The sequence below is a fragment of the Vicugna pacos genome, chromosome 30 (genome assembly GCF_048564905.1).
Source record: "Vicugna pacos chromosome 30, VicPac4, whole genome shotgun sequence".
In the NCBI taxonomy this organism is placed as follows: domain Eukaryota; kingdom Metazoa; phylum Chordata; class Mammalia; order Artiodactyla; family Camelidae; genus Vicugna; species Vicugna pacos.
The window spans coordinates 24,709,380-24,853,558 of record NC_133016.1 but is presented as its reverse complement, the minus strand read 5'-3'; the positions used below and the strand labels follow the sequence as shown (position 1 = coordinate 24,853,558).

At 37.1% G+C, this 144,179-nt stretch overlaps 1 pseudogene; it reads right to left on the bottom strand.

Annotated features, from left to right (window-relative positions):
• Nucleotides 1-45,220: 45,220 nt before the first annotated feature.
• On the bottom strand, nucleotides 45,221-101,710 carry LOC116278396 (neuropilin and tolloid-like protein 1; annotated as a pseudogene).
• Nucleotides 101,711-144,179: the final 42,469 nt, after the last annotated feature.

The window sequence follows — 144,179 nt, the reverse complement described above, 5'->3', positions numbered from 1 at the left end:
GCTGTATGAGCTATTTATATATTCTGGAAATTAAGCCTTTTTAAATCTCATCTTTTGCAAATATTTTCTCCTATTCCATAGGTTATAGGTTGTTTTTTTGTTTTGCTTATGGTTTCCTTTGCTGTGCAAATCTTGTAAGTTTAATTAGGTTTTGTTTTTATTTCTGTTGCTTGGGTAGACTGCCCTAGGAGAATATTGCTGAGATTTATGTCAGATAACATTTTGCCTATGTTTTCTTCGAAGAGATTTATAGTATCTTGTCTTATGTTTAAGTCTTTAAGCCATTTTGAACTTATTTTTGTGTATGGCATGAGGGAGTATTCTAACTTCATTGATTTAAATGCAGCTGTCCAGATTTCCCAACACCATTTGGTGAAGAGACTCTCTTTACGCCATTGTATGTTCTTGCCTCCTTTGTCTAAGGTTAATTGACCAAAACTTTGTGGGTTTATTCCTGGGCTCTCTATTCTATTCCATTGATCCATATATCTGGTTTTTTTTTTAAATAATAATACCATGCTGTTTTGATGACTGTAGCTCTGTAGGTATTGTCTGATGTCTGGGTGGGTTATTCCTTCAGCTTCCTTCTTTTTCTTCAGTAATGCTTTGGCAATTCTGGGTCTTTTGTGATTCCATATAAATTTTAGGATTACTCATTCTAACTCTGTGAAAAATGTCCTGGGTAATTTCATAGGGATCGTATTAAATCTGTAGATTTCTTTGGGTAGGATGGCCATTTTAACATTAATTCTTCCAATCCAAGGGCATGGGATATCTTTCCATTTCTTTAAGTCATCTTTAATTGCCTTAGGGAATGTTTTGTAGTTCTCTACATATAAGTCTTTCACATCCTTGGTCAGATTTATTCCTAAGCATTTTATTGTTTTGGATGCAATTGTAAAAGGAATTGCTTCTTTATTTTCTTTTTCTGATATTTCATTGTCAGTGTAAAGAAATGCCACTGATTTCTATATGTTAATCTTGTATCCTGCTTCCTTGCTGAATTCTTTTAGTTTTTGTGTCTTTGGGGATTTTTTAAACTCAGTTTTTAAATTAAGTCATGGTGATATGTTTTCCCTAATCAAAAATTGAGGAGAGAATCTCTGAGCTATTCAAACATTTATCTATAGCCTCAGCCAGTGGTTAATCCAGGTCTGGAACCAGGTGTTATGATTTCCAGTCCATACTCTTCTGAGGGAGCTACCTACTTGGTGTGAAAGACACAACAGTACAGAGCAGAAATTTGCATGGCATATGCATCTGTGCTGATACTTGGTGTTTATTTGTCAAGCAAAGATGTTCATGGCAGAGATGCTTTTAACATCTCAATATCTTGTTGTCCTTGTGGGACAGGTTATTTAATATAAAGAGTTCCTCTAAGTAAAGAATTGCAATTCGCTTTTACTTACCAGGTGCAAGGAAACTGCAATGAACAGGAACACAGCTGAACTCAATTAAATACTCACATTCCCTGCCTGCCAGAATGTTCCTTTAAGAGGAAAGAAGCCAACTACAGTAAAGCGAGCTGATGTTAGTTAGCAATTTCCCTCACAACATCACTTCTTGGGTATGTCCTAGGGTCAGGACATACTGACTTAAATTTCTTACACACTGTTAATTGAATGTCCCTGAGGGAATCACAGACTTATTTATTCAAGGAAAATTCAGTGATACTCACCAGATAGGAATTAATAAGGCAAGAACATAGAACCACATATTTAAGAAAAATTTCCATAGCCAAATGGATTAAAAGTAATTGGGATCTGGGGGTGTAGATTTCTGTTTCCCAAATAAAGTAAAATAAAATAATCAGAGATTACCATGACAAATGACCTATATGTGAAGAGTTGATCTCTTAAATATCTTTAATAGTTTAATTTCTGTAGATTAAAAGATGTACCAAAACTTTTTCTTAGTTTTAAAAGTGTTTTTGAAATTTATTTGCTAGCTTGTTTATTTCTTTCAAGATTTCTGGAGAATTTGAGAACACTGGAACAAATAGGAAAGACCATTCCCATACCTTTACTGCAATATTTATGGTGATATAGAAAAAGATTCATTTAGTCCTCTTTTCAGACAAATGGTGGAGTTAAAAGAACTGGTGATTTCTTGATTATGCATTACACTGTGTATGTGAATACAAACATATTACTATGCATGTATGTATATAGATATGCATATTTCTTTGTCTTTAATTGTCTCTTATTAAGTGTGTAGCCATTTACTTTCTTCTGAAAGCTAAAAGGAAACTCTGAAACTTACGTGATTCTCCCCCAAAGTCAGTTAACCTACTCTCAGCACAGAAGTCTTTGAGTGCTGTTAGTATTCCTGCCATAGGTGTGGTAGCTTTCTATGTATTTCCAGTGATTGGTGTTCAACTCATGTTTATTCTATATTTCAAATATATTTATTCAACTACAAAAACAAGGTATCTATGTACTATTTTACCATAAAGTAATTAAGTCGATGGAAACAAGGAAATTATTTTTCCTGTGTGTGAGATCTGTGACACTTGACACAGATATTTTGATGTTTTTATCACCTGGGCTCCATTGTTTGAGTATTACCTGGCTACATTCATCAGGAGGAGTGCGTATAAGAGAGGAATGTAAAGCTGATCTGTGATTGTCAGTTGCCAAGAGCACACATTCAGTTCTAAATCATTGACGGTTAACTATCTGCTATTGTATTACCTTTATAGGCCCCTCAGTTTTAAAGCATTTACCCTATTTTCCCTTGACTAATTATACTAACAGAGTCAGGATGGTACTTAGAGTGAAATTTTCCCTAAGGGAGAAATTTGTAAAGCCCTAGGGTGACTGAGGCCTACATAAAATACATTCTCTGGTGGGTGAATGATGACTAAAATTATCTTTAATAAAACTAAAGTCTCTCTTTTCACCATTAGAAGTGAGTCCAAAATGAGCCCTCCTTCCATAATGGATAATGAAGTTTCACATTCATTTTGAGGCATCAGTGACACATAGCGGGGCTTTTCTTGACAGTATATTTTGATGTTTAAGAAGGCAGCAATAGTAAGATGAATACACATTTGGGAAACACCAACATTTGATAAATTATTCCTTGAAAGAGAAGAAATTAGAGCATATTTAAACTTTTTCACTAGTGTTTTACTGGTGTCCGGCTGATTGCCCAGACTCTGATGTGAGGTCATAATGATCAGGACAGAGGCACAGAGAATCTGGCTGGAGTTGGTGGTGGTCAAAGGGCTGTGAGGGAACCACGACCCTCACCAGTTAAGGAAAAAGATAAAAGAGTGACTTCTTCCAGGTGATATTAGACTGTCTATGGGATTCCCTAAGTGTATAACGTCACACTTTTAGGGACTTATTTATAAAATAAGTCATTCCTCCACCTCCTGTTCATGACATGGACAGATTGACTCAGATATCGTGCACTAAGCACGTTGTAAAATGTAGATCAACTGGGTTCTCTTTACCTTAGTTTGAAAGCAGCATATTCATTTTAGAAAATCATTTAGAAATAAAACAATAAAAATAAAACAGAATAAGCAGTTTCCTCCAGAGGCCAAGAACCTAACTATTTACTGTGTCTACCCACCTGCGTAGAGTTAGACATAGATGAGAGAGCTGTGTCAGAGTGGGGAGTATTGAGAAGGGGCCCAGCTGTCCTTTTTACAAGTCTCAACAAGTCTTGGATTTGGAGTTTAGTGGAAATAACAGAAGAAGTAGGAGACTGGGGATAAAAGAAAGCCATAATCCTCTTGCCTGCAGCAGCAAATCTTAAAAGCTTAGAAGCTGTTCACAGTGTGGAGCAGTAAGTGAGGGCTGGCTGTGGGGCTTTTATTTTAGACTGGATTATTGGCCCCAGTTTGTTTCTCTTCCATAATATTATTGTATGTCTGCATGCTCCCCGTGGTCTCATGGAGGTTGGAGGACATTGCATTTGGGCTTGGCTGTGAAAATTGCTTTTTTCCAGTGAGATGTTAACAACCACAACCTGAACAAATGCTTGAAAATGTAACTTCTGGTTGAACATATCCTCTTAGGCTGCTTCCTTTTGCCATGAGAAGAAAATTCCCTGGGTAACTGCATAGAGCTGCTCGGTAGTCTGAAGCCAAACCCAGCTTCACCTGAATTCATTGACTCTCAGTTGACCACCCCCACACACATGCAAGAGGTAAAAGCTCATCATTGTAAGCCACTGAGTGTGGAAATGGTTTGCTGTACAGCTGACCTATAGAGATGTGCAGTCTATTGGCCTGAAGCCATCTCCAAGTTCTCTAGCCACTAGTGAGTTGAAGGAAGACCCATATGTTTCCCTGTAGCCAAGAAGGATAAATGTCAGGAGCAAGGGGTGGTACCTCCCAGGGCGATACGGCTTAATGATAGAAAAATAATGTAAGTCACACGTTTTGTGAACTAAGAAGCCCAAAGTCTTCCTAGCAACCAAATAGTTACAGATTGGAATTAGTGCTCTAAAATAAACACAACGTTTGATAGAAAAATTAGGGCAGAGCAATTATATACAATTAGGGGTTACGGACCTTCATGGTTAGCTGAGCCTCCCGTGTTCACTCCTGGGAATATGGGAGTGAGGGAACCACTTTACAACCATATCAATGCAGTTTAATCAATGCAGCAAGCTGGAGTTGGGATTGTGGAGAGCTGAGAGTCCTTATGAAGGTCAAAGTTGTGATGGAACAAAAATACTGAGTTAGTAGAGAGAGTTGGTTAGAAGAGAGAAGGGACTTGAACTCAGAAAAAAATCAGAGATGCCATGAGAGAGAGACTCCATTATCAGCCAACCTGTACACTTACTTGGGTCTCTGCTAGTTTTATGTTGTATTTCTGAATCTTTTGATATTTATCCTGGCTATATAATCCCCATTACTTAAGTGAGATTGATTGACTCTTTGTTACCAGCAACAGCAACAAAAAAGGTCCACTGTTATTTAAGCACCTGAACATTTGAAATAAGGCTAAAAACAATAATTTTGTTTATGTCCTTATATAGCCAATAGCTTTGATTCTAAAGTAACACATTGCAGTACGTGAGAGTTCTGTTCAGAGTGCACGAGGGAGCTTTTTATCTCATTACAGTGGCTCTAATTTGTTCCAAGGGCCTCTCTCCATGAGCAGAGTTTCTGTGTAAGTTTTTCCAATTTCCAATCTAACTCTAAATTGCAGTAATTTCATTTGAGCCTCATCCTAGGACTGTATGCAATTTCTAGGAGAAATGGCAAATCCTCTTCTAGGGGATACTAATGTTTAGAAGATTCTCCTTAACTCAGTTCATGTTTTACCACTTAGCAGAGTGGAAATGTCCACCTTTGTGCGCTAGTACCATTCACTCCTTGATCACAGGAGACCTAATCGCCACTCTTTTGTGCTGTAACAGGCTTTTAATCTCCCTCAGAATATAAAAAAGCTAGGTCAATGGGAATTTGGCCCTGTAATTGAACTCCTCATTTAACTGGAGTGGAGTACGAAGGGGGAAAAAGACAGATCGCACCGACTGTGTATGGAATATGACAAGCCTTGCAGACTCACCCACATATGTAAATTTAGCCAGCTTTAAGCTCCTAGCCGCTTCTCTTCCTTCCTTTAACTCAGCACTTTAAAGGGATTTAACTCAGCACTTTAAAGAGGTTCCCTGAAGTAAAACTGAGCCTGAGAGTAAATAGTGAAAATGTGTTTTCTCACTTGAATATTCTGAAGACATATATCTAGCCTATATTTTTAATTTATAAAGTGCTCTTAACGATGATATTTCAGTACTTACATGAATTAATACAAGAAGCTAAAGTTTAATACTAATATTGGACTTGCTGAATTACAGGCATAGTAAAGATATCTATCACTGGCATATGGTATATGACTAGGGCAATGATAATTCAGATAAATTATGCTTTAAATCCTTCACCTGCTTAATTGTCTGAATGTTTCAGTCAAAAAATGGCCCGTATTATAACACCAAGGTCACAATCCAGGAAAGAAAGAATTGATAAACTGGACTTCATTAAAATTAAAAATGTCTTCTCTGCAAGAGACACTGTCAGGAGAATAAAAAGACAAGTCACAGACTAGGAGAAAATATTTGCCAATGATATATCTGATAAAGGGTGACTTTATCAAACATCTTTTGTATATTTTGATAACAAATATCCAAACACGCAAAGAAGTCTTAGAATTCAACAGTAACAGTACAGACAATCATATTTTAAAAAAGGAGCAATGGCAACAATAACAAAAAAGGAACCAAAGACCTTATTAGAGAACCCATCCTAGAGATGTACAGATGTCAAGTAAGCATATGAAAAGATGCTCCATATCCTATGTCACCAGGGAAATGCAAATTTAAAAAATGAGATACCACTATATGTCTATTAAGATGGCCAAAATCTAGAACACTGACAACACCCCATGTCTGGGAAGGATGTGGAGCAACAGGAGTTTTCGCTTGTTGCTAGTGGGAATGTAAATTTATAGCCGCTTTGGAAAACAGTTTGGTGATTTCTTACAAAATTAAGCACACTCTTCCCATATGATCCAGTGATTGTGCGACTTGGTATTTACACAAAGGGGTTGAAATTCCCTTCCGGTCGGACAGACTTATACCCGTAAGTTTTTACAAAACTTTACACAAAAGTCTCATGGATGTTTACAGAGCACATCTGTAAACACATGGATGTTTACAGCAGGTTTATTTATAATTGCCAAAACTCAGAAGCATCCAAGGTGGCCTTCAGTATGTGAATGGAAAAATAAGCTGTGGTGCATCCAGACAGTGGGATATTGTTCAGCTCTAAAAAGACACAAGTTATCCAGTCATGAAAAGAGGAAACTTAGATGCTTATTACTAAGTGAAAGGAGCCAATCTGTAAAGGCTACATACTGTATGATTCCAACTATGACATTTTGCAAAAAGCAAAATTGTGGAGACAGTTTCTAGGGAATAGGGAGTGGGAGAGAGGATGAATAGATGGAACACAGAGGAATATTAGTGCAGTGAAATTAGTCTGTCTGATCCTATAATGGTGGTGACATGTAATTATACATTTATCCAAACCCATAGAGTGTCCAACACCAAAAGTGAACTCTAATATATACTATGGATGTTGAGTTATGATGTATCAATATAGGTTCATCAATTGTAACAGATGTATCATGCTGATCCTGGATGCTGATAATTAAGAGAGGCTTTGATCCTTCTTCTCAGCTTTACTGTGAATCTAAAACTTCTTTAAAAATTAAAGTCTATTTTTGAAAAAAATGATCTGAATTGAGAAGGCACAAATTAATTTCCAATTATGTCTACATTTGAACAATATAAGTAGAATGCTTAAGTATATTTTGATTGTTGCTTATCTTTTCAGTTCACTGAATGTGTAGACAGATCAATCAAACAAAATGAGTAGTTTGATCTTTGGAGAGAAAAGGCCAAAGCAGAGAAGTCCTGTAAATGGGAAGTTATTATCTTAAATATTCTCTTATCATTATTATTGTTATTTTAATCAAGAACAGCTGGGGTGAATTTATTGCATGTGATAAGCTCACCCACCCCCAAACTTCATTTTTTGAGAGCAGTTAGAATTCCCTCTGCAAAGTCTGAGAGGTGAACTGCTGAGAGGAATTCTAGCATCCTTGAAAAGTGGTGTATTTATTCTCTGCAGGCTGTAGCTGAAAGTAAAAGATGTTGCCTTTGAGATGGGTTTCCTGATTGTAGGGGAGATAATGAAACTCCCGGGAGGTGGAAAGCGCAGCACTTAGCTGTCAGAGACAAGGGTGGTAATTAGAATGTTTTGACACAAAGAGATCTTTGATGGAATCTCATTAATTATGAGGTCCCTAGAAACAAATTCCTACTTAATCTGATCTGAGTCATACCTCCTCAACCAATTCTTCTCCACCAATAGCTGTATCTTAAACAGTAAGATCAGTTTTTCTTTGAAAAAAAAAAAGAAAGAAAAAGAAATGCTGGAGAGGCTTAAGGAAGACCATTGTGATAATGTCCTGAACACATACTCAACTTTTTTTTGTGGCTCTCTCCAGAGTAATTGGTACTTTCATGGTGCCTGTTACAGGCATTAGGAGATGGCTGTGCACCTGGGAAAGGGAAATATGCAGAAATTTTTGGAATAATTGAATCTGGAATCTGAGCTACTGCTAATTTTGGGAACCCAGAAATCCCTATTGGTCCACTGGTCAGAGTGAGAATTTATGGGGTTAGGTGGTAAATGGAATTTTGGCTCAAGTTCACTTCAAAGTAAAATTACCATATGGTTATTCCCCAATCCTAATGTATGCAGTTAGAACAGATGTACTCAGAAAGTTGTATAATTTCTATATTGATTCTCTAACCCGTTGGATTTAAGCTTTGGAAAAGGCCAAATAAAAAACCCAAGAGTTCCCTTGTAATTATGAAAAATAATAAAACAAATGCAATATGTCATTCATGGTACTTCTTGGAAATCAGTGGCATAATCATTTAAAAGATATGAGATGGTTATGCTTAACATATCTGCCTTTAAATGACTAATGTGGCCTGTGCAGGAAATAGATGGATCTTGAAGAATGAGAATGCGTATCATAAATTTAGTCAGTTGGTGACATCAGTTGCTGCTAAACCATGTGTAATCTCCCCAGCAGAGCAAATCAGTGCATCAGTGAAATCTGGTAAGTAGGTACTGATATTTTGAGTACATTTTCCTCTATACAAATAGGCATAATTTAACTTTCACCTGACTTAGGCAATGGTACAATCTCAGTCTCTCATATCAGGATTATATCAACTCTGGGCTATAATTAGTCTGTAGGAAATTTGATCCTCTCATATCTCACCAGACACAGTGGTCTACTACATTGATTTTCTCATGCTGACAGGACTCTGTAAGCAGAATGCAGCAAGAAATATCATGTCTTGGTAATTTTTTTTTTTTACATCCAGAGGTCAGAAGATAAACCCCTTAAAAATCCATGGGTCTGCCAACTTGGTAAAACTTTTATAAATCATTCATCTGTGGCCTGTTTAGACATTCCTGTTAAAAAGGAAAGAAAATTTGTAGCACCTTGTAACCACGATATCTAAGTATAATTGTTTTAGGGATTTTAGGATTTTAGAAGCTACTTATGATTTATTTGTTCATTCTGCTTCTCGCTATTTATTGAGAAGTCTGCAAACTGGCAAATTTAAGTATGATCCAGAAAAAGAAATAAGCTTTTTCACCTGCTCCAGGATGCAATTCAATCAGCTCTGCCATTTGACTCCTATGATGCTACGCAGGTTAGAATGTTGTAACCAGGCTCTGCTGAGTCCTGATAAGAGAATCACAGTGTGGGCTCCGAGAGGCTTGGAGCCAGGCTCTGCTGTCCTCAGTGGGTAGCTACTATTCTTTAGAGAAGCTGTTCTCAAACTTTTTAGTCTCAGGAGTTCTTTACACTCTTAAAATTTACTGCAAACCTCAAAGAGCTTTTGTTTATGTGGATTGTATCTTTTGATACTTACTGTATTAGAAACTAAAATAGACAAAAATTAAAATTTTAATTTAATAGTTAATTTAAAATAACAATAAACCCATAATATAATGACATAAATAATGTATTTCTATGAGATGTTCACTGGTTTCTTAATAATCTGGCAAACCAGCTAAGTCTTTCACCTTTTTCCTCAGTATATGAGAAAAACCAGCTCTCTTCCTTTTGTGTTTCTCCTGTCCTGTCACACTACTGCAACACTCACACTACTGTGACACTCACACTACTGCAACACTCACACTTCTGACACCAGATGTGTGGGTTTCTTTTTCCCTCACACTAAGCAATTATCTGTGATATAAAGTGTGTGTCCTACAGTTCAATTTAATTCTGACATAACAAAAGTCCATGCGGACCTACAGGTCAAGGACTTAGTCCCAGGAGACTGTCCCCCACTTCAGAAGCCAATTGCAAGTAGTAGGTCCCCAGTTTCCACAACTTCTATCAGACTTGGCTGCAAATCAGAGATGCCCATGTCCTCCCTCTTGAATTTGAATATTTTCTGGAACAGCTCACGGGACTCAGGGAAACACTTACTTGCATTCACCAGTTTATTATAAAATAAAGGATGTGATTAATGATACACATAATAATCAGATGAAGTGATATGTAGGGGACGATCTGGGGTCTGGGAGCACAGGAGCTTCTGTCCCAGGGGCGTTAGGCTGTGTCACTTACCCTATATGGATGCATTCACCTACCTGGAAGGTTCCTAAATCTCATACTACTGGGATTTTTATGGAGGCTTCATCAGGTACACATGATAGATTATTAACTCTATTTCCAACCCCTGCCTTTTCTGGAGAATGAGAGGGGACTGAAAACTCCAAGCTTTAATGATGGCTTGATCTTTGGTAACCAGCATCCATGCCAGAGCCATCCAGGAGCCCACTCAGAGTCTTCTCATTTCAACAAAAGGCACACCCATTACCCAGAAAATTCCAAGGGATTTAGGCGTTTTGTATCAGGAACCCAAGTTAAATAACAAATACCAGGATAAAAGATACTTCTTGTGCTCTTATCACAGGAAATGACAAGAGATTCAGGAGCTCTGTGTTGGGAACTGATCAAAGACTAAATGTTAGAATGAAAGATTCTCTTATTTACAAGGGTTTAGGAGCCCTGTTTCAGGAAAGAGGATTATCTATCTATCTATCTATCTATCTATCTATCTATCTATCTATCATCTGTCTATCATATTATTTCACCCTCAGTCACTTCTGTGCTGTTCATTTGGCTCCCGAAAAAGAGACCAAAATGAAAAGAGAAAAATTATTTATGGGTCCAAAAACAAGGATGAGCCCCAATAAGATCAATCTGGACACTACTAATGAATGTCCAGTCTATCAACATATCTTAGGAGACCAGCTAGACATCTACTGCCAGAACGGTTATATTGAAAATGACTTATATGGATTGGACAGTGATTCATCTTCATTTGGGCTGTATTTTTATTAGATATGGATTTGCATTGACTTTCCAAGGCACATCTGCCAACAATGATATCTGTGAACTACCAAAAAAGAATTTTTTTTCCCAATACCGTAATATCCCAGACTACATTGCTTCTGATCAAGAAACTTATTTGGTAACAAAAAAGTATAGCAATGAGCTTATGCTGAAGCCATTCACTGGCTTTACGTCACTCAGGAAAAGCTAGACTAACATACAGTGGACCAGCCTTTTGAAAAATCAATTAAAAAGCTAATTAGGAGTTGCTTTCCAATGTACAATGTACAATTTCCATTATACAATTTCCCATAACCAAAGGACAATGATAAAGAAACATGGGATGGAAATGTGATGTGCTCTTCTCAGAATTGCATATAATGAACTAGTCATAAAATGCATGCTAACTAATAACTTGGCTTCAGGCATTTCAGGTTTAGAGGTTTTGTACTGTTGGCAGCCTAAAAGTTGATAGCTGTGTTTTCTTTGGTGGGAGGATTCTAGCCGGGATGATAGCCTCTCAGATTGCTCTGAGGGACTGCTCCAAAGAGGTAGGGGAGGATCTAGGATATATAGGAGCTTTACAACAAAGACCAGGTCATTGGAACAATAAAAGATTACCTGCTAACTAAAGAAAACCAGGCATCTCAAGTTAAAGAATGTAGTGCTTTTCTATATATGGGAGGAAGCAAACATTTGGGCTCATTGAATTCATTCCTTTGACAAGCGCCTAGCTCTCTAGGGCCAGTATATTGTCCTTTATTATTCTGAGTCCCCTCAGGGTGCACCATTGTGAGTGGCTGCAGAGGCTGGGCTGCAGGCTTGTCTTCACTGGGGGGTGGCGGCAGTGGCTGATGACTTGATAGCTTCAGCATTCTTTGCATTCTTTGTTTACTGATATGGTTTGCGGTATTTTTTGTTCACAGTACCCAAGAAGGAACCCATCTTTAGAAGCCTGTACAACACTTTAAGTGAGAATTTGGATTGACACTCAGCTATTTTTCATTCCTCATAACATTGACCCATCTGACATAGAAGTACAGATTTTCTACACCCTCTATGTTTGTTGGGACAATTAAATTTGACTACTGTGGAGAAATTAATGTACTAGTACATAATGGAAGTAAGAAGGGGTACGTATGGAATATGTCAGACACTCTAATGTTTTTCCTAGTTCAGCCATGCCTGTCAGTTAAATTCAATGGAGTAACATAGAAACCCACATATACATAGGGCAGTCATGTGTCCTGATTTGCCTGAGACTGTCTTCATTTATACATCTTATACTAATATAATTATTAATAGAAATCTCATACTCAAAAATGTCTCAGTTTAAAATACAAAGTATATGGTGATTTAATCATGTCATGATCCATCAGAGTCTCAGGTTCTTCAGGGTTTATAATATAGACTGTCCCTCTAGTAAAAGAATCCTCATAAACTAAGTTCTAGTTAAGGGAGAGAGAAACATTAAAAGAACAGTGAAAAACATTAATTAAATGTAGAAACCTGCTGTGAAAATGAGAACTCTAAAACCTATCCATTTTTTTGTGTTGCTATCTATCTATCTATCTAATCTAGAATATATATACATATATATAATTTAAGCATACAGATCTAATTTATAAATATATTTATATATTATATATCTATTTATCTAATATACATCTGTGTGTATGTGTGTATAATTTTTTTCTACCATTATTATAGGTTGTAGTGATAGTGATAATTAACAAGCTTTACTGGTTTATAAAGATAAGATTGAAGTTAATTCTAGTTCCTAGGAGGAATAACAGATTATACTTCAACATTTCATTGTAGGAGAAGGTAAGTGCATTTTCACTTGTTTGAGGAAGATTTACACTCTGTCAAAAAGTAGGTTCTTGCTACTATTGTTTATTATAAAAAAAATAGCACATGGAAAAGAGCATGGGGGAAATTCTTAAGTATGTAGGTTTCTCAGCATACTTCCACACTGGATTCAGTAGATCTGGCAGCAGGGCCTGAGATTTTGTCTATTTAATCATCACTGCAAAAAATTGGGAAATATGTAGTTCCCAGGTTACAACTTGGGGAACCCTATTTTAGAAGAATAAAGCAAAGCTCAGCAGGATTGTAATTGAATTCCTGATTCAGTGGAAACCCAAGCTTCTAGAGAGATTTTAGAATTCTTCCAACAGTGCTGAGAATAAAAAAGTTATGCATCCTGATGTCTGCAAATCACCTCTCTTTCCTTCTGTGGCATCTGATTCCCTGGGCTGACTGAGGCATCATCTACATAGCGGCTTTGATGACCCATCACAGAGATGTGCTAAGTGCTTGGGGCTAAACAGAACACAGACTATAAAATTTTTCTCCCAGCAGAAGTCATCCTTTCTCATTAGGGACAGCCCAATCAATATTTTAAATTTTTGCCATGGAGTGAACCAGATCAAACCAGATATGCTTCTGCACTTGGAAATGCCCAAGCCTGAAGCATAATTGAGGCTCCAGGAAATAGCAGATCCTTTTAATTTGCTGGTACTCCTTTCTACCAAGACAACAAATTTTTTTTGAAATGTTAATATGTTTTTAGTAACAGATTGTAAAGTTTCTTTGCTTCTTGGATGATCTGTTCTATGTTTGCCTTAAAAATATTTTATTGTTATCTTAGCTTCATAAGTATTGTTTCACAGTGACCTGTGTATAATCTTATGTGACCCAATATTTTAAAACTTTTTGACAAGCTTCTCAAATATCAAATTTTAATTAAATTCCTTTTGACCTCCAACCAACTTTGGGATGCTTTGGAAGGCTCCTGAAGCATCCCAAAAAGAGATTTTAAACTAATAAGATTTATGTGATATGTTAATTATATGGGAAGTATTATCAAATAAATAATAAATCTCCTTAGGTCATATTGTACAGGAAAATGTTATTAGTATAGATATTATAAAAATTGTGTGGAGTTCCTAAAGATTTGGTACCTCTTGATAGTATGCTATCAGTCATAATTCTAGATATTGTCTTAAAATGTTATGTGTATCACCAGTAACCAAGTTTCTTGTCAATTACATTGTAATCAGGTTTTTAACTGTGACTTCTTAAGTCCTTTGTCATTCATAGACTGTTAGGGTTTTACTCTAATTCCTTTGCAAAATGCCTCTTCCTCAAGAAAATTCATAGCAAGGACTTTTTGACAAATGTAAGTTTTCTGGTAACTTTCAGACCATAACACTGAACTGGGTAAGAAATTTAAAAATTCTAATGGAAGTCTGAATGCTTCATAAAACTGTTAACAGAGAGGATTAATTACTTGGGATTCAATAAATTAATAAATGTGATTGTAATTTTTTTTATTTTGTCTAAAATATTACTGGCTTTTAATCTGTTTTTCCAGATATAAAGAAACTTTCCCCTTAAGCAAAATTTAACTTATAACAATTTAATAAACTATAATTTTTAAGCAAAATTGAAACATTTATCTTCTCTATTCGATCCCTCCAGAGATTAAAAACTCTTGGGTTCCCAGCAGCTTATCAGGTAAATTAGGAAGTCCACCTCTTAACAAATGGGAAAAGGTCAAGGTATTTCAGGGACCTCAACAAGGATAAAATTCTCAGAACACTTTTTACAAAACTAGAACAAATAATTCTAAAATTTATATGAAATTGTAAAAGACCCAGAATTAACAAAGCAATACTGAAGAAAAGAATGAAGCTGGTGAAATAACCCTCCCCAACCTCGGAAAATACTACGGAGCTACAGTAATCCAAACAGTATGGTTTTGGCATGAAAACAGACATACGGATCAATGGAACAGAACAGAGAGCCCAGAAACAAACCCACAGACCTAAGGTCAATTAACCTTTGATAAAAGAGGCAAGAATATACAATGGAGAAAAGACAGTCTCTTCAGCGAGTAGAGTTGGGAAAGCTGGACAGTTGCATGTAAATAAGTGAAGTTAGAGCACACCATGACATCACACACAAAAATAAACTCAAAATGGCTTGAAGACTTAAACATAAGACAAGACACTATATACCTCATAGAAGAAATCATAAGCAAAACATTCTCTGACATAAATCTTACCAATGTTCTCCTGGGGCAGTCTACCCAGGCAATAGAAATAAGAGCAAGAACAAAAAAATGGGACCTAGTTAAACTTACAAGCTTTTGCACATCAAAGAAAACTATGAACAAACAAAAAGACAACCTGCAGAATGGGAGAAAATATTTGCAAAGAATGCGACAGGCAAGGGCTTAGCCTCCAGAATAGGCAGCTCATACTACTTAATAACAGAAGAAAGCCCGAAAATGGGCAGAGACCTGAACAAGCAATTCTCCAATGACATACAAATGGCCAATAGCTCTCAAAAAGTTGCTCAATATCACTAATTATCAAAGAAATGCAAATCAAAACTATAATAGCATATCACCTCACACCAGTCAGAATGCCCATCTTTAAAAAGTCCACAAACAATAAATGCTGGAGAGGGTGTGGAGAAAAAGGAACCCTTCTACACTCTTGGTGAAAATGTAGTTTGGTGCAGCCATATGGAAAACAGTGTGGAGATTCCTTAAAAAAACAAAATAGACTTACCATCTGATCCAGCAATCCCACCCCTGGGCATATATCCAGACGAAGCTGTAAATCAAAAAGAACAAATTGGGAGTTTGAGATTTGCAGATCCTAACTACTATAAATAAAATAGATAAACAACAAGTTTATACCATATAGCAGAAGGAAATATTTTCAATATCTTGTAATAACCTATAATGAAAAATAAATGTTCTGGCACAACCAATTTAAAAGTGCCTATATGATTGACTAATCAGACTTAATTTGCATACAAACTAATCTTGACTGGACTTCATTTGCTACAAAAGAGAGTGATTATAGAGAGAAAAACATTATGTTTTAACGGATATTTTATTGTAGTGTTGTTGAGGTCTGTATCTACCAAAATTCACTGCCCAGATAGTTCCTTGCTGTCATGTGATGTTGTTGCAAAGTTTAATTGAATCATTAAAAGGACACTCTAAATTTGTTTCTGAAGCTCAGAAATGTAGCTTTTGGTGAAGATCAGATGGCTTGCAACCAGTAGATGATACATACTGAAAAAGACCTACTTTAAGGACTATCTCCAACCTCGACAGAAGGGCACTTATCAGAGAGGGTTGCTAACCTCAAAATCACCTTGAAACAATGCTCAGGCAGAGGAGGAATCCGGCAGACCTGGATAAGAAGGAGACAGCATCAGGAGTGAACAACTGACCCGAGATCCCAGACTAGGCCTGTTTACCAATTACTTCAATAATTGCTCACAGCCTTGCTTTTGAACTAAATGTATCTCACTATCTCATGTAGAGTTAAAGTTAATCTAATTGTTAGGTTTATGGTCAATTACCTACATCCTGTACTTCTGGGTTACCTTAGTGGATTTCTTCACTCCAAGGCTCTAGTTGGGTGGCCCGTAAAAATTTATTCCAAAAGAAAGAAATTAGAGTTCTGTTCAGGCCACTATTGACATCACTAGGTGGGATCTGCTTGCCTGGCCACTCTGACCCTGGCCATAAATATGAATTTTCTTCTGAAGTTGCTCAAGCTCAGTTAGAGCAACAAGCAAAATTTCACCTGAAGAATATAGCCTCCCACAATTATGGGACAAATTTATATGATTACCACCAGGCTATGGTCATTCAAATTTTGAGGCTCGCTAATGTTGGGAACAATTAAACCATATTAAGGATAACTAACCTGATAACATTAAAAACTTGGGCTGTGTGCCTTATGGACAATGACAACATGTATTTTCCCTTAAAGACGAAGATGGGTACAAAACAGACTAAGCCAGACAACCTGTGAATATACTGGGCTGTACCTAATGAAAGTTCCTAACTTAAATTCTTACCATGACCTTTCTGTACTGCTAGATACATTATTTGTGTATTACCTGTTTTATTATACTGTTGCCTCTTACATTACCAAGTATGTGACCAAGTTTCTGATAAAATGATAACTAGGCAACTTGAAGCAGTTAACCAGATATGTAGCTCTGTACAACCTAGGAATAAGCATTCTTAGCACCATGGGACAAAATGATCATGAAATGCCTCCCTAACCATGGTCAAATTTATGACCACGAGGGACCCTGTCAGTTAAAATTGGCACTTGCTATCTGCCTCTGCAAGGATGCAGTTGCCAGCCTTCAGCACACCCTAAAAGGAATTCAGGGTGAAGATTGGGAATAAAGCACTAGGTGTTCTGGGGAAAACTGGCAAGAACAGGTCTTCAGATGGTTAGTTATTTTCAGAAGAAGATTTTATCAGCCTAAATTCTTGAATCTCCCCATATCTAGAAAAACACTAGAACAACATTAAGGAGCAAAAAATACATTTAAAAATCTGAACGGAGTAACTATTTGTTCAGGCATCTAAGGTAAAACTAAATGGCCAGTATGGATGTGATTTCAAACAAGCTTCTGTCTTGTTGAGAACTTAAATTTTCTGAACTGTATCAGACTCGAGGTCACTCTAGCCACTCTCAAAACAACTGCGACCTTGTGGTGGCAATATTGCCTTAGATCTCCTCATCATGAGCCCGGAAGGAACCTACGTCTATGTAAGGTAAGAACACTTTCTACTACAACAGATCAGGTACAAAGAGATCAGAGGTCTATTAGAACAGGCAGAGAGCATCAGAAAATGGAGTGATGTCCTGAGCTGGCAAATGCCCAGTGTCTTGCTTTGGCTGTTGCCCTTCTCAGGCCCTGCCATAATTATCTTGTTAGCCTTGCTTTTTGGACTGTTCTTAATTCAAGAACTTTCCTGCTTTATTTCAAATTGTCCCCAGCAATTTCAAAATAAGATTCTTCTGCTGCATGGCTGGAAGCCTACCCCAAGGTCAGATTATTGAGAGTTAGACAAGAGAGAGGAAGACTTGTACTCCAGTACAGGCCTATGCCCCTGTGCAGCCAGGAGAAGCTATGGAAGGTAGAGACCTCCATCCACTCCCCCACCAAAATTCTTGAGCATGAAATCTCTCAGGGGCAAATTGGGAAAGGAGACCAGGCAGGCTTACTGACCCTGGCTGATTAACAAGGGAAAGACAGTGCCAGACTGATGAAAGGCAGGTCGTTTCTCTTACCCCACAGCTGGCTCCTTAATTCCAAGGACATAGTCCTACAACAGGACAATTTATGTTCCACAATTGATGCATTAACTCCAAGGACATACTCTAGTATCTCTTTATCTTTCTGTTTTAGGGCCAAGGTCCTTGGGAGAAAAGAGCCAATATTAGAAGATGATTGGCACCAATGGAATGAATGTAACAATGGAAGAGACATCCAATAAAAAACCCCAAGGCCCCATTAGGGGCTAGAAATGTCTTGATCAGCTACCTGGCTGATGGCTCCCCTCTCAAATATTTACTTTTCTTCTCTCTCTCAGCTATAAAAGCAAGTCTTTTTTCACTTTGTCCCTCTGCCTCTACTGAGAATTCTTTCTCAGTAGGCAGGCAAGGACCCACATGTCTTGGTGGGGGCTTGTCCACACTTTTGGTGGGTTTGCCAACTTGGAGGTCCTTTCATCCACTAAAAATACTGCATACTTGAAATACTTGAACAGAACCTTTGGTGAGAAAAGATTCAGGAATCATGGGGGGGAAGTATAACTCATATACACATGTGATTGATGAAGCTATCGTTCCGACTCTTCAGCAACCTGTTGAACATTTAAGGAGAGACCGTTTATTGTTTAACCACTATGACCAGGTCATGCCTTGGCTTTCCTGGTTGAAATGCACTAGGGTTGGGAAAGAAGGGACTCAAAGGAGGAGTCTTTTCTTGATTTGGATTGTTTTGTCTAATTTCTAGTAAGTCATTGAGTTTTTGCTTGCTTATTTAAAATTTTGCTTCCTGCTTAATTACATATAATTGACATACAACACTATATAAGGTATACAGCACAATGATTGTAATTAAATATATCATGAAATGATGGATAATACATTTAGTGAACTTATTATCCATCATTTCATACAGACATAAAATAAGAAAAAAATTTTCCTTGTGATGAGAACTCAGGATTTATTGTATTAAATAAATTCTCTTTAATTTTTCCAGTTTTATTGAGATATACTTGATTCATAATATTGTATTAATTTAAGGTATACACATGATGATTTGATTATGTATATATATATTACAAAATGATTACAATAAATTTAGTTACAATTCATCATCTCACATATTACAATTTTTGTGATAAGAAGGTTAAGTTCTGCTCTCTTAGAAACTTTTAAATATGCAATAAAGTATTGTTAACTATAGTTGCCTTGCTGTACACACATCTCCAGAACATTTTTTATCTTGTAACTGGATGTTTGTGCCTTTTGATCATTGCCACACACTTCTCCCACCCCCACCACATTATTGAATTTAATGATTGCACCAAGAGGTTCAAGATTTTTAAAAAGGAAAAAGCTCAGTTATCAAAACTGCGTGTAGTTTTATAACAACAGGTGGTAAATTTTTCATCCATCCCATCCCAGGGCCTTCTTTGATCACATAACAAGGAACTAATTGAGGGATTAAAAATTTTTTTTGCTTTTAAATAATTTCTCCCGAGTAAGATAGACAATGTAGAATTGCAGATTCATAGTATCCCAGATTACAAGAACTAAGAGAAATAATAGAAACCAGTTGCTGAGATTCTCACTTCATTGGTGGGAAAATGGGGCCTGGATTAAAAAAAAAAAGCCATTTGTCCCAAGTGAAATAGATAGTTGGAATAAAATAAAATCAGAAATAATACGATAATTACTGATAGCTGATTTAATATCCCAATCGTCTTAAAGAATATTTTCAGAAAGACATTATGTGTTAGCTTAAGTAAAAATTCTTTGCTGTGATACAAACAGTGATTCCATAGACATGTGATTGGCACTGAAGGTTTGAGAAGATATGAAATATGTGTATAAGGAAACAGAAACACATGATATTTTCTTCTCTCACATTACTAATAAACCAAATGAACCTAACAGAATTAATTTGTAAAATGATTATTATTAATTTCAGACAGCTTTTTACTCATATATATATTTACTGAAGTATAGTCAGTTGACAATGTTGTGTCAATTTCTGGTGCACAGCAGAATGCTACAGTCATATATGAACATACGTATATTTGTTTTCATATTCTTTTTCACTATGTTACTTAAAGAAATTGAATATAGTTCCCTGTGCTATAAAGTATGTACTTGTTGTTTATCTATTTTTTATATATTAGTATCTGCAAATATCAAACTCCCAGTTTATCCCTTCCCACCCCCTTTCCACCACCTCCCCCATCGGTAAACATAAGTTTGGATTCTATGTCTGTGAGTCTGTTTCTGTTTTGTAAATAAGTTCATTTATTTTTTTTTTAAATTCCACATAGAAGTGATATCATATGATATTCTTCTTTCTCTTTCTGTCTTACTTCACGTAGAATGACAATCTCCAGGTCCACCCATGTTGCTGTAAATGACATTATTTTATTCTTTGTTATGGCAGAGTAGTATTCCATTGTATTTTGCTCTGGATTTGCATTTCTCTGATAATTAGCAACATTGAGCATTTTTTCATATGTCTATTGGCCATTTGTATGTCTTCATTGGAGAATTGCTTATTTAGATCTTCTGCCCATTTATAGATTAGGTTGTTTATTTTTTATTATTAAGTTGTATGAGCTGTTTATATATTCTGGAAGCTAAGCCCTTGTCAGTCTCATCTTTTGCAAATATTTTCTCCCATTCTGTAGGTTGTCATTTTGTTTTGCTTATGGCTCCCATTGTTGTGCAAAAGCTTATAAGTTATTTGTTTATTTTTGCTCTTATTTCTATTGCCTGGGTAGACTGCCCCAGGAGAACACTGCTAATTTATGTCAAATAATGTTTTGACTATGTTTTCTTCTAAGAAGTTTAGAGTGTATTTTCTTATGTTTAAGAATTTGAGCCATTTTGAGTTTATTTTTGTGAATGGTGTAAGGGAGTGTTCTAGCTTCACTGATTTACATGCTGCTGTCCAGTTTTCCCAACACCATTTGCTGAAGAGACTGTCTTTATTCCATTGTATATTCTTGCCTCCTTTGTCGAAGATGAGTTGACCAAAAGTTTGTGGGTTCATTTCTGGGCTCTCTATTCTGTTCCATTGGTCTATATGTCTGTTTTGGTACCAATACCATGCTATCTTGATTACTGTAGCTCTATAGTGCTATCTGAAGTCTGGGAGGGTCATTCCACCAGCCTCTTTCTTTTTCTTCAGTAATGCTTTGGCAATTCTAGGTCTTTGATGGTTCCATATAAATTTTATTATGATTTGTTCTAGTTCTGTGAAATATGTCCTGGGTAATTGGATAGGGATTGCATTAAATCTGTAGATTGCCTTGGGCAGTGTGACCATTTTAACAATATTGATTCTTCCAATCCAAGAACATGGAATATCTTTCCATTTTTTAAAGTCTTCTTTAATTTCCTTCATCAATGATTTATAGTGTTCTGTGTATAATTCTTTCACCTCCTTGGTTAGATTTATTCCTAGGTATTTTATTACTTTGGTGCTATTTTAAAGGGGATTGTTTCTTTACTTTTTTTCCTGTTGATTCATCATTAGTGTAAAGAAATACAACTGATTTTTGAATGTTAATCTTGTAACCTGCAACCTTGCTGACTTCTTCAATTAGTTCTAGTAGTTTTTGGGTGGACCTTTTATAGTTTTCTATGTATAGTGTCATGTCATCTGCATATAGTGACACTTTTACCTCTTCTTTTCCAATTTGTATCCCTTTTATTTTTCTCCTGTGCCTGATTGCTGTGGCTAGGACTTCCAAGTCTGTGTTGAATAGGAGTGGTGATAGTGGGCATCCTTGTCTTGTTCCAGATTTTAGTGGGAAGCTTTTGAGTTTTTCACCATTGAGTACTATGCTGGCTGTAGGTTTCTCATATATAGCTTTTATTATGTTGAGATATGTTCCATCTATACCTACTTTGGTGAGACTTTTTATCATAAATGGATGTTGAATTTTATCAAATGCCTTTTCTGTATCTATTGAGATGATCATATGGTTTTTGTCCTTTCTCTTGTTGATGTGATGGATTACATTGATTAATTTGTGTATGTTGAATCAGACTTGTGCCCCTGAGATGAACCCCACATGACCATGATGTATAGGCTTTTTTATGTGCAGTTGAATTCTATTTGCTAGTATTTTGATAAGAATTTTTGCATCTATGTTCATCAGTGATATTGGTCTGTCATTATCTTTTTTGGTAGTGTCTTTGCCTGGTTTTGGTATCAGGGTTATACCATAGAATGGTATCATAGTGGCTTCATAGAATGAGTTTGGGAGTATTTCCTCCTTTTCAAACTTCTGGAAGAGTTTGAGCAGGATTGGTATGAGTTCTTCATTGTATATTTGGGAGAATTTCCTGGTGAAGCTGTCCAGTTCTGGATTTTTATTTGTAGGGAGGTTTTTTTTTTTTTTTTTGCTAATTTGGTTTCATTTCTAGCGACTGGTTTGTTCAAGTGGTCAGTTTATTCTTGATTCAGTCTTAGTAGACTGTATGTGTCCATCTCCTTTAGGTTATCCATTTTGCTTCCATAAAGTTTTTTCATAATATTCTCAAATGATATTCTGTATTTCTATGTTATTTGTTGTTTATCTTATTTTATTTTTAGTTTTTGTTTTTTGTAACTAATGTATACTTTTTATTTGCAGTTACCCTGTTTTTAAAATATGTTAGCTCATTACTATATGTTTGCCTTAGATTGGTAGCCATGTAGGCACACACATATCCAAAACAGAATGAAGAAAAAAATATATTTTAAAAAGTAGAGGAAAGAAACCTATGTTTTCTTGCCCTCCTCTCTCATTTTTTATGATTTGGATGTCCTTTTTTTTTTTAATATCTTCCTGTTTATTCTCTTGCAACTCATTGTAGTTATTGCATTTCTAATTATGTTTTTTTCATTTATATAGCATCCTGCTTCTTTTTCTATTTAGAGTAGACCCCTCAATATTTATTTTAACATAGGTTTAGTATTGCTAATTCTCTTATTTTTTTTTTCTTGTCTGTGAAATTCTTTATCTCTTCTACTCTAAAGATGGCCCTACTGGATAGAGTATCCGAGGTTGCAGCTTTTTCTCATTCAGGACTTTGACTATATCTTGCCATTCCCTTCTGGACAGCAGTATTTTTGTAGAGAAATCAGCTGAAAGCCTTATGGGTGTTCCCTTGTAACTAACTCTTTGTTTTTCTCTCACTGCCTTGAGACTCATTTGTCTTTATGTTTGGCCATCTTAATTACAGTATGTTTTGGTGTAGGCCTGTTTGAGCTCTTGTTTTTCAAATATCTCTTCAATCCCCTTTTCTCCTTCTTCCTTTTCTGGGACCCCTATTATGCCTCTTTTGGCATGCTTTATATAATCTCATAGGTCCCTTATATTGCTTTCATTGGTTTTTACTTGCTTTTCCGTCTGCTGTTCTGATTTGGTGACTTCTATTATCTTGTCTTCCAAGCCACTCATTTGTTCCCCTGCATTATCTAGCCTGCATTTGACTGCCTTTAGCTTGGCTTTTATCTCAGCCATGAATTTTCTATTTTTAATTGGGTTCTCTTTATAGTTTCTATTTCTTATTATAGTATTCTCTGTCTCTATTTATATTCTTTCTTTTTTCTTTCAGTGCTTTAATCATCTCCTTTTTTAAGTCATGATGTAGTAGACTGTCGTGGTCTATCTCATTCATTCTTTCAGAGGACTTCTCTTATTCTTTTACTTGGGAGTGGTTCCTTTGCTTCTTTATTTTACTTATATTTATCTAGTTCTATTGATTTATGAGTATTAGTTATCTGCTGTGGTATTGAAAGGAATTTTTTGTTTTTTGTTTATTTTATTTAAAATGGGAACATTCCTGTGTAGAATATGTACATCTAACAGTTTTCTTGCAATGGCTGTTTTAGCAGGGATGGTTGCCATGTCTTTCTTCCTTGTATGTTGGCTGTTATCCCTTTGATTGGGGGTGTGGTTGGTTTGTGGTGGTCAGAGCCTGTCCTGATTTTTTAATTGAGTGGGGCCTCCTTTTTTATTCTGTGGTTGCCGCAGCCTTGACAGGGGCCAGGTCTACTCTTCTGTTGCTGGAGTAGAGGCTTCTAGACATGTTTCTAAACTGCAGTGTGTGGTAGGTAGGGTTGGAACACTTCAGTTGGAAATAAAAGTTACTGAGTATACTTCCACAGGAGATATTTCCTGGATAGTGCCCTATGTGGTGTTGTCTGTCACTTATTATGCAGGCTTACAGAGTATTCTTTGTTAATGCTGCCTTTGTCCCAGCCTTTGTTGCTGGAGTGTTAACTAGCCTCCCTGGTGTCTTCTAGGTTCTGGGCCCCCAGAACCACCAGCATAGATCCACCAATATCAGGTGCTAGGACCCAACAAAACAAGTGTGCAGTCACACACTTGAACCACAGGGTGCACCACAGGGTTAGTATAGACCCCATCCCTGGCACTGCACATGGTCCAGTATCCTGGCCTGTTGTGAATACCTATGCTCACCTTCACCATATGCCAGAACTTGCTCATTGCTTGTTCATCCTAGAGGCACTGGTTCACAAAGGCATCAGTGGAGCAAGTCCAGCCTCTCTGCCTGGGGTTCTAAAACAAGTCTGAATTCCCACATGTGAAGTTCCACAGCCCCTGGGTATGAATTTTAGTTCTGCACAGCAGTGATGCTTATGACTGAGCTCCACCTCTCTTCTCAAGAGAACACACCAACAATGGAGCCAGAAGAGAAAGCAGCTATGGCATGGCCACACTGCACCCCACCCCCTGCACACATACACCAGAAGTGATGCATTTTTATGAGGGTTCCAGGCTGTTCTGTTCTGCACACACCCACAGCCAGAGCTCAAACTGCCCTCCAGTCCCCTGAGGCTGCCTCTGTGCAGTGGGCCCCAGACTTCTGCTGAGGCTCATCATATACTTCCTGAAGCCAGTCCTGGCTTGTCCCTGCCAGTTCACATCTATGGCTGGGGGTCACAGGGACCCTCTGTGCCATTTTCTCTTAGTTCAGTCTGTCAAGCAGCTGCCACATTCTCCTCTGAACCTCAGAAGCTCTGTTCATGTCCCAGCTGACCTCCCAGTTGGAGAGGGGGCATCCTAGCATGAGGGTCCTTTTCTTCCCTTGCCACTCCCTCCCCACAGGACAAGTCCCCCACCAATTTTCTTTTTCTTTTTTTTCCCTTACAGGATTTTTTGACAATTCTCCTGTATTTTGAAGTGAGATACACTCTACCAGAGTTCAATAGGTGTTCTGTGCTATTCAGTGCATTTGTAGATGTAATTCTTGATGTATTTGTGAGAGAGGGTGAACTGTGAGTCTCTCTATTCTGACATCTGGGCACCTCCCTCTTTTTTTACTCATCTTAACAAAGAAAATCCATTATTTATTCTGTGGTATGGCACATAAAAAGGTTCATAAAAGATGTCATAAAAACTATGGTTGATAAGGAAAGGAGGAAAAAAAGAGACATACAAGTAATTCTGCTTTAATAGCTAAAGTTTCCACAAAAGAATTCTTTGATGGATTTAAAGTAAAATAGATCTAGATATGGGCTTAAATGCACTTGGAACATCCTGTGTGATTCCAGTCACACTTAAGCCAAGTAAGCCCCAAATTGCTGCATTGCAATGTGCTATCTTTACTGTTTATTGCTCTTTGGAGTGAGGGATGAGACTAAAGAGTACTTGTATCACTACAAACATAACTGTACATAGCTAAGAAGAAAAAACTTGTTTTGAACATTTATATCAGAACTTAACTTAACTAAAACCAGATGCTGGATAGAGTAGTATTCTGGAGAGTGCTGAAAATGGATGAAGACAGAGCACAGAGTTTACATTCCTGAGACAAAACCAATTACTTTAAATTATACCTGAGATTAGATAATACTATAGTTTCTGTAAAATCTGAAGAATTCGTTTTATGTAGGATAGTTTTCTTGACAAAGAAGACTTAAATTTTAAATAAATAATAAAGAAATATCTAAATACCCAAACATTTGGAGGATAAACCTAAAATACTCTGAAATATCGACTCAATCAAAGAAGACATTAAAGGGAAGTTTTTCCAAAATATTTTCAAGTGAATTATAGTGAAAAAAATTCTTTTACTTTTGTTTTTAAAACAACTTTACTGTAGTATGACTGAACTATAACTTGTTAGGTGGGACAAGAGTAACATTTAGCCTTGGGGTAAATACTTCCAACTAATGATTCAAGACTCTTCTGGGTCTTCTATCCAATGCCCTGTGAAGCATGAAGATTTCCAGTATGACTTGTGAAAATAGGTGTTATTCCCCTACCTGTTTTAGCACTAGGCATTCTTAATGCCCTGGAGTTGGGTAGTTTTCTTACATAATTCACTGAGCAACTCTTTGCTGGATACTTAAAGAAGCCCCTTGGAAATCTCCAGCATTCTTGCTTTTTGAATTTCCCTTTCTCTGGTGTGCTGTGAACTTTATCCACCTTGCTCCCTGGACTCTCAGCTCTGTCTCTTCAAGCTGGGAAATCTAGTAGATTTGGCCTGAGTTCCAGCTCTTGGGTTGTGGCTCAGAAACTCTCTTGAGGCAGTCAGACAGAATAATCATCAGGTTTATCTCATTTTTTCACTTCACAGGAATCACTGATCTTTAATGCTGATGTGTAGTATCCTAAAAGCAATTTTTTCATGTTTTGTCCATAGTGATGTTGCCTCAGTTGATAAGGTAAATGCAATCCCTGTTGTATTACTGTAAATTAATCAGAAACAAAAGCCCACCCTCCACTAGTTTTAACTAAATAAAAAATAAATTGCTAACTAGATACACATTTTGTAATATGTGCTGCAGATTTTTAAAAATTTAAATAAATTTGAGGCACTTACTCTCCTGTAGGGAATATAAAACTTTTAGGTTGATTATTGCAATAAAAAGACAAACAGGGTAAGTAATCAACGGGATAAAGGGCTATGAATGTCTGGATTTGGGGGGGTAGTGATAGACTTGTCTCAGCTCATGATATTAAGACAAGTTTCCATTTCTTTAAATTTAATTTTCCTAATCAATGTTTTGTAGTTCACCATGTTTAAGTCTTTCACCCTTCTTGGTCAGATTTATTCTTAAGTATTTTATTGTTCTGGATGCAATTTTAAAATGGGTTGTTTCTTTACTTTATTTTCCTGTTGATTCATTGTTAATGTAAAGAAATGCAACTGGTTTTTGTATGTTAATCTTGTATCCTGCTTCCCTGCCAAATTTTTTTAGGTCTGGTAGTTTTTGTGTGGCACTGTTAGGGTTTTCTATATATAGTATCATGTCATCTGCATATGGGGAGAATTTTACCCCTTCTATTCCAATTTGGATCCCTTTTATTTCCCTCTCTTGCCTGATTACTGTGGTGAGGACTTCCAAGACTATGTTGAATAGAAGTGGTGAGAGTGGGCATCCATGTCTTGTCCCAGATTTTAGTGGGAAGGTTTTCAGTTTTTTACCACTGAGTACTAGGCTGGCTGTAGGTTTGTCATTGCTTTTATTATGTTGAGTTATGTTTCTTCTATACCCACTTTGGTGAGAGTTTTTTTTTTTATCATAAATGGGTGTTGAATTTTATCAAATGCTTTTTCTGCATCTATTGAGATGATCATGTGGTTTTTACCCTTTCTTTTGTGGATGTGATGTATCACATTGATTGATTTCCATATGTTGAAACATGCTTGTGTCCCTGGGATGAAGGCAACTTGATCATGGTATATGATCTTTTTTATGTGCTGTTGGGTTCTGTTTGCTAATATTTTGTTGAGGATTTTGGTTACTGGGGAAAGGGAATGGGAGGTGATAAATTTGGGAGTTTGAGATTTACAAATGTTAGCCACTATATATAAAAATAGATTTTAAAAAGTTTCTGTTGTATAGCATGGGGAACTGTGTTCAATATATTGTAATAACCTTTAATGGAAAAAATATGAAAATGAATATATGTATGTATATGCATAATTGGGACATTGTGCTGTACACCAGAGACTGACACATTGTAACTGACTGTATTTCAATTTTAAAAAGACACTAAGATAATTAAAAAGTCTTAAAAAAAAAGAAAATTTTAATAGAAGAAAACACTTTTGATTTGGATGGAAACTGTAGGATAACTAGGAGAGGGAGAAAAGTGGTAATTACAAAGTGGTATACAGTGGAGAAAGTGGTATAAAACCAGGCAGAATGTTGGGTGCTAGACAAAAGAGCAGCCAATTATCTCAAATATTTATGAAAGAAGTAATAAAAGTTCTTAACAAACTATTTTAGAAAATACAGGAGAAGGGAACCCTTCCCAACTCATTTAATTAAATGACCACACCCTGATACCAAGACCTGACAAAGGCATTGGAGAATATTACAAAATTAATTTGTAATATTACAGATTAATGTAAGTCATGAATAGTGACTCAAAAATCCTCAGAAGAGTATTAGCAAGTTGAATCCATTAACATGTAAAAAGAATGCTTCATGACCAGTGTTGTATATCCAGAAATGCAAGATTTATTCAACCTTTGAAAATCAATTAATGTTATTCACTGCATTAACATAATAAAAGGAAAAACTTGTATTAGTATCTTGTCAGATCCAGGAAAATCAGTTGACAAGATTCAACACACATTCATAATGAAAATAGTCAGCAAGTTGGAAAAATACCTCAGTCTGATAAATGGCAACTAAAAAAAGACTCCTTTAGCATATAACATTCTAAAGAGTGTAAAACTGAATGCTTTACCCATATGACTGGAAACAAGGAAAATATGAATGCTCATTATACACAAATAAATATGTCCAATATTAATAATTACCTGGAAAATTGAAATTAAAATCACAATGAGGTACCATTATACATCTGTCAGAATTGCTAAAATTATAAAGAAACATAAACCCAAATTTATTGAAGATATAGAGAAATTGGGCTCTACCAGTTGGAGAGTTGGAACTCTATCAGTGGCAAAACCACTTTGATAAAGAGTTAGCTAGTGTTGACTCTAGACTAATAATCTACAAGTTATTTCTCCAGCAAAAATGGATTTACTTGGGATCAGCAGATAATTTAATTCAGAGTTAAGCAACCAAGGTGAGCCAGGTGCAAATTCCCACACCACAAAGAGAGAAGAACTCTTTATGGAGGGGAACAGGAAATTGGGAGGGCTATAGTAAACAAAAAGTCCACTGGAGGAAGCGAAAGTTCAAAGCATAGTGACTTTTCATTGACTCAGGTATGACAGTCTTTCACTAGCTGAGCCCCTGCCAGGTAAGGAATAAAATTATTTCTTCTTCCTGTTAGGCTCTGCTATTAGGCATAAGCACTCTCGTTTCTGGCCTCCCAACTCAATTTTAATTGAGGTTTCTGTTTATTAAGTTTTATGCTAGTTCTTAAAAAGTTACACTTACTATATGATTCAGCAGTTTCATTCTCTTGTATTTACATATAAGAATTGAAAATGCTTGTTTTTTTTATAAAGATTTGCTCACAACCATTCACAGCAGCTTTGTTTATAGTAGATAGAAACTGAAAATGACTCAAATGTCCATCAACAGGGGAATGGATAAACAAGTTACAGTGTATTCATACAAGGGAATAATTCTCAGTAATAAAAATAAATAACTTACTAATAAATGAAACACCATGCTGATAGAAGGCAGCTGGACACAAAAGGGTACATGCTTTAGGAACCATTTTGTATGGAGTTTAGAACAAGGAAAATTAACGTATCATGACAGAATTTAGAACAGAGGGGATACTGTGAAGGAAATATAGGAACTATCTGAGGTGCTGAAAATGTTTTCTTGATAGCAGTATGAATTATACTGGTGTATGTATTTATCACAATGCACTGAATTGTACAGTTAAAACTATGTATCTCACTTTTGTAAGCTATATCTCCATTAAAAAAAGGAAAGAATGACACAAACATTTACATAAGAGTGGCAATAAACATGATATTCCATAGAAAGTGACAAAGAAGTTCTATATTTAACAGAAATCAGTGACAATAATTCCAGAAGTAAAGAAATGGAAGAACTGAAAATTTTGTTTATAGAAATCATTACAAACCAAGTAGAAGGTGTATTTTATGATGCCCCATCTAAATAAGACCCACTGATAACTTTTGAAAAGTGGTGTTTTTAGGTAAGTGTGTGCAAAATGTGTGTAGACTAGAATTAGATTATTGTGGTAAAAAGAGCTCCCTTCTCTTTAAAACCACAGCACATGGTGGCCTCTAAAGGAAACCAGGCTGTTGGACCACCACAAGCTAGAAAGTTGAAAACCAAAGGAACGGTGCAATGAATAAGTATCATGGAGCATAAACAATTTCAAAGACAATTTTTCAGTGAATGAAGATCTCTATTCATTATTGGAATCTGAAAAGGAATAGATAATAGACTAAAGCCAGGAAGTATTCAAACAAGAGCATCTATATCTTAACAGCATAAGCACTGAATTAGCTGGAAGGCACAGAGTCAACACTCAGTTACTGAGGAAAGTGCAAAGAGAAGAGACATTGCAGTGCTGTGAATTTAAGTGCCTAGTAAATGGAGATGCCCTTGCTTTTACTAAAGATGCAATTAAGGACCTTCAGTTTCAGTAACCATATGCTCTGGAATTAAAATGTCGCTTTTTTTTTTTCCCTGCAGATGGTAGATGTTCCATCAGGTTTCATTCCAGTACATGTTAAAAAGAGATTCATTTCACCATTCAATCTATAGACAAATATTGAGCATGTGTTTCTATAAGGTTAACCCATGGGTGTATAGGAATCAGAGTGTTATTAAAAAGGAGAATACTCAGTATTGTTCCTTCTTTAAAATGCACAATTTGTATTTTAGGTGACAGCTCATATAATAATGTTTTTTAAACAAACCAGAACTTGCATATTTAAATGAATTTGTTCTTCTTGGAAGCTGTGTGTCTATATTACTATTGGATCTTAATTGGACACCTTTAGCAATTGTGCTCAGAACCTATGACATAAGATTTTATGAAATACCTTGAAGAATGATAAATCTTTACTCTTTAAAGGTGTGCTCAATTTTTTTTTAAGTTGAAAGTTTCTTCAAATAGATATTTCAAATAAAGAAGGTGAGAATTCAAGGTCATTCCACTATGGTTTGAAAAAAAGGAAAAAAGGAAGGTATTGACAGAAATCAGTTTCCTTATATGGACTATGCTCTGTCTCCAAAAAGAAGTCCATTAAAAAATTAGGAACTGTGCTATCAAATGTCTGAATGTTTCCAAAAACCCAGCTGTTTGGCATTAATGCAACCCCTTTATCCAGATGATTGAACAGTGAATGTTTCACTTTACATCTGCCTGTTTGCTGTTGTGTAAACACTGCCATTAACTTTGTTAGCATCATTCCTGCAATCTGACCATGTACGTACTCTCTTATATAGTTTGTTAATGCTTCATACTTTTCCAAGGACTGCTTATCTTCTGTGTCCTACAATCTTATTGTGTATGACTTGACCCATTTTCCAAATGAGATGTGGTCACTGCCTTGATCTCACTGGCAACTGTACAGATTGGGCAAGAGGGAAGCAGGGTGAGTGCCTGTGCATGAGGAAGGAGGCTGCTTCCCTGCTGGTTTCCCTACTTCCCTCTAGGACTGCATGGGTGTGTCGCTTTCTGCACTTGTGCTCCAAGTACTGTTCTACAGCTGTTCAAGTTTCAGTCCATTCTTCTCAAGAACTAATTTTTCCCTTTACGTGAGAGAGAATTGGGCATAAAAGAATATTTTTACTTGGAGGCAGATGAAGGATTTGGGCTTTTCAATCTCTTATTTTCATATTCTGATCTCGTTCTAAACTCCCTTTTGTTTTTGTTATAAAATTACAAATTGTTTTTCTTTTTGACATAGGCATCTAAGTGAACTGACACTGTATTATTCTTTTACTTTGGGGAAAGCAGGACAGACATGTCTTAAAAAATGAGTAAGAAGGACTAATCATTATACAGAGTGATGATTAGATGGAAAGAAGAGAATTGAAAGGCTTGTAGGAGAAGACCTTGATACTTGCAAATAAAGTGAGAAACAAAATAAAAGAAAGAGTAGAGACAGCACTGCCAACTTGGAGAAGGTAGAAATAGTTTTGAAAGCATGCTGAAATGATAGAAATTAGGCACTGAGCGGGAACATAGAGCCTCTCCGATGCACCTTTATCCCTGCTGCTGGGTATTATACATATTATATACACACAATAAATAGACATACATATGAATATGTGCACATATACCCTTAGAATCTGTAATATTGATGTTTGTATTTATTTTTCTATAAAGTGATGCACACAGTTATTTGCAACTAGCTTTTCACTAAATACTATGTTTAATAATTTATATATATTGATATGGCAAAATAGATAATTTTAAATCTACATATGAATTCAATCACATCTACCCATTGCTGTATCATTGGACATTAAGAATTTTGTTGTTTTTGTTGTTCTCTTTTGTTAATGCAAGCATTGCTAGAATTTCTTTGTATATATGTACAAACATTTCTTCACAGTATATGTATAGTGGCCACAAAGTCTTTATTATCCTGATAAGAAGTGATCTATAGGTTTTCTTCTATTGTTAGCATAGAGTAGATTTTCTCAGTTGATCTTGTAGACATTATTTTGGGGGTCATTAAGATCATCTCTGATAGTTCTTCTCAAACCACTGTTAGAAACAGGAAATCACGGATAAAGATTATGTAGTTGTTCTATACCTAGAAGGGCATTGTTGAATCAATATTAAATATTTCCAAAGAAATCTCCAAATAGGTCGGTTCTATTTATACTTACACAATAAATATATAAAAGTTTCCATTACTCCAGGTCATTGCCAAGAACTGGTATTGTCAGAATTTTAATTGCTTTTCTTGATGAATAATGTAATTTATAATCTCATTATTTAAATATGCATTTTCCTTGGTACAAGTGAAGATTATATATATATAGAAACTTTTCAATTTAATACAAATATATAAAATATTCCTATATGGTTAGCTATATTTAAGTAAACATTATGGATATGATTCACTCTGAAGATATTTGCTTTTATATTATGTCATCCTATGTGTTCCCTAGAGCTCTGAAGCTATTTTTCATACTTGGATTTTTAATGCATCTAGATTTTACTTTATTAAGGGACAATGGTATTGATTCAGGTTGGAGACAGAAGAGTAGAAAGAGAATGGTAAATTCTTCCTTTATTTTATTTTGATGTATATCTCTATGAAGATTTTCCTTAAATAACAAAGAGCATGTATTACTTTTATCCTTTTAATTACAATGAGATTAAGATCCAAACATTCATTTCAAGTCAACAATATCAAGCACAGTAGCAGTGTTGATTCTTGTTGCCATGAAGAGAAGAAATACATAATTAAATATCACTCTATCATAAGTTGCACAATTACTGCACAAATTTTGGGGAAATATCACATGTAATCTCACCACTACAAAAAAAAAAAATCTCTGCGAGCCATTAGATATTCTATTTCAAGTAGCAGTGACATTGGTTATAACTAAAATGTCTCAATAATTTTGTATTCATCATGTCTGAAATAAGAACTTTTAAAAAATGTAGACATTCAATGTGTGATGAATGTGAATGCTATTTCATAGATTTTTTTTTTTACATCTGCCTTTTCCATTAAATTTAACTTCCTTGAGAACAGGTATAATAATTTGGTCATATTTGGAAAAGCCAAAATTCTTAGTGTAGTGACCACAAAATATAGGTGTTTAGTTGATTAGAACTGAAATCTTGTGTACTCATAACAACAGACAGGGCTTATAGGATGGAGGCAGGTAATGAGCTGTCTTGTGCTAAAGATAGGAAAATTCAACCATGTAAGCAGTTTTTGTTTTAGAAATTTCTTTTTATTTTTGTTGGCATTCTTTGTTGATGTATTTTTGTTGACAGAATCCCATGTATAGGTCCTTGACTTTTTATACCGTATTCATTTGCTCCTCCTTAAATGGACCTATGATAGAGTAGTGCCCAGTTATGTTCTAAAATGTACCAAATTCTCACTTCCATGGTTAGTTTTGTCAGGCATGTCTTTACCAATTACTTTATATTCCAATGAAAAAGAAAGACCTGCTCATAGGGATAATAGAGTCTTTCTGCACTTAAGAAACAGAAAAAAATTAAAGTACCAACAGGAAAGTTGTCTGTGAGTTTTAGTCAGACATTTGTCTTCTCAATGTCTCATTTCACTTATTTAAAAGATGAGAAAGATTGGACCACTCGATCTTCAAGACTGTTTATAGAAGTAGTATCCTATAACAGCTACTCACTTAAGAGCTTGCTTTGGTAATTTTCCATGTCCTGTATGTTTAATTTACATTTGATTCTTTTTCTCAGGTCAGTGTGTATTTCACAGTTGTTCCCATTGTAATATGCTCATATGACATGCTAGTCCTAACTAAATTATTGTAAATATTAGTTACAGTTATATAAGGTCAAATCCCCATGCAAAATTCCCTCATGTTACAAATACCTTTCAAGATAAGTTCATTTATTCATAGAGATCCGGCCAACAACAGAGAGACAAACACCCAAACAGGCTGCTTACAATTACAGTCATCAAAAATGAATTACCTGCTGCACCCTTGGGCAATCTTCATGTGGTTTCTTGTGATTGTTTCTCAAAATTCAGTAAGAATTTTCTGTTAAATACTAGTAGCTGGAGAGCAGGATTTGAATTACATACCAGCTTATAACCACAAGTTATACAAAGATAGAATTACTATATTTTATTTCTTGAAGAGCTCACTCTCCTCTCTAAGCCACAAAATCTTAGAAGGAAAAAAAACAGTGGGAATGTTTACACACTGAAACTTTCAGAAAGAACCACATGATTCCCCAGATTTTTATACTCTGAATGAATTGTTATTTTAATATGTTTCTTATGCATGTAAAAATACTTACATAAAAATGTATGTTGAGTTTAAGTGGAATAGAAATGCAATCTTTTTTTTTTTTAAATTGAAGTATAGTCAGGTACAATGTGTCAATTTCTGGTGTACAGCACAATGTCCCAGCCATGTATATACATGCATATATTTGTTTTCATATTCTTTTTCATTAAAGATTACAAGATATTGAATATAGTTCCCAGTGCTATACAGAAGAAATTTGGTTTTTTAATCTATTTTTATACGTAGTGGCTAACATTTGCAATTCTCATACTCCCAAATTGATCCCTTCTCATTCCCTTTCCCCCAGTAACCATAAGACTGTTTACCTATGTCTGCAAGTCTGTTTCTGTTTTGTAGATGACTTCATTAGTGTCCTGTTTTTTTTTTTTAATTAGAATCTACATATGAGTGATAACATATGGTATTTTTCTTTCTCTTTCTGGCTTACTTCACTTAGAATGACATTCTCCAGGAGCATCCATGTTGCTGCAAATGGCGTTATGTTGTAATTTTTTATGACTGAATAGAATTCCATTGTATAAATATACCACATCTTCTTTATCCAGTCATCTGTTGATGGACATTTAGGCTGTTTCTATGTCTTGGCTATTGTAAATAGTGCTGCTATTGAACATTGGGGTGCAGGTGTCTTTTTGTAGTAGAATTCCTTCTGGATATGTGCCCAGGAGTGGGATTACTGGGTCATATGGTAAGTCTATTCCTAGTCTTTTGAGGAATCTCCATACTGTTTTCCACAGTGGCTGCACTGAACAGCATTCACACCAGCAGTGTAGGAGGGTTCCATTTTCTCCACAATCTCTCCAGCATTTGTCACTTGTGGACATTTGAATGATGGCCATTCTGACTGATGTGAAGTGATACCTCATCGTAGCTTTGTTTTGCATTTCTCTGATAATTAGTGATATGAGCATTTTTTTTTCATGTGTCTATTGATCATTTGTATTTCTTCCTTGTAGAATTTCTTGTTTAGGTCTTCTGCCCATTTTTGGGTGGGGTTGTTTGTTTTTTTCTTATTCAGTCTTATGAACTGCTTCTATATTTGGGAGATCAAGCTTTTGTCAGTTTCATCATTTGCAAAAATTTTCTCCCATTCCATAGGTTGTCATTTTGTTTTGTTTATGGTTTCCTTTGCTGTGCAAAAGCTTGTAAGTTCAATTAGGTCCCATTTGTTTATTCTTGATTTTATTTCTATTGCTTGGGTAGACTGCCCTAGGAGAACATTTTTGGGATGTATGTGAGATAATGTTTTGCCTATGTTTTCTTCTAGGTGGTTTATTGTATCTTGTCTTATGTTTAAGTCTTTGATCCATTTTGAGTTTATTTTTGTGTATGGTATAAGGGAGTATTTTAACTTCAATGATTTACATGCTGCTGTCCAGTTTTCCTAACAGCATTTGCTGAAGAGACTGTCTTTATTCCATTGTATGTTCTTGCCTTCTTTATCGAAGTTAGTTGACCAAAAGTTTGTGGGTTCATTTCTGTGCTCTCTATTCTGTTCCGTTGGTCCATACATCTGTTTTTGTACCAATACCATGCTGTCTTGGTTACTGTAGCTCTATAGTATTGTCTGAAGTCTGGGAAAGTTATTCCTCCAGCCTCTTTCTTTCTCTTCAGTAATACTTTGGCAATTCTAGGTCTTTTGTGGTTCCATATACATTTTTATTATGATTTGTTCTAGTTCTGTGAACTATGTCCTGGGTAATTTGATAGGGATTGAATTAAATCTGTAGATTGCCTTGGGCAGTGTGACCATTTTAACAATATTGATTCTTTCAATCCAGGAGCATGGGATATCTTTCCATTTTTTAAAGTCTTCTTTAATTTCCTTAATCAGTGTTTTATAGTTCTCCATGTATAAGTCTTTCACCTTCTTGGTTAGATTTATTCCTAGGTATTTTATTACTTTGGTGCTATTTTAAAGGGGATTGTTTCTTTACCTTCTTTTCCTGTTGATTCATCGTTAATGTAAAGAAATGCAACTGATTTTTGAACATTAATCTTGAAACCTGCTACCTTGCTGAATTCTTCAATCAGCTCTAGTAGTTTTTCTGTGGACCTTTTATAGTTTTCTATATATATAGTGTCATGCCATCTGCATATAGTGACACTTTTACCTCTTCTTTTCCAATTTGTATCCCTTTTATTTCTCTCTTGTGCCTGATTTCTGTGGCTAGGACTTCCAAGACTATGTTGAATAGGAGTGGTGATAGTGGGCAGCCTTGTCTTGTCCCAGATTTTAGTGGGAAGCTTTTGAGTTTTTCACCATTGAGTGCTATGCTGGCTGTAGTTTGTCATATATAGCTTTTATTATGTTGAGATATGTTCCCTCTATACCTACTTTGGTGAGAGTTTTTATCATAAATGGATGTTGAACTTTATCAAATGCCTTTTCTGCATCTATTGAGATTATCATGTGGTTTTTGGCCTTTCTCTTGTTGATGTGATGTATTACATTAATTGATTTGCATATGTTGAACCACCCTTGTGCCCCTGGGATGAACCCCACATGACCATGATGTATAGTCTTTATTATGTGCTGTTGGATTGTATTTGCTAATATTTTGGTAAGGATTTTTGCATCTATGTTCATCAGCGATATTGGTCTGTCATTCTCTTTTTTGATAGTGTCTTTGCCTGGTTTTGGTATCAGGGTTATACCATAGAATGGTATCATAGTGGCTTCATAGAATGAGTTTGGGAGTATTCTCTCCTTTTCAATCTTCTGGAAGAGTCTGAGAAGGAATGGTATGAGTTCTTCTTTGTATGTTTGTACTGTAGAATTCCCCAGTAAAGCCATCTGGTCCTGGACTTTTATTTGTAGGAAGGTTTTTTTATTGCTAATTTGATTTCACTTCTAGTGATCTGTTTGTTCAAATGGTCAGTTTCTTCTTGATTCAGTCTTGTTGTACTGTATGTTTTCAGAAATTTGTCCATCTCCTCTAGGTTATCCAATTTGGTTCCATAAAGTTTTTCATAATATTCTTGTATGATATTCTGTATTTCTATTTTATTTGTTGTAATTTCCCCATTTTCCTTTCTTATTTTGCTTATTTGTGCTCTCTCTTTTCTCTTCTTTGTGAGTTTCACTAGAGGTTTGCCAATTTTATTTACTCTTTCAGCAAAACAGCTTTTGGAATAACAAAGGGAGAAAATATAAACAAAATAGTATAGTTACAATGAAACTTTACATAACATTTAAACTGTCAGGCCTAAGAAACTGAGGAGGAGGAACCAAAAAATATATAGGGAAAGCTGGGAAACAAAGGAAGAATCTGTTTCAAACAGAAAGGTATTATAAACAAGTGAATGCTGCTAAAATCACAAAAAGTCAGACATAGGCATTTAATTTAGTAAAATGCACAGTATCATTGGCAATAAAGAGCATCATTTTGGTTGAGTGCTGTTAGTGGAGAAGACTTAGCAAATAGAGAAAATGAGAGCAAACAATTCCACCAAGAGGTGACTGTGCAACAGGACGTGCCTGGCTGGGCTTAACTGGAGATGAGTTGAGATCAGGAGTTTTTCCTGGGATTTTTCCCATATGTATGTGTGTTTTGTGTATGTTTCAGATAGGACACATGGCTATACTTAATTGCTAATGGGCCTGTGCTTCTTTTGTTCTTCATTTAAACATTTACATCAAGAATGCCTGTGGGAAGGAGTACAATACAAGAAGCTGGAAGAAAGATAGAGGAAACACATGAAGAAGATAAAAAAATATATAATGGATAATTTTCCTTTCTGAACCTTAAATAAATTTTTATGTCAGCATCATAAATTTTAACATTTAAAATATTCTGTTTCACACATTTTGTTTTTGTCACCTTCATATTCTCAATGGTATTTTACCAGTTCACATTCTATAAGAATTTCCATTAGAGCATTTAATAGGACAGGGCACAGAATAAACATTCTATAATTTATATTGGACATTCAATTCCAGTTTGTATGGGAAACTAAAGCATAAAGTAATTTATGCAAATTTCTATCACCATTCTTCATGGTTATAAAAGGGTGTTCACTCAAATGAAATAATCATACATTCTATGCTCTTATTAATATTGATAAGTTTTATGTGTATTTTAAAAATACCAATTGCAAGGATAATTGCAGAACTCTGAACCTACAATTTCCACATATGCCCAGGCAAGGAAAGTCCAGTAATAGACTTTTATGTGAGGGTTCTTTCAACAAGGACAAATGATTAGGCAATTTAGAAAAGAAAGCTCTATACTGGAATTTGACACAACATTGTATAATGACTATAACTCAATAAAAAAATGTTAAAAAAGAAAAGAAAGAAAGTTGGTCTCCAGGACTATGTTCCCTAAATACTTCTGGGTAAGAGTTCATTTAATATCCTTAGAAGTTGCACCAGGAGAGGAAAAACATGACTAGGAGGAAAAGATTTGAGATTCAGGTGGAGGTAAAAAGGTTGGAGAATGCAGTGAAAGATTTTGTGTGTATGTGGTGTAGCATTGAGCCTTCAGTCACCTTCTGGAACAATTTCCTTTAGGCCAATGGCAGAGACTGAGACAGAAGGGCTGTAGCAATGCATGAGTCCAGGGCTACTTACATATATATATACATATATATATTTGTACATATATATACACATACATACATATATACATATACACACATACATATACACACATGCATATATACATACATACATGAATTCATGCACACACCACATTGGCTTGCATTTCCCTCCATAATCTAGGTCATAAAGCAGTAGTATTGGGGCCTTAACAGGTCTATATAACACTAATTGAAAAAAGACATGTACTGCAGCATGAGAAACTCTGGAAAACAATAAGAAATATCTGTGTCATAAGATAATGTTGGCTGAAGGGACAGTGGAGAATTTTCTAAGCTATATAATGTAGACTCTCTCTTTTGGCATCTTTGGAATAATACAATAATTATTCTAAATTTTAAAAATTTTTTATTTATAATTTTTTGATATTTTATATTTATAGAATAATTCACAAGTACAGACAGGACATGATGCAGTTTTTCTTTAAATCACCATGAAGACTTTTGAAATATCCAGCTATTATTGGTTAAAGTTCCATTTCTGTGCCTTAATGTTTTCCCAACCCCCCAATCCTACTCTGCACTCCCTGTCTCTTCCCAGCACTCATCCCAACTTGAGCACTAAGGCACAGGGGAAAAAAAGTGACTGCGATCGCATTTATCTGGAATCCATTGTATTTTTTCCCTCCACTGCTGTGCATCCAAGGCATTGGCATCCGATAGATCTTCCCTTCACAGTTTGGCACTCTTCCTTTTCTCTTTCCTGTTTTAAATTTGGAAACCTATGTATGTAATCAAAGAAATCCAAAAACATCTGCAAGACAGTAAATAATTGTGTAATAAAGCACTCAAAAGAAAGTTTGAGCTTCAGCATTTCCTTTAGGTGTTCACAGTGTTCAGAAACTGTAAGGCAGGGCATTCTATACATGCAGATGACAGGGCCATCTCAGCCCCAGGTCAGATCTGCTTGTACTAATGTGGATCCATACCCCTTCCTTCAGGACAGTGCAGTTGTCTAGGATGGTTTCTCTTCTGAAACCTCTGGGGAGAGCGAGGAATCTGTATTACAATTTCTGAGGTAAATACCAGCTGAAGTGGGAGATAGGGAAGATGGAAAAGGCATTGTAAGCTAAAAAGAAGCAGGCTGCATAATCATAAAAGATCAACACTTATTAAAAATACACTGGCACTAAAATTTTAGATGAGAAGTAAATATAAAAAAAAAAAAGGCAGTGTCTAAAGAAGAGTGGGAGTGACCAGGGGAAGCACTCAGCAACTTGTAAACAGAAATTCTCACCACTTACTACGTTGGAAAAGACATGTATCAAAAAGTTCAGGGCAGGTTCAAACTGAGAAGTGAACCATAAGGAATGATTTGAAGAAGAAATTTATTTTAGAGACTTGACCTTGCTCTATGAGAATTTGTAAAGCATCATTGGCTTAGTTGTTTTCTTCTCCTTTTGCATCTGACTTTGCTCCTGAAGTTACAGAGCAGTCAGGATGACAAAGTAGACATGAAGCAGGAACAACTGGAAAATATGTCCATCTCTCACTAGAACCCATATTGGCCTTTCCCCATTTCCACATCTCCAACTTCAATGCCACGGGCACCTGCAGAAAAAGCTGGCATTTTTCTGGTGGAGCTACACTTGCACTAGGCTCAGAAGGTGGAGGAGCTGCTGTGAGCAATCCCTTGGGAGTCAGAGGGGGCATGTACTCTGTCACTGCCTTCACCAGGAAGGTGATCCAGCAGAGCTGCAAAGCACGTGGGAGCCACGACAGGGCCTGAACTGCACCCGCCTCTAAGGAACAGACAAAACTTCTGTTCACTTCTGCTCATCTTGCATGGCTTTCTCTTGTGGCCAACCTTAAGCAGAGACATACAGGGAGGTGAATCTTGGAAACACTGTTCAGCTTTATCAAGTTGAAACATTACAAAGATCTTGATGTCCAGGTCAATGATTTGATTTTTACTGAAAAACAAAATCAGATCTTCCTTGCCAGAATATGTTATTATTCAAGTGATGCCCACAGGCTCTGTGTCTCTTTGCCTCGACCTTCTCCATGTGAGTGAAGCCCTGATGAATTTTGGCTAAGTCAAGGAAACTAGGACTTTCGTAAGGTCTGACCTTTACGGGAAATATAAAATGAGTTTTTTTAGTTTAATAGGCAGGAATTCCAATTCTTGAAAACTATCAATCATTTTTGTTAAGTCTACAAATACCAGGCTAATAAGTATTCACCAAACAATCCTATTTTATGTAGTTACTTAGTTCTGCTTACTGTCACTCCATTTTTTAGGGTAAGCAGGAGTTCTTTAAACCTTTCAAGAGGTGACCAGAAAGACACTTATATAAGTAGTTGGCACATAATCATCTAAATGATGGGAACTGGGAGACAGTGGGAAAGCTACACTCAGGCAGTATTTTTCTCTTGCCTGAAATTCCACTGCTGATCATTCTCCCTTTTTTTAAGCATGTTCCACTTTCTGCAACTTTCTACTGAAATATGGATGAGGGTATCCAATAAATCAGTAAAATTATCTTATGTGTTCATCATATGGATTGTTTTCAACCAAGTGAAAATGGAGCAAGAAAAACAAAAAACTTAGCTGCCTGAGAAGGGAAGAGGCATAAGAATCAGATGTAATTATATTAAAGTTAAATTTTCCTTAGTTCAGAGTTTGCCCACAGAAAGTATTATGTCAACAGTGATACTTCTTGTCAAAAGACTTTGGAAGAGAGCATTTCAGCACAGGAGGAGCTCACCACCCAGTGATAACAGCCAACACCTGGTGAGGGCACAGGGCGAGCCTGCCTTGGCTCTGGTCTGAGAGCTGAACCTGCAGTCAATCAGGTGTAGGTCTTACCAGCCCTACAAGGGAGGCATTCTGATTATCCTCCTCTGATAAATGATGAAACTGAGTTACAAAGGTATTAGATAACTTACTCAGGCTTATATACCCAGTAGGATGCGGACTGGAATTTGAGTTTAGAAAGTCAAAGGCTGATAAGGAATTCTCTAATTTGGTTAACCTTAGAATTCAAGCTAATAAATTCACATCTCAACTGAGTAACTAGAAATGGAAAGTGTTTTCATATAGTAAGATATTTATAACCAGAAAATATTGATGATATATTCAAATATGAAAGGAATTCAGAAAAGATGATTTCTAAATGAGGCCTAAAAATGAAAGTAAATATTAGACAGTTGACCCACTGATCTTCCCTTCCACTTGAAATGTCCTCTCCCCATGTCTCTGCTTTTCCAAATTTGATTCATTTATCAAAGTCCAGTTTGAGAATGTGGACAGAAGCCCCACCATCAATTTACTGGTGATGTTAACCAAGCCAAAGAACATAAATGTTCCCTGTTAGAGAATGAAGATTTGTGGCTAGATGAGGGGTGGAGTGGGCAGCGGCGGCAGGATTAGCTGATTAACCAACACCCCTGCCTTCTTGCAAACACAATCCTGCTTTTGTCCAGGGCTACAAATGCACAGTACTAGGTGAGATAACTTATTTTCCCAAATGCCTTGGTAGCTATGGATGGCCATATGACAGTTACAGCCAACAAGATATAAGGAAGGATTGACAGGAGGTTCTGGACACACTTTTGATTTGTTATTGTTGTGGTGGAGAGAAAAAAAGACTTCTGTATGGCATTGCCACTTTCCCCTTTTCTTGTCCCCAGGACAGTCATTACAGTCAGAAAATCAGCAGCTATATTTTGGTGGTTAGGCAAGAAAAAGATCCCAATATACTACAGTTGCAAAAATTAAACAAAAACCTTGCATTGTTGATGAAGGTGCTGAACCAATTCCAGCAATGTTCCAGGTTATTTGTAAGGGAGAAATATTACTCCCCTTGTAAAGTTATTTGGGTCATATTTAATGTTAGTAGTAACCGAGGTACTTCTAGCTTTTATTTTCAGGGATCTTCAAACTGAACTGAGGAAGGCTCTGAGGCCCCAGAGAATGCTGAGGGGTGGACTGGGTAACTGTGGGCCACTGAGAATTGTATCCTCTGCCCTACCCACGTTGTAAGAGTTACATGTTAAGTTTCTGCTTAAGAGTCTATTTAAAGATACATTCATGTATTGGAAAATGTTTAAAAGCTTTTATTTGGCTGATTTCTAACTTCCCTTTCAGCTTTAAAATCCCAATTTCTGAATTCTTTCCTGAAATCTTCTTTAAAAACTCAAAGTGATATTTATTTTTGACAAATCAGAGTACTTACTTTCTACATTATCTTTTGATAGTTTATTCTGACATCTTACAATTAATATTATACTTTACACATAGTGCCTTACAAATTTTTATTTGTATTAGTCTTGGCTGTAGAGATTGTCAGCAAAAAACTACAGAGTTTGAAATAGCTCTAAGGATGAGACAGAAGTCCTGTGTATATACAGACATAGGAAGGGTCCAGCACCTATGCGTTTGGTCAGATTATGTACCCTCCGGCAACCCCTGATTCTCGTTCTCTCTGTCAGAGACTTCAGGTTACATTATTCATCACATTCAGGGTACAGTGGAAGAAAACCCCAAACATTTGAGAGACGTATTTCCTACCCTGAAGATCCTGAACATAAAATTAGAAAGGGCTTCTCTCTGAAGAAAAGGACTTCTGCACATTTATCTTCATCTGAATTTCCCCTATACATCTATTTTGACTTTGCATTTACTCCTAATATAAAGGATGTTGCAGGCATGGAGTCACTAGGATTATTCCAGTATCAGAAGAGTTTATTTTGCAGGTTGCAGGATTAGTGTCTCATTTTTCTTCATCGCTTCTGACTTAATTTCTGTTAATGCTGAACACTGCTAAGCATTGTTTTCATGATGAAATCCATCCTAATAAGCTAGTGAGTTTCCACCTATATGCTGATAACACAAAAGGCTTGGATAGGTAATGTGAGTGTCTGCCAAAGGCAAGTAAAAAGATTGAAACAGTGTGTAAATAGCTTTCGCATTGTATTTTATTTTATTTTATTTTAATTTAATTTATTTTATTTTATTATTTTTGTTGTTAATGAAAATAGGCTTTATTACATCAAATAATAAACACACACAAAGATGCAGACGGTTTCATTTTCCTCCAGATGTTTGGTTCAACTTACAGGAAAGGCAGAACTGAAATAAACATACATGCTTATGTAGAAAAATTTTGGGGATCCTTGTTAGGTTTGGTTTGGGAAGTCGCTCTTCCTTCTGTATTTATAATTTGCATTTTAGTTATTTGTGCTGTTAGTCCGCAATGCAAAAAACAAACAAATAAGCAACAACAACAAAAAAGCTTTCAAATTTTATCAGCTTATGAAAAGGAACAAAGAACAATCTGAATAACATAACGGTATACATAACAAAATGTATCCAAAATGTATTCAAAAGAGGAGAGCAAAACAATGGTATCTTGGAGACAAACTAGTTTGCTGTTAAGATAGGTAATTTTTTTGTGTATCTTTTGAATCAATGCTTAAAACAAAACAAAACAAAACAAAACAAAACAAAACACAAAAACACAAACCCGGGTAGTTCCTAACTACTTAAAATGGAAATCCTTATCAACTGCAAAATCTCTCCTTAATCTTAGACATTGTGGGTTCAGAGCTTACTGAACCACGGGAGGGGCACAGGGAAGAGAAACCAAACTGTTACCATTTTGAAAAGAAAGTTTCTACTGAACATGAGAGGGTAACTGTAACTTCTTGAGGGAGAAGATGGAAAACCTTCCAGCCTCACAAGGCAGCTGCGACCTGGCATTCTGTTCTGTCTCAGCCAGGCGCTCGGGTACCAATCCTCCAGCATGGATGAAGCATCCTTTAGTCTCTCTCGCGCTCTTGCTGCTCGCCTAGGTAGGTCTGATCTTTTTTCCCAGTTCTTCCACAATGGCCTGCAGTGCAGCATATTTGCTCTGGGCACCTGACTGTTCCTGGTTCCCTGGGTGTAGCCTAAAGATGGTGGCCTGAGGTCACTCAGCAGCTGGCGGTGCTGTGAGGATGTCACCAACTGGTTAAGGGCAGGTAGACGCTCCCAGAGGCGTCGAGGGAGGCAGCGAGCAGGTGCAAAGTCAGGTTCCCGAGGGCCGCAGCAGGGACCAGCCGAGCCCCTGTGAGCCCTTCTGTGCACCAGCTAAGCTACCCCGCACTTTCTGTTGTTGACTGCTCGGGCCTCACCCGCAAATATGACGGTCTTACTTTACTTTTTATTGCTGACTAGGTACAAGCACACCTGTGCATGCATCACAGAGAAGCACAACAAAGCTACTCACAATTGGGGTCTGCAACGATATCATGTTGGAAAAGATGCCCAGTCGGTAGCAAGACAGGCTTCCTATTCTGGGTGTCAAACTTCCATTCATTTGTGTGTTTGAGGAATGTTCACGGAATGCCTTCTATGCACAACTTTGCTTGGCACAGAGGAGACAAAGGTTTACAGAATAGTTCCTGCCCTCCAGACACTTGCAAGGAAAAATAAAATAGTAAGATAAAGTACATTTTTTTCTTGAAGTCGTATGTGTCTAGCACAGCTAGGGCACAAGGGAGAAACTTAATAAAGATCAGCTAAAATTATCATTAGCGTGAAAATAGATTCCCTTCTGCCCACTCACTGACGTCCACAGATGCACAAGCCTCCTTTCAAAATACAAGTGCTCCTTGTTTCAAAGGTAATGCTAACAAGCTGTAACTTTTTTCTTAGACTTTCACAAGGTTATGGGGCTAATTAAACAGAAAAGGGAACATTAACAAGTAAGCAGACAAATAAGAAAGGGGGAAAAATGAAAGACTGACGGCAATAGATAAGTCAAAAAATTATAAAAGCCCACATGCAGTAACAGAAATAGACAAATACAAAAAAAAAGAAAAAAAAGAAAAGAAAAAGAAAAACCCAATATCGCTCGGAAGCTTTTCAGCACAGGGCAAACTGTACCGCACAGCTTAGGAGCCTGAAAAGTAGACCATAAGGGGCACGTGGAATAGACAGCAGTCGAGTAACATTGGAGCACTAGGCTTTCCTCACATGTTTATGTCATTTATCCTTCACAAAGACCCTGCTGAGTAACTCATTCTAGTTAACAAATGAAGAGATAATGACTTCACGTAATCAAGAAGCATATTCAACATGAGTCATACATGTGAAGTTCAAGATGTTAATTTAAATGTGTGATTTTGATTGCGTCTTTGAGTTTCAGAGCTGCGTGGGAACTGCTCTGTCAAGGGGACATGTGATTTTAAATCTGTAAGTGGCATTTAAGAGTTTCCTAATGCTCTAATATTAGTAGAGGTAAATACTCCTAATTCAGAGAACTTAATATGGACACATTCAAATACATAAAGAAACAAAGAATGTTCTTCAAGAACAGTATGTTAAATGTGCTACTGACTTGATCAAGGGTAAAGAATCCTGCTAATTTCACCCCCACATCCTTAAGACTCAGCAGAATTTCAAGTAAAAATTTAATATTCAGTCCAGCAAGATTTAGAAGTGGTTGATTACTTTATGTTCTGTTTTTTGTTTGTTGTTTGATTGTTGCCATACCCAGTTGCTTTAAGTAATGGAAAGTACCACAGTAGATTCTTTCCCTTGTTTCTAGTTATTCTTCTTAACTACGACTCCTTTCTCTTCAGACAGATCACTATAGCAATCTCTTCCTGTGTCCTGTCCACCAGAATGGTCATGGGCAAACACTTCCCGTCCCAGTGACTTTATTGCATCAGAACTCCCTTATATGGTGTATCACAGTGAGGAAATTGTCCATATGCCTCACAGGCATAGTAAACAACCTTTGGATATTCTCTTTGCACCCAATAGTTAAAAAGTTAACCCCAAATAATCTATCCCATCAATAAAATGGTTCTTTTTATGCAATCTGATTTTTTAAAATTTTTTATTGATTTATAATCATTTTACAATGTTGTGTCAAATTCCAGTGTAGAGCACAATTTTTCAGTCATACATGAACATATATATATCATTGTCACATTTTTTTCTCTGTGAGCTACCATAAGATCTTGTGTATATTTCCCTGTGCTATACAGTATAATCTTGTTTATCTATTCTACAATTTTGAAATCCCATCTATCCCTTCCCACCCTCCACCCCCTTGGCAACCACAAGTTTGTATTCTGTGTCTAGGAGTCTATTTCTGTTTTGTATTTGTGCTTTGTTTGTTTGTTTGTTTGTTTTAGATTCCACATATGAGTGATCTCATGTGGTATTTTTCTTTCTCTTTCTGGCTTACTTCACTTAGAATGACATTCCCCAGGAGCATCCATGTTGCTGCAAATGGCATTATGCTTTCAGTTTTTATGGCTGAGTAGTTATTCCATTGTATAAATATACCACATCTTCTTTATCCAGTCATCTGTTGATGGACATTTAGGCTGTCTCCATGTCTTGGCTATTGTAAATAGTGCTGCTATGAACATTGGGGTGCAGGTGCCATCCTGAAGTAGGGTTCCTTCTGCATATATGCAGATTCCTGGGAAATCTGATTTTTAATGATACAGTTTTATTAGACATTGAAATTCTAGATAACTTTGCTGTTTTGCTCTTCTTTATTTTCATCCTGCGTCTCCTTTTTTTCTGAGTATCTTGCAGTGATATTTGGACTAGTGTGTACTTCATATGTGTGTCCTAAATGGCCCTAGGAGGAGGTTTAGGGACCCCTTACCTTATTCATGTACTTGTCTTTAAAGTTAAGAGCATGAGGTGTGGGGGTTAGAATGACCTGTGCTATTTATAAACTTAAGACCTTGGCCCCTTTGCTTGACATTTCCAAGCCTCAGGCTTTTCATTTACAGAAAGGGGATAATAATATTTACTTCACAGTTGATCATAAGATAATATTGTGTAAGTTATTTAAAGCAGATACTGGGCTCTCAATAAAAGAACAAGCATTATTAATTTTGCAATAATTTTTATTATCTAACACAGTACCTAAAACAATAAGAACATTAAAGACTTATTAATGATGATGATAAAATCTTAACAGAGACTAAAATTCCACTCCTTGATTCTTACTGAATTAAACAGTAATATGGTCCCAAGTCCCCAGAAAACTCCACACTTGCTTTGAGTTTTGCATGATCCAGTTGGCTCTCTAACTATCAAATAGAGTGGTGATGTAACTCAGTTCCTTACATGTTTTTTTTTTCATTTCACATTCCTGTCTCCTGCCTTTTCTACCTTCCCAATTACTCAATATCCTCTTGAAATTCAGGTGGCTGCCAAGGGACCCCACAGAAGTATCCCTTCTTGTAAGTCAAGCATAAAAAAGATGTTGAGCTTATCATAAATAAAAGAAAAAAACCATGCACATGATTTAAGCTAGCTCTGTAGCTGGATAAGACCAGTCACCTCTCTGTGCCTTAGTGTATTTAACTGCAAAATGAAGTGAAAAATCCCTCTTTCCTCACAGGACAGTTGTAATGATTGAATGCAGTAAAAAGAAATTGTGTGTGAATACACTTGACATCTATGATGGTGTCTAAATGTTAGGCATTCTATGATACTTCCTGCTCCAGATTATGCCTTTGTGAATATTTTTTCTTTCAAAATGACTCAATTCTTTGTACATTTCTTCAGTCTCCAGTTTAATTATTTTTGTCTATCACATAACTAAAGGTGCAGTTGGTGTCAAGTGGTACTTAGTTGTGATAAATAATGCATCCCAGGTGAAACATTTGGGTTTCCATAGGAAACTTCAAGGTACAAAATTCACCTATTGGAAGTGGCCCTGAAAACAATGGTTGTCTCCGAGCTTATATGGGAAAGTTCTGGGAAGCATTGTTGACACAAGTTGGACTTCTGTGTTGTAACATAATTCATTGTCAGCTTCTAAAGACAGGGAGGGATGACTCCCTCCTGGGTGTAAAACTTAAGCCATTCTCACTTGCATTAAACCTTACATCTCATTCTCTGTCAGTAGGGAAAGGAGGCAGATTTGATTTCATGGTTGTCTGCTGTATGACAGATGGAGTAAGAGGCATACTGCACCATGAAACAGTGGGGGAAGGTTGAATTCAACCCAGATATAGATAAAAAAATTAAATGGAAAAAAAAAGGTAACTTTTTGGTACATGACACCTTAAACATGTTAATTGAAGTGTGTCTAGATGAAGCCTCCTTGGCCACTAGGGGTCAGAATTACATAGCACATTTGCAGACCGTGGCCTGCTGGTGGGCCTGAAAGGACGGACCAGAAAACACCATTTGGAAATGGTTTTGAGCGCTGTGTGCAGAGAGTACAATGAGAGAGCACTTGCCATATGCCTGCCAGGTCTAATTATATGTCAAAGGGTAAGAACATGCAATAGGCAAACGACTTCCTCGGCCTATTTTTCCAGTCTTATTTTCCTCTATTCCCTCATTAAGATTCCACTTGGAACTAGATTTTTCAAGAGACACTAACAAACTCTAGGGGTCAGATTTCTGACAGCCACCATAGCAGGACAATTTGATATTGAAGAACTAAACATCTTTTGTGGGAAATAGAATTAAGGGAGGTAATATGTATGGTTAACCTATGGAAACCATTATAAACACATCACCTTCACAAAAGCAAAATAATAAAACAGCATAGTAAAAATAAATAATAAAATAAAAATAAAATGGGAGAATGTCAGTGCTTTTTCATGTATTTTAAAAAGAATGGTGGACAGAACTATACATTTCTAACACTTGGCTCTTTAGGAGCTTTTCCTGATTGTCCTACAATTTCAAAGAGGTCCCTATAATTGTTTTTTAACTTGTTGCAAATAAATAAGACATGAAGACACGAGGCATGTTTGTCTGCCTGATCCTTTTTTTTTTAACTTTTTTTATTGATTTATAATCATTTTATAATGTTGTGTCAAATTGCAGTGTTCAGCACAATTTTTCAGTCGTACATGGACATATACACACTCTCTGCCTGATCCTTAATATGTTTTACTACTGGAAAGTGGACCCCTCCTGTTCCTCAGATCCCCCTATGAATCCTAACGCCCGCTTCCCCAGGTTTCCGCTCCAACCTCCTCCGTACTGTTTCAGCTCCCTCTCCTCACAACAGCTAGTCACAGAGAGCTCCTGTGAGGTCTGAATTTATTCCCCTCTTCATTCTTTTCCTTTGCCAAGCCTTTTGGTGAAAACTTAATTTTTTGACATTTGCTTTATCTCCCTATTCTATTAAAACCCAGCAGTTTCCTTTTCTCTAACTGTACTCAAATAAATCACATTTTGTGCATACCAGAATAGAAGATTTCACAGCTGCCAAAAAGTTGTTCAGACATAAATTCACATGCGCTATTGGTGAAACGTGTAGTTGGGAGGAATATATAAATCTATAATTTATCTTATAAATACATATTTATAAAATTTATTATATAAAAGATGGGGAATATGTATGTTAAAAATATTTTTTTCAAAAATAAGTGCGAAACATGTGAGAAGTACAGAGTATGTCCTTCCAGAAAGAACAGCACAGCCAGGGCATAGACGTTTATAGAAAAGTGGAGAGAGAGGAGGCCTTCAGGGCGAACCACACCCCATCTGCTCTTTCAGCTGCCAGTGACCCCTGTGACTATTTAGGGGATGCGAAGGGTGCTGCAAGCCCACTGCCAGCAAGGTGGCTCCATCAGGCACACCTGTGGAGAGATATACACATACATGTATATATATATAGACTTAGTTATACATAGATAGATGGATAGTTATCTATTCACTCCTCATGTCTGGTTATCTTATGTGATCATAACTTATCTTATGTGATCAAAGAAAAAGCGTAGAAAAGAAAAATAGCCCAATAGGAAAACGGACAATGAATATAAAGCCAACTTATAGGACACGAATCGGGAAGATCACTGCTGGAAAGAACAACTTCGTTGGTAGTTGAAATGAAAATTAGAATAGCAGTTAAATAATGATACTAATGATTTTGTATGATTTCAGTTACAGAAGAAAGAAATACTCATCCAAAATAGTATACATTCTCCAAAAGTAACTACATTTCCAAGTATGGAATTTATCTATGAGCAAACATATATACAAGCACATGCACTCACTGAGATTTTTGGATTTATGGTGATGGTGGCTATTCTAATGTTACTAAAGGGAAAAGCTGTATTTGTGTTTTTTTTTTTTTCTACAGGCCATAGAAAACTTTTCAGAGAGGATTTTTTATGTCAGCCATGCAAATTCATTATATATTCTAAAATTATAAATCACAGATGCATCAACAATTTAATTAACCATTCCTTTATTGATAGACATTAAGGGTCTCTGTAATGTTTTTATTTTATTTATTTATTTATTTATTTTATAATTTTATTGAACTAAATTCAGCTTACAAAATTTTGTCAATTTCTGGTGTAGAACACAATGCTTCAGTCATATAAGAATATACATATATTCATTTTCATATTCTTTTTTATCATAAGTCACTACAAAATGTTAAATATAGTTCCCTGAGCTATACAGTATAAATTTGTTGTTTTATCTATTTTATATATATTAGTTTCTACAAATCTCAAACTCACAATTTATCACTTCCCACCCTCTTCCTGCTCTGGTAACCATAAGTTTGTTTTCAATGTCTGTGAATCTGTATCTGTTTTGTAAATAAATTCATGTCTTTTCTCTTTTTTTTTAGATTCCATATATGAGTGATATTATATAGTAATTTTCTTTCTCTTTCTGGCTTATTTCCCTTAGAATGACATTCTCCAGGTCCATCCATGTTGCTGCAAATGGCATCATTTTATTATTTTTTATGACTGACTCGTACACCATTGTAAAAACATACCACAGCTTCTTTATCCAGTCATCTGTCTTGGGCATTAAGGTTGTTTCCATGTCTTGGCTATTGTAAATAGTGCTGCTGTGAAGATTAGGGTGCATGTGTCTTTTTGAATTAAGGTTAGCACTGGGTATATGCCCAGGAGTGGGATTGCTGGATCATATGATAGGTCTATTTCAGACTTTTGAAGGATCTCCGTACTGCTTTCCATAATGGCTGCACCAAATTATATTCTCACCAACAATGTAGTAGGGTTCCATTTTCTCCACATCCTCTCCAGCTTTTATCATTTGTGGACTTTTGAATGATGGTCATTCTGATGGGTGTGAGGTGATAACTCATTGCAGGTTTAATTTATATTTCTCTGATAATTAGTGATATTGAGCATTTTTTCATGTGCCTGCTGGCCATTTGCATGTCTTCACTGGAGAATTACTTGTTTAGGTGTTCTGCCCATTTTTGGATTTGTTTGTTTGTTTTTTTCTTATTAAGCTGTATAAGATGCTTATATATGCTGGAAATTAAGCCCTTGTCAGTCTCATCTGTGCAAATATTTTCTCCCCTACTGTAGGTTGTCTTTTTGTTTTCCTTATGGTTTCCTTTGCTGTGCAAAAGCTTATACATTTAATTAGGTCCCATTTGTTTATTTTGCTATTTCTATTGCTTGGTTAGACTGCCCTAGAAGAACATTGCTAAAATTTATGTCAGGTAATGTTTGCCTATGTTTTCTTCTAAAAGGTCTAAAGTGTCTTGTCTTATGTTTAAGTCTTTAAGCCATTTTAAGCTTATTTTTGTTTATGGTGTGATGGTGTGTTCTAACTTCGTTGATTTACGTGCTGCTGCCCAGTTTTCCCAGCACCACTTTCTGAAGAGACTGCCTTTACTCCAATGCATGTTCTTGCCTCCTTTGTAAAAGATTAATTGACCAAAATTTTTGAGTTTATTTCTGGGCTCTCTATTCTGTTTCATTGATCCAGATGTCTGTTTTTGTACCAATATCATGCTGTTTTGATTACTGTAGCTCTGTAGTATTATCTGAGGTCTGGGATGGTTATTCCTCCAGCTTCATTCTTTTTCTTCAGTGTTGCTTTGGCAATTCTGGGTCTTTTGTGATTCCATATAAATTTTAGGACTATTTTTCTAGTTCTGTAAAAAATATCTTGGGTAATTTAATAGAGATTGCATTAAATTGAAATGGCTTTGGGTAATATGGCCAATTTGATGACATTAAATATTCCAATCCAAGAACATGGACTATCTTCCCATTTCTTCAAGTCATCTTTAATTTCCTTAGTGAACCTTTTGTAGTTCTCTGCATATAAGGCTTTCACTTCCTTAGTCAGATTTATTCCTAAATATTTTATTATTTTGGATGCAATTTTAAAAAGGATTGTTTATTTACTTTGATATTTCATTGTTAGTGTAAAGAAATGCAACTGATTTCTGGATGTTAATCCTGTATCCTGCTACCTTGTTGAAGTCCTTTATTAGCTCTAGTAGTTTTTGTGCGGAGCTTTTAGGGTTTTCTATATATAGTATCATGTCATCTGCATATAATGACAATTTTACCTCTTCTCTTCCAATTTGGATCCTTTTTATTTCTTTTTCTGATCTAATTGCTATGGCTAGTATGCCCAATAATATATTGAATAGAAATGGTGAGAGTGGGCATCTTTGTCTTGTTCCAGATTTTAGAAGAAAGGCTTTCAGCTTTTCACCATTGAGCATCATATAGGTTTGTCATAAAAAGCTTTTATTATGTTGAGCTATGTTCCCTCTATACCCACTTTGGTTAGAGTTTTTGTTATAAATGGGCATTGAATTTTATCAAATGCTTTTTCTGCATCTATTGAGATGATCATGCAGTTTTTATCCTATGTTTTGTTGATGTGGTGTATTACATTGACTGATTTGTGTATACTGAACCAACGTTGTGTCCCTGGGGTGAACCCAACTTAATCACGGTGTATGATCTTTTTTATGTGTTGTTGGATTCTGTTTGCTAATATTTATTGAGGATTTTTAACAATGTTCATCAACAATATTGGTTATAGTTTTCTTTTTTGGTAGTGTATTTGTCTGGCTTTAGTATCAGGGTGATGGTGGTTTCATAGAATGAATTTAGGAATATTCTCTTCTCTTCAATCTTTTTGAAGAGTTTGAGAAGGACTGGTATGAACTCTTTTTTCTATGTTTGATAAATTCCCCAGTGAAGCCATCTGGTCTTTGACTTTTGTTTGCAGGAAGGTTTTTGAATTGATTCTATTTTGCTTCAAGTGATTGATTTTTTCAGATGATTTATTTCTTTTTGATTCAGTTTTGGTATTCTATATGTTTCTAGAAACTTGTCCATTTCTTCTGAGTTGTCCAATTTATTGCCATATAGTTGTTCATAGTATTCTCTTATTTTTTGTATTTCTGTGGTATTGGTTATAATTTCTCCATTTTCCTTTCTTATTTGGTTCATGTGTTCCTCTCTTTTTCCTTCTTGGTGAGCCTGGCCAGAGGTTTGTCAGTATTGTTTACTCTTTCAAAAAACCAGCTCTTAGTTGGACTGATTTCTTATATTGATTCATTCATCTCAATTTTACTTATTTCCTCCCTAATCTTTATTATTTCTTTCTTTCTGCTGAACTTAGGTTTTGTTTGTTCTTCTTTTTCTAATTCTTTTAGGTGGTAGGTTAGGTTGTTTATTTGAGATTATTATTCTTTTTTAAGGAAGGCCTGTATCACTGTGAACTTCCCTCTTTGGATTGCTTTTGCTTAGATTTTGTGCAGTTGTGCTTTCATTGTCATTTGTCTCAAGGTATTTTTAATTCCTTCTGTGGTTTCATTGTTAACCCATTGTTTTTTGGTAGCATGGTTTTTAGTCAGCATGCTGTCCTTTTTTTGCCTGTATTTCTCCATGGATGCTTTCTAGTTTCATGCCATTGTGGTCAGAGAAGATGCTTGAAATTATTTCTATCCTCTTAAAATTGTTGAGGGTTCTTTTGTGCCCAAGTATGTGGTCTACCCTAGGGAATGTTCCATGAACACTTGAAGAGAATGTATATTCTGTTTTGGGGGGATGTAATATTCTAAAAATATCAACCAAGTCAAACTGTTCTTTTGTGTCATTAGGCTCCCCCTTGCCTTATTGAGTTTCTGGCTGGAAGATCTACCCAATGATGTTAGTGGGGTGTTAAAGTCTCCTACTCTTATTGTATTCCCATCAGTTTCTCCCTTTATGTCTGTTAGTAATTGTTTTATGTATTTAGGAGCTCCTATATTGTGTGCATAAATGTTACAAGTGTAATATCCTCATCTTTTACTGCTCCTTTGATCACTATATAGTGTCCTTCTTTGTCTTTCTTTATGGCTTTTATTTTAAAGTGTATTTTGTCTGATATGAGTACTACTACTCCCACTTTCTTGTCATTTCCTTTGCATGAAATATCTTTTTTCATCCTTTCACTTTCAATCTATATGTCTCCTTCAGTCTAAAGTGGGTCTCTTGTAGGCAGCATATTGGGGTTTTTGTTTTATTATCCACTCTGTCACTCTATGTCTTTTGATTGGAATATTGACCTTTATGGTAATTATTGATAGATGTGTGTTTATTGCTATTTTGAACTTTGTTTTCTAGCTAATTTGGTATTTCTTCTTTTTTCCTTTCTTTTCCTTTTTGTTTTTCTTTTGTTGTTTCATAATTTTATATTGTATTAGCTTGGTTTCTTTTTGGGTTTTGTGGTACTATTGTATGTTTTTGATTTGTGGTTACCCTGTTTTTCAAGTATTTTAACCCCTTACTCTGTTTGCTTTAGACTGATAGTCATTTAAGCTCAAACACATCCTAGAAAGAATGAATAAAAAAAAAGAAAGGAAAGAAAATCTATATTTTCTTGCTCCCTTTTCTGATCTAAAGCACCTCTATTCATATGTCCACACTTGGATTTCCCTTTAGGAAACCATGCTGATTGTTTAAGAATAGCTATTATGAAAAAGAGCTCTTCCCAAATACTAAATTGTTCAAAGTCACTCACTTTCAAGGTTTCCATTATTGAGCTCATGCCTTTAGGTTCAAGGCCAAACAGCCTCTCTAATGGCAAATGACATCTCCAAGATTGGCTTCATAATTAACTCTATGTTTGATGAAATTTGTGTTTCAGGGCAGTGTATGCTCCTAACTACAAGTATGCAGTTCCCATAGTAAGCCAAGGAAATATAAAGTCCAGTACAATGAAAACGTCCACTTATTCTAATATGTCCAAGTGTGGCTTGAGTGTAAGGCTTTAGGCGTGAGCAAGGCACAGCGCAGCTTCTTTCCTCCCTCCCTCAGCTGCTGACATTCAAGTGGACTTTTCACATTTATAATAGATGTTCTCTCATGTTTGTACCATTGTCCTCTGAGACCACTGCTATAATATTCTGCTGGTGCACAAGACGGAAGAAAGTATCCTGGAAAACGCACCACTTATTCCAGGCATTCTGTTAAAGGACACTCAAGTGTGGGCAAAGTCATCAGAGAAAGTGACAGAGCTGCAGGCTGCTGTCAGGAATTTCTTCCTCATCAGTGGTCCAATTTTCAGAAATGAGACCAAAACCCATGTGCTGTCCAGCTTTCAGACAAAAAAGAAGATACACAACATCTAAACCAAAGCGATGGAGCAGATTCATTTTTTAAAAAGTAACAAAAAGGTAAAACAAGAAAAAAAAAAAACAACACCTCAGTGATGCATACCTCTGGGCAGAAATATCAGTGTTCTGAAAAACAGTATTAAATTTCATCCAAAGTCAATCAATGACACTGAAATGTTTACTAAGAGCTTCACGATCTGCATGCTCTAGTGAGAACAGGTGGAATAGCAGGGTGAAGGGGGCAGAAAGAGGAAAAGAATAGGAACTATAATTTTCAATGATAAGAAACCTGCAACCTAGAAAATAAATATAAATAAGAGAAAAAGAGATGGAGAGAAAAATGGGGAGAACGTGGGAGAGGGGTAATAGTCCCATATTTTTCAAAATATGTTCCATGAAGCAACAGCTTCATAGATGCTAATAGGTATAATGACAGAAACATAAAGCAAAGCAAAACAGAATAAACAGAAAAATGACTCTGATGTAATTAAATGTCAAGCTTCTCAGGACCTTTGCTGTACAAATGTGTTTTCTGACTCACCAAGAGGGAAATGTAATTTGCTGTATTTGAGAATGGAGCTGTTTTTATTGACAACAAGTCTATTAATACAGTAAAACTATCCTTTAGGAGAAGGTGAGTAGGAGACAGCAGAGGTCTCTCATTCTGTTTCTGCTGCTGTCTAGTTATGTGACTTTGGGCCAACATCCATCTTTCCCTGAACTTTAGACTTTCCATCTTTAAAATAGCAGAGTGTTTCAAGATAGTCCCAGAGGCCTCAAAAATGATAGCATATCCCCAGGTCCTCACATATGTAGCACAAACTAGAGTATCACCTTGTGGCTTAGGTAATGCTTTCTCAGGCCATACCTTCTGAGAGAGTTGTAATATCAATGAAAACAAATGAAAAAGACTTGGACTCTGATCCTTGATTCTGAAGACCCAATGGATTTAATAGAAAGAATGCATGTTTTTATTTGTGGTCATTAAAGTCTTCTGGTTATAGAAGTAAACTACAGGTTGCTACTGACACCACACAGACCTCCCAGATGTTTGAGGCCTCTTTCTGTGAAGTTATTACATTTATTTCATTCTAATGAAACATTTGGAACTTCAGGTTCATGTTCAATATGTAAAGAGGTTGGAAGTTGTCACTTCTGTCCTTACAACAAGAAAAAGCTAGATATGTTGAAGATTAATTATTTTTGGACCCATCATAGAATTGAGTTTGCAGGGCAAACTGCCCTCAGGGAGTCTAGAGAGACAGGTGCATCTCAAGTCAAAGCTGGAGAAGTTGCTAGAGGCATAAACTGGTGGAAACACTTACTTAATGATTTTGACAAATTGCTAGAGGCTGAGTTAAGACTAGGTGAGTTAGAAACATGTGAAGTCCTGGTCTTAGTCTCTCCACCTAAATGAGATTCACCACCAAGAACCCCACTAGGATTCTCACAGTGAACATCCAGTAAAGAATCCTTCATGACTCTGGCAGGGGACAGAGAAGAATGATCATTGGGAAGTATACACAGAGGTTTTTACATAACAAACAAGGATTTTCCTTCCAGGGAAAAAGACTATCAGAGCCTTATCCCAGTTGGAGGAAGGGCATTCCTTCCATTTCCATTTCAGCCCAATCTAGCCTCTTGGGTCACCTGAGGGGGAGAAAAGTAGAGACAACAGGGGCCAGGGTTTCTAGGATATAGATTTGGGATCCAATATCCAGGAATGGGTGTCTATGGCAGAATAGAACACTATACCTCTTATGAAAATCAGAACAGATGGGTAATGTGAGCAAAAAAAAAAACAAAACTGTCATGATAAGATTAAAATCTAATCAGAAGATTGCTAAACACTTTCTGTACCTCATATCTTGTCACACTAACAGGACTCCAGTATAGTAACTATTGATTATAGCTGAATGGTTTGAAACACACAGACTCTTTCTGAGGGATTTTAGGGAAGTCCAAAGCCAGTGTTGGGGTACAAAACAAGTGTGCTATAGGAACCTGAAGTTTCTGACACCTATGGCTACAGCAAACATTAAACACAGCCCAATTTATAGCCAGATTAACATAAAATTCACCTAAATATTTATTTACCTCAGCTCCTACTACCTGATATATGTGCAGATTTCAACAAGAAAAAAATTAGAAGACATTTCAAAAGGCAAGAAGAAACATAATCTAAAGAGAAATCACAATCTGAAGAGAGAAAACAAGCATCAGAACAGGATTCAGATATGACACAGATGTTGAAATTTAAAATAAGTATAGTTGATAATGTTAACATCTTAATTGGAAAAAAGTAGACAACATGCCACAACAGATGGATAATGTAAGGAGAGAAAATAAAAATAATAAACAAAAGAAAATGCTAGAAATATAAACACAGTAGCAGAAATGAAGAATGTGTTTTAACGTGCTCATCAATAGATTGGACACAACTAAGAAAGAAATCAATGAGCTTGAAGATACAGCAGTGGGAACTACTCAGACAGAAATGGAAAAAGAAAATAAATAACAGGGCAGAATACTTAAGAATGATGGGACAATAACAAAATGTATAATATATACATAGTAGGAATATCACAAAAGAGAGAAAGAGCAGAAGAAATATTTAAATCAACAATGTCTGAGAACTTTCTGAATTTAGTAACTTATACAACATCACAGATCCAGGAAACTCAGGGCACATCAAACAGGATAAATATAAAAAGTCTACATTTAGGCATGTTACATTCAAAGAGTAGAAAACCAAAGACAAAATCTTGGGAAAAAAAGCCTGAGGGGAGAAAAATATCACCTTATCAGTAGAGTAACAAGAATCACAATAAGAATTACACAAAATTTCTCATCGGAAATTATGCAAACAAGAAAAGAGTAGAGTAAAATAAAGCATTAAAAGAAAAAAAAACCCACCAACTTTGAATTCTATGTTCAGCGAAATAATCTTTTAAAAACAAAGAGCAATAAACATGTTCTCAGACAAAAACTGAAGAAATGATTTCCAGTAGACTTGCATGTAAAATGTAAAGGCAGAAGGAAAATTGAGGTCAAAGACTTGGATCTACAAGAAGACCACTGGAGGATAAATGAAGGTAAAATGAAATCTTTTATTTTTCTTAATCTTAATCGATATAAAAGATACCTGTTTAAAGTAATAATGATAAAAAAAGTATGGGCTGATTGCAGTATATGGATACATGAAATGAACCCCAGCAATGCAACAAGGAACAAGAAGGAGGAATTAGGGATATTCTGTTATCTGCTCTACACAGTAATCAGTATAGTATTTTTTAAAGTAGACCTAGATAGTTTAAAATGCCTATTATAAAGCATAGGAAAATCAGTAAGGTTTTTCCTTTTTAAATACATAATTGATAATGGTAAATTAAGAGAGAAAATTGGGTTATATAAAATGCTCAATTAAAACCAGAGAAGGCAGAAAAAGAGAAAGAAAAAAGAAAGAAAACTCAATAAACAGAAAACACTTACTAAGATGATTGATATTAATACATTTGTTTCAAAAATCACTTTAAATGTAAATGATCTAAATAGCAGATTAAAAGATAGTGATTGTCATACTGGGTTTTGAAATGTCAAATTATATATATTCTGCAAGAAATACATTTTAAATATAGAAACTCAGATAGATTAAAAGCAAAGGGAAAAAAAGATACACCATGCAAATATTAATAAATGGGAGCCCATGTAGCTATACTAATTTCAGAACAAAGAAGATTAGCAGAGATAAAGAAGGGCACTACATAATAATAAAGCGATCAATTCTCAAAGACATAGTGTGAACGGACCTGAAAAGAGAATATCAAAACAAAAACCAATAGAACTGCAAGGAAAAAAATTGACAAGTGCACTGTTATAGTTGGAGACTTCAATATTCCTCTGTCTTTACTGATAGACCAACTAGGCAGTAAATTAGTCAGGACTACTTGAACATTAATGCCAGATTGATCTGATTGCCTTTTATAGAATACTCCATTCAACAACAGTAGAATGCACATTCTTCTCAAGTTGACATGGCACATTCATCAAGACAAAACACATTTGGTCCATTAAACACACATTAATCAATTGAAAAGAACAGAAATCATACAAAGTGTATTCTTAAACTGAATAGAATTATATTAGAAATTCATAAAAGAAAGGTACCTAGAAAATCCCTAATATTTAGAAAATAAAAGTATTTCTAAATAGCAGATGGAACAAAGATGTCTCAATATAAATTTTAAAATATGTTTTAAACTAAATAAAAATGCAAATATAACTTATCAAAATTTGTGGGCTACTGCCAAAACAATTCTTGGAAGAAAATTTATAACATTAAAATGCATCTATCAGAAAAGAAGAAAGTTCTAAAATCAATGATGAAAGCTTCCATCTTAGGAAACTAGAAGGGAAAAAATGAGTAATTTAAGCCTAAATAAAGTAGAAGAAAAGAGCTAAACAATTTTAGAACATAAATCAATGGACCTGAAAATCAGAAAACAATGGAGAAAATTAACAAGATCAAAAACTGGTTCTTTGAAACATTCAATGGATTTGAGGAGACTATGGATGAATAGATCTTTGAGGCAGTTCAAACAAAGCAAATAAAATGTACCCTATACATAAACTTCACAAAGACTTCAAAAAGTAAGGCCTGTAATCATTTCCCATTACCTCAGGTAAGGTATTGAAGATTATATGGTTAATCACATCATTCTATTCTGAAGTACATATCAAAGGAAGGAATAACATTAAAAGATGGAGAAGCTAACTATAATTTCATAAAGGGGGCTAAAATTTTCTACCTTGTGAAGGCCAGGTTATGTGTGATCTCAGGCTGGTCACACATGAAATGAAGAAAAAATTTACCCCTGTTCTTTAGATCATTAGATTTTTCTTTTTCTTCTGGATATTTTTCTTGGTACTGAGAGCTGTTTCTATCCCATTTATGGTCATGTAGTTTAAACATGAACATTTCATGGAGGTATATGACTAGGGTCTTACAATGCCTAACAAGAAATAGGCATAGATAACTGTTAACAGAAACAAACTATGTAATTACAGGTAACAGTCATTTTCTTTTTTTTTTTTTTTGGCTGCAAACAACCCAAATCAGTAAAGGCTGACTTAGTAATTTAAGAGACTAAATAACATGGTGGAAGACATCTTACAGACTCTTTAGGAGGCTGAACATTAGGCTTGGCATCTACTCTGCCAGGATAAATATGAAGTCATACCACAAAGTCAGTCTAGAGAAACCATGAATGCACAAATGCACTTTATTTCTACTTTCACCAAAGTGGATTCAGTCTATATTCTCCTTCTGTCATCCTAGCATCCAAATCTTGGGAGGATATCCCACAGAGGTGGACTTAGGGCATATATATCCAGGCTCTAGTTGCAAAGGAGGATGAAATAGTGAGTATCAGGCATAGTCAGTCTCTGCATAGAAATGTAGGCTCAGTTACTTACGTGGAGAACTTCCCAAACATAGGAATGGAGTTGAGGTATTTGGAGCCCAATAGCATTGTAAATGCTATTACTATTCTAATTTTAGTAAGTATAGGATTCTCTTTTAAGAGATCACATAACTATATTATATTGAAGCTGAAAGGGACAACAATGATAGAAAGGGATACATAAATGTATATATTTATGTATGTCTATCATATATAGATATACAAAATATGCACAAAATGTTGAACATGTGTGCATTCATGTACACACATATGTACCATTCTGACTACTGAGCTCACTGCAGATAGAACTAATTGATACTTATTTTTTTTCTGTCCAATCCAGATATAATCCTTATGAACAATATAATCAAAGTAACTAATACTAACCAATTGGAGTTGGCATTTAAGATAAAAACTACTGCAAACAAAAAACCACATTATTGTACAAGTGAGAAATCAGAGACTGAAAGACCTTAAAGATGATTCTTAAGTTCAAAACAGTTAAGCAATGAAAAACTCAGGGCTAATAGCTAATAGCTAACATTTATCTAGCTCTTTATTCTACAAGTCACTCTTCTGAGAGCTTTATGTGTAATAATGCATTTAATTCTCATAACAAACATGTAAAAGAAGCATTATCATAATTTTCATTTTATGGAAGTGACAACTGAAGCACAGAGAAGCAATCTGCTGATCTGAGATTTGAATCCAAATAATCTACATTTAGAATTCATGCTCTTTACTATGATGCTAAACTTCTCATAAAACTTAAACAAGAGTAGACATTGCAGCTATAAAAACTACTGTTATTAAATTTCAAAACTACCTAAAAATGGTGCTCTACACTGGAATTTGACACAACATTGTAAAATGACTATAACTCAATTAAAAAAAGTTAAAAAAATAAAATGTTCCTGAAGATTACTGGTGCGACTAAAAGAAATCAATGGGTCAAAGATGAAATCAAAGAGGAAACTAAAAAAGGCCTTGAGACAAATGACAGTGAAAACACAACTACACAAAAATCTGTGGGATGCAGCAAAAGCAGTCATAAGAGGGAAGTTTATAGTGATGCAGTCCTACTTCAAAAAAAAAAAAAAGAAAAATCTCAAATAAAGAAACTAAACTACCACATAAAAATTATAAAACAAAGAACAAACAAAAGCTAAAGTCAGCAGAAGAAAATAAATAATAACGATCAGTGAGAAATAAATAAAAGAGATTAAAAAATAGAAGAAATCAATAAAACCAACAGCTGTTTTTTGAAAGAATAAACAAGATTGACAAACCTCTGGCTTGGCTCCCCAAGAAGAAATGTAAGAGGACACAAAATTATAAAAGAAAGAGGTGAAATTATAACCAATACCACAGATATACAAAAATAAATAAATAAAAAAGAATACTATGAACAATTATATACCAACAAATTGAACAACCTAGAAGAAATGGACAAGTTTCTAGAAATTTGTCATCCACCAAAACTGAATCAAGAACTAATAATAAGAACAAACCAATCACTAGAAGTGAAATAGAATCTGTAATAAAAGCAAAACAAAACAACAACAAAAATCCTCCCTGCAAACAAAGCCCAGGACTGGGCGGCTTCACGGGGGAACTCTGCCAGACACACAGAGAAGATCTTGCACCAGTCCTTCTCAAACTCCTCCAAAAGATAAAGGGGGGGATGCTCCTCAAATCATCTATGAAATCACCATCACCCTGATATCAAAACCAGACGAAGACACTGCCAAAATAGAAAACTACAGGACGGTATCTTTGATGAAAAAAAGATGTAGAATTTCTCAACAAAATATTAGCAAACTGAATCCAACAACACATAAAAAATATCTTACACTATGATCAAATCGAATTAATCCCAGGGTCACAAGGATGGTTCAACATGTGTAAATCAACCAATGTGATACACTACATCAACAGAAGGACAAAAGCCACATGATTTTCTCAGTAGATGTGGAAAAAAGCATTTGATAAAATTCAACTTCCATTTATGATAAAAAACTCTTACCAAAATAAGTATAGAGGGAACATGTCTCAACATAATTAAAGCTATTTATGAAATCTCACAGCCAATTTAATACTTGCAGGAAGAGTTGAAAGCCTTCCTAAAATTTGGAACAAGAGAAATAAAAGGGATACAAATTGGAAGGGAAGAGGTAAAATTGTCACAATATGCAGATGACTTGATGCTATATATATAGAATACCCTGAAGACTCCACACAAAAACTACTAGAGTTGATAAACAAATTCTGCAAGGTAGCAAGGTACAAGATTAACATATAGAAATCTGTTGTGTTTCTGTACAATAACAAAGAAATATCAGAAAAGCAGCTTGAAAAAAATCCCTTTTAAAATCACATCAAAAATTTAAATACTTACAAATAAATCTGACCAAGGAGCTAAAAGACTTATGTTCTAAGAACTATGAAACACTGATAAAGAAAAAGAAAGGTGATTTAAAGACATGGAAAGATTTCTCATGTTCTTGGATTGCTAGAATTAATATTGTTATAATGGCCATACTACCATTTCAGTAATTTACAGATTTAGTGAAATGCCTGTCAAATTACCCAGAACATTTTTTCAGAGGAAGAAAAAAATAATTGTAAAATTTATATGGTATCATGAAATATAGAGACTTTCAAAAGCAATACTTAAGAAAAAGAACAGGCAGCTGCCAGGCTAGCTCAGTTGGTAGAGCATGAGACCCTTAAGAAAAAAGAATGAAGGTGGAGGCATAACCTTCCCAGACGTCAGACAACACTACAAAGCTACAGAAATCAAAACATCATGGTACTGACACAAAAACAATCATATGGATCAATGGAACAGAATGGAGAGCCCAGAAATAAACCTGCACACCTGCAGTCAATTGATCTTCAACAAAGAAGACTAGAGAATACACTGGAAAAAAAGACAGTCTCTTCAGCAAATGGTATTGGGAAAGCTGCACAGTCACATTAAATCAACAAAGTTAGAACACTCCCTCACAGCAAACACAAAAGACTCTCAAAATGGCTTAAAGTCTTAAATGTAAGACAGGATACCATAAGTCTCCAAGAAGAGAACACAGGAAGACATTCTCTATGTAGACTATAGCAATGTTATCCTAGGCCATTCTACCCAGGCAACAGAAATAAAAGCAAAAATAAACAAATGGAACCTAATTTAACTTACAAGTTTTGCTCAGCAAAGGGAATTATAAACAAAACTAAAAGAAAATCTATGGACTTGGAGAAAATATTTGCAAATGATGAGACTTAAAAGGGCTTAATTTCCATAATATACAAATATCCCATATAGCAGCAACAGCAACAACAACAAACTTTTAACCAAAATAAATAAATAAATAAATAAAAGTGCCAAAGATCTAAGTAGACATTTTCCAAAGAAGACATACAGATGGCCAAAAGGCACCTGAAAAATGCTTAATATTTCTAATTATCAGAGAAAAGCGATTAAAAACTACAATGAGATATCACCTCACACTGTCAGGATGGCCATCATTAAAAAGTTCACAGACAATAAATGCTGTAGAGAGTGTGGAGAAAAGAGAACACTATTGGTGTTCTACACTATCGGTGTGAGTGTAATTTGGTGCAGCCTCTGTGGAAAGCAGTATGCAGATTCTGTAAAAAACTAAAAATAGACTTATCATATGATCCAGCTATCCCACTCCTGGGCATATATCCAAAGAAAACTAATTAAAAAAGATAGGTGCACCTCAATGTTTATAGCAGCACTATTTACAACAGCCAAGACATAGAAGCCACATAAATGTCCATTAAGAGAGGTTGGATAAAGAAGATGTAGTGTATATATACAATGGAATACTACTTAGCCATAAAAAGAGTAAAATAATGTCTTTTGCAGCAATGTGATTGGACCTAGATATTATTATAGTAAGTGAAGTCAAACAGAGAAAGATAAATTTCATGTTGTCCCTATGTGTGGAATCTAAACAAATGATACAAATGAACTCATTTACTGAACAGAAATAGACTCACAGATATTGAAAACAAACTTACGGTTACCGAAGGGGAAATAGAGTGAGAGATAAATTAGGAGTTTGGGATTATCAAATACAATCTATTATATATGAAATACATAAACATCATGGTCCTACTGTGTAACATGGGGAACTACATTCAATAGCTTTTAACAACCTATCATGAAAAACAGTATGTAAAAGAATATATATATTTTTCTCTATATAAAATAGAATCACTATGCTGTACTCCAGAAACTAACACGACATTGTAAATCAACTAACTTCAATGAAAAAAAAAATAGATACAATGCAAAGAGATAACCATAAGGGTGATAGCAGAGTCCTTATCAGAAATAATTCAAGAGAGGTGACAGTGGAGCAACATGTTTCATTAGTAAAAGAAATCATCTCAACCTAAAATTCTAAACCCAACAAAGACAAAAGGTGAAAGCAAAATTAAGGCTTTCTCAAAACCACAAAAGCTTAAAGAATTTGACAGGAGATTTGTACTGTGAGAAAGAAAAAAATGATACCAGATATTAAAATGAATCTACGCAAAGAAAGCTCCATATGTAATTTACATATGTAAATGTATATTAATTTTTTATTTTTAAATTTTTATCAAATAATAATTAACTTTTAAAATAAAGATAATAGCACAGTATTGTGAGAATATGACATATGTAGAAGTAAAATGTACTATAACAAGTACACAAAACCTGAGAGGAGAAAGATTAAAAGAAACTATTGTAAGAGTCTTATGCTCTGCATAAAGCAGTGTAGTATTAATAAAACTTAGGTTAAGATAAACAACTAATAAAATAGCAGAACAATGAACTGTAGCAAATAAAGCAGCAAAAGAGATGAAAAAGAATTGTTTTTTTAAGTGGCCGATTAACCAAAAAGAAGTCAGAAAAGAAGGAAAATATAGGAAAAGGGGAGAAGAAAAAAATTACAGAAAAGATACATAGAAAATGAAAGTAGTATTGTAGGTTAAACCCAATCATATTGACAATTATATTAAACATAAATGATCCAAACATCACAACTGAAGAGCAGAAATTTGGGAACTGGAAAAAAAAAAAGGACACACAAGTCTCTAAAAAAATATGAATATAAAAACAAACAGGTAAAGAGTAAAAGAATGTAAATATATACATTATGTTAACATTAAGCCAAAGAAAACTGACAAGGCTAAATTAATATAAAAGAAAATTAGATTTCATAAAAAGGACTGTTATCAGACATAGAGATTGTTTTATGCTAAACTGGGAACTCATAAAGCAGGCATAATAATTGTAAACATTATGAGCTTAAGAACAATAGAATTTCAACACTCATCTTATACACAGTCTTTTTAAGTGCATATCCAAGATTTACCAAGATGAACCATATGCTATGCCAAAAACAAGTTTCAATAAATTTAAAAGAATTCATGTCATAGAAAATATTGTTTTTTGACCACAAAGAAAATAATTTGAACTAAGCAACAGAAAATACCTAGAATATAAAAAAAAATTGGAAATTAAATAACACACTTTAAATTACACAAGGGTCAAAAAAGGAAATTAGAATGTATTTTGACTGCATGAAAATATATGGAATGCTGCTAAAGAAACTTAGAGAGAAATTTATAACACTTAATAAGTATAAAAATAAGAAGCAAGGTTTCAAAACAATGACCTCGGCTTCCACTCTAAGTAAATAGAAAAATAAGCTTGAAATATATTTAAATGTAAAGAGAAAAAAATACAAGAAAAAATCAGTGAAACTATAAGCTGTATCTTTGAGAAGATAAAATTGATAAAATCTAGGTAGCCTGATAAGAAAAAAATACAACCACAAGTTAAAAAAATATAGTCACAAATTACTAATATCAGGAATGTGACAGAGGACATCACAAATGTTACAGATATTAAATAGATAATCAGAGGATATTATGAACAACTGTATTTCAATAAAACTGATGGCATAAAATGGATAAATTCCTTTAAAGACACAAATTGCAAAACTTACTCACTTAAGAAATTAAAAACTCGAATAGCCCTAAACTTACTAAATACATTATATTTGCAGTATAAATCTCCCTACAGAGGGAAGTCAAATTACTGGTGACTTCATAGGTCAATTTTATGAAATATTTACAGAAAAAATAACGTAATTCTATTCAAAACCTTTTAAAAATGTACCGGAAAAATACTTTCAAAACTTTTTCTGTGAGGCCTGCGTTATCCTGATAAAACAGGCAAAGGCATAAGCAAACTAAAGACTGATATCGCTCAGGAATATAGACGTAAAAATATTAAGAACATTTTAGCAAACTTTAATCAACAACATATAGAAAGAGTGATACCTGGTGACACGAGTGGGATTTCTCCCAGGAGTGCAAGCTTTGTTTAACATTTTAAAGTTAATCAATGTAATATATCATATTAACAATAAAATAAATAAAAACCATAAGATCATTTTAATAGATAAAGAAAAATTATTTGACAAAATCCAACATCTATTTCTGATAAAACTCTCAGCAAACTAAGAATAAAAATGAACATGTTTTAGCTTGTTAGGGGCATCCATGAAAAACTCACAGCCAACGTTATACTTAATAATAAAAGACTAAAATTTCTTTCTGGGGTTAGAAACAAGGCATCTAACATCTTACAGGGAGTTGTAGTCAGTGCAGTGAGGCAAGGAAGAGAAACAGAGAACACCCACACTAGGCAGGAAGGGGCAAAGCTCTCACTTGCAGATGGTATGATCATCTAAGTTAAACATTTGATGAAATCTACAGAGACGTTGCTAGAACTAGCAAATGAGTTTAGCAATATTGAAAGATACAAGGTCTATATACAAAAATAAGTTGCCTTCTATGTTAATTTCAAAAATTGAATTTTTATAAGTGCCCCTTTAAAATGGTATCAAAATATGAACTTCTTTTAAAGCTGAAAAAAGACAGGCAAGACTGTAAAGCTGTAAGATATTTGAGTGACATCAGCAGTAAACTAAAAACTACCAGAAGCTTAAGTGACATTTGCAAAATGGTGATGGAAAAAAGCTACTTTTTCTGTCTCTTTCAGTCTACAAGTAAAATATGAACAACTGGACAGAGACGCCTCTTCCCAGCACAGCACTATGTAGGGGAACTCCACACATCTGTGTAAATAGTGGTAGGTAGACTAGGACACGTAGAGCAGATGCAACTGGGGGAGCAGGGAGTCAGTGCCTTCAACTCCGTCCTTATGATCTCTGAGTCCGAAACTTCAGAGAACCCAGTAGCAGCAGGAAAGGTGGTGCCCATGACTCCAGCCTCCAGACTGCAGCAGCAGCAGTGGGGACTGGACCTCTGTTCTCTCAGCTGACAAGGTGCCCATGCCCCTTGCCCACAGTGCCACGATCTGCAGTGGTGGAACCCATAAACCTTCCAACACTAGATGTGGTAGAGGTGCCTGTGTGCCCCTGGCTTCTCCCTACCGTACTCTCCCCCCACAGTAGCAACTCAGTGACTCACAGGACACCAGTTGTGAGAAGATGGCGATGACAGCTGCTCTAGCAGAAGTAATGATCCTCGAGGCAAAATAAAAAATAACAAAGGCACAGAGCCACTCTCCTCCTCTAGATGGTGGAGGCTGGAAACTGCCAACTCTCAAATACATCCAGAGGCTATTCAGGTAGAAAGACCAAAAACTTGTGCTATAGTGCCACCTACCAGAAGACAAAGGAAAGGACACGAACTTCTAACTTCTAACCTGTCATTTAACTTCAAACGTGCAGAAATAGGAAAAATTCATCAAACACCATAAAGAACTGCACTAACACTATACCACAAAAAGAAAATTACAGTTCTCCAGAAGCCAAACTTAGGGTCATGCAATATTGCAATCTAACTGATAGAGAATTCAAAATTGCTAACATGAAGAAACTCAATAAGCTACAAGAAGACTCAGAAAGGTAGTTTAATGAGCTCAGGGATAAATTAATGAACAGAAGGAATACTTGATCAAAGAAACTGAAACTCTAAAAAGGAGCCAAGCAGAAATTCCTGAGCTGAAGACCTCAACAAGCAAGGTGAAGAGTGCATAAGGAAGCACTGGAAAGAGAGCAAATCATACGGAGGAAAGAATTAGTGAGCTTGAAGGGAGAAATCTAGAAATAACACAGATTGAAGAGGAAAGAGAAATAGAACATAAACAAATGAGAAAATTATATAAGAGCTATCCAACTCTTTTAAGAATGGTAACATCAGAGTAATGGGTATCCCAGAAGGAGAGAGAAACAAGGCAGCAGAGAGTTCATTTAAAAAATGATAGCCAAGAGCTTCCTAGAACTGGGGAAAGAACTGGATAAAAAAATTCACCGAAGCTAAGAAAACACCTAATTACGTCAATGCAAAAGATCTCCAAGACATATAGTATTGAAATTTTCACAAGTCAATTACAAAGAAAGAATGACAAAGGCAGCAACGGAAAAAAAGGATGGAAACCTTCAAAGGAGCACTTGTTGGACTATTAATGGGTTTCTTACCAGAAACCTAACAGACAAGAAGGGAGTGGAATAACATTCTCAAAATACTGAAAGGTACAAATTGTCACCGCAAAATAATCTATATGGAAAGATGTCTTCTTCAGATATTTGAAGAGGACATAAAGACTTTCCCAGAGAAACAAAAGGTGAAGAAGTTCATTCTACACCTGCCTTACAAGAGGTGTTGAGAATCGCTTTTCTACTAAAGTCAAAAAGAAAAAAATTTACAAAACTTTGAGCAGAGTGATAGAGAGAACCAGAAAATCATCACACTTTATTAGAATAGATTATTACACACTTTATTATAACATGAAGATTAAAAGGGAGAAACATGTAGAAAAATAACTACAGCTATTTTGGTTTCTAACACATTTACAACATAAAAAGGCATACTTTGAGACAACAAAACATAGAAGGGGAAGAACTGGAACTCATAAGAAATAGAAGTAAATGTTAGCAGAAAAAAATGACTGTTTTATCGACGAGACTTTTAAAAATTGAAGTACAGTCAGTTAATTGTGTCAATTTCTGGTGTACAGCACAATGTCCCAGTCATGTATATACATACACATATTGGTTTTCATATTCTTTTTCATTGAAAGTTATTATAAGATATTGAACAGAGTTCCCAGTGCTATACCGAAGAAACTTGTTTTTATCCATTTTTATATAAAATCGCTAACATTTGCAAATCTAAAAATCCCAAATGTATCCTTTCCCATCCAATTTCCCCAAGTAACCATAAGTTTGATTATTCTGTCTGTGAAACTGTTTCTGTTTTGTAGATGAGTTCATCAGGGTCCACCTTTTTTCTTTTTTTAGATTCTGCTTATGAGTGATATACAGTAGTTTTCTTTCTCTTTCTAGCTTACTTCACTTGTGATGAAAATCTCCAGATCCATCCATGTTGCTGCAAATGACAATATTTCATTCTTTATTATGTCTGAGTAGTATTCCACTGTATAAATATACCACAACATTTTTATCCCATCATCTCTCAATGGACATTAGAGTTGTTTCCACGTCTTTGCTATTGTAAATAGTGCTGCTATGATCATTGGGGTGCATGTATCTTTTTGAATTAAGGTTAGCACTGGATATATGCCTAAAAGTGGAATTGCTGGATCATATGGTAAGTCATTTTTTAGTTTTTTGAGGAATCTCCATACTGTTTTCCATAATGGCTACACCAAACTACATTCCCACCAACAGTGTAGGAGGGTTCCCTTTTCTCCACACCCTCTCCAGCATTTATCGTTGTGGACTTTTGAATGACGGCCATTCTGACTGGTGTGAGGTGATACCTGATTGTAGTTTTGACTTTCATTTCTCTAATAATTAGCAATATTGAGCATTTTTCATGTGCCTATTGGTCACTTGTATGTCTTCATTGGAGAATTGCTTATTTAGGTCTTCTGCTCATTTTTGGATTGGGTTGCTTGTGTTTATGTTTTTAAGTTGTATGAGCTGTTTATATATACTGGAAATTAAACCCTTGTTAGTTTCATAATTTGCAAATATTTTCTTCCATTCCATAGATTGTCTTTTTGTTTTGTTATGATTTTCTTTGCTGTGAAAAAGCTTATAAGTTTAATTAGGTCCCATTTGTTTATTTCTGCTTTTATTTCTATTGCCTGGGTAGACTGCCCTAGGAGAACATTGCTAAGCTTTAAGTCAGAGAATGATTTGCATATGTCTTCTTCTAGGAGGTTTATTGTGTCTTGTCTTATATTTAAGTCTTTAAGTCATTTTGTTTCTTTTTGTGTATGGTATGGGAAGATTTTCTAACTTCATTGATTTACTTGCTGCTATCTGGTTTTCCTAACACCACTTGCTCTAGAGACTGCCTTTACTTGAATGTATATTCTTGCCTCCTATGTCGAGGAATAATTGACCATGGTCTGTGGGTTTATTTCTAGGCTCTCTATTCTGTTCCATTGATCCATATGTCTGTTTTACTGCCAATACCACACTGTTTTGATTACTGTAATTCTACAGTATTGTCTGAAGTCTGGGAGGGTTATTTCTCCAGCTTCATTCTTTTTCTTCAATATTGCTTTAGCAATTCTGAGTCTTTTGTGATTCCATATAAATTTTAAGATTCTTTGTTCTAGTTCCATGAAAAATGTCCTGGGTAATTTGATAGGGATCACATTAAATCTGTAGATTGCTTTGGGTAGTGTGGTCATTTTAAAAATGTTGATTCTTCCAATCCAAGAACATGAGATATCTTTCCATTTCTTTAAGTCATCTTGAATTTCCTTAATCAATGTTTTGTACTTCTCCTTGTATAAATCTTTCACCTCCTTGGTCAAATTTATTTCTAAGTATTTTATTGTTTTGGACGCAATTTTAGGAGAGGTTTATTCTTAACTTTTTCTTCCTACTATTTCATTGTGAGTGTAAAGAAATGCAAATGATTTCTGTACATCTTGCATCTTGCTTCCTTGCTGGATTCTTTTATCAGCTCTAGCAGTTTTTGTGTGGAGCCTTTAGGATTTTCTGTATATAGTATCATGTCATCTGCCTATAGGGACAATTTTATCTTTCCTCTTCCAATTTGGATCCCTTTTATTTCTTCTTGTTGCCTGATTGCTATGGCTTGATATTCCAAGACTATATTGAATAGAAGTAGTGAGAGGTCATCCTTGTTTGGGTCCAGATTTTAGCAGGAAGGTTTTTGACATTTCATCTTTACGTAATATGCTGACTGTGGGTTTGTCATAAACAGTTTTTATTGTGTTGAGATACGTTCCATCTACATCCACTTTGGTAAGAGTTTTTATCATAAACGGGTGTTGAATTTTATCAAATGCTTTTCTGCATCTGTTGAGAGGATCATGTGATATTTGTCTTTTCTTTTGTTGTTGTAGTGTATCACATTGGTTGATGTGCTTATGTTGAACCAACATTGTATCCTTGGGATGAATCCACCTTGTTCATAGTGTATGATATATTTTTTAATGTGCTGTTGGATTCATTTTGCTAATATTTTATTGAGGATTTTTTCATCTATGTTTATCAATGATATCGGCCTGTAATTTTCTTTTTTGGTAGTGTCTTTGTCTGACTTTAGTATCAGGATAATGCTGGCTTCATAGAATGAGTTTGGGAGTATTCCTTCCTTTTCAATCTTTTGGAAGAGTTTGAAAAGGATCAGTATGGGTTCTTTTTTTGTATGTTTAGTAAATTCCCCAGTGAAACAAATTGGTCCTGGGTTTTTGTTTGTAGGGAAGTTTTTTTAATTGCTGATTCCATTTCATTTCTAGTGCTCAGTCTGTTCAAGTGGTCTGTTTCTTCTTGATTCACTCTTGGTGGACTTCATGTTACTAGAAACTCATCTGTTTCTTCTAGGTTATCTAATTTGTTTCCGTATAGTAGTTCATAGTATTCTCTTATGGTTGTTTTGTATTTCTGTGTTATTGGTTGTAGTTTCTCCATTTTTCTTTCTTACTTTGTTTATTTGTGTTCTCTCTCTTTTCTTCTTGGTGAGCCTGGAAACAGGTTTGTGAATTTTGTTTACTCTTTCAAAACACAACCTCATGGTTTCATTGATTTTTTTTCCTATTGTTTTTAACCTTTATTTTATTTATTTACTCCCTGATCTTTATTATTTCTGCCCTTCTGCTGACTTTAGCTTTTGTTTCTTCTTTTTTTTCCTAATTCTTTTAGGTGGTTGGTTAGAGAGCTTACTTGATATTGTTCTTGGTTTTTTGGGAAGGACTGTATCACTATGAACTTCCTCTTAAGACTGCTTTTGCTGCATCCCATAGATTTTGCATAGCTGTGTTTTCATTGTCATTTGTCTCACAGTATTTTTTAATTTAGTGTTTGATTTCATTATTCACCCATTGCTGTTTTAGTAACATGTTGTTTAATCTCCATGCTGTCTTTTTTTCCTCCTATGTTTTTCTGTGGTTGATTTTTAGTTTCATGGCATTGTGGTCAGAAGAGATCCTTGAAATAATTTCTGTTCACTTAAATTTGTTGAGGCTTATTTTGTGCCTGAGTGCATGTTTTATCTTAGAGAATGTTCCATGAGCACTTGAAAAGAATGTATATTCTATTTTAGGGGATGTAATGACCTAAGTATATCAATGAAGTCCAACTATTTTACAGTGTTTTACTACCTCCATTGCCTTATGGATTTCCTGTCTGCAAAATCTGTCCAATGTTGTTAATGAGGTTGTTAGAATCTCCTACCATGATTGTGCTCCCATCAATTTCTCCCTTTATGTCTGTTAGTATTTGCTTTATGTATTTAGGTGCCCCTATATTGTGTTCATATATGTTAATGAGTATAATATCCTTATCTTGCATTGCTCCTTTAATCATTGTGTAGTGTCTACTTTATGGCCTTTGTTTTACAATCTATTCTGTCTGAAATCAATATTGCTACTCCAGTTTTCTTGTCACTTCCATTTGCTTTAATATCTTTTTCCATCCTCTCACTTTCAATCTATATGTGTCCTTCATCCTAAAGTGGATCTCTTTTATGCAGCATATTGTAAGTTCTTGGATCATTATCCAATCTGCCATTCTATACCTTTGGATGGGAAGAGTTAGTGCCTTGACATTTATGGTAATTATTGATAGATGTGTGTTTACTGCCACCTTGAATTTAATTATCCAGTTTATTTGGTTTTTCCAGTTTGTTACTTCCTTTTTCTTTCTCTTTCTTTCTTTCTTTTTTTTGTTTCATAATTTTTTTGTATTAGCATGGTTTCTTTTTGGTTTTTGTGTCTTTATTGTATGCTTTTCATTTGTAGTTACCCTGTTTTTCAAGTATATTGACTCATTATTATATCTATTTGCTTTAAAGTGATAATCACATAAGCTCAAACACATCCTAAAAAGGACAAGAAAAAAAACTATATTTCCTTGCTCTCCTCTCTCACATACAATGGAGAGGAGATAGTCTCTTCAATAAATAGTTTTGGGAAAATTTGACAGCCACACGCCAAAACAAATAAACAAACACTAGACTACTATCTTACATCATATACAAAAATTAACTCAAAATGGATAAAGACTTGAATATAAATCTGAAACCATAAAATTTCTAGAAGAAAACATAGTCAGTACACACTTTGACATTGGTCTTAGCAATATCTTTCTAGAAACACCTCCTCAGGCAAGAGAAACAAAAGGAAAAATAAAGAAATAGGATTACATCAAGTTAAAAAGCTTCTGCACAGCAAAGGGAACCATTAATGAAATGAAAGACAATCTACAGAATGAGACAGATTTGCATATGATTTATCCAAGAAGGACTTATTATCAAATATGTATAAAGAACTTACAAAACTCAACAGCAACAACCAAAAAAAAAAACCCACAACAATTAAAAAGTTATCAGAGGAGTTGAATAGATATTTTTCTGAAGGAGACATGCAGTTGGCCAGTAGGCACATGAAAAAATGTTCAACATTGTTAATTATTAATGAAATGAAAATCAAACCACAGTGAGATATCACCTTACACCTGCCAGGAAGGGTATTATCAAAAAGGCAAGAAAAAGCAAATGTTGGAGAGGATGTAGAGAAAAGGAAAACCTCCTACACTGTTGGTAGGAATGTAAACCTGTGCAGCCACTCAGAGAACAGTATGGAGTTTACTCAAAAAGTAGGACTAGAACTACCATATTATCCAGGTTAGGAATAAAACTACCATATACCATATTATTCCACTTCTGAGTATTTATCTAAAGAACATGAAAGCACTAATTTGAAAAGATTTCAATATTCATAGCAACTTTATTTACAATAGCCAATATATGGTACAACTTAAGTACCCATCAATGGATGAATGGTTAAAGAAGATATGGTACACACACACACACACACACACACACACACACACACACACACAATGGACTATTACTCAGCCATAAAAAGATGAAATCTTGCCATTCACAGCAACATGAATATACTTTGAGGGTTTTATGTTCAGTGAAATGAATCAGTCAGAGAAAGAAAATACCACATGATTTCACTTATATGTGGAATATAAAAAAAATAAAGAAAAATAAATAGACCAGACTAAAGAAAAATAACCATGTAGATATAGAGAACAGATCGAAGGTTACCAGAGGTAGGGAGGAGGAAATGGGTAAAGGGGATCAAATGCATGATGATGAGTGGATACAAAATTTTTGGCTATGAGTACATTACAGAGTATACAGAAGTAGAAATATAATATACACATGAAGAAAAAAATAAAAAATATTTCTGAGAAATGTTTAAAGATTGGAGAGATATACAGTATTTTTGAATTGGAAGATAAAATTGTTAAGATGTCAAGTCTTCTCAAATTAATATCTAGATTTAACATAATCTCAATTAGAACTCCACCAGGCTTTGATGTAGACATTAACAAGTTGATTCTAAACTTCATATAGAGATGCAGAAGACTTAGAACAGCCAACCTTGAAGAAGAATAAAGTTGATAGACTAACACTACCTGATTACAAATATTACTGTAAATCTATAATAATGAGGGTAATGTGGTATTGTCATAAAGAAAAACAAGTGGATTAACAGAGTGGAACATAGTGTCTAGAAATAAACTAACATATATAAATAACCTCATTTTCTAGAAGGTATACATTTAATTCAGTGGAGAAAAGATAATCTTTTAAACATGTGTTGCTGAAACAGTTGTCTCTCCATAACGAAAAGCAAAAATTTAGGTCATTCCTCATACTGTATACCAAAAATAGTCCAAAATGGGTCATTAAACTAAATAAACAACTTACCGCTAAAATAGTGGTAGAAGAAAACATAGGAGAAACTCCCTACAATTTTGTGTTAGGCAAAGATTGCTTAGATACACCACAAAAAGTGCAACCTATCAGAGGCAAAATTTATAAAGTCAACTTGGTCAAAATTAAAAATTTCTCCATTTTGAAAAACATTTGTAAAAGAATTAAAAGGAAAATCACTAAGTGGGAGAAACTGAATTCAGAGATTACAAAACTTTTAGATCTAAAAGACAAGAAAATCAATAACTCCATAGTGGCTGTACCAATTTACATTCCAACCAACAGTGTGCAAGTGTTCCCTTTTCTCTACATCCTCACCAACATTTGTTATTTGTAGACTCCTTGATGATAGCCATTCTGGCAAGTGTGAGGTGATACTTCATCGTGGTTTTAATTTGTATTTTCAAATATAGTAGTTTGTATCTGTTAATCCCATGCCATTAACTTATCCATCATCCTTTCCTCTCCTCTTTGGTAACACATGTTTGTTTTTCATATCTTTGAGACTGTTTATGTTTTGCATATACATTCATTTGTATTATTTTTTAGATTACACATATAAGTGATATATACTATATCTCTCTCTCTAACTTATTTCACTAAACAAAATATTCTCTAGGTCCATATACATTGCTGCAAATGGCAGTATTTCATTCTTTATCATGGCTGAGTAATATTCTATTGTGTGATATATATATATATATATATATATGTATATATATATTACATCTTCTTAAGCCATTAACCTGCTGATGGGCACTTGGGTTTCTTCCATTTCCTGGCTATTATAAGTAGTGCTGCTATGAACATTGGCATGTATATATCTTTTTGAATTCATTTTTTAATGGACATACAGCCAGGGGTGGAATTGCTGTATCAGGATAAATGACTTTTATATAAGAAGGATTCATGACTGATATGCATAATTGTTTATCTCTGACAACCTTAGAGTATAAAGGGTCAGGATGTCCTATACATTCTTCAACTTTCCCAATTTTGGATGAGCCAGGGTCATTATCATTTACATATGTCTATAAGTCATCAGCTGAATATACTGCTTTTTTATCTCCAATGACTTTTAATCCTCCTGGGTAACAGTTTCCACACTCCTACTATTCACCTTAGTGGTTAAAGTCAATGAAGAATTGTAAGAACTTCAAGAATTTATTGTATGTAAGAACTGCATGGGGACCTAGGGATGAATCAATTTCATTGAAAAAAATCTTTCAACAAAAATAAAAACACCAAGATGCCTGATTTTGCTTTGTTTTTGTGTGTGTGTGTTTGTTTGCAGAGAGTGGGAAGTATGTTACTCCTGGACCATCTGCTTGAAATTCCCCTGAAAGGCCCCATGATAATTTTAGTAACTATTGGGACACAGTTTGAAAATAATCTTTCATTTCATACACTCAGCAGAGTGACTTATAAATCTTCTCACAGCTAGTGGTCATTTTTCTGTTGTCTTTCACAACCAATCTCCTCTTAATTTTCAGTGACATGAGCTTAGTTTCTGTAGACTCTCCAGACTCAGCTCACTTCCCATTGACTCTGAATGACTCATGCCACCAAAATCTCATATACCTACCTCTGTAAAAGAGGAACAGCAGGCTGCTCAGACAACCCAGCGACTAAGGCTTTAGATCACTCTGATATTCCCTAGGTCAAGCTAATCATGCATTCTGAGTCTTTGTTCATAGTTCCTGGTTGTATCTTAAGCTACCCAAAGTATACCCAGTTGTTGCCTCTCTGAGATTAGTCCAAGACTTCTGTTCTGGTATGGATTAAATACTCAGATACTGAATAAGAATGGCAGGTATGTCTTGACTGGCCAACTAGAGCCTATTGGAAATGACTACACAGGGATGTTTACTACTTTTTTAAAAAATAAGAATTATGAAGCAGTATTCAAACTTAACAGGGAAGAGTTTCATGACTGATTAGCAAAGTATACCCTGAGTCCTAGAGGGCTAGATTTTGGCACTCATGCCACATATATGCTACCCCTATCCTGAATTGTATGAGAAATCCTAAAAGACAGAGCCATAATGTCATATAACTGCCTTCTCTGATTTAGTACAACCAGACCCCCGAACTTTCACAGTGACTGCTCGCTCTGCACTAGTTTTCTTCTAGGTTCTGTCCTTCTCACCCTCTGCTGCACTCCATTCTCCCTCTGTCTTAATTTTCAGCCCACCTGCTGATGCTCATTCTGCTGTTTGGTAACTTTAGGTACTTGATCTATTGCAGACTAACTGTCTGATCTATAGAACATGGCATTCAACTATTTTCTGCATTTGAATATGTGTGAACATTTTCCAAGATACACATTCCTGAAGAATCTGACACATTAGGTTTATGATGTAGCCAAGGATTTTTATACTTGTAAGAAGTTGCCTAAGTAAACGAGTGACATTAAAAAAAAAACCTACCATAAGCTGTATTTCTATTAAAAATTTCCTAAAATTCAAGTATTTTGAAACCTTCTGGCTCCCACTGAAATTCTGGACAGTTTTGAAGCTAGAACAGAGCATATGAATGCTATTGCAATCTTCCTTTAAAAATGTCACAAATTTAACTAAACTTCATCTACTAAAACCAACTGGGGAAAAAAAGTGGTGGCATTGTGTGTTTCAGATGACAAATGAAATTTGTTCTAAATTAATTTCAAATGAAATTTATTCTAGATCAAATTACCTAGAATAACTTTGAAGATATCTATGTATATATTACTTTCATGATACATGCAGAATAATTTGAAAGGATATTAAGATCCACTAGAGTAGTAGATCTTCAACAAAAATATTTGTTAAAGAAAAAATAATGGATTTTATCTAGTAATAGTCAGACTTATCTTCCTTGGATAAATAAACAAGAATAATTTCAATTGAAAAAATTCTAGGAAAATAGTTGAAAGTTCTTGAAAATAGACTACTTTTGTCCAAATTCTATATGAAAACAGAAAAAGTAATGAAATAGCAAAATAGTAACAACATCAAGTTGATAACACATATGGCAAAAAAGGTAAGAGGATATCCCTTAGGATCTGAAATATAGGCAGATAGCAGCAAACTACCAAATGTGACAATTTCTGTGCTCTCTGAACACCTGCACTGAAAATTGCAGGAAAAAGCAATGGGGTGTCTAATGAAGATAAGAACAAATAATCTCCTAGTAGTCAACAGATACTCACCGAAAAGCATGACAAGCCAAGTGAGAACAGAAGGTGAAGGTGGAGATTACTGCCACACCAATAACGCGTCAGGGTAGAGCCTGCAGTCTGGTCCCGAGTACTCTTAAAACCGTGTGCCCACGCTTTTCCTTCCCTTGAGTCTTGACACCATAGTAAGGAATAATTGAGCAGGACACGGACAATAGACAGGAAGAAAAGTGAAGGTTCAAACAAAAATCAGATTCAGGAACAGAATAAAACATAACCCTCAAAAAAAAAAACCCACTCTATCTTAAATAACACTCAAATAGTAGAAAGAATTTACTTACTTAGAAAAATAATTTTGAAATTTGCTTTTTTCTGAGTTTTAGAAAACTGGTGTAATATATCAAATAGGAACCAGAAAGATATTAAGGTAAAATTCCATAAAAGTTACTATGAGAAAAAAAAAAAGGAAACAAAAAATATTCCTACAAACAAAATCAGGCTGAAAAGATAAACTGCAATATACTATTTTGCTTTGTTTTTTTATTGAAATATATTTGACATATACACTGTGTACTTTTAAAGTGCTGCAATGTAACTTTAAATGTAGAATTAAAATTGCAATGTACTATTTCAAAATTAGCTTTAAAATTATATAAAATTAACAGCAACAATCATAATTAGAAAAACTCAGACATGAATTAATAGAACCTAGGAAAAAAATAAAATTTAAGACCCTAAAAATGAAGATTAAACTTAGAGGAAAAGCACAAAAGAGTGAATAAGCACACCAAATAATACATTGAAATAAATGGAAGGTGAAAAGAAGAAGGTTAGTTTTTAAAATAAAAAAATTTTCGGAAAAAGGTGATAAATACGGAAGATAGAAGACTGAGAACCAATGTACAAACAACAGGAGTCCATGAAGTAGAAAAGGAAACCGACACAAAACAAACAAAAACAGAAAAAATGAATCAAGAAAATCCACAATAAACAAAATCTGTCTGTAGAAACAGTACACAGTGTATTTGAAAATACTAACCCAGGGGGAAAAAAAAACCCACACACAAAACAAAAGATTTAAAATGTGTTATGAATAATTCATTATTAACAGAGGTAACATTAGAACTGTTATACGAACACTACCGTGTGTGAAAAGTTAAATAAAGCAAGTGCCTTTCAGTAAAATAAAGTAAACTGGCCTTGGGACCGTCAGTGTGGAAGAAAGAGAATGTTACCTAGAAGAAGTTAAATTAAAAATTCTATTGTTCTGCACATGAATTGAAAATTTCAATCTGACCTCAAAATATGCATAATCGGCTTAAATTTATCAACTCAAATGGCTTAGTAACAATAAACAATCCAGTAGCAATGAATATACTTAAGGTCTTGAAAATAAATAGAAGTTGGAAGGAGGGAGGGGAGGAAGGAAGGAGAGAGGGAGGAAGGGAGGGAGGAAGGAAGGAAGTAGAGCTTTGCAGAGAAATGTCAATTTCAATTTCTATAAAATTTTTACTTCAATAGTGACGAGCACTGCAGTGTACTAAAACTCTTCAAATATGTTTAAGTCCATGAATTCCTAATGATATATTTTTAAAATCTTATAAGAAAGAAAGGGAATGGGGTAAATCAAATGTTGATTGAAATAAAGTGCACAACCTAAGTGTTGAGTGTTATGTTTTATTCAGTGGAATTTCTGAGGATGTGAGCCTGGGAAGCCCATTCTCAGATCACTCTAAGAGATTGTTCTTCCCAGGCAAGGGAGAAGGCAAGGTATATATATGGGTGTTTTTGCAATAAAGACCAAGTAGTTGGAACATCAAAACATTACTGTAAATTAAAGAAAACCAGATATCTCAAGTTATGGAATTTAGTGCCTTTCTATGTATGGGAAGGTGCAAAGTTATGGAATTATTATAAAGGAATTATTATTTAAATAATTCCTTTGATATGCACCTAGCTATTGAGAGCCAGTATCCTGTTCTTCCCCAGCCTGAGTTCTCTCGAGGTGCACCACTGGTGATGGCAGCAGAGGAGGGCTGCCTGCTTGTCTGCATGCTGAGTTCCCTCCACTCACTACTGGGGCTGGTGGTGGCAGCTCATGACTTGATGGCCACAACATTCCTTGTTTACTGATATGGCTGCCAGTATTTTTCATTCACACACACACACACAAAAAGGTTAAGTATTTATTCTGACTTTCCTACATGCATCGCACTAGCAGGTAACCAAACAGTAGGGGAAGGAGGTGCAGGAAGCATTTTTTTATGAAGTTAGTACAACTCACAAAAGAAAATAAAATGATGTGATTAAAGTGTGACCATTTTGTAGTCCCAGCAAATTACTGAATGTAGGCATTAATTGTCAACATTTTCTAACATTACCAAAAGAAAATCAGACAGCCTGTTTTTCCTGTACTCTTCCAATAAAATAACCTATAGTTTTAGCAAAGAAATGACACCTAAGTACAATTCAGTCTCTGCCCTTTTGTGTTTGCTCACAATTATGCCTAACAAATTTTCTTAGCTCAGAGACACCAAAGTGAAAGAAGGAAGTTCAGAGCTACAAAACAGAGTTCTAGTTCTAGCTTGGCTCTCAGTTTTGGCACCTATGAAATGAAGCATTTACACTAAATGTTATCTCTTGGTGTGCATGTGCAAACATATGTGATTCTGATTTATAAACATTCTAGAATTTTACTCTCTTGTCAGTTTTATTCAAGTACCAGGTGAATGATAAAAAAATCCATGTAGATCCACTTTTATCACATTTTGTACTTTCAAAACTATTTTATACCTATTATTCCATTTAATATTCAGATCAATGTTTAAACTCAAGTTAGAGCCAGCATGTGCCACAAGACATACTGGACGTCAGCGTGGGGCACACACCGGTGCAGAAAGGCGTGAAAATATATCTCTTGTTATTCATTTGGCAAAACAGAAACCAAATAAGATGTTTTCTTTTCTGTTGTATTTGGAGGAAATAAAATCACTTGCCCCTCTTTTAAAAGGAAGTGCTGATCTTCAAGTTTCTAAAAACCATAATTATCATTGAGGAAGGGCAAATCATTTTTATTCTATTTAGTACTGTGGACTGAAATAAAATGCACAACCTGAAAACTGAGATTTATGTTTTATTCAGTGGGTTTTCTTAGGACTCAAGCCTGGGATGCAGTATCTCAGATTGCTCTGAGAGATGGTTTCAAACTGGCAAGGTTATATCAGTTTTTGCAACAAAGACCGGGTAGTTAGAACATCAAAAGATGTTAATTAAAGAAAACCAGATACCTCAAGTTAAGGACTTTAGCGTTTTCATGCATGAGAAGGTGCAAAGGTCTGGGCTCATTTAAGTCATTCCTTTGATATGCACCTAGCTGTCTAGGACCATTATCCTGTTCTTCCCCATCCTGAGTTCTCTCAGAGGGTACCATGGAGGGTGGCAGCAGAGCCAGGCTGCCTGTTTATCTGTATCCCGAGTTCCCTCCACTGACTGTTGTGGGGTGGTTGTAGTGGCTTATGACTTGATGGCCAAAGCATTCTTGTTTACTGATATGGCTTGCAATATCTTTTGTTTAGAGTATTTATATTTTTAAAGGCTGAGGTGCCCTTTAGTGCATTTGAAGCTCAAAATAAGGGAGAGATAGGAGAAACAAGACTTGGCAGGAAAGGAATTCTGAGGAAGAGAAACAGAGATAGGAGATACTGATTGGCTCCAAGGCATTGGCTGGCTGAGCCCCATCCCTGGTTCAGTGTCAGGGCTAGGACCCCAGAGCAAGGACCCTTGTGAGGAATGCTGTCACAATGCCCAGAAGTTGTGTTGAATAGAGAAAAATATCACACTTCTGGCCCAAATTCTTCCAACCCAAGAAGCTTGCCATTCAGTGAGTTGGGGCTTCACTCTGCCTTTGCTTTAAGATCTCACCTACCGAAAGTGTAGTCTTTATTTGAGTGGAAACACCACAGTCCTTGAGTTAAATCATTTGGCTGTTCAATGAGGAAGCTGCCCTGCTGTACACTGCACACTCAGACACGTATAAGCCTTCAGGAACTACTCAGGGAGGTGAGTGTGGGAAAGCAGCACCATGCATTTTCTTTGGGCAAGAATGGGGCACCTCAGGAAACCCTAAGTTGAGAACAGAGGACAGTGTGCACCCCTGTAGTGCAGGGAATGAGCAGAGCTGGAACAGGGGCAATAATAATTTTCTTTTAATGGACGTAAATATTATTTGAAAATGGTTATTAAAGGAAAGTAATATGCACACGCAAAAAAAAAAGCTAGGGATAATTTTCTCGCCTGTTAACCAGTTAACAACGACAGCAGATCTCTGCAAGCCTGGTTCCTTTTCACGGCCATGGAAACCCTCCATGTCTGGACTTTCTTTACCTGCGGTTGCCATGACAACCCTCATCTGTGCTTTCCTAGTTCATCAGCCCAGCCGCTGACCATGCTGCACAGCCCACTTTGTTTGCCCACCAAATCCGCTAAAAGAAAGACACTTTCCTTTCAGACCGCACCAGCGAGCATAATAGAGTCTGGGAATGTTTTAAGGTAGTGCTGCTTTCTGTATCTCATTTCTCTCTGAATCACTTGGAGAAATTCCTTGGGGCTTTGAAGTGCAAATTTCAAGAGAAAAGTTCCAAGGGAATAGAACAGGTCTTCTGATTTGGGTTATGAACAACAGACAACAGAACAGAAGTGACATGTGTATAACTAATATGTCCTTCTGCTTAAAAAAAAAAAGTCAGATTTAGTTCCTTTGTAGCACACGCCCTGCTGATTGTGAACAGTCGTACTATCTTAAAATCACTCTGTAATTTTTGTAGTAGTCTGGTTGAAGTGAGGTGTCTGAAATCAATGGGAAAAGGAAAATGCCATAAGGATGCACTAAAGCAGAATTTCAAGCAAGTCAGCATAGCTGTGGAATGGTGGGACACCGGCCAACTGAGCAGGCAAGAACAGACAGCATCGCTCTTTTGAAGCAAAGGCATCAGGCAGATACGCCGTGAAGAGGCAGAGCTTAAAGAGTGCCAGGTTCTGCAAATAGCTATTATTGCCACAAATAAAAATACCACCATCCCATGCACATCTCTGAAAAGGATTGCAAGTTCCTATTTAGTTGGGGTTTCTGCCATATTTATGCATAAAGATGGCATTCACATAAAATCAAAGGATATATATAGAGAGAGATGTATATATACATATATAGAAATAGAATATCAATTTATGTATAGGAAAGTCCAGCTGAGAGGATTTTATTTTTATGTTTGGAACAAAAGTATTTTAAAATTTTAAACTGATAGACCCAAACTGTTATGGCTTCTGTCCCAAAGGTGAATTCTTACATCATTTGTTTAATTTTTACATTACTTCTCAAATCTTAACACATATTTTAAACGTTAGTCACTTGCTATATTAGTTTCCCTTTGCTCCTGTAACAAATTATTATAAATGCAGTGCCTTGAAACCACACAAATATATCATCTTACAGTTCTGGATGCCTAATCTGGACTGGGTTAAAATCAAGTTGATAAGTGGTGTTCTCTTTCTGGAGGCTCTAGGAGAAAATCCACTCCTTGCCTTTTCCAGCTCCTAGAGTCTGCCCACATTCCTTGGTTCATGGGTGCTTTCCATCTTGAAAGCCAACAATGGGCATTTGAGCATTTATCACACTGCATCATTCTGCCACTGAGCCTTCTGCCTCCCTCTTCCAAGCTGAAGGACTTTTGTGAATCCTTTGGGCCCTCACAGATAATCCAAAGTTGTTGTATTAAAGCAAGCTGATCAGCATCCTTAATCCAATGTACTATCTTCAATTCCCATTGCCATGTAATCAAATATATTCACAGATTCCAGAGATTAAGTCATAGACATGAACATATTTTTTTGAAAGGAGAAGGGTATTACTCTGTCTGCTACACGTGAGTTTTCTATTGTTGTAGAATATGAATCATAGGAGGGAGGACAGGGTCTTGCACCTACTGTAGTTTTAGAGTGTTAGCGCAGTAAATCAATAGGTATTTGTTGAATAAATGTAAGCCACAAATACAGCCTAGTAGAAATCACGTTACTCTGTGCATTCACTCAGAATAGTTACATGGGCTATGGCATACAAATTCTAAAATAGGAAAACATTCTTGGTCAAGAAAAGAGCACTGTGGGTTGTTTTCCTGATAATTATTTTATTTGATGTGAGCATAAATCAAATAACAATAATCCTCGCGCTTTCTGCAAATTATTGTGAAAGAAAATGTTAAAAAAGAAAAGCCCAGGGTATAGCACTTTCTCAGGCAGAATATACAGCATGTATTTGAAAAGCACACTTCTTGAGCATGTGAGAATAAGTTAAATGTTAGAGTTTTCTAAGGGAAGCCTTTACCAAAAGTCCTGATAACTATGGGCACGAAGGAAAAAACATGAGAATGCAGAATGGAGAGAGAGCATATGCAATCTTTCTTTCTTTTGTTTTGTTGCTTGAATGTTTCTCTTGCTCAAATAATACAATTCCTCTTTAGGACAATTTAAGTGAAGGCTGGATGCTGGTGCTTTGATGTTGGGACAAATGTGTGACTGGGTTCAAAGATGATGCTATGACGAATCAATGCGTGATCTTGGCTAGTCTGTAAGACACCTTTGTGAAGATCAGTATACAGTACCTATTTCTGGGTATGGCTCTGCTCCAGGGCATCTGGATGTGAACGGAATCAGCTCTTCTCTCTCCCTCAACCTAACATCCTTAACATGCACAACAACTGTACACAGCAGCCCTGGAGAGAGGGATGGTGTGGGCGACTAGAAGCAATTGGCATCACAAGAAAAAGTCAGAGAAACGTGCGTGTGAGAAAGGAGAAATAACTGTGGAAGATCTAGAAAGAAATTAAAGTTTTCCTGTGAGTATTTAGCACATAAGTCACAGGTTCCAAGCCACGAGATCATTATACACACGACTGATCATGTCAGTAACAGCAGGTATTTAAGAACAGGAAATGAAGCACACACTTTAGGCTCAGGTGGGTTGAAAAGGAAATTTTCTTAACAGAGGTAGAGGGGAGGAAGACAAATCATTGCCTTTTGCTCACTGTGAATTGAAAGACATTCCAGGCAACATGGAAAAGGTGAATTTTAAAATTCATGCACCAGTAATGGTGGGATGTGGGTGATACGGTATTATCTTTTAATTAAATTTCTTAATATAACTAAACTAAAAGTACGTGCAGTATGTGATGTAATTAAAGTCATAATGTCTCCCCTCTGCACAGTGGTTATGTAACTGGTAAACTAGCAGTAGCTTGACCTCCACACACAGTTCATGAACATGAGCACAACACATTTTCTCTAGATCATTGGTTTCTTTATCTTTAAAATGATAAAATTTAATGAGGCCTCTTTCAGATCTAAAGAAAATACACACCTACAATGGAAACGTACCTGAGCGTCCACATGGTCCAGTCTCAGAGGTACCACATTCAAAAGCATGCAGTCCAGCAATTAATCATTAAATAAATATAAAAATACCTAAACACTTTTCTCCTCCTTTCCAGGAAAACACAAGATGAGGAAGGGATTCTTTCTGCACAGGAAGCTTCTTTAAAAAATCTTCCTTCTCCTTTGCCACTGCTTTCAATATTCTCTGTACAGATGGGAGCTAATCCTGGAAATTCTCTCTCCCACTCTCAACTTCTCTCCTGAACACCCACCTAGATCAAACAGCACTTTGTCTCTCTCTCTCTCTTTCTCATCCCTCCCCTAGAGTCTCTTTTGCATCGATCAGATCGACCGAGTTGCAGTCTAGGTGGGTAAGAGTCAGGGGTAGATGAAATTGCCCCCACATGAGTATCTTTGCTATGTAGTACATGTTGGCAATTTTGTCCCTACTGTGACTCAAGTTTTTAATCTCATTTCTTGAAAAATCAGCCCCAAGAAGAAATGTGATTTTGTTTCATACATTTTTCATTTGACAGCCTTTGCTGGGGCTGAAATTAGAATATTTGGGGTCTGCAGTGTAAGCATAATAGAAAGACAATACAGTATTATCTGAACTACATTTAGTCAATCTTTTATTTCCATGTGAAAAATAATGAGATGAAGTCTTTCTTTTCACCTTAGCCTTTAAACTTATACTTTCATCTTTTAGTGTAAAATTCAAATTGAACTTTGGTTATTGGAGAAATGATATACATAGATGGACAAATATTTGTTTTCTTTCTTGCCAGAGCAAATATCTGAACTCTGATTATCTGGACAAGAAAATTTAGGAATTTTCAGCATGGTTAACATTCACACATACATTCCAATTTCAAATAGAAAGAGGAAAACCACTGCCTTGGATAATTAATGTAACATCGAGTCCATGACAATATTTTACCTAAATAATATATTTCATTTCAGATGCATAGAAATCATTTTAAAACACTCAATTTAAATCACCGCACTGCAGTGTATCCTTTCCGTTGCCTTTGAAGTCAATCAGCGCAGAGTTTGAAAGGAGGCTAGAGACTGGGCAGAATGTTCCTAAAACACTCTGGGCTCCTCAGATGAAAGGTGCTACTTAAGGACAAAGTATCATAATGATTTCAACCTATTTAACAACTCCACTGACTTTCACGCCAATCCCTAACTCGACCTCACCTGTTTGGTACTTTGAGGTAAAATCCTCAAGTTAAATTTCTCCAGTGGGGTGCGTGTAACTTTGCTTCATAAAACAAGTTCAGAAAAAAAAAATCAAAAGAGGAAGATTCCAAAAACATCGCATTCTATGTCTGTAAAGAGGATAAAAATCCCTCCATTAGGAGGGAAAGCATGAGGCTAACACTCCATGTTCCTAAAGAGATTGGAAGAAAGGGTTACCTTCTGCAAGAGTAGAACATCCTGGGTGTTCTTTCTTTTTGGTTTTTTGGAGGTTTGTTTTTCGCAATTTCTTTACTGAGGTATAGTTGACGTACAATGCTGTGTTCATTTCTGACGTGCAGCATAGTGATTCGGTTCTATGTGTATACATATATTCTTTCTCATATTCTGTTTCATCATAGGTTATTACAAGCTACTGGATATGGTTCCCTGTGCTCTACAGTAGGCAGGACCTTGTTTATCTAATTTGTTCTTGATATCGAATAAAGTCCCTGGTAATGCCTCTGGACTGGGGCTACAGTAGATGGTCACATGTTTTCTCCTTAGTCTGTATTTTCAAGTAGCAAAGAAAATTGCGACTTGGGCACAGTGGGCTGTAAGGAAGAATTTTTCCCTACTTCAAAGGCATTCTCAGTTTGAGTTAAAAAAAAAATGAGGATTGTGGAGAAACGGTATTTCCCCCTTCTAAAAATTCATTCCAAGTTCAAAAATCATTGAAAAATACATTTTAAAATTCTAATGAAGATTCATTTAACATGGCCAACTATGGAATTTCCTCTCTTTTAACTTATGTTACATAATTTTTATTAATATATGAAGTACTGAAAACAATATAGTGCCCTTTTCAAGAATTAGAGCATCCCTGGTAACACTGATAAATTTTCACTGTATCTCCACCTTGGTCCCTTCAGTTCCTTCTCATCCCCTGACCCCTCACGTTATCTAGGGTAATCATTGTTACGAGTTTGGTGAATATTATTATAGTATCATTAAAGTAATTTTATTATAAAATATTTTCTCATTATTCATTTTTCTACAATGCATTTGGCTTAAACTTTTTTAAAAGAAAAATACTATGATCAAGATGAGAAAATAGTATCGTTCTTTTGCAATGAACACTTTTATATGTTTTCTTGCTAAATTATTTGTGAGTTATCACATTTCCCATCATGGAACTTGTAACTTTTCAGTGACTCTGAGCTCATCTCTCTTAAGTGGGAGAGTGTATGTTGAGGACAGCGCACAGCACGACCGTGTTTACACAGGAAGAAGAGGTCTGCCCAGTGGGCACTATTCAGGGGCCTCCCACCTGGGATCTGAGTTCCTTGGCCTTTTTCAAACCTCACCCTGTCCTTCATTTCTGCAGGCCCCAAGGTTTGACCAACCAGCTGACTTCTTTCTAACTGTTGTTCAATCTCATAAACCTTCTCATGCTGCTAGACCGCAATCCTAGGTGATTCATCACTGTGCTGTGGGCCCAGGAAACGGCACAGTGCCCAGGAATAACCACAAGCCTTGAAAGAAAACCTGCAGAGTCATCAAAATGTGTCAGAAGACACAGGAAAACCCTTTGCAGAGTGTATCTGTGGCATCTTTCTGGCTCTGACTTCCTACCTCCAAGTCCACACATGACCTCCCGTTGGCTAGTTCTCATCTACCACCAGTCCAGAAGCTCAGCTACTAGGAACACAGGAGCTAAGGATTAAAGAGCTATGTTTTAAACTTGAGTAGAAAATAAAGTCAAAGACATTCAGATACTAAGAGTTAGAAACAAGGTTTAAGGTAAGAATTGACCCAAATTAGTGACCTGGTCAGGCAAGTTGGTAGCTTAAAAGTGGACAGGGCAGCTGACCAAGGCAGTCTGAGACCTTGAGCATCACTGGGAAAATAATCCATGTTATGGAGATGAATTATCATGTCCCTCAGCTCGGATGCTAGTAAACATGTGTGTTGAATGATGAAACTTCAATATTTGGATTTCATACTCACTACACAATCATTTTCGTTCAACCTAGATACCCATGTATGTTTGCATACAAGAAACATTGAGCTTTGTGATTCCAAGAATTCTTACTGAAAATGCACACACGTTTACATGTGTGTATATGTGTACAGGTATTGTATGCGTTTACACGTATATATACATACTCAGTCTTTTTAGCAGGGCTAGTGTGATCCATTCCTAGGAGTGGATACATTCTCAGTGTGTTGACATCAAGCTTCTGAGACTATAAATTTAGCTCTAGATCCCAGTTTGTGGTAAATTCTCAAAAATAATAAAGATCACATGCCCTTCCCAAGGCTATTTCCACCCTCACATGTCTGTGACTGCCATCAGAAATAGCCATAACCCTCACGTGGAGACCTGGGCCTATTTAAATGAACCTAACAAGGAAAAGTGACATTGTGTAGGTATGTTTCACACAATCACCCCCCCAAAAATCAGGGAAAGAGCAGCTGTAATGTCAAAAACCTGGGGCATTTGTTCTGTCAATAAACTATGCCAAGCCTCCTTTACTTTTGAAGAACATATGATCAAACTGATAAAATATTAGCTATAAATAGTTGAGATCTTATGGGAAGTGAAAAAATTCATAAATATGCATTGGTCGGTAATCAATAACCTTCAAACAACCTTGTGAGGTAGTCAATGTTATCCGTATTTTACAATAAAGATGTTGAGGCTTAAAACAGCAAACATCACGTCCAAGGTTCACAACAAGCAAGAAGTAGGAAAACCGGAACTAAGAGTCCAGTTTGTTTCCAAAACTAGAGTTCCTCACAGCCGCACTGGGTGGGGTCCAGTGCTCAGGGTGCCCTGGTGGGCAGGTTCCCTCATCATGTGCATTCCTCAAGATTTCAGCAATGCTTTATAACTTAAATCAGTAAGCTGACTTGAGGAAATCTGCTCTCTCCATTTCCCCAAATCACCACGTGAAGTGGACTACCAAACAAATTTAAGCCCAAATTAAACTAAAACCTGCCCGACTCCCTATTCCCTAAACGCCATCTAAATCACCACTAAGCCTTGCCCCCTTCCTCTTTCATTAACTAAGTGGCTTCCTCTATATCGCCTCTTTCTGGAATGACTTGTAGATTAAGGTGCCACTCAGGCAGTGGCCTGGGGCCAGAGCACGCCAACTTCTGCAGGCATGGAGGTTTACAAGTCTCCCCTTTATAGTCTTCCTTTGCCTTCAGATGCCACGTGCAGGTGTCCTGGTACACCTTACTCTAGTTTATCCGGGTGACACAGAAGCCCTCAGTTCATCCTTAACTCATCGTTAATTTCAAGGAATCATCTCCTCACATCCCTTTCTGATTCACTTGTTCCTGGTAATAAAAATCTTCCCCATCTATCTTCCTCTTCCCATCTTACTTCATGTAAGATGACTCTCATGAAAAAAGGAGCAAGAAGAACAGTGCACAGGAACAAAAAGGGTTTTCAAAACCTAGGATATCAGATCAAGCACCACCACTGATGTGTCTCAAGTGGAGCTAGAAACATGGATAGCATTGCTTAAGTGGATAAAATATGTTGGCCGACCCTACGTTCCTTATGAGACTAACATCATTCCCATGATCGCCAACCTCAAGAAGAAAATATAACTTACAAAAGCCCAGACCATACCCTGTGCCACTATCTTTAAGGTCCTGGTTTATACTCAAACTTACCAGTTAATAAAAATATAAATATATATATATATCCATACATATATACACATTTCCATTGACAATTCCAGCCCGAGTGAAATAATCTCAATGTTTTACACTTCTTTGGAACACGTCAGTTAGTTTCATTGTCACCTGCGAAATACCCGTGACTTCTGCAACCGATCCGATATTAGCAAAGCATAATAAAAACCAGTCTCTTAGTCATATCACAAAACATATTCCTAATGTTTAAGGCGAATGCATGTGGTACAGTTAATATCTGTCTTATCTAAATTACTGTATTATTAAGCCATAATATAATGAAAATCATCATAAATCTTATATTATTCTAAACAATGTTATGCTTGAACTGAGCATCATAGCCCTGCTCTGATGCTACTTCTGAAACTTAGAATAGAAACTTGAACAAGTTTTACATATATTCCAATTTAATGTATTGCCTGTTATAACCTGAGTAAAACAATACGTACAAACTTGAAAAAATATGTAACTCTATATAAATAATGTGCTTTAGGTAATTTGAATCATTTTTATTTTAAAAAATGACTTTCCTTTATCAAATCTCAAATTACTTCAGCCTGATGTTCTTGCAGTTTAAAAATGTGGTAACTATTTTTGTTGTAATAAATAACTCACCCTGAGAAGGCAGTCAACATTACAGACCCTTTTTAATCTTAACAGGTTAAAGGAAAATAAACACAGAATGGATAATTATGTAATAACAGATAATGCCAGCCAGACCTTGCAAATGAACATTTGGCTGCAATGAGGTTCATTTGTCCTTTCATTGCAACTTTTAGAAATTTGCATTTCTAAAAAGAAATTAGACTGCTTTATACAGTAAGATCCATTTGCTTTAAAAGTTATAATTTTCAGAACAAATGAATTTTTCACTCAAGTTCTCCAAAGATCATTTTGACTGATACATTTTACAATATTGCAATTGCCTTTTCAAGTTTTCTGGGATTCAATGTATAATTAATCTCTCTATTACAGACTGTGTCTCAAATTACATGTTTCAGCATAATGTAAGTCCCATCAATGAACTGTGTTGCTGATGATCATGTAGACCTCTGAGTCTCCAGGCTTTACCTCTACTGCAGGCTAAATTTTAAGAAAAAATTATTTTCCTTTCAGAATTTATGAAACAAAAAGAGAGAGCATTGTAGGTTTGGTTTTAAATAGAACTGGGAACCTGTGAAAAATTGTAAAGTTGTCTTACAAGAGTTTTCATACTATGACAATAGACCAAGGAAGAAAAAGATAGAAGGGAAGAAACAAGCCACCACTTACCAGGTGTGAAATTGTACCGAGCTGAGAATCCCGTAGATTCCAACTCGCCATCAGCAAAAAACTTAATCCATAGAAATCTGCCACTGGATTTTATTACAGGTGGATTTTGTTGTCCACAAAAACGTCCAATTATTGGAGAAAATCCAAAAGGTCCATCTCGAACTTCAATATGATCAAATTTGCACTCCCAAGACGGTTCAATAGAGTACTTTTCATCAAAGTAAAGTTCAATGCACTGTCTTGGGGCAGCTGAAAAAAACAGGAAAGAAAAACTATGTCTAGAAGGTCCTTTTTAAAGCTGTAGTTCAATTTTTATGATTCTACTTCAGATTTTAGCTAAATACGTTTTATCAAACTTTGATCATGATTACGCATAGAAACACAAAGCAGGTTTGTTACACTTAGCAGTCTAAGAGATAACGTTTTTATAAGAGTGTCTAAGGATGATTCTTAAAACTGATGATGTTGCAAAAGATATTGTTCTGATATAAAAATGACGTTTATAGTGTCTAATACAGTCTGAACAAATTGCAGTATTTTTGTGAAAGGCTGCGAACTCAGGTTTAAAAAGTAAAGAAGCATCTTTCTGTCACTTTTCCCATATCTCTGGGAGAACCCAGTATGAAGGTCAGAAGCCCCCTGAGATTTGTCCAGCAAGGAGTTACACAATCAAGAGTCCCAGTCAGAGGTCTCGATCCGATCAAGGTGTGTATCCAAGGATGTGAAGAGTCATTTTTCTAGAACACAGGTCTTATCATGTCACTCTCAGGTTTAAACTTATTCACCAACTCTCTATCAGCTTTAGGAAAATGATCAACGCGCTGGACATGTAGGTTTTCTGAAAGTGTGCTACAGCTCAAACCACCAGGGTCTTTTCACCCTGTGCACAGCCCAAGCTCAGACTTCTTTAGGCACATTACGTGTCGTAAGCTACTGTACTCTTTCAGGCTTTCATGTGTTTTCCCACCTTCTCAAGTGTCTGTATACCTCCAATCCAACTCCTGTTTATGTGGGAAAAACTGCTTTAAAAAAAAAAAAGCTCCTCTAAATCTACTCAGTAAAGATAAAAAAATCTATCCATCTTCTTTTTTTCATAACTCAAGCACAGTACTTGTCTTTGTGGATTTCCCATAAAGGGTCATTGTTGAGCCGACTGTAAATAGCATATCTTCATAAATGTGTCAATAGCGCTCTAACAATCACGGCGGAGCCTGCTAGGGCGAGCAGCTCTCTAAAGCTTCATGTGGACGCATTTACTCATATCCTCCCACCTCTCCCTTGTCATGGCCAAAACAGTTCAAAATTCTGGCATCCCAAACTGATATTCAGCCAGGGTCCCCCCAGACTAGCCATTACATGGGTTGGAATATCCATCCTTTGATCCTAGTTTGTGAATAGCTGTCTTGAGTCCTTTGAGTGCCTCCCACGCACTTGGCTTTCTTCAAAGACCATCACCCTCCAGAAACCTGAAAGTTAAGACCTGGCACAGCTGGGCCTGCTCCCCATGTGGTCAGCGATCATTCTGAATGACTGCTGTCCCCTCCACACCAGTTCTTAAATACACATTGACTGTCACCTTTGAACGGCTTTAAAACGAAAGCCTTGCAGGCCTGGGTATCAAAATGTATCCAGAACTGAGATACATGATTACTTGAAAATTAGTGCCTTACAGAATAAAATATAATCCTGACACTCTCTGGCTTTTTTTTTTTTTTTTTTTTTTACAGTTCATGTTGCCTTTCTCCCAACCCTGCCGTCCTTTACATGTTATTTTCCAGAAATTTGTTCTATGTCTTCTTTCCTCTCGAGTCCAGACCTCCAGATGCCAGTGGCATCCCAATGGAGAGACATTCTAATATAATAATATTTGCAGCTCCATCTAAGACCAATTAAATCAGAATTCCTGGAGAGAGACCCAGGCATCTGTATTTTTTTCAAAAGGACTGAAAAACAGTGCTCCAAATACCCTTTAGATAATTTCATTCATGCTAACAGCCTCAATAGCAATCTCTATATTTATGACCTATAAATATATATATTTTTCATACCAGAATTCTCCACCGAGCTAAAGAGCCACATATCCAATCTCTTTATAAAACATCCCCGTAAATACCAAATTGAACACATTATTTTTCCTTTAAACCCCCTTTGGCCACCTCTATTCCTCATCCAGCACAGCAATTCCTTCTAACAAGTCATCAAGCCACAACTTTTAGAAGAGCCCTGGGACTGCCTATTTTCCTGTCCCCACATCCACTCACTCAAGATTCAGTTTCCCAAATACCTCTCATTTCTTCCCTTGACTCCACCATCAACCTCACTTCCATATTTCACGCGTTTACCACGGTTTATTTGGTGTTTCACAATAGTTTTAGCGTATGTATTTTTTCTCCAGTTAGTTCCTCAAAATCTCACCACATCATTCCTCTCCTTAAATTATTTCAATAGCACTCCACTATCTGCAACGTGAAGTCCAGACTTCCCTGGGTGGAAGACGGAATAGCAAGTTCTCCTTTCTCTGAGACCACCTACCCTTTAGCCGCCTCGCTTATCCCTCCCGTCACTCTGTGCTGAAGCCTCATGACACTACACGTGGGCGAGCAGCCCTGCCATGTCCCTGAACTTGTGCACATGCTGTTGTTTCTGTCTGGGGAATGAGTATCTCCTGAACGTTCTTTAAAACTGAGTGCAAGCATCTCTTCCTCCTTACAGCCTTTTTGCCTTTCTCCCTATTCCAAACACTGCTCATTTCAGGGCCCCTTTAGATTGTTTACTGAAAAAAGCATAGTCCCCAGATGGTATTGTAAGTTCCATAAGGCAAACGCCATGTCTGTTTCATCCAATACTCTCTAAACTGTATCTACAAGCATGGTTGTTTCTTAGTAGTTGTTCAATAAATATTTGTTAAACTATGAATAAAAAAAGGCTAATATGGAGGATTCCAAGAAGGGTATAGAAGTATGATTAATAGTAACAGGAGGTTCTGTTCATTTACCAACTTCAGGTTTTATCCTTGGCATGATTATAAATGAGTGCAAATATGTCCATGACATTAACATCAAGTGTTAGCAATGCTGTTAAATTATCAATAAAAATAAACATGAAAACAATTAACATGCAAAGATTTTCTTCTAAGTTAATCCTCTGAGCAAGAGAATTAGTTGATATTATTCTTAATAATCTGGAGTTTTGAAATACTGTTGCTTCAAAACACAAATTACATTATATGAAGTTAAGCAAGATATTTAACATTTCTGTGCCTCAGTTTCTTTACATGTAAAGTAGGGACAACAAAAATACCAACTTCCTATGATTAAGTGTTTATAAGTATACATATATACACACACATATGTATACATATATGTGTATATATACACACTGTTGTCCTTAGGTATCTGCTTGGGGGTGGGAGCAGGGGAGGGTTTTTTCCCAGGACCCCCTGTGGACACCAAAATCCAAGGATGCTCAAGTTCCCTACTTGGCCCCCCATATCTGCATCCGTGGGCTTTGCATCCTCAAATTCAAACAACCGAGGATATTAAACTAGCACTACGTGACGCAGTTATATATTATATGTACTACAACATTTAGCAGATATGTAATATTAACTTGATAGAAAGAACAACTAATTTTAAACCAGGATTTCCACATTTCAATTTCCTTTTCTATCAATCATAAGAGGAAGAAAAACTGCCAGAGCTCAGTTTCTTAGCTTTGACCTTTTATATCAGTGTTTATTACTTTTCCTTCTTCTTGTAATATGGTATGTCTTCGTTAAAAGTTCAACTTGACGCATGACTAGAAGAGAGGAAGGAACTTGGCTCGAAAATTACAAAAAGAAAAACACTCATTTCTAAATGAAATTTTTTAAATCAGTTAGACCAGAAAACCTTGTTTATTTGAAAGACCTATCAAATCAAAGTGCCCTTCACTTACAGGTAAATGGTGAGCAAACACATTCTTTTCATTAAGGTAGCTCTATGTGTGAGTGTGTGTTTATGTGTGTGTGTGTGTGTGTGTGTGGTGTGGTGGTTGGAAAGATTGCAAGTTTGGGGCTATTAGATATTAACGCTTATAATATTGAAAACTTCTGTCACTGGAGGAAATGTTCATATATATATTTTAAATTGTACTTAATAAGAGAGGTGTCCACAAGGGTAATGGAAATGGAAAACATTCAAAGAGAAGTGAATCCCTTTTTCAGCATTTTTTCATCCTTCAAGCTAGGGAAAAAATGATGAAAAGAAGCATCGTCATTTGGAATAGAGACTTTGGCATGAAAAGTATGAAAATGCACTTGTTAGCACAAACTAAGTCAACTGCTACTCAGACTGATGTTTGGAAAATAAGATTATAAGTTTATTTCTGACATTAGTATGTTTTTTGTGCTTCATATTACTAAAGAGAAAAATAACAAACATATAGGCTATTCTAATCATTGGTAAGCCAATCAAATACCAGTTGCCAAAAGCGTTACACATTAGGAAACAGTTTGCCAACCATGCGTCCATTCCATTAATTTAGAATTCCAAATCAATTAAGTCAACTGCAAAATAAACTAAGTTGTTGATTTCTTTTTCTTCCCCAGAGTTTATCTGTTTATAAACCATTAGAAATAATTTCAATATTAGCTTGATCCCCGATTTTACAGCTAGTTGATTCACTCAGAGATATTTCTGTGTATGGTCTCCAAAACCAATTTTTGTAATGTCTGGGTGCATATTTTCCATCCAAAGCTTGGAGATGGCCAGACTTGGCCCAGTGTCCTCTCCAGCTCTGGCGCCGCCCCCTCACCTTCTATGATGTAGATGCACTCGCGGTCAGGAGGGTACTTGCTCGGGTAGTTGGGCGAGGTGAAGGTGCCTCCATCCGCATGTTTTGTCCAAGTGCCGCACTGCACAGACCTCTGTGTTTCGGAGGTGGCTTGCTTTTCTGTTTAAAAAAAAAAAGAAGAAGGAAAGAAATTTAAAAGAGCCATTATCTAATTTTCTCTAAAACTAAAAATAGAGAGGACATTCTTATAATATCCATTAGTAAATTAACTTCTAAATGTTGTCTTAGTTGAAACCAATCAATTATACAGACTATAAAATGTTCAGATATTCTGGAATATTAAGAATATGGGAAAAATAGGAAAATGCAAGTAATTAGAGGTCTTCCACTTGCAATTTTTTTTTCAAAGAAACACATCTGTTCCTTTCTTGGTTGCCCCAGACAAATGGAGGATGATTAAACTTGCTACAACTGAAACAGAAAAGAAAAATTAGAAAGATTAATGTACACTGAAGTGACCAAACTCTTTAACAACATAGTATAATTTAAAGTTAAAATGATATCAAGAAAAGTTACTTTATTATTGTTAACTGTTCTGAGTCAACTCAGAACTTAACAAAAACCGATTCACAATGTACAAATCAGAGCAACTTGGGGATCTCTTCGGAAAGTAATACAAGTAAAGGATGTATGAGACCCAGACTCCTAAGGCAAATGCCAACTTCAAGACCAAGAGGCAACATTGTCACCAACGGATGTCACATTACAGTAGGATTTCAAGAGTGTCTGAGCTGCTCTTTATGGATGACTTTGCTAGTATCTCTAAAGGGAGACAGAAGGACATCAGGCAAAAGAATGAAAAGGAAAAGTTGTATTTTCATCAACAATGTTATTGTACTTTAGAAAGTAAGTACTTAGGCAACTTCTGTGGCAGATGGGGGAGGGGAACAGGAGGAAAACAGATTAACAAGGATTGAAGGCATTGAGCAGCATAAGCAAATGTTTCCTATAAAACACTCAACTCTCAAGTAACCCCGTCCTCAGCATTTTTAAGCTACAAAATTAATCTCTTCTAGCCTGAACTTTAATATTTAGTATTATCCAGAAATAGTTTACAATTTTGTGAAAGGTGGTTTCTATAAGAATTTTATTGAGTCAATCTTCAGTGTCAGAAGGAGACTCTGATCTGGAACTTGACAGTAAATCTGCGAAGACCACTGAAACTTGACATCTTTTATTTCCATATTTTATTTTTACAAAACCGAAAACTAGAAAAGTATTAAAATAATCTAGTCTTCATAATTTCCGATTTTTCCTTCTCTGTGTTATTTTTATTATTTACTCTTTTGCTCCATTACCTAAAAGCTCTAAGCTCCATTAGGTAGACAATTATACGTCCACTTGAAACGTATTTGGAAAAGGGAAGGCGTAATTCATAATGATTTCCTAAACTCAAGCTCACTACAGGAGCTTACAAATTTATGCTTAAAGGTTATTCCAAGAAACGTATGTGGGCCTCGATATGAGTATTTGAGAAATGATAGCAATTATTTTACTTTGTACTCTAGCCTGGTCCTCTGCTTTTAGATGAAAACGTCAATCGTTACCGTCTGTGTATAAGAAGGGGAAAAAAGTCTTACTTTAACTTGCCATGATTCTGTACACAAAGACAGACACACACACAGACACACACAGAGGTATACAGCCCTCGGTATCAAGATGTAGGTTTGGTGTTTTCACTCTGCTTTCCCTGTTTTGACGGAATCCGTTGTGCAACGTGCACTGGGACTAACACATCAGCAAAGCCAGCCTTGGAACTTCGTGGCGGTGTGCGCTGACATTTCCACACGCGTTCTCTCACACTGCCGTGTACTTGATGACTTCTCATGCTATTTTCCTCCGATTCCTTCCGCCCTCAACTGCGCGGGTACCGCACACTCGTGAAGCAACACCGCTCTCCGGAAGAGTTGAGGTTGCACTGGCCCTGCCCTCAAGCCTCGCGTTCAGGTGCATCGCCAACTACCTCCTGGAGTGAGGCTGGGGCCGCTGAGCTCCAGAGGCCCCTAAAGGAGGCATGTTCCTTCTCCCTCCAGGAACCATCGGCCCCGCGCTCGGCCTGTCCCCCCCCCCTCACCGCGACCTCGCTCCGGCCCACTCCCCGGCCTCTTCCGCACGTGCCCACCCCCAGCAACTGGCACCTCTCTGCCCGGGATGCTCCCGCACACCGACAGCCTGTTTTCCTCGGCAGATTCTGCGACCCAGCCACCACTGCCCTGCGCCGCCCCCACGCCCGGCTCTATTAAGCTGCAATACACAAAGTTTACATCTGCCCCAGACTCGCGGGGACTGCGGGGTCCGGCGGGAGGGCGGTGCTGGCGAGAGGCTCTCCCTGCGCGTTCGGCCACGAGGGAGGGGAGGCGGGGAGGATGGCCCCGGGAGCGGACCGGCGCGGCGGGAAAGGCACTCACTGTGAAACAAACTGCGTCCATAGATCATGTCTGTTAGTTACACCAGAGGCTCCGATCTCCACTAATTCCATTTAGAGACGGCAAGACTTCCAGTGGTTGGGGAGAGGACGGAGTGGAGAGAGGTTTTAAATATGCAAACCAAGAACAAATGAAGTGTGGGGAGGGGGTAGAGAGGGAGGGGGGCAGAGAGGTGGGGGGGAGACAGAGACAGAGACAGAGAGAAGAAGAAGAAGCAGGTCCGAGCCCACACAGCAGCAAAATACGAACTGGAGCGTCCTCCGCCCCGGGCTCGCGCTCGCTCTCACCGCCGCGAAGCCAGCATCCCCACCATGACGCTCGCCTCACACCCGGGCGCCGAAAGCCACCACCAGCGCCGCCGGCGGCAGCACCCTCCTCCTTTGCATCACCGCCGGCGCCGCAGCTGTCAGGAGGGCGCGCAGGCAGTCGGCGCGCGGGCGGCGGCGGGCGCGGGGCGAGCCCTGGGGCGCCCGGGGCCGGGGCCGGGCTGCGGGCGCGGCAAGGCGGGGGCCAGTCCAGACCGACGGTAGCGACGGAGCGGGCAGCGGCGGCGGCTGGGGCTCGCTCAGTCCCCGGTTTCATACACCACGAGCAGCAGGTCGGAGCAGCCCCCCCGGGAGGATGTCCGGCAGCCCTCCTCTCCCCAGCCCTTGGGGCTCTTCCGCTGAGGCATTGAAAACAGGAGGAAGGGGTCCGTCATCGGCTCGCCGGGCTCCGCGCCACCTCTGCGATCTTGCGGAAAGAGGAGCGGGTGGTGGGCGTCTGGGAGGAGGGCGGGAGGGTGGTGGAGGGGAACCGGGGTGGCAAAGGGGGGCGGGGACGGGAGGGAGGAGGAGGGAGCAGGAAGATGGCAGAGTTACCAAGTGGGCGCCTGCGTCATAGCCTGGGGCTGCGCGACCCTCCTGGAAGCCCCAGGCCGGGGCGGAATCGGGCGGCTCCGCGAGGCCGGCGCCCCCGGGGCTGGTGCGCGGCGGAATGGGGGGACGGCGGCGGCAGCAAGGACATCACACCCGCTCCGGTCCTGGGGGAGGGAAGAAAGAGGGGGTGAGGACCAGGCTGAGATCCGTCACTTGGCCAGCCTGGGCCGAGGGGGCCAGAAGGGCGCCGGCAAATCCCGAGCTGGATCCTCGCGCCGGAGAAAAGGCGTGCAAGGGGGAGGGGCCGTCATGTCAAAATCCCCTTCGGGGTTCAATTTTTCACTTTTTAACGATCAGAAATTGCGGTCGATCTGTCCTCCACCCCTCATATCCCATCTGTCTAGTGGAAGGTTTCTGTCTCCTCTCGAGGGTGAAGGCTTTGCGATTTACTCCGGTCTCAGGCTGGGAGACGAAGCAGGGGCGCGTCGGAGGTAAAGGCAGCATTAAAAGTTTCGCTTGTTATCACCTGGCCTGATGCGGAGGTCGCCCCCAACAAACTGCCCCGGCAAAGACACAGGCTTCTCGCAATCCTCCTCCACCCTTCCCAGGATATTTAAGCTCCCCGAGGAAAACACGGATCTCCTCCTACCCCACCCCACCTTGGACAGACACGAGCACGTGCAGCGCGTTAAACTCGGGAGGGGGGGGAGTTGCTGGGGAAACGGCCCCCCAAAAAAAAACAGCTTGGAAAATGCGAATAAATGAAGAACAGTAAACACAGGGAGGCCGGGGGCGGGCAGGAGCGCGCGAGTGTGGGGGAGTCGGTCCCGGACGCGCAGCGCCGCCTCCTCCCCTCGCGCTCCGTCCCGCCCTCCCCGCTGCGGACTCAGCCCGCATCCACCGGCCGCCGGCCGCACCTCGGGGCCGCGCGGAGGCCATCGACCCCCGGCCACCGCCTCAGCGGCCCGGGACCCCGCGTCTGCCGCTCCGCAGCCCGGACTGCGGCTCCAGTTGGGAATGATGGCGGTGACGAGGTGGGCGTAGGAAGAATTAACCGAGGTAGAAAGCGGTGAGACGCTGTGCTGCTAAGACTAGGGTCACCTCCAAAGGTGGAGGAGGAGAGAGAAAAGGGCCCTGAGAGTGGACCGGAGAGCGGTCGCAGCAGGGATGCTGCTGCCGCGGGGCTCCTGGCCTGACCTCCACCTCCCGGCACCTGCTGCTGCGGCGCTGGGAGCCCACGTGGGTGCGCGCGCCGGCGGGTGCTGGGGGATGCTCGCCGCGGCCCTGCCCTCGCTTTCCCAGCAAAGCAGCTGGGAGAGGGTGAAGGTCTTCCGGTCAGTAATTTGAGATGAGGGATAAAGAGGTGACCCCGAAGCCGGAGGGGATCCCCGAGACCCGAAAGCAACCTTCAAGACTCTTTTTATCAAGCTTTTGGCTCCTTGATTCCAGGCAGCTGCAAGTCGTCGTCGACGGTGGGGTAAAGTGATGGAGTAAAGAGGACTGTGTGGGTGTCTGTGCGTGTTTCTGTCCATTTAATGAAAGGTAGGTAGATGGGGCAGGAGGGAATGGAGAGCTAGAGCGAGAGGACCAGAGCGCAGAGCGAGACGTGGGGGGGAGGGGGGCAGAGAGAGCGAGAGAGAGCGAGAGCGAGAGCGAGAGCGAGAGAGCGCGCGCAAGAGAGCGCGAGCGCCCGCGAGCCCGCAGAGCACCAACTCCACCAGAACCTGGTGCCTGCGAGAGGAGCTACAGGCTCAAGAACAGAGCGAGGGGTGAGAGGATGGACTGAGAGCTGGAGAAGCGTCTCAGAATACCCGTGCCCACGTGTGTACTTGTAGAAAGATCGAAGGTGAAAATAAGCATAAGGTCTCGCGGGAGTTGTGTGACGCACGTGCAATTCTTGTGCCAGTGCGGGGGTGGGGGGGTTGTGTGTGTGTGTGGGTGTTTGTATTGGAGGGGTGGTGAGTGGATGGGAGTGGAGTTGCGGAAGAATGGTTACGCATGGTTAGCGCGATTAGTGGATGCTGAATAGATGACAAAACAGGTCACCAAAGGGGGATGGAGGGTCCTTGAAAAATGGCCAGTGACGCAAGTGAATAGTAGACTGCTGAAATATTTAAGATTGGATGGTAACTATTTTTTGCATCCAAAAATCTTTGTGAAGATTATTTAAAAAAAAAGAAACCTTTCAATGAAACAATGACAACGTTAAAAATTATCTTAAGGGAAATCACTGTATTTCTCAGTAACAATTTGAAGATTAAAGAAGGGAAACTTGTTCTTTGCTAAATCCATCCGCTCAAGTATGTCTAACATGTTTTCCCTTCTCTTTGCCCAGGTCGTTTCCCCAGGACACAGATTTTGTAACCGGGCCAAGGAAGTAGCCACTAAAATGTTGCTAGACCAGTGGTTGGTCCTTGCATCAGAAGAGAGGATCCAGGAAATTCAGAAAGGAAATCCCAGGGGTAAAAAGCAGGGACAGACAAACCTTTTGCCCATGGCTTTACTCCTCCCATATCCTGTATCTGAGATCAAATTCTCATAAATAGGGGCTTCTTTGATCTTGACCACCCGACTCCTGGCAGTGCCTGGGGCTGAGGTGTTGCATGCTGCCCAGACCTCAGTGCTGATGGAGCCAGTGCACCCGTCCTGGACCTGGTCCATGACAGGGGCTCTCGGGTCCTCTGCTCACTTCTTCACTTCCAAGACTGAGGCAGCAGGGTGCCGAGGCCTTTGCTGTGCTTCCTGAATCCTTCCAGGTTATGGCTGCATCTTTTCCCTTGCAGATTCCATTCCTTTACCTACACACACACACACACACACACACACACACACACACACTTTGCCATCCATCACATCCTGCTTTCTTGGCAAACTGCCTTCTCACTTTTGAGTCCTGAACCACCACTTGCGGAGTAATGCCACCTCCCTAATGGGGACCCATGATTTTTTTTCTTCCTGAGAAAAACCAACAGATGGGAGAAGTTCAGCTTCTTCAGGGGAAGGTTTTAAGCACATATGGCCAAATTTCAAGATGTGATTATTTTGAACAAAAGAGCTTATAAACTGACAGCTTTTATAAGTTCAATGAGCTGTCCTAGAAGGGGGTGCTTGGTCACAGTTCTCCAAGGTTAGCATTGAAATAGAGACTACTTACAGAAGGCAAGGCAGAGTTAATACCTCCTGATCCCAAGTAAAATCTCATTGGTTTCCTCTGAGCCTGTATCCTCTAACAGAGAATGGTGAGAAGTATTCCCAAAACCTTAGAAAAAATTGTTATAGGACACCTGCTCTTCTGACTTAAAAGCAAACCGTATTTATCGGTGTGCATGTAGTTCTCCAGGTCCATCAGTGCTCTTTCATTAATTCATCTGCAGCACTGGCATCGTCTTCAAGGTTTTTCTCAATGGTTAAAATAGGTGATGGTACGAAAAATGAGTAAAATAAAATAGTGCTTTTGACACATTCTGTATTATGTTGGTTTCTTGAAAATGGCTTAATGCATTTTTATGCACATAGTTATGAGATGTAAAGTTCTGTTTCTTCCCTTTTATTAACTCAATATACAAATCATAGTATTAGTTTATCAAAAACACAATAAATTATTGCTGCCAAGTAGTGAAATGTTTTTAAAAATTGTCTGCAATATTCTAATATGAAACTGGTTTTAAGCAGTATTGATGAAGCCATTTCTTTCCAATCTGTAAATGTATTCTGACAGAGAAGAAAATCTTAAAATAGATGACAGGTAAAATCTTTGAAATTTCCATTTATAATAGACAGGATGTTTTGTGAAAATGACTAGGGCAAATAAAATGTGATTTTCTTCCAAGTACAAATACAGGGTATTATAAGATATCACAAGAATATTAGCCTCTTGTGGGCAAGAACTTTCAGAGCACCATGTTAATCAATTTCCACCCATATTCACATATATGTAGTCGTTGTCCATGCTTTTTCATATTTAGTGAAAATTGTCCCCTAGGAACAGTGTATTATTATCTCTGGAGAAATGTGAGGAGACTAGAAATAACTCCATGATCTGCCAATCTATGCCAACATTTTAGGAAAACTTTATTCTGGTTAATTTTTAATTGACAGTGACATAGAAGTAACATCAAGATTTTTAACCAACCTAATTAAATCACCAGTCATCTGTAAACCAGCATAAAATAAAGAAAACTTCCCAAAGATATGCACTGAGATTGAAAGGTGTATTGTTCTGTACAGGAGCCATCTTTGTACTGTGTTCACTCATGGTTATTTTGGGGGAAAATGAGCTTCTATCCCTCATTTAAAAAAAGGATTTAATCATATTTTGAAAATACAAGTTAAACTGAAGGGTAAATCCATATATTCCATGTCAAAGCATCCATTAATGAATACAAGCAAAACTACTTAAAGTTTCTACATCAGATATGTGAATGTTACTTATGAGTTAGATAAAATTTTTTATCCTTAAGTATATAAATTAATAGCATCACCTAAATTTACTTGGGCTATTTTAGGACATATATGATGACGATGATATTTTAGTGGGTGTTATGCGGATAATTTGGAAAATAATAAAAGCCAAGACTTACTTGTTGAAAATATCCCTGAATATTAAGGTAGGACAGGATTTTGTATCTGACACATGAAATAATTTTGAAGAGACAAACAAGCTTTAATGCATGGAAATTAATGAATTGATATATACATTAATGAAAATGATATATTTTATATGCATATGTATATTATAATAGCAAAGCCATTAATCTATTCTTCCTTCTTTGATTGTTCATTCTCTGTTACACTCAATATGTTTAAGGAAATGCCCGAAATGTTTTTGTTTCTTTTTCCAAGACAAAAAGAGAACTTTTAAATAACTCTTTCCTCCAATTTTAGGGTAGACCAATTTGCAAAAAAAAAAAAAAAAGAAATACAATTTCAGAAAAGAATGATACTGCAGCAGAATTTTTGCCAAGCAATTTGGTGATAATTTTTTTTAATCAAGGGGAAATGTCATCAGTGCTTTTTACTAAATATATCCTTTAAAATAATAGTCTTCAAAATAGTTTTCTAACTGACATACACAGTTAATTTTTCAATATATTTCTCAGGGAACTAAATGATTTATTACAGTCACTCCTAAGCTATATACAGTACATGACTCCTGTCACAAATGTACCTCCTTCTAAAATGATGCTTTCTGATGGAGTGAAAAGAAAGAAAGGTTTTTGGATGACATAAAGCAACAGCATTTGAAGAGGCGCTCTGAAAGCTGTCTTAATACAGTCCTCCAAGCACAGTGGGCCTTTGGCAAAGAAACAGACAGGTCAGTAAAGGGAAAAGAATTGTTATATATGCATAGAATATAAATTTGAAGATTTTATTTGAAAATGTTTGTTTTTTACTTTTTTCTTGATGGCTGTAGGATGAGAGACATGCTTTGGTATTACAAGAACTAGACATTCTCACCAGGTCAGATTACAAGAACCGAGTTAACACCTGAATTAAAATCAGACAGGACTAAATTAAAATGATTTCAATTTGTAATTGAAAAGCACGACATAGTTCTTCTGGGGCAAATGTTATAAGCTGATGCTCTTGAGTAATGTATTTTATTAACTCCATTGCTGGGTAATTTTTGCTTCACTTAAAAACCCTGACTGGGCCACAGTTTATGGACATTCCTAAATGTCAGCGGCTCTTTTAATCGATAATTCACTAAAATCTCCACCATTCTCAGCTACTCCTAGATATGATGTAGGGGATTCTGCAGCACTCCACCATTTCATTTGCACTAACATGTAGTTTTGCATCTCTGTCAACATTTTTATACCCCCTGTTTTGACTATTTTGGATGTAGAATAAGGTGATTTGCTGGCCTCTGTGCATCCGAGTTAACAGTCCTCCATCGATTTTGTCTTATCATTTTACAAATTAAGGAAATGAGGCCAACTGAGGTGCGGTGGTTCCCCCAGTGCCACCTCGTTTGTAACGTAATAACTGACGGCATCCGAGACCTTCTAACGCACATAAGCATCACATCAAGTCAGCTACTAGTCCCAAGGGAGTAGCAGAGGCTTTCGCAATTGCCGTGGAAGCACTCTGAGAGGAAGACTGCACATGGTACCCACACAACCGTAAGAACCACTGCTTACCTAAAGGGAAGGGCACTGAGAACCTTCAGGAAGTTGTGCAGGTGTGGTAGTCTGTTCTCATACATGGCTGCATAATTCCTTCCTCCTCGTCTGCCTGCTCCGTTCCAGAATGACGTGGCTGTTCTTCCTGTAAACGTGCTGGAGTTTCCCTCCCTCCCCACCACTTACATCTAGTGCTTTGTCCAGTGAGACCTTCGCAAACGTGACGCAGCAGAGACTCAGAACGTGCTCACAGACAGGAGCTCGACTCCTTGCTGGTGAGAAGCCTTTCATCATCAGTGGAGAAATCCTCCGCAGCCTCCCGGAGGACGCCCCCGCCCGGCGCGCAGAGCCTCCCCGCTGGAGGCCCCGGGAGCAACGAGCTCCCCAGCCAGCTGTCCTCGCCATCTGCAAGGCGTCTGCTTAAGATCATCTTAGCCTCCTCAGCACTTACTGAGCCACCAAGTGACCACGCCTGAACGAATGGTCTCAGGCCAGACCGGCAAGAAGACGACCCAGCTGAACCCAGTTCAAATCGTTGACCCACAAGATCATGAGCAAATAAACTGATCATTGCTTTAAGCCAGTACGTTCTGAGTTGGTTTATTTTATAGCAATAGATAACCAACACAGAAGGAGAATATACTGGAACCAGCTGCCCCTGCGCACCACGGGCCAGCCCACCGGAACACAGACGCGCAAATAGTGCGTGCCTGAATGGGTGGAGGAGGACATAAATAAACGAGTTTCTGACAAGATTTAAGGTCTAAATTTTACTTTATGACAAGTTTTACTTCTAAGGACAGGAAAAGCCACTTTTTTTACCCGGTGTTCCAGAAATATTTTTTAAAGAGGAGGGGAGCAGCTCTAAATCTCATTTCATGGAGCTAGCAGAATCCTGGCATTAAAACCAGATACACTGAACTCTGGTGTTGGGTGTCCTGGCATTAACGTCTTGGACCTCACCCCACCAATGCACAGTGGCCTAGTCTCTGACTGCCGGCGTCTGCAAACATTTTTCTAGAGACTTTCTCTGGCTGCAGGGAGCCGACTCTTCAGAGGCTCACAGTCGGGAGAAGTGCAGGGAACCTTCAAACAATAACTGTGTTGCTTGGTGTCCCCCGCCCGTCCTTCAGTGCAAGCCCAAAGCACATGCTTCACTGTGGCTTCCAGACTTCCCAGCAGGATTAAGGACGCGCTATGCCCGCAGTTGTAGCTTGTTTGAACACACACACTTCCACGCTGTCTTTTCTTCCTAGCCCCAGTTCCCAATACCCTGCCAGTGTTTCTTGCAAAAACTTCCAAAATAACTACTTGTATTCAGATTTTTATTGTAGGGGTTGTTTTGTTTCTGTTTGCTTTCCGGGGAAAAGCCAAGAAAACAATCGGTACCCAAAGCGTTCTTGGGATGCACATCCAAAGAATAGGATTCTGCATCTGGATCACTCACTGGCCATATGGTAGCCAGGGCTCCTCTGATGGAGATGAATGGAATGGCCATGCCCCAACATGTTATCGCATCACAATTGCTAAGGCTTTTGCCTGTGGAAAATTGGGATAGAAAACAGAGCAGAGTGCCCTGGCATATGCCATACGGCTACCAGCTCTGTATCAAAGCCAGGCTGTGACAGGGGAGTGGGACCCTGAGACCTGTGATGGAGACCATGGTGGCTGCATGTGGCAACGTGGGACATTCAGATTTCCCTAAATCCTCGGGGTCGGCACAAGTGACTCACCTACACTTGCTCGAGGAAAGCAGCCTCCCCTTGCCTTGAAACCATGTAATGCTCTGCTCCAAGGCAAACACCTTACAGGATGATGCTTGCTCTCTCAACATCTGACCTCACTGGCTGCTACATTTAGGACCAACTCCTAGGTTCAAGTCTCAGCGTGGCTCAGCTGGAGAAGCCCCGCCTCTGTTTTAAGACAAAAGAGATTATTAGCAGAAACTGAGAATGGAGTTTTTAATTTTTTAAATTGAAGTCCAGTCAGTTACAATGCATTGATTTCTGGTGTGCAGCAGAGAGCAGATCTCGAGGGTGCTACGTTCGTACCCTCAACAGCAGCCCCTCCAGCTGGCTCATTGAAAGCCATCATTTTCTCAAGGCTTCAAAGACATATTTCAGTGGTCTATTAGCAGCGAACTATTAGTGCTTGCTTTAGGTATCCTTGTTAAGTCATTAACTTCTGAGTTATAGTGAAGTTCCCCCATATCAAAAATGTCTTAATATTTATATTTTTCCCCAGTGTGGCACCTGCTCGTTAATTCCCAGGTCCTACTTTTAATTCTGTTCCCCTCAAAACACCAGCAGAATTTCCCCAATTGGAACATGGTGATCCTTGAACCTAGTTATTGGTCTAGAATGAATGAAGGGAGGTGAGGAATTGAATTTTAAATCATAATTGTTTATGTATCTTCAGCTTAAAAAATAATTGTTTTCCTGCATTTGAGCAAATATTAGAACTTGAGGTTAGACTGAGTTCAGAGATAAGAAAATAGGGCTAGTCATATTTTTGTCCATTGAGTATACAGTCTGTTAGATTTATACCCAGTTGTTTCCTTTTGCTCCACAAAACAGTTTTATCTCCAAGGTTGAATGAGGCATTCCTCCCAGCATTCACAGAGCTACCATGAAGATTCCACCTGAAACCTTATACTCAACATGGAAATTGTTCTCAACTCTAAAGACGGGGAAAATGTTTGTAATGGACGTCCCAGCCGTAGAAACCTGCACCACTTATTAGGAATGGGTCCAGGGAATTCAGGGGGATAGTCAAATTAGTGCCAGCTGTATCATTTGCACAAATTTGTGGTCATGGCAATCATCTCAGTGAGGAGACATTTATCTTTTTTGTGTGTTTTTTTTTTGAAATTTCTCCCAAATTATTTCTCAAATGACAAAAGTCCTCCAGCGAAGAACAAAGCTCTTATATAAAGCCTCTTCTTTCCAAGGTTTGTTTTCCTTTACAAGAAGGTTCTGTATTGAATAAATAGGGAGTAGATTTGCAAGGGAGTGAGAGAAGAAGGTCAGATTGATTCATGAAGAGCCAGCGTGCTGTCCTAAAATAGCACCCCTGACACAGCCACAGGATAGGCTTTGCACAACCAAGGCCAACTTAGCGAGGTAATAATACTAATAGTGTAGATTACTTTCAAAAAGAACAAAATAACTATAATTTTGATTCCCCAAAATATGAAAAAAACTGCTCAATAAATAAAAATTTATCAGATAGATAGATTAGATAGATAGATAGATAGATAGACAGGTAGATAGATAGACATATAGGTAGATAAGGAGAAAATGCATATTCACATGTTGGAATGTAATCCGTTATGTCATCTATCTAGAATTTACTTTCAAGTACCAGCCTGTCCATCTTCTTGAAATGAAGGATTTGCCTTTCCTTAGAAAAATCTGTATTTTATTTTAAAGATGGAACACATTATTCTTGTTACCCTTAGCAATAGGATATTTTATAATTTGTTCTTAGTATTTACCTTTGACTCATTTTTTAAAAATTTGAAGCATATAACTCAGGATTCATAGCTACATGCATATGGATAGAGGTCCTCAAAAAGAAAATCTACTCTTCTGGAATACTGAATATAAAATTAAAGCCCATTACTGTAAGCAGAATTTGGATAAAACAAATGAAACATGGAGCATAATTTTCAAAAGGATTATTAAAATATAGCAAGTATGCACTTTGCCGAAACAATATAAAATGTAAAAATATACTACTCGGCTTCTGCCTCCCCCCCGGAGAGGGTGATTTACAGTCAGCCAGCTCGTGCATTATGTTCTGTGGCCGAAGTGACCGGTCAGTGAGGAACTCCTGACCAGATCGAGCAAATGATACAATGACACTATTTTTATCAAATGTTCAGAGAGAGTCCATTGGTGTAGGTATCTCGTATCATAGGAGCCAAATGGATATTTACCTCTGGGTTTTACAAATGTGGCTAAATGGACTGTTGAGTGTTATTGAACCTACTGGATTACTCAGTGATGATAATTTTGTGCTAATGCACTACAGCACATATTATCCTGTATGTTCTGTAAGATAATACAGATGTACCAGGAAAGAACCATGCAGGCATTCAGTGGGAGACAGCTTCCAGAAAGGACGAAATGAGCCTGGGGATGCCTAGGACCCTCAGGAAAAAGTCAATAGAGGGAAAAGCAGAACAGAAACACATTATTCCAAATAATTTGAGCTTCTGGATTAAATTGTGCCTAAAGTCCTGCTCCTGAGTTTTTCAGTTTTATGAGTCAATAAGTCCAGTTTTGCAAAAGTCAGTTTGCATTGATTTATTGTCATTTGCAGAGGAAAAGAGTCCTACGATTTAAAGTAATTTTGTCTGACAAAATCTTATTCCAGTCGGATTGGACAGCAGCTGTACAAGCACGTAGCCCAGAACTTTTTAGGTTTTGCCCTATCAGGGGTAAAATTTGAAAACGGAAAATACATATCAGCTGACCATTGGGCTGTATGCTATCTACACCCAAAACAAATCCAGTTTTTCTGGGTTTGAATTGATTGAACTAATTTATTTAAATTGTGATTTTTTAAAAATTACATGAACTCTAACCTCTTAACAAATCTAAAACCGTACAGTACGGTACTGTTACTTACATGCACATTGTTGTAGATTAGATCTCTAGAACTTTTTCATCTTGTGTAACTGAAACTCTATACCATTGAACAACAACTCCACGTTTCTCCCTCTTCCCATCCCCTGGCAACCACAATTCTGCCCTCTGCTTCTATGAGACTGACTACTTTAGATACCTTATGTAAACAGAATTATGCAGTATATCCTTTTTTTAACACAATGTCCTCAAGGTTCATCTATGTTGTCACACATGGCATGATTTATTTTGGTTGGTTTTTTTGAGGCTAATATTCTGTTGTATTTATAAACCACATGTTCTTTATACGTTCATCCACTGATGGATGTTTAGGTTGTTTCCAACCCTTAGCTATTGTGAATTGTGCAGCAGTGAACCCAGGAATGCAGGTACCCCTTTTTGATCTTGATTTCAGTTCTTTTGGATAAATACCCAGAAGTGGGATTGCTGGATCATATGGTAGTTCACTTTTTAACTTTTTAAGAAAACCCCACGCTGTTTTCTATAGAGCCAGCATCATTTTACATTACTTTCCATAGTGTAAGAGGGTTCCAATTTCTCCACAACATCACCAACACTTGTTAATTTCTGCTTTTTTTTTAAAAAATAGTGGCCACCCTAACAGGTGTAAGGTGATACCTCATTGTGGTTTTGATTTACATTCCCCTAATAATTAGTGATGTTGGGCATCTCTTCATGTATCTAATGGTCATTGATATGTCTTCTTTGGAGAAATGTCTATTCAAGTCCTTTACCCATTTTTAATTGGATTATTTGGATTTTTTTTTTATACTGAGTTGTAGGAGTTCCTTATACATTTTGGATATTAGCCCCTTACTAGATGGATGGTGTGCTGCTCTTTTCTCCTGTTCCACAGCTTTGTCTTTCGCTCTGTGGATCGTGCCCTTTGCTGTGCTGTAGCTTTTTAGTCTGATACAATCCCACTTGTCTATTTTTGCTTTTGACGCTTGTGTTTTTTAATTCTACAGAAACAGTTAAATGTGGCACTTAGGAAAACAGTAGACCTTTTCCTTCAATGTTATTTATTTGATTATTTGTGTTTAATAATTATTTAGAAATTATTAGGAACTATGTACTTTTCTAAGCAATTTATATATATTAACTCACACGAAGATGATAACTGTATGTGGGGGTGTGCATTTTATCCCTTTTTTCCAGATAGAAAAACTTGGCTACATTGAGATTGAATGGTATACCAAGGAGTGGATTCAGACATGGAAGATTTTGCTGTAGAATCCACATATTTGAACCTTTTATCATGTTGCTTCCCCACTGTGTTATCATTTGTCTAATCGAAAAATAATAAAATTGAAAAAAACTGCTTTAATGTATAAATGAATTAATGGTTAAATGAATAAATAAAACAGTGACATAATAATAAAGTATAAGACTTAAAGCTAATGTTTATCTTTTAAATTAATCAAATTACTAGACTTGCCATGTAGAAAACTTTAAAGAGTAAGACTTAACTTTGGAAAATTAAATTTGCCAAAATATTCTTTAGATACATACAAAAGTAATGATATTATTTGCTTATTTTAAGAAATAAAACATCATCTCTATATTTTAGTTGGTTATTGATAAATAGTTGCTTTGTTTTAGAGGAAAAACCGATGTTGAGTTATAAGATGATATAATCCATTATGTTTTTATTATGATATCAGCCTAGAAGCAAACCCACAGCAATGATAAGTATTGTCATATAAATCTTTATGAAGATGTTTCCTGGGGATGTATAAAGAGATGATTTCATGACCACTCTGACCATGAGGAGCAAGCTGAAGTTAATATCCTGAAGACACTGGTACTGAAGAACCTAGTTGTTGATGTAGTCATAGGTGGTTGAAATTACCTCCAGAATTGTCAGTAAGTGAATGATACATACTATTATTGTTTAAGTTTTAGTTTTCAATAAAATACACAAAAATTTTCTCCAATACACATTGAAATTTAGCTTCTGATACAGCCTTTTAAAATTGTATCTAGATTTGTCTGAATTGAAATTCAACATTTGTGATAAAAAAACATTTCAGGAATATTGGGGTCTTGAAGAAGTACCCTCTGACATGCACAGGGAAAAGATTAGGTATTAGAAAAATGAAACATCAAATGCATGATTTGCAGCTAGTAATGCCAGAAGTCACCATCTTTCATTCCATTTCCTTTTTCCTAAATCAATTTCAAGAATTATCAAATATCAAAAATATTGTTTTGAATAAAGTCATCGCCACAAGTTGTGTGTTTCAGAGACTGGCTGGGAAAGGAACCAGGTGCCTGGAGAAGCAGAGCAGGTGGAGGAGAAGGGGGTGGTGCCCACCAGTCAGGACTAAAACAGGCTTGCGGTATGCACATAGGTATGTTCATGAGAAACACGGGCCGGGTGGAAGCAGGCTGCAAGACACTCCCTCCCTCCCTCCTTTCCTTTATATTCACTCTCAAGCTGCAGCCTCCTTTTTGTGCCATAAAACATTCTTATTTTCTCATTCAAGGTTGCCGGGTTTTGTTCATTTAAGCTGTAGAAAAATGAGGAGGAGAAGATAAGCTAATTTTGATCTAACTTGTTTTTCTCTCTGTGTTACTGTTACCTAAAGACAGCATCTGTTACCTGGTGAGAAGGTGAACAGGAAGTCTGAGCATTTCATTTCATAGATGACAGAAGACATGCATTGACTACATAGATATGATGACTCAGACTCCCATAAATCAGTTCCATTGTTTGTATGTTGAGCCAGCATGTTGAGCCGTTACACCAAAAACTGGACTGTACAAACTTTGGACCAGTGACAACACCACCCCATGCAAAGAAACTGTCTTTTGCAGAATGCAAAAAGGAAAATGGCTATTTTGTTTCCATGTTATTTCTTGGTGATATTTTGTTCAATCACATTTAAGGAAAAACAAATATTTTCTTATCATTGAAAACTGGACGTAACACTAGATAATTCTTAATTTGAAAGATTGTTGTTCTGGAGTGAACACTGGACCAACAGAGATTATCTTGAGCTTACCCAAAAAAAAAAGTTAATTTTGCCCAAGCAATGCACGAACATGGATAGAAATAAAATAATCCTAAAAGCATTTAATGGAAAACAACCACCTCAATTTATTTTCCTCTTTGCCTCTTTCTCTCCAAAGCAACAGTTTTTTCATCCTTTAGCTTTTTACTTGGGTCGTTATAGCCATAGCTCCAGACTTACATCTTGAGTTCTCAAATTTAGACACTGCCTATCAACTTCTTGGATTTAGCTATTTTTCACCCCAAACCACCTCCCCTGCTTCATCCTTTGGTGATATTTGTAGTATATTTCCTTAAACAATTAAAATTTAGTGTGTTAACAACATGACCATGTAAAAACTGCTTCACCACGAAGCCAAGCAGTGTACCACGGCTGTGGGTCTTTTGCTTAGAGATTTGGTTCTTCACTGGAGTTTATCCCCTGTATGATAAAATTGGTTTTTTTTAAAAGTTTAATTTAGCAGGTGTTCTGAGAGAACTACCTGTGTTTCAGGTGATGGTCTCTAACCCAGGTGTCCTCCCGTCCAGCCTTGCACTGACCCCGTTGCCCTCCAGGTTATACACATCCTGAGACTGTCATTCAGTCGTTTGTTTTTCAAATGGATTGACTATTTCTGGCACCTCAAGTGTAGTGGGCATCTGGCTTTTGCTGCTTGCTGGGTGTCCATTCTCCTCCCCAGCTCCACTCATTATTTTATTTGGGGGAACTGTCTTAGCCCTCGCTCAGTGTAACTCCTTTGGGACTGATGTCATAACAGAAGGTGGACACTGAGTAGTTTAAACCTTTAATCTAACCAATTCTTCTTGGTCCAGTGCTGCCCGAGTAACCAGTTTTGGCCAAGAAGAGTAGTTAGGCCTTCTACTATTGTTTATTTTTTGTGAGAAGGAAGCTCTCTCTTCTCCCATGAACATAAGCCTCAGACCCATTGCATTCACTTGCAGTCACAAGGAAAGAGATAGGATTGCATTAACAGGTGGTAGAGTGACCTAAAATATGGAAAGAATCAACTGTGGACAGCATTGTTTGAGCCTAAAAGCAGCCTTGCCCTAAACTATTACACAGTGAGTAAGTAATACCCACCCTGTTGTTGTTATTATTATTTGCTCAGTTCTACTTTTTATTTGTTTTCAGTCAGAGTAACCTTACTGATACATCACATCTAACATTTCTGGGTTTAACATTCTGTTTTGCTGGAATACACTGTCATGTAATCTCCTGAGAAAAACTTACAAGGGGAAGGAATTTTTTTGAGTTTCTCTATGACTAGAAAGTCTTTTATTGAACTTTCACTTAACTGATAGTTTTAAGAGGTATAAAATTTTAGATTGGAAATGTTTTTTTTTTTCCTTCTGTATTTTGAAAGCATTTCAAGTCTGGTACTGAGAATAAGAAGTAAAAAAAAAAAGGGAAACCTATATTGGAGACTCTTTCCTGTGTTTAGTTTAACTGCATTTTAATTTCTGAAAGTACTCAAAAATGCTTCCTGTCATTCCTGATTTTCTGAAATTTTCTGGGATTTTTCCTTGGTCTGTTCAGTTTTTATTCATCTTGCTAGGGACCTCCAGTTTTACTTCAAGTTGGAGGCTTCCTCATCTACTTGTTTATCCACACTGTGCTTCATTATTTTAAGAATAATATGAGTACAAGATAGCAGGAGGTTTGGTACATTTCTAAGACTTCTCACTGTCAGATTTGCTTAAGAATGCTGAGCTTCTGTTTGCAGACAAAGCAGCTTATGACAGTCACCAGTTAGACTGTATGTGGGCAATAATTAAACTTCTGCTCTGATTTTGTGATACAGCAGTTAACGTGACCTTACTAGAAAGTCTCAAAACATATTAATTCAATTGAAGAACTAATAGAAATATATCGAAAGCAAGCAAACGAATGAGTATCTTGTCCAGTTAAATCAATGTACTGAGCAAACCTTTGGGCTCAGGGGTCTGCATTCCTCATCCTCCTTCGACTTAGGTCAAGCCGTGATCTTTGCTGAGTTGCATTTCCCTTTCCCTGTCAAATGTCTGGTGTGGCCAGAATGCCAGATAGAGCACTGACATGGAGCCTCCATGTCTAGAATATGTGGTCCTCTTCTCTCCATGAAAATTTGAGCTACAACAAATAAAGCTCTTTACCCTAAAAATCGAGATTTTATGATCATGAGAAGTTTTCTCATGCAAATTTATAAATGTTAACCGACGCTTTGAAATGTGGAATGTCAAGCTGACTTCAGGACATTTTATTTCCTTACGGTTTGTCATGGATGTGATTTTCATGGAAAGAAGCATGCTTTCAGCTCGGGATGAAGCTCATACGTAATTATTATCAACACCCCTGAAAACAATTTCCGTGACCTCAAAGGGAAGTGACTGCAGATGACAGACCCTGATCATATAATTTTCCTAATGGCACATTTGTTATTCCTTCTCTTTAAAGACTGGGGTAGGGTCTCACTGCATTGTAATTTAATGCTATAGAGATTATTTTTGTCTTTTCAAACTGAAGAAAGTAAATTCATAAATCCTAGGATATACATGCTAGGGTTTTGGGTTTTTTTTTTTTTTATCTTTTCCTTTTCCAAATAGGTGCCATGAGAACAGCCTGGTGACTTGGCCTTGAGTTGGGTACAAACAGGGAGCTTCCCTGTGGACTGAGCCACAGCCCTGCGGCCGGCCGCAGGTATGCAGGAATTAGGGTGCAACCAACTGGAGTCCTGGGAATGCATTCCTGACAATACACTAAACAAGAACGTGAGACTTCGGCCCTTTGCTGTCAGCCAGATGGGAAGGCAATTTGGAAAGGAGAGCATTTCACCCTATTGATATCCACTACTTTTTAAACGTTCTCTTTATTTTGACCAAACCAAAACCTTCTTGCTTAGGATAAGCTTTACAAGCGGATCTACTTCATATTATATAATTCTAATTAAATGCAGTTAATTGAAAAACCTAACCAAGTTTTATTTGGCAGATTTTGTGACTAGAGCATTTTAATTAAGTAGAATTTCCAAGGGATATTGATAATAGTATTTGGTTTTAAATTGAGAACAAAATCTCTTTACCTCAAGAGAATGAAAGGAGTAAATAGAGACCACATTTCTTTTCTCCGTTAAAAAAAAAAAAATCATGTTGAAGCTGTTCAAGGGCTTTTCAGTGCAGCGGATGACTGGTGTACTTAAGCAATTAGCCTCTTGAGCGGGGAGGTAATTTCAGGCAGCCTTTGGTAGTGGGTAGTTTGTGGAGAGTGGCGTGATTCAGTTATTCAACAAAACCCTTAATTGCTGCAAATGCACCCATCTTTTTCTGAAACTGCACAGGCAGAATGGAAATCTGAAAGTTTAAGATAAAGAATTCTTAGCATTTGGTATTTGGGCCAAGGGGTTTTCTTTACATTTGTCTGCTCTTTTTTATGCTTGCCTCTGTAATTGAAGAATTAATTGCCATCAACAGATAACCTGCAAGGAGCTGGCTGTCCTTTTGAAAAACTCAACATTCTCTCTGCAGGTGCAGTTCCACTCATCCTCCTAACACCCTATCTTATCCATTTCCCATCTTTGCCAGAGAGACGTCAAACATACTTCTTTGTCATCATTGCACACTCAAGGCAGAAAGTAAGGACTGAAAAAACAAGTGACTTAAACATGAAACAGAATTAGTAGATGAAGGGGCAGTGGAGAACATTCAGTCTCTACCCAGAGATCTCAGATGCGGGAGCTGGGAAAGAGAGGACCACCATTCAAAGGGCTTCCTTCAAGTGTTCACTGTTTCAAAGTCACAACAAGGTCTTCATTGATGTAAGACACTATAAATTGTATTCTAATTTTCGAGCATTGATTTGGTTAAACAAATGGGTACCTTAGAGTACTGTGCATGAAAATGAAATTACATAATTGTAATAACAAAACTAATTAAATAAGAATTTATTTTATTGCTCTCCCCTTCCTTTAGTTGGTTTTGATAAGAATCTCTGGAATATTAAGTGTTATTATTCATAATCAATATTAAAAAATCCTGCTCATTTCATATTTGATATAGCATGGTCTAATAGTAAAATAAAAGCTGTATATTTATGATAGTATATTCAGTAAACATTATAATCCATCAGAACATTATAAAATTATCCCTTAACATATTACAAAGAGAGGAGGATTTCTGAGCTTCATGCTGTAACTATGGAAACAGCATAGGCTTAAAACAATAGCAAACATTGTTGGCAGATAAAGCAAATCTACCTCATACTCTTTATCTTGAAACAGAATAGCGACTTTACAACTGAGCATGTGTCCAAAATGCTACCATATAAATACTGATAATTAAATTCAATAATCTCCATGGGTTTATAGCATTATATCAACATGGCACATAGAACACTGGCACGTATTCATGAATTATAACGTAAACTTTGACAGGGACCAAACATTTTTGAAATTGATATAGTTATTTTAAATATTTTGAAATGTATCAAGTATATGTCACTACAGCTTCCCTTTAAAAGAAGTTAATTCTAAATACATTTATTCTGTCTACTGAGAAGACTTAGAGGCCACGTGGTTCTGAATGGCTTGAACACTTAAAAGGACAGGGTATCAACAAAAATATTCAGAATGTTTAGTTAGCATAGACCATATTTTATACAATTCAATAAAATGAAGCAAAGTATTTGTTCAATGTTTATGACTCTGGCTTGCAAAAGATGAGGCATTGACATTTGTCTTAAGCTAGAATGAGTTCATTTGGCTCTAACATGAGTTCATGTTACTAACAAACTGCCGTGATTCATCTGACTCCAGAATAATGAGCTACAAAGGCCGTGAGAGGAATACGTATTTGTCCACAGCCTTGTATCAAAATAGGAAACAGAACAGAAAACCAACCTACTTTGGAGGGTAGGGAGTTACTAAAGTTATATTTCCTTTGCAGTTATTCTCTCCCTTAAATGCCGTATTTTCTGATAGCCTCGGTATAATCCAGAAGATTCCATTTTAAACAGGACAATTAAAGCTCCCACTCTTCCAATGTCCACCACGCACATGGAGCTGCTACTGTCTTAGCTCAGGCGGTGACGAAGCCCAGGATGCAGGCTAGCATGAAGGTACAACTTCTTAGACTCAGATGCCCAGTAAATGTCTGAGTTCTTTCACACTCAATTCTCAGCCACTGGGATTCTGAGGGCTAGTTTAGAATATTTTTTTTCTTAGTAACTAAAGCATCACTATTTAACTTGATATCTGATTTATAGTTTAAGTTTTAACATAAATGATATAAATATTTTCTTTCTAAGCTATCATTCATTGTACGATGCCTACCATTTCAAGCTCTTCAAATGCCTTTTGCCTTCAACATTCTTTCTGTGGTTTTATTTAGGCCAGAGTTTTTGGAAAGAGAGGATGTTGACCATGGGTAAAGATTCGGATTGCCCCCGACACCCACCACCCACATGTGAAATCTGAGTAACTCTGGTGATATGGAAACATTTTAAGAAACTCGCAACTCAGCACGTACTTGGGTTCCCATTTTTTGAAATTAATACACACGTTCTGTACCTTTGACAAGACAGTCTCTAAAGGACAAGACCATTATTAGGGCCACATGTAATCTATTTAATAGTGACTCTGGCAAAGAAGCAGAAGCAAATAAGAAAATGAGGTGACATCAGAATAAGCCAACTATCGACATTTTGTGTTGTTTCATTTAAAATAATTCAAAAGAAGTAGGTGTTATCAGATAGTCATTTGCTTATAAACCACTGCTTCTAATTATAGTCATATATTCTGAGTACATATATCCACCATGAATTATAATAATAAAAATAGCTGAGATTATTTTAAGAATAAAGTCTGAGATGTATTATTCTAAACAATGAGTTAAATATGATATAGAATTTTGCTGAGTATGTGATTCCTAGACCCTTACGGACATTTGTAAATTTAGTTTGCTGATACAAGATTTAAAATATTTTGTATCTATGATTTTGTAGAATATTAAGTTTCTCTCTTAGGGTTGTTGTTTTGTAGATAGATTTATTTTTGCATATGTTTAATTTATTGTATGATTAAATAGATGTTTATATGTTGCTATTATCTACTTTTGTCTGAGTTTTTGAATGCTAAGTGTTTTATAAAATTTTAGGCCTAAGTACAGTGACATATTATACCATAGGCTGTTTAATAAATATTTTAAAATTAATTTTAGAACTTTAACAAGATGACATTAGAAGAATGTATATATCTGAGCATATAATACTCATTTTTGGCACTTTTGTACCTGATACTTGCTGAATATCTCAAATTAGTATTTCAAGTGCCTTTAAGTTTCCTATTCCTCATAAATGTAGGAGATAGAAAAAAAGCACTATTTTTCTTCAAAGTTAATCAATTTTTGTAATGCTCTTCCTATAACTTAAATAAGGAAAATTCATTTCTATGCTACTACTTTTTCTTAAAATAATATCTATTCGTCAATATTCCTACAATTTGGCAGCTAGCGTGAAACACGCACTCCAGGTTAGTTCTTCAGCCTTGCTAAGGTCTACGGCCAGTAGTGCCAGCATCAGCTGGGAGCCAGAAATGTAGACCATGGACTCCACCCAGACTTAATGAGCACCTGTAATGATGTAACAAGAGCCCCAGCTGATTCATGTGCGCCTTTGAGTTGGAGATGCACTGGCCCATGAGCTCTGGGGGCTTGTTCACTAACCTGGAGTTAGCTATGTGCCTCTCTGATAATGTATAAAAATTGACTTACCCTTTTAGCAGCTAAAGCACATTATAGCTTAGGTTGTGCCCGTGATTATTAATATCAAACTTTTTTTCCAAATTAACTGCTTTTAATTTCATTTTTTTCCATACAATGATAAAATTGATGATGATGATGATGATGATGATAGTGGCTGATGTTCCTGGAGCGTTTAGCTAGTGGTACATATCACACTAAGCATTTTATGCACATTATCTCATTAAATCCTCTTAGATTTTCAGATAAGAAAGAGGAAACAGAGTCTTAGGAAATAAATAATTAACAAAAATCACAAGAGAAATAGTGCCATTTCACGGATTTGGTCGCAGTTCGACGTAAGTCCAGAGACCAGGTTCCTTCAATACTTCTTTCTTAAACATGTACATACACGCACGCACATCTGTGCACAAGGCCGGACATTTTTCCTCTATTACCTTCTATATCTCTTGTTTTGGGCTTTCATTATACTTTTTCAAAGTCTGTCATAAATACTGCCATTGCTGTTTTTCATGACGGCCTCCTAGCCTTGTACTATTGATGTGTTTGTTTAGCTGTCATTTTCCATCCTAGCATGTAAATGATAAAATATTACAGTAAATAGTCAAGGACAGAACCCATTTAGCCTGGTGCCCACACACATTAAGCTGGTGCCCACGCACCTGGTAAACTCTACCATCAGCTATTATTCAGTCCATATGTTTATTACAAGTCAGGTTGAAGACTTGAGATCTTAAGGGTTAGAAATCTACTGCAGAGAAGAGACAGGAAACCAGGGAGAATTCGGATTTAACCAGAGGTGGTAGGAAAGCTGGACATGGACCATAAGTGAGCTTTGTAGTAATATTTGTAGTAAAAAGTACCAGTGTGAGATGCTTAAAACCTTCAGTGGAAAAATATTGTTAGATCTACACATGTGAAAAGCCATTCAATATTACATTAATGATGCCTGGCATTATACACAAAGACAAAAGAATGAATAAGAATTGTGGTCATCAGAAGACAGTTCAACACCCTGCACTGAAGAGTTCCCTGAAAGAAAAGGACAGAAATTGATGGGACTGACATTCAATTTAGGAATGCACAAAGAAATCTCAATAAAAAGGCAAAGAAATGCCTTTTACATCTAGAGGAATAGTTAAGATATAAATATCACTCAGAAAGTTATCTTAGAGTTAAGTAAAATGATAAGATAGCAATTTATAACACCCGTAGGCACCTAACCAGGCTCACAGAATCAATACAGTGTTCTACCGAAGGTTACACAAATCTCCATAGAGATATTAGCCAAAGAACTATGTAGATAAGAAATGAACAAAATCATTTGTATATCTTCTTGAAAACAATTAAGAGATGTCAGTCAATCTTTGATTGACATCTCCTACAATCAATACTCTCCTAAGTAGGTCATGCTTTATCAACTCAGAATCTGTTCAGAGTCACAGACACCAGGAGAATTCTTGCTTCTCAGAAAAGCTGCATGTCTGAGTAATCATGATTTGAAGAGGCATTTAGATGCATGTGAAAGACATATTCCTTTGATTTTTTTTTGTATTAATGAATAATCTACCATGGCAGGATTCAGTCATGGCGTTGACAATTTAACTCATCAGCCAGACAGTAACATTTGCTGTGCTTCCTATCCATAATAACTGGTGGTAAATGATTTGGGCATACAAAGTAAAAATGTATATGGTGTAACGTATGTAGTATTGTGTAGGTTTTTTTGCCAACAGTGTTTTATTGGTGTTCTAAAAATGAGAAATCTAGAATGTAGAGGATTTGGCAAAATAAGCAATCTGGATTTCAAAAAGATGATATTCTCAGAAAAGACATAAAAAGGTGGGGGGTTCTCTAGAGTTGGGTAAAATAAAAGAAACACGTAAACCAAATGCCACGTGCGGATCATGACAAAAAGAATACTGTGGGGCATGTTTTCGAGACAGTTGGGGACATTTATATACGGACCTCTGGAATGGGAAGGCGTAAGAAGCAATTCTGTGATTTATTCTCCCCCATCACCAGTGGGAAGCCCCCAGGAAGAAAGAGAGCAAGGGACCTGCTTGTAGACATCCTATAATTGGATATTCTGGTAAGTAGATAACAGTTTTTGCTTATCTGTGGAGCGCTTTGAACAGAGTGTGACCAACTGTCAAGGATTACTGTACTTAGCATACGTAAATCTGCATCCTGAGGGTTGATGGGTCATGGCTGCTCGGTGTAAGCTCACAGAAGTTGCGCCATTGAGCGTCAGATGTTTTCATGACTAAATTGCTCTCTTCCCTTAAGTTCTATAACTACACAACTTGCTGAGGGAATTCTGTTCTTCTAGACCAGAGGACATCAAACTTTATTGGGAGTGAAAATCAGAATGCTATTGAGGAAGATGAATAGAAGACAAGAAAATCAAATAAATAATTAAATATCTAGACCTAATAAAATTTCATTATAGAAGATATTTTGTGTTCTCACTTTTCTCCTCACTTTTAGAAAATATTGTAAAATATCTGTTTCTTTGAATTTCTATTTTAATAACAAAGATCAAGACTATTATTTCTTAGTATTACTTTCACAATGTGAATTCATTGTGAATTTGCCTGTAATACACACAGCATTAGTTCTGGTTTAAAATATATATTGCTACTTTCATACAATTTTTAAAAATTCAAACAGAAATAAATTATGATTGATGGGTTTTTGCACATTGATTTGGGTTGACTTGCCCCATAGGCTCCAGAGATGAGGGGCTCATATATGATAATCTGCCTAAAAGACCTTCTCAAGTTTGGGGAAATTGTGTGAACTTTTCTTGTGTGAATCTCCTTTATTCAGTGTCATCAATGGTGTATGATTGCTACTTGCTTAGAAATGAAAGTATGTAATATCACATTCAAGTTATTCTTCTTCAGACAAACAAGGATCCTCAAACCAGATGCAACTGAAAATAAATAATATTGTTAATGAGATTTGCTACAGTGGAGGCATCTGCCAATCAAAACACTATTTTAATTTAATTAGAGGATCTGTCAGTGAGAAGGGTGCATAAAAGTTTCTGTAAGAAAGTACAGTTTGTGAATAGAAGAGTGTATAATAGGGTTTTGTAGGCAGTGGATTAGTTTGTGACGGTCGGAGGTCACACTGGAAACCCAGTTTGATTTCCAGGTGAAGGGGTGGTTTGGGGTAATATCATATTCACGTCGTAATCAAGCTCAAGATTTTGCCCAAACAGAGTGATGTGGCAAGGCTCTGGAATTAAGCCTTTTAAATAATAATGCATCATATATGTCCTTACCTGTAGAGCTAGCTGCTCAAGCAGGGGTTGGATACCCTGCCTCGGGAGGTGCATCTCCCTGACCTCTGACCTTGAAGGCCTGACCTGTCCTCCAAATTCCACAAGAGGGTTCTTGGTGATACAGGAACCGGTGAATGATGCCTCCAGAGATGCCTCTCCCACCCTCGTACACCACCTCCTCATTCCAGTTACTTTGAGGATATGGACATTCTTAAAAACAGTAGAACTCAGGAATAAGATAACTTAAGTGTCAAATTTTACACGACTTGAGTTTAGAAGAAATGAGAATAAATCTCCCTTTGTTCCTTCTTCACATAAAATCAGAAACCTCATGCCTTTGTTTTCTCATATATTTTTTCCTCTAAAATAGTTTTGACTTCCCTCAACCTGCAGACCCATAAATCTAATCCTTTATATTTTCCTCTTTCTTGAATGACTTGACTGCAGTGGTAAGCTTTGTATATTTTCAAGAAATATCACATGAATATGTTTTCAATAAGCCAATGATTTATGTTTCTTTCTCATAACGTGTGCATTTATACATCTGACTCTGTTAACAGAGCTGCTTCTGTCTTTGGTTTGAAATCTTTTCCATTCTCACGCTCTCACTCTATGGCACTGCTAGTCCTGGTGAATTAGAAGCAATCTGACGCCATGTGCACCGCGTCCAAGCTGGGATTAAGATCCAGGGCTTGACCCCCACAAGGAGCCTGGGTGTTCCTCCAGCCCAGTGAGTCCCAAGTTTTCAGGCGCATCAGAATCACTTGGAGGGCCTGTTAAAACACAGATTTCTGGGCCCCACTTCCGAGATTCTGACTCAGCAGGTTTGGGTTGGGGCCCAAGAATTTGCATTTCTAAGAAGTCCTAGGAAACGCTGATGCTACTGGTCCAGTAACCTCACTTGGAGAGCACCGATGGAGTCCACGCTCGCCCGGAGACTCCTTTTGGCTTTCAGAAAGTTGGCAATTTGAACTTCGACATTTTCAGTTTTGATGTTGTTTTTACCTAGGGTGACCTGGTACGTGTGAAAAGAGAAAAAAGCCAGTGGCTCTGGGAACCATTTTCAGTCTCTGGGGATTTGCCTACTCTAGCTGCCATGGAGGGAGGGGGCGGAAGGAACGATCACAGACCAAGTTTTCCACGGTTGGAAAGCAACAGTTACTTCTGTGAGAATTATCTGTCCTATAAAGAGAATTAAACAGCTCTGTCACAGTGATGGTGGCTTGTAGAGTGCACATAACTCTCACGAGCAAACAGTATCAGATAATTAGCATTACTGAGTCACTCCTGGTTAGTTCTTTCTGCATAACCTGTTTTAATCTGAATTTGGAATACTGCTCTGGCAGCTTGCCGAGCCTAAGACATTATAAAGCTCGTAACAATCTTCAAAGATACATCGCCAAATACTTTTTATAGGTGACTTACAACTACTGAACTTAAGTGAAAATGAAAAGGAGAACAAATCTCTTGAGTCTTTTCTTCGGGAAACACCTGCTGAAATATCCCATTTGCAGACGCCCATCATTCCCACAAACCTGAAAGGCTCATTGAGACCTGTCCTGCAAAGATACAGACATCCCAAATATACTGCAATTTAACCATTATAAGTGAATTCCTCGTACCCTGCAGCTTAAGAACTTAATTAGTAACTCATGAGCAATTTATTCTTTCTAATACCCTCTCAGTGGTTCTTCGTGACCTTTTCTTGGACACAGCCAAACTGGAGGTTATCTCATTTTCCTCCAGTGGGATGGAAAGGGGGTACGGAGAATACAATGTCTAGGTTTCAGAGGGAGAGCAGGTCCTCTCACTGAGTGCTTAACTGTCATCCTCTCACATTTAAATTGCTACCTTATGCTTTTCATCTCAAGTTTAAATAGTTACAAAGGACATGTTTTGCAATATTGCAAATATTGACATTATGAATTCAAACTGTTTTCTCCCACCTAGATATAGACCCCAGATTATAAACACCAGTGTCACTCTATACCCACCACAGTCAGAATCTTTCTTACTTGCTTACTCAGACTCTTTCAACAAGGATTTCAGGGGCATAATTTCCAAGTGTATGGATATGATTTTGGTTGGACAAATAAAAAAGGTTTTAGCACGCATTCAAGACTTTGAATGTACTGCCTTATGTCTAGTCAAGAGTCCTTGTTGAAGAGTAGTGTCTGTATTTAAGGATTCCGACATCTCTTCTATTTCTGTTTAAAATATGAAATACCGCAACTTGAGAAATAATCCTGCTAGCAGTTTGAAATCAGGACAACGAGGCTCCTTCCTGTTATAATTGATCATGAGTCATTTTGGATGATTGCCTTCCATATGGATATATATTTATGTTAAACAGTAACAGTTTATTTGCTTAGAGATTTCCCCCAGAAGAAATTCAGCCTGAAAGAAATAAACCTATCAATAAACAAGTATAATAAATGTAAAACTGACTCCACAAGTCACTAGAATCAGACTTTCATGAGCTAATGATACTCACTTTAATGACCTCTGGTCTTGCTAGGACTGAAAAATAGTACTGAGTTTTTCCCTTAAATCTATGGGAAAGAGGAAATACATTTATGCATCATGGATGACAAAATGTGTCAGAGCAATAAAAAGTCCTAATTGTATGATTAAAACAAGGCATATAAAATAAATTTTGTGAGTTTTTCTCCTAAATTGCTATGGCTTAGAGTTCCCAGATAAACTGGAGGCACCCGAAATTTAGAATTTTGAGGAGCAGTGGCTCTATGTGTTACCCCATCTCAAATTAAATTTAGTGTATTTAAGGAGTGTATGGTATTTCTGTTCTCCTCTTTGTATGAAATCACACACACACACATACACACACACCTTTCTATAGAGAATTTGAAATTCTTAAACAAAGGAGTGAGGCGTCTGTTTCTTAGATATCCAAGAAAAAGAAGGAAGGTAAGATATTTTTGGTTATTAAGCTCCCTGAAATCATACATGTTACCACCTATTGTGTGAAGACGCATGGTAAATAAATAAGCAAAGGAAGAATTTCCACCCTTCTTCTGACAGCATAGAAATCTACCATTTGGACCTTATTCTACAAGAACTACCCAAAAGTTTAGTTTATGACATTAAACAGTAGTCATAGCAGGTCTGAGGGAGGACAGCCTTTTATTTGATAGGGCCAAGACAAGCTCTCGCTTGTTTGTCACGATCATGGTTGTTTCTTTCAATACCTAGCAAAAAATTGATCACACGTTGCTGGAAAATAGCACTGTATTCATATAGTCAGAACTAATGGACACGGAAGTGACACAACCACTAACCGAAGTTCACTGGCTGCCTTTTAAAATTGGTTGATGAGCACAAAGCTCTGGACATGAGAAATCTGGTAATAGTCTAATGTTAATGGTATTTTAATATTTATTTTCCTTACTTATCACTATTTTCAATGAATAGAATATTTACTATTTGAAGTTGTAACTTGAAAAGTACATCACATGCCTATAGGTCTCTAGAAAACCATTGCTTATATATGTGGTAAGCTACAGAGCTACCCATCCAGATTCAGAAATATGGAGGTGGGTTTGACCATGAAAGGGAAGTAGCAAAAACCTGGTTAGGCAAATCCAGATAGTCCTCACTGAGCCGGGACCTTCACAGCCTAAAACCCCTGCTGGGAGGAGAGCTTGGCACTGAGAGGCTGTACGATGAGGAAAGGGGCAGGCACCAGGAAGAAACGTCCATACGCGTTCGTTCCATTTGCCTATGATAAATATTAGAAGTCTGCACAATGCATGACATCCCATAACTTCCTGATGGGACCTTTTTAGAATTACAACAAGTCATTCCTGACAGAGTTTGAAGAAACAGCTACCCTACCAAGTAATTAAAATTTTTTTCTTAAACAAAAACTCTCTATTATTGAAAGTTGTAAAGAAACAATATAGAAATAATCATTTTTACTTTGATTAAAAGTATCTTTAATTTAGCTATTTAATAAATTGGAAACAATAGTAGTAAAGATTCTACTCCCCACGTGAAGCATCTCCGTGTTAGTAAAATACAGAGGCATGATGTAAATTTCTACACAGAGTAGAAAATAAAAGGTGGAATGAAAAATGATGTTTACTTCATTGATTTCAAATTGTTTGGTTAACAATCACCAACACTGACAAAATAACCTTTTCCTAGTAAATCAGTTTAAATTATTTAAGAGCTAATTCAGCACAATAATACAGAATTTCTCTTTAAAGTTAATGAGGCACTTACTCTGAAAACTGTCATTTCAGGGGTACTTTCATGAGTGCAGCTCAGGGTGGACTGGCTGTGCATATATTTCTCAGCCTTTGAGTATGTGGTGTAGTTCTCACTTTGTCAGCAGGTTTCTCCTGGATTCCACAGCCTTTACGTTTACATGAACTTTCATGGCTATTTTTTTTTTCATTTTTTTCATTATCCTTTTTCTCTTCTAAGGTACGATCAGGCTCAAGATTTTCAAAGGCATCACTAGACTTCATTATTATTCAAAGGACAATATTATTTTGCTGTTTTCAGCATCACCAAGTTTATTGTTTATTTTAACTTGTTTATTTTATTTTGTTTATTTTAAACCTATGCTCTTTTTGGTCCTCAGGTATTTCACATGTTAATTACAGATTTAAAATTCAACACATCTATGAGAGTATAATTGTAAACTCATAAAGATTCTGTGACAGGGTTGGAGTAAACTGTTTTCGTCTTTGGTAGTCACTTTTAATCAGTGATTGTAAACGGCATGTTAACTATCTTCCACTGTGATTTTAGATGTCGGGTTCTCTTTTTAATTCTCTTTTCCTTTTAACCTTGGATATTTCGAGGCTATTTTATTAGGAACAAACATATTTAGACTTTTTATATATCCCTAATATATTGATTTTTTTCCATGTCTCTATCTCAGTACTATATCTTTTCTTAAAGAAAATATTCTGTCTCTTGTACATTGTCCCAGCTCTCCTTCATTTTGTATTTGCAACATATATCTTTTGCAATATTTTATTTTCACCCTCTACCTGTAGCTTTATAGTTAAAGGATGTATCTTGTAAGAAGCTTATAATAGATTTATCGTAAAATCTAGTCTGATAAGGCTAGAGTTTTAACTGGATAATTTTACTCATTTATCTTTAAGGTGATTACAGATATGTGTGGTATATCTACCACCTTATTTGCACTTTTTTTGTCCAAATTGTTTTATATGCCTTTATTTCTTTTCTCCTATTTTTCAAATAATTAAATTTTACTGTGCTCGCTTTGGCAGCACATATACTAAAATTTTATTATATTTCATTTTCTTTCTGTATTATATATTATTTTACCAACTCTTAGAGCTTAATGTGGAAATTATAAAATCCATTATATTAACATTAAAATCACTAACATTGAACATTAACATTAAAATCCCATATAAAGTAGACTTTTAACACTTAAGACATTGCAAGGACCTTAAAACAATTTAACTCTTGTTTTATTTCCAAACTAACTCCTACTTTTTTGTGCAATTGTCATCAACTGTTTTGCTGTTCTATATAGTCATGCACCTGAGACTTTATCATTATGGCTGTGTTCAATCAATACTCATTAAGATGTATCTGCACATTGGCTGCCAGCGGGCTCTGTGTCCTTTGTCACGTATCTACACGTATCCACCTGGGATCATTTTCCTTCTGTCTGAAGATCTCTCTAATTATTTTCTTTCATGCAGGTCTGCTGTTCACTAATCCTCTTAATTTTGATTTATCTGAAAATGTGCTCATTGGCATTTCCTTTTTTGAGGACATTTTTGCTATATATAGAATTCTGGATCAGCAGTACACTTGTTTTGCACTTTGAAGTTATCTATCCATTTTCTTAAACCATCTATCTTTGTCTGTTGAAAAGTCAGTGTTTCTCTGGATGATTTTAAGATTCTCTGTCTTAAATTTTTAAGTTTTACTGTGATATGCTTGTGTGGTTTTCTCTGTTTTCACCCTGCTTGGGGTTCTGGGACATTGAGAATCTTTCCACTGAGGTTATTTTTTTCCTATTTATAGCTTACCATTCCTCTATCTAGGTGTGTCTAAACTAATGTTAAAACTATGTATTGGCTTCTTTCAGTTTTTATATGTTTCACAATTTCTCTTGATTACTTGGCAGTTTTTATTTTCCCCTAATATTCTATATTACTCATGGTTATTTTAAAGTTCTTATTGGTTAATTACAATATTGCCATGTCCCATGTTATTTACTTATGTGACATATCCTTATACAGTATTAGAAGCTCAGTATCTCAAATTATCCATATAATATTGGCTGCATGATCTTCAAGTAAATGTCTCCTTGGCTGAATGAGGTGTTTATTTTTTACCTTGACCTTTGAATTCAGAATAACTTTGATTATAATTATTCTCTTTGTGCAATTGAAGTTGAGATGGTACTTAAAAACTCAATATTAATTTCTCCAGCAACATTAAATTTTAGCAAACTGTTCTTTTGACCCTAAACAAGACCAAATATTCTTAAGAAGGAAGCATGAGTGACAAGCATTAAGCTAACTGGGAATATATGTATTTCCATCGGAATCATTAATGCTAGCTGCAATAACATTGAAACCACAAAATCTCATTGGTTAAACACAGCACTCACTTCCAGTAGAGATCAGTCAATTGATAAGTTCATCGTAAAAGGAAAATGTTTTTTGAAAAATGAAATGAAACGAAAAGAACATTCAAGTACTTTGTGTCAATGAACTTTCCTTATGTTAGAAAGCTTTTCAGCCAAAGTATAAAATGTTACACTTATTGAATGTCTACTCAGTCTGTTAGGCACCAGGGAAGCAGAATGACAAGTCATGGCTCCTTCCTTCAGTCGGCAAAGTTTCATGAAGTCAGAGAAGGTTTAGTGTGTGTCCTCCAGGGACAACAACTTGGGTTGAGTCCCCGTAATGTCCCCCAAGGCTGACTTTGAGATCTTGGGCAAAAGTTACTTAAAATTTTAATACCTTGTATTCCTCATTGGTAATAAAAACACCTACGTCTGCAGCTGTGTTCTGGAGTAGACTGTTATTGTAACTGGGCCCTGGAAGTGCCTGACATGAGAACCCTTCGCTTGTTCTCTTGTTTCAGGTGAGGACTGAAATGACCCACAGGTTGGGGGGCGGCTGTGCAAATCTACTGTTGCCCTAGTGGCCCACTTAGATGCTCCTTATGCAAAGCTGCATTTAAAATTGATTGTCAGTTTATAAGACATTTTTATTTCATGGACTAGTTGCTTTTATAATTAAATAGCTTATGCGATCCCCTGAAAATAATCCATTCAATATTTAAAACTAAACAAGGATGACCAATAGAATTATTTAAATAGCAGAAGAGGAAAATGCAATTTTAGTACATTCATACGATGCTGATCAGATTTAGGTTTCATGATATAGAATTAAATTGTTCAGCTATCTATTCAGCTTCTATAACCAAGTGGCCCCAAACTGTAGTGCCATTAAAACAAAGAAAAATGTTGTTTCTACTCAAAAGAAATGAAAAACATACGTCCACACAGCAACTTGTGGTAAAAAGATGGTAGCAGCTTTGAGCATAGTAGCCCCAAACTGGAAACAAACAGAAGTCCATCAACACCTGAATAGATAAACAATCCATATAACTGTGGAAAACTCAGCAATGAAAAGGAACCAACTAATGATACGTGGAGCAACAGGATGGAGCTCAAAACCACTACACTGTGAGAAAGAAGCCAGCCACCAAATGATGTGCTTATGATGTATATGCACGTGCATCACGCATTCCATTTATATGAAACGCAAACTCATCTATAATAACAGAGAGCAAAACAGTGGCTAGAGGCAGAGTGGGTAGACTACAGAGGGGCATGAGGAATCTTAGGGGCTGATGGAAATATTCTGCACCTTGATTGTGTCGTGGTCTGCTGCATGAAGCAACTGTCAGAGCGCACTGAATTGGGAACACTATGAAGGGCTGGTCTCTCTGCCTGGTGCTCATTCCTTCTCTCTTGGGTGCAGGTGGATGGTTTCACCGCTGCATGTAGCACACCGTCCTTTGCATCTCCGTGCCTCTCTTGCTGGGGAGACTCTGAAAGAATGGGAGCTACTAACCCTTCCACACTGATGTTTAGTCCAGGGCCTTACAACATACTGTGTGGATAATGCTCTTTAAAGCAAACTAGATATTCAGAGACAAGCAAGCCAATGCCCCTGTCCTGGAGGAACACAGAGCCTGGTGGAGAGACAGCTAAGATGAGGAGGGGGGTGTGGTGGGAGGCGGGTAGGTGCTAATACAGTGTTCAGCACAGGTGGTGAATGACAGCAGAGAGCAATGATTCTTCAAGGTTGAGCTCAAATTCCACTTCATTCTTGAAAGCTTCCCTGAGTCTCGTAGGGAATTCCTATCTCATCTTCCAGTTTCACTTCTAGATTGTAGCATATATTCGAGTCTGATGAGATGCTGTGAGTAATGCAGTTTTCCCGTGTGCTTGACTTACCTTCTGCAGAAATGGGAGTCACAATGAGCTGAGGCTTCCTGGGACTTCTTTGCATCTCCAGGAGCTCATTACGCATGTAGGTGGAGTCCAGGCACCATTTCTCACAGATGTCTGCACGTTCTTGATGACAGTAATAATGACTCCCTTTACTAAATAGGCTCCTATACATTCGAAAGGTTAACCTGCCAAAATGCATTATAAATAGCACGATATGTAAAAAGATATATGTGGCTTAAGGTCAGAGTAATTACACTGTGATTAACCCTCCTGTCTAGATTTAAGACAACTGTGAAAGTCTAACGGCGCCTGGCATGTGTATAAGCTCTTGTGGTATAATTACGCTTAAGTAAATATTTTATGTAAGTTTGCAGCAGAGGAGCTGTATTTAGTCATGGGTCTCTGATAAAAACACCAACACTCCTGCACTCATTTCAAAATGCAAATTAAAATTAGCTATCATTTTATAAATAAAAATTTCATATGAATTATATATCCACTTAGTTCTGAATGCCTTTTGCTAAATTATGGCATTTTGAGAATAAAATACTTAATAGCAGCTCCTGATGTTAGTTATTTCAGTCATGATGGTGACCCGCCATTAGCCGTACCTTTGAGGAGAATTTCTGAAAGTTCCAAAAAGGACATCTGGGTTTCTGAAAATGCAGCCTCAGTGAGTGTGATGGTCCCTAAACCACTGTCTCCCTCCTTCACGTTCATCCTGGTGCATTTTGCTTCAATAGGCAAGAACTGGCTTCTACAAAGCACATTACTCCTTTGACAGATGTGCCAGGCCCTTCTTTGAGCCCCTGAGTGAGGGTCCTGGAGAGAGAGGACACATTAGATGCCTGCATCGCAGCTCAAAGGCTCATCTTCCAAACTTCTCCGTTCTCATCATCTCAAGTCCTGCCCTTTATTCTTCCAACCTTTTAAGAAGTAGCACTGCCATATGATGGTATCTTAGAGTTGCTTTTTGGCCTTTTCAGGTCTCAAAAACTAGCAAACAATGATATGTTATGTTAAATTCTTCCCAAATTCTGTTAAAAACAAGTGACATGGTTTCAGGGTCCTAACTGGACCCTGGCTGATACAGCTCAACAGACATCCTACAGATGGACATACTGTATATTACCTGAGTGACACTGAACAGCTTTGGGGGTTGCCAAGGATGCGGTTCAGGGACTAGGAAGTCGACATTAGGGTCACTCAGATGTCGGTCCAAATCCCTTTTCCTCTTGCCATGTGACCTGGGAAAGTTATTTAATGTCTTGCTCCTCTCACGTGTAACAGACGTATTTGACAATGACCAGATAACAGATGGGCACAGAAAGCACGTGTGCAGGAGCGCTCTGCGCACACGACACTCGGCAAGTAGTAGGTTGTCCAGTCGTCCCTCCTGCAACTAGAAATGACTGCTTCCTGCACATCCATGCACTGTCCTTTGTTATTCCTACCAGCAGTCATAATCCCTCTGCGCTGAAAGTTACCAATTTATGACTGAACTCAGGCAGAGGCCTGAGCAGGAGTCCAGGGAGACCACGCACCTCTGTGCTGCGTCGCCCTCAGGGCTGTCTCCGTGATCTTACTGTATCTCTTTTACCCATTGTGAGGTCTTTGAGGGCAGAGTCATGTGTCATTGGGCAACCTGCCATTTGTAATCAGACTTTATCACATTGGTTAACACCCACCCTAAGTTAGCTGATACTTCCAGGCCTTAAATTACAAGCAGAGACTTAACTGCGCTGTGCCAGTTTAATTTGGTGCCACTCTCAGTTTGCAATGACAGTGTGGTTAATTTGAGCTGCTGGGTGGTTGTTCGGACGCTTTTGTCTGCCCAGTCTTTATTAGGCTGGTAAAAGCCTTAGCCCTGTATGACCTCCTGGGCCAAGGACGTTCCTCCAACTTGTCCAGCAAGTTTAGGGGAATAAAAGTCACACTGAATCTGGATTTCATGGTGTTGGCACTTTAACAGTCACCATAGGCACCAACACTTAAGGCGTGAGGAGTTATCTCCACCTCCTACAGGCAGAGTATCTACACACATAATTAGGAATTCTCCTGAAGTTCAGAGGCTTTTCAGGCATGAGAGCTTCTCAGGTTGTTTAGTCAATTTCCAGAGCACTGAGTTGTTGCTGTCAATTAGCATACAAGTCAGCAAAAGGGGGTGAGTGTGGATTTTTTTCCTATCCATGCTCACAGGAGCTCACTCACTGCAGAGGAGACACTAAGCAAACAGGTAGACAGGATAACCCATTGAATGGAAGGCAGCCAACTTGCAAACCTACCCACTTCTGCCTTTCAACCAGCTGCTCGTCATCAGAGCCACCACAGTGGCAGGGATGGAACCCAGGTATGAGCCCAGCAACGAGGTCACCTACTTGCCAAGGTGGACGTGGCTGCTGCCACGGCCAAAACCCTGAGCAGTCAGCAGCAGAGACTGAAGCTGACCCCTCGATGAGGCATGAATCTTTGAGAAGATCAACCGGCCGTCTAGGTCAGACACCATCCATCTTGGAGGGGGAACTGTTTGTCCCTCCTGAGAATGGGACACCCGCAGGGCCTGCCTTCTTTGCGGCACCGCTGTGCCACTGCTCACAGGCTGAGTTTTGTCATGGCTTCTCACCAGCATCACCTCAGACAAAGGAACCTGCTTTAATAGGGGCTTCATGATTGCAATATACACTGCAGTCTACCAGCCAGTAGGAGGCAGCGGAAGCTCCTTTGGGAACTTTGTGCAGCCTGTCCTCCACACTTTAAGCTCTGCTTGAACAAGTCCTGGTTACCTGGGCGACACGCTGGTACCAAGGGACTGGTAAGTGACCACCAAATTCAGAGTTAAGGCTGGCATCTGGTTATGCTGGGCCCCTCACATGACCATTAGGCAGAGAAAAGAGTTCAGATACTGCTGGGGTCCTTGACTCACTCAGACCATCACGAGAAGAGAGACTTGCTGCTTCAAGGTGGGCCCCGGGAGAAGAGTATCTGGGACTCAGCAGGTCCTTCGGGGTAGCTCTGGGGGCTCTCATGTCCAAGTACAACCACGTGTAATTTCTGTAACTGTGGCCGAAGACACAACAAAGAGTTGCATTAACCTTGAAGTGGGGCCAAGGTCATTCTGCTGTGCAAGCAACACAAACCAGCAAAGGTTAAGGATCACGCAGGAAACGTGGAAGAGGAAGGAGAAGATGGCCCTTCCGTTGACTGAAGCGCTGGGACAGGCAGCTTACCCACTAACCTTCTCTCGGGAAGCCCTTCTTTTTTGTGCATCCAGCAATGACCATTTGGAAGAACCAGTGACATGACTGAGCAAATTTAACTTAAGCAAAGCTGGGTCTGCAGGGTGCAAGGGGCGGGCAGAAGCTGACCCACTCTCTGCTCTGTCCAACCCCTCAGCCAATATGCAGATGTTTCAGTTGACACTGAACTGTGTACCGTGAGGACTGCCTGTACTGGCTAAATACTTTTTAAGCATCATATCTATAGAGGGTACACTTTTGATAAATTTCCATGGGAGTCTACAATTAAATTAAATGATTTTTAAATGAGCCATAAAGTTAGAACTGGCAAAAATCATGCATTTTATATATTTGTCTGAGGTTGGCACTGTCCATATATCCATGTTGTGTGTTTCCTCTTAGACTGTAAGATTCTGGATAGCTTAGATTAATTTGGTTTTTAAAACAAATAATCTTTAAACAAGCAATTGACAAATTGTGTTCTGTGATGACTTTTCTAAAATCAGAATACAGCTACTTGTAGCATGTGATTCATATTCTGCTTTGTAAGACAGACTCTTCCTGCCAGCTCATCGTAAACATGAGAAAATCAAATACCTTTTTGTGTCTGTAAACATCAATCAACCAACCAAAACAATTTATGTGCCATCAAATATGCCTTTGGCTAACAGTGCCGATGTATTACTGGAGAGATAAGATAAGGTTGAGCAACATAAAAGGGACGACTTGCAAAACAATCAGTCCTGTGAGTGACAAGGCAAAACAGGAAGGCACACGTGGGCTGGGAGGTGAGTTCAATATTTCTTTTACTCGGAAGTGGGACAAGCCTAAAGGTGGGTAAGAGATATGGCAGAGAATATTGAAGGAAACACTGGCTGTGAAGAGGGAACATGAGAAGCATTTTGCAGGTCACAGTGCATGAATGAGATATCCATTCATTCAACTAACGTGTATTGAGCATCTTCTGTGGAGGAAAGAGTGGATGGGCAGGCGGATTAGTACAGGTGAGTTCAGCCAGGGTGATGCCTGCTCACAGAGGTCCTAAGAGTCCGAACTTCCTGTGTATGCCTGAGTTATGCTTTGAAATTGTGAAAGCTGAACTTTATATTTGGTTCAACTCTCTTAATAAATTTGGTAAGAAAATTCAAACAGTATAAATTTCAAATAATCATTTTCAGCAGTTGTTTATGTATGTTTTATTAAACAATCAGCTCATTCTAAATGATTATTTTATCATAAATGTGTAATCAGTTCTTTTATTGATATTAAAAATTTATGTCATGCACCTAGTACATATATTGTAAAATCATTGTTTTATCTAGACAGTCCACAAAGAAAATGAAACTTTAAAATATTATTCAGTGGCATATAAGTTTGAACACCTATAAGTTTATCCTGGAAAAAGCTATAGTCTTCTAAAATTGGAGGAAAAATAAATCGCTTAGCTTAATACAACATATATTTAATATATATACTTTTTCTAGTTACTTATCTGTTTTGAAATAGATTTAAATAAAATTTTGTGCTTACTCCTTCAGGAAAAATACCAACCAGGAGAAAACATGTGCTCTAAATGACCTTTAGTATTCTGTTAAAATATCCTTGCTAATCATTTATGAAAGTAAAGTATATACATAGAATGGTATACTTTGTTGATAATTTATTTTGAGAATTTTAGACTTAAAAATAATTTATGGAATTGTGTAATTTTAATATTAGGAATTATATTGGAAGAGACCTTTGGGCTTGTTTTTGTTTGTTTTAGTTGCTTTTCTTTTTTTAACCCTGACATATTTATGTTAACTACTTGGGCATTTTTTGAAAGATGAAAAGTCTTGGGGTTTTGTAACGTTGCCATTTCAGCAGTTTTGCATATTTTCTAGATGTGCACACTTCCAAATTCTGCTGAAAAACAATCAAGATATGAGCGTGAAGGCAACATGCGCCCTATATGATGTGCGACTTTGACCCAGGCACAGAGTGACCCGTAGGCTGCCTGCTCTGGGTGGGGTCAGAGCAAGAGGAGGGTCTGCGGCAAGTTCAGGCTCACTGCCCACCCCCTCCCTCTGCCCGCCAGCATGTGTCTCCAGCAAACAGGGATCTGAAAGGGGCCTCTGGTAATCACCCAGTCCAGAATCATTGCACATGCCTCTCGGATTCAAACAAAAACCAGAATGGAAGGCACTGGGTCTGGAGTGGACTGAGTGAGTACAAATGGTTTAGACATGAATTTGGAATAAAAAAGAGGGGCCAAATCATGTAGAGATTTTTTAGCTCATGGTAAGGAGTGTGGGTTTCATTATTCTAAGCCATTACGTGTTTTTGTTTTGTGCTGTTTTAGGTTAACCCCACAGCTTTTTCCGTGCCCACATCTTTTCATGGGATAAAAACTTCAAATTATTTCACCTAAAACGAAGATAATGGCAAATAGCCCTCCAGGGAGATCCTGCTCTAGCAGTCAGCACACAATCGCACACACAGAACTCTTCGCCTCGGTATCTATCAGAAGATCCTCTGCCTCTGTGTTCTCCAAAGAAAACAAAATTTAAATAGCATAGTGCTGGCTAAGCTGGAGGCATAGTCTAAGCAGAGAAAAAGAGAGTAAACATTTCTTAAATCCCTAGTTTGAACTTCCAAATAGAAGGGGTATATGGGATTTGCTAGTATTTCACACATTTTTTACATTTCTTTTCAGACAATAAAGTGGGTGGTAAATTATTTAAAGGGATATATCTGCATTATGCATGGAAACTGATTCCATGGCTCAAACATCAAATAAGCCTTCCAGTTTGTAGCAGCACTCAGGATCTTCTGGATACCTGCATCCTGAGTGACAGTGGGAGGAGCTTGACTCCAGTTGGGTACAAAAATTCCCACATACCACCTCCCATTTATTAAAAATGCCAAATGCTATCAGCCATTTATAAGAAGCACCTCTGGGATGGTTACTATTTGATCGGTCTGTTGTGAGTGTTCTAACCTCAAATTATCACTGACTTCTCACAGTAAACCAATGTGACCATTATAATTATGATCTTCTTGTAGATGGGGAAACTGGGACACAAAGAGATTAGGTAACTAAGCCAAGAACACACAGGTTACAAGTGGATGAGCCAGGATTTAAATCACCTTGATTTCTCCAGATCCAGCAAAGAGAATGCAGACTTATTCGTGATTGTTTTCAAGTGTTAACTGTGATGTGTAAAAAAAAAAAAGCATGAGTAGTGACAGAAGGCTTTAGAATTTTAATGCTTTGGTGACTTTATTGAAAACATAACTCAGCTTGACAAAGATGTGAGAAGACGCATCATTGAAAGGGAAGTGGTCAGAGAATCTTATTAAGGAGAATTTACTATGAAAAACACCATTGCTTGTTTTTTTACCTAAAAAGTTACTGACTGGTTATCTTCAGGAAATTATTACTCTCGATTTTCTTCTCTCAGAAAATAAAGTGCACTCCTCACTCAAGAACCAACTGTCATGTTTTGTCTTTTTGTCATTTGATTAGTATTTGCTTTCTGTTTTTTCCTCAGGTTGACATTTAAACTTTAGTATAAAGATGAGAGAAATGTAAATGTTAATCTACACATTCATGAGATTTAAACTTGGAAAATTCTATGTATGTCAACCATTAATTCATCAATTAACTGCAATCAATGTAAAGACTATGGCATGTCCGGATATTCCTGTGAAGATGAACTAGGCGGGGGCAGTCTGGATGCAGAGGGTGAGGCTAGTCCCGGTCAGCCGTGCCCACAAGTTGGGGTGCCCTGGACTCTTCAGCTCCCTTTCTGTGCTCATCCCCTTAGAATTTTAGTGTCTTTATGCCGCCTTTGAGCTGCCCCCAAGCAACTGCTCTAACACTATAACCCACCCTTCTGGTAACACAGACCTGGCTGCCTTATTCTCCGCCTCTCCCTTGCAGATCCCCTATTTAACAGTGCCCCAAAGACGTACTTCCCCCAGACAGTACAATTCCATGAGAGTAGGACATGACAGCGAGATGAATGTTATTGAATTTCAGACAAAACCCCTTGGGGAAATAACCTGAATACATGAACGTTGTTAAGTATATTTCAAAACATGCCAGGTAGGCAGACACCAGTACAGATAGCTAACCTTCCTGGAAATGGACATCAGCACAGGCCAGTTACACCAAATTGGTAACTCACTGCTAAACCAGGAGTCCAGAGACCTGAATGTCTTCTAGGGCCCACCTTTATTTGTATGATCTTGGGCAAGTACATAAGTCTTCTGCAAATCACTTTCTTTATTTACAAGAAGTATCACTTTCCCTACTAATCTCATCAATTTCTTTTAAGGGTAAAAATATATTTTAAACTATGTTAAAATAAGAGAGGACTCTAATGAATGCATTAAAAACAAATGAAAATCTCTTTCATGTTTTGATATAAAATAATTATTTGCACCAATGACATTGATAGCTAGAGATTTAGCATTAGCACAAATAAAATTTTCCAAAGTCAGGGTTTCATCAAGTAATTCCTGGGGCAGGAACCCATCAAATTAAATGTGTTAGCTGGAATAATGTTGAATTAGAATAAGAAAATCACTTAAATAAAATGAATTTTTAAAAAAAGTTAGATCAATTAATTACACCCCTTTTTAGCTCTGTTACAATCGCTAGCTGTGTTTATAGCACCGTAAACACCCTCACACACTCTTTACCCACAATTCTCTTATTTTAACCCTCTGATGATAGCGTATTCAATCTGCTAGTGGATATATTTGCAACACAAATCTACTCTGAAGTTTTCACGGCATTTTAGATGTAAGTAATCTGAAATGTTAGAACATAAAAAAATGGTCCTGGAAGATATCTGGAAAGAAGCAAGTTTGACTTTTACCAAAAAAAAAAAAAAAAAGAAGAAGCACAAGGTCATTAGCCCTCTCCCAAATTTAAGTCCCTCTGAAGTAGGTCAGTCCAGCCCTGCTTATTCATAAAACCTTAGAAGGTGAATTTAGAAGAAAGAGTTCTGTCCTGTGACATGCATTAATCTTGGCTGAAGCTGAGGAAAGACATGAACCCAATGTTTTCTTTCCTAAAATAATAACAGATACTTAAGACAACAGTGAGGACAGAAATTTGAACTCTTTCACTGACGAAGATTTAACATAAAAGCCTGAAAATCGTATTTAACAGTGCCTTATGAATTCCACTAACAACAGTACAGTGTTTGTCAAATTGTGGATCTCCAACCACCTGTCCCAGGATTACTGCCTGAGATGTGTGTTCAGGATATAAGGTCCCGACCCGACCCAGAGGACCTCTGATCCGGGGGGTCTGGACTGCAGGCCTGCGAATCTGCATTTCAGCAATACTCCTCGTGCTGTTCATGCAGTGAAATCTGAGAATTACGGACCGCTGTGCTATCTTCAGACATGCATTCAAATAATAACATTCAAATACCAGCTCGGCCATACAAGCTGAGGAACCTTAGGAAAAATACTTGACCTCCTTCGATCTCAACTCATCCACTTGGAAAATGAGGAAGGATGCCTTATTCATAGGACTGTAGTGATGCTCCATGTGTAACACCTGGAAAGCCTTGCTCTTATTGCCTGCGGCTACCTACTGTGTGCTCACTAGGAACTGCCATTATTGCTATTAATCCTATTTTAGTATTTTCAATTAAAGTAAATATTAAAGAAAATCAGTCTATTCTTTGGGGAAACAATTAAAATATAACAAAATAGCTTCCAGTGCAAAACTCTTTGGAAAACACCAAGGGGAAGCTGACAATGTTTCTAATGCAATTTTTCAAAGTTCCACTAATGACAGAATATCCACACAGCTGGACACTATGACTCAGAAAGCTTCTGTTTATTAAGTGTGTTTTTAAATTTTTAAATTTTGGAAAAAACCATACGTCCCTTAAAATATTCTTGTAGAAATTATATATGCTTCTTGCAATATTTTCCGTAGGCGTCATACTGACTTTTGGTGCAACAGTAATTATCGCAACCCTGTCGCTCATCACAGCAGTCAAACAAAATGTCATCCCTAGCAGGCAGCTGGTTGGATCTGCATTTACAGACAGATACAGCTCTAAACTT